The 126,252-nt window shown below is 46.0% G+C and overlaps 4 protein-coding genes, 5 long non-coding RNA genes and 2 pseudogenes across 23 annotated transcripts; 5 read left to right on the top strand and 6 right to left on the bottom strand.

The window, feature by feature from the left end:
• The first annotated feature begins 19,393 nt into the window (after positions 1–19,393).
• On the top strand, positions 19,394–22,234 carry LTC4S (leukotriene C4 synthase). The gene is made up of 5 exons (XM_081497641.1): positions 19,394–19,451; positions 21,405–21,504; positions 21,611–21,681; positions 21,782–21,863; positions 22,093–22,234. The coding sequence occupies exons 1-5, from the start codon at positions 19,394–19,396 to the stop codon at positions 22,232–22,234; spliced, it is 453 nt and encodes a 150-aa protein (XP_081353767.1).
• A 1,348-nt stretch (positions 22,235–23,582) lies between these two features.
• MGAT4B (alpha-1,3-mannosyl-glycoprotein 4-beta-N-acetylglucosaminyltransferase B) lies at positions 23,583–34,165 on the bottom strand. Of its 5 annotated transcripts, none has more exons than XM_081497626.1 (16): positions 33,780–34,165; positions 29,330–29,447; positions 28,725–28,910; positions 28,500–28,640; positions 28,285–28,418; positions 27,861–27,907; positions 27,461–27,574; positions 27,155–27,230; positions 26,920–27,034; positions 26,463–26,593; positions 26,180–26,287; positions 25,866–26,059; positions 24,505–24,583; positions 24,335–24,422; positions 24,146–24,258; positions 23,583–24,053 (listed from the first exon to the last, which is right to left on the bottom strand). In XM_081497626.1, the coding sequence occupies exons 3-16, from the start codon at positions 28,783–28,785 to the stop codon at positions 24,030–24,032; spliced, it is 1,425 nt and encodes a 474-aa protein (XP_081353752.1). In that variant the 5' UTR covers positions 28,786–28,910; positions 29,330–29,447; positions 33,780–34,165; the 3' UTR covers positions 23,583–24,029. The 5 variants fall into 5 exon arrangements, with proteins under 5 accessions (XP_081353752.1, XP_081353753.1, XP_081353748.1 ...); XM_081497627.1 differs by having other exon boundaries at positions 26,225–26,287; XM_081497622.1 differs by lacking the exon at positions 29,330–29,447.
• LOC145509242 (uncharacterized) lies at positions 33,686–84,971 on the top strand. 2 transcript variants are annotated; one of them, XR_014055938.1, is made up of 4 exons: positions 33,686–33,884; positions 59,394–59,633; positions 79,577–82,265; positions 84,033–84,971. It is a non-coding gene; the product is annotated as an uncharacterized LOC145509242 (long non-coding RNA). The 2 variants fall into 2 exon arrangements; XR_014055937.1 differs by having other exon boundaries at positions 33,815–33,884; positions 79,577–82,220.
• Positions 35,887–44,535, bottom strand: LOC145509245 (uncharacterized). Its single transcript, XR_014055941.1, has 2 exons — positions 43,942–44,535; positions 35,887–37,145 (listed from the first exon to the last, which is right to left on the bottom strand). It is a non-coding gene; the product is annotated as an uncharacterized LOC145509245 (long non-coding RNA).
• LOC145509317 (large ribosomal subunit protein eL31 pseudogene) lies at positions 47,823–48,306 on the top strand (annotated as a pseudogene).
• LOC145509241 (small integral membrane protein 15-like) lies at positions 55,416–55,640 on the bottom strand (annotated as a pseudogene).
• Positions 66,013–68,222, bottom strand: LOC145509246 (uncharacterized). The gene is made up of 2 exons (XR_014055942.1): positions 67,477–68,222; positions 66,013–66,755 (listed from the first exon to the last, which is right to left on the bottom strand). It is a non-coding gene; the product is annotated as an uncharacterized LOC145509246 (long non-coding RNA).
• Positions 84,972–86,790: 1,819 nt separating the features above from the next.
• LOC145509243 (uncharacterized) lies at positions 86,791–91,377 on the top strand. Its single transcript, XR_014055939.1, has 2 exons — positions 86,791–88,140; positions 89,731–91,377. It is a non-coding gene; the product is annotated as an uncharacterized LOC145509243 (long non-coding RNA).
• A 2,681-nt stretch (positions 91,378–94,058) lies between these two features.
• On the top strand, positions 94,059–105,464 carry SQSTM1 (sequestosome 1). 8 transcript variants are annotated; one of them, XM_081497628.1, is made up of 8 exons: positions 94,059–94,297; positions 96,062–96,157; positions 96,661–96,890; positions 96,981–97,119; positions 97,888–97,968; positions 102,906–103,120; positions 103,411–103,606; positions 104,595–105,464. In XM_081497628.1, exons 1-8 carry the CDS (start codon positions 94,093–94,095, stop codon positions 104,750–104,752), a joined length of 1,320 nt encoding a protein of 439 aa, XP_081353754.1. In that variant the 5' UTR covers positions 94,059–94,092; the 3' UTR covers positions 104,753–105,464. The 8 variants fall into 8 exon arrangements, with proteins under 8 accessions (XP_081353754.1, XP_081353756.1, XP_081353757.1 ...); XM_081497630.1 differs by having other exon boundaries at positions 103,411–103,628; positions 104,573–105,464; XM_081497631.1 differs by having other exon boundaries at positions 103,411–103,628; positions 104,557–105,464.
• Positions 97,619–100,647, bottom strand: LOC145509244 (uncharacterized). Its single transcript, XR_014055940.1, has 2 exons — positions 100,067–100,647; positions 97,619–99,754 (listed from the first exon to the last, which is right to left on the bottom strand). It is a non-coding gene; the product is annotated as an uncharacterized LOC145509244 (long non-coding RNA).
• Positions 105,422–126,046, bottom strand: MRNIP (MRN complex interacting protein). Of its 3 annotated transcripts, none has more exons than XM_081497637.1 (8): positions 125,968–126,046; positions 123,710–123,769; positions 113,173–113,261; positions 110,068–110,143; positions 108,566–108,864; positions 107,579–107,666; positions 107,220–107,321; positions 105,422–106,109 (listed from the first exon to the last, which is right to left on the bottom strand). In XM_081497637.1, exons 1-8 carry the CDS (start codon positions 126,031–126,033, stop codon positions 105,636–105,638), a joined length of 1,254 nt encoding a protein of 417 aa, XP_081353763.1. In that variant the 5' UTR covers positions 126,034–126,046; the 3' UTR covers positions 105,422–105,635. The 3 variants fall into 3 exon arrangements, with proteins under 3 accessions (XP_081353763.1, XP_081353764.1, XP_081353765.1); XM_081497638.1 differs by having other exon boundaries at positions 108,713–108,864; XM_081497639.1 differs by lacking the exons at positions 110,068–110,143; positions 113,173–113,261 and having other exon boundaries at positions 108,713–108,864.
• Positions 126,047–126,252: the final 206 nt, after the last annotated feature.

Here is a 126,252-nt window from a genome sequence, read left to right as displayed (position 1 = left end):
ATCTTTCCAGACCAGGGATCAAAGCCATGTCTCCTGCTTGGCTGGCAGATTCTTAACCACTGAGCCACCTGGGAAGCCCCAAATCAGCCCTAAGTATACATATATTCCCTCCCTCTTGAGCCTCCCTACCATCCTCTCATCCCACCCCCCCACCCCCACCCCCAGAGTCATCGCCGAGTGCCAAGTTGACTTCCCTGTGCTGAACAGCTGCTTCCCACTATTTGGGAAGGTTTTTAACATAGTAACTTTGATTGCTGGTTTTATCAAGCTTCTGTTGGGTGCAAACAGAAAAACTGGCTAATAAAACCCTGAAAATTCCCTGCCCCCAGTCTGGTTTTTAGGTTACTATGTAACTCCCAGAATCAAAGGAGATGTTGAACAAGCTAGGCCTCAGGAGTGCCAAGGGTCAGGCAGTTCTGGTCTCTGCCATCTTCCCATGTATGTTGAGAGTCACAGTCCAGGCTTATGCGGAGGCAGGCTCACTCACCTGATGTGAGCATGTGCTGTGGCCTGGCCAGGCACTGTGTTAGGAGCAGGGAATGTAGCAGCAGTACAGGAGAACAGGGCCCTGCTGTGGGGCCTTCTAGGAGCATGTGAAAGCGGTGTCATCAACGGGTGACTGGTTTCAAAATGATAAATGTCAGGAAGGGACTAAAGCAGTGATAAGATAGTGCTGGGGCTACCAGGAGGGTGGTGGTTGAGGGAAGCCTGAGAGACTTGAGATGTGGTGGGCAGGGTAGACCCCTCTAACAAGACAACTAACTGAGTACCAGGAGGGATTCCGTGAGAGATCTGGGGAAGTGCATTTCATAGCCACATGGAATGGGAGAGGAAGTTCCCCAAAGGTGCTGTGCTAAGTCGCTTCGGTCATGTCCAACTCTGCAACCCCATGGACTGTAGCCCTCTAGGCTCCTCTGTCCATGGTGACTCTCCAGGCAAGAATACTGGAGTCCTCCAGGGGATCTTCCCCACCCAGGGATCGAACCTATGTCTCTTATGTCTCCTGCATTGGCAAGCCACTCCCCAAAGGAAGAGGGTGCTGTTAACAGGAAAGAAGGAGTGCTGAGAGAGCAAAACCAACAGATGGCTAAGAAATGTTCAATTAAAAACTCCCTCTACAGGTGCCCCCAGCACTGCAGCATCTGTAGGCCTGTGCTACTCTGGGGTCTTTGCCAGTCCAGCCTAAGGAAATGCTGAAGTTACAATAGGGCACTGTGCTTATCCCTGGTGTTAGACTTCTGCCATCATTCGCATCTTTATCAGTCAACCTTAAGGCCAGTCAGCTGATGAGGGCATGGAAGTGGCAATGTAGCTGTAAAGCTGTTAAAAGATGCAAAATGATGGTTGCCTGTGAACTTGCTCCAAGACTAATCAACTAAAAGCTCCAGGCACTCCAGGACTGACACAAGGAATGGTGGGTGATGTTTTAGAAACAGATCTTCTGCACGTGGGATCAATTTGCCTTACTGGACATTCCCCTTTTGGTCTTCAAGCTGATGATGCATCTGCCACTTTTCAGATAATTTGCCCTCTAAATGGTTGCATTACTGCAGGGCTGCAGACCCTAGTTGGTACATGCAGACCATTTCATGAAACTTGGAAAAAAATAGCTTCAGACCCTCACTCAAAGTAGAATCCAGCATGGCAAGGACAGAACACACGGCTCCACCTTGATATCAGTGTCCTGGAACTCAAGCAACCTGTGTGAGAAAAAGGAGATACCATCTACTGCAAAAACAGATATGGCAACAAATACAGCAGCTGCCCCGTGATGAGGTTGTGAGTGGGGTTCTAGAGCCCCTCTTCTGTAGTGGGGCTGGGGAGGGAGGGCTCCTTGCTGCAGGTGACACTGTGGGTCCTGGCCAACAGGTGCACCTCACACGTGGGGGCTGTTAGGTCAGCACCCGAAGTCCAAGCAGAAGGTTCCATTTGTCTTTGTATCTGGAAAGCAGAACTTTTCAAGGTTATGGAAAGAAAAGCTGGGATTACATATTCTTAAATTGCGAAGGCGCTAGCTCCACTTGATGCAGCTGAGGTGAGTGCTTACTGCTCTACCTTTGAATTTATCACTGCTGACCACCACCACCTCTCATCTTGAGTTTTAAGACTCTAGGCTGGTTGTGTACTTTCTTAGGTACTCACTTCTTTTGTATAACACAGGGTGAACCCCGACCACATACAGTCAGCTTCAGAGTCAAGAGCTGCAGATGTTACTGTCCTTCCTACTCTGTCATGTTACCATGGGAGTTAGAGACCCAGGGGGTCCTTGCTCCCAAGTAGTAAGAAAGTCCAAATCTGCGCTATTTGTCATATCTCCCCCTGTGCCATTTCTTCTTTTTGATCCTTGCTTGTGCAGTAAAAGATGGCTTTTCTTAAACTCTGCTGCTGCCTCTCATTCCTTCTGTTGAACCTGTCCAGCCTCCCCTCTGTTGGCTCCTCTCTCCAGCCATCCACCATTTTAGCCCTGCCATGGTGTTATAGGACTATGAGAACAAGACTGAGCCCAGTCCTGCTACTCCAGATGGTGTGAGCCCAGCCACCTCTTTAGGACTGAGGAGCTCCCTTCACCAAATGCCGGGAACGCTGGCTGCTGCCAGCTCTCGGCTGTGTCTGTCTGGGAACTACCTTCAGTGGAAGGGAGCTGCGTTCCTTGCCTGTGGCTGTGCCCCCTCATCAGGGGCAGCCCACATCTGGAACCTGGCCCAAATGGGGGTACAAAGGCCACTGGAGTGGGTTGCCATGTCCTCCTCCAGGAGATCTTCCTGACCCAGGGATTGAACCCACGTCTCATGTTTCCTGCACTGTCAGGAAGGTTCTTTACCACTAGTGCCACCTGGGAAACCCAAGATATAAAATACCAGTTACATGAGGTATTTTAAATAGTCAAATTCACAGAATCGGAGCTGAATGGTGGTGCCAGGGGCTGGAGGAGGGGAAATGCTAATCAATGGGCGAAATGTTTCAACGAAGCAAGAGAAGAAACTAGAGATCTCTATAACAACAATCCAGAACACTGAATCATACGCTTAAAATTTTAAGAGGGCATGTTAAGTCTGCTTAATCAAAATAAAAATTTTAAAAGAACTATGGTGTCAGGGGATTATTCCTAGGGGCCATCACCAATGCACTGAAGACTGACAAGCTAAGGATGACTAAGCACCAACTTAAGAAATCAAAGGGCATGTTTGGCAGGCTCTGAGAAGGGTGGACAGACTGAGGCGATCAGGCCAGGACTTGGGGGTTAAAAGTGCAGGTTGAACTTTCAGCCCACCAAATCTGCTACACAAAGGTTACTGTCATTGTTAGGAAGGAGAGGGACCCTGACACTTGGGAGGGGAACATCTGATTGATGCCCTAGAAACTCTTGGAAGTCCAGGTCCCCTTGCAACCTCTAGGCCCACAAACAGCCTGCTCCTCCCTCTTAAGGGTTGGTACTTTGTCTTGCTTAAAAATCATGTGCAAGCCTCATTCCACTTCCCCTCCTGGCCACTGGACCAATGATGAGGGTTATGTAATAACAACCTGGCTAGGGAAGCTGAGCCTGCCAAGAGAGGAAAGGGACAAGATGCCAGAGGCACTCAGGGACCTTGCCAAGATGGATGGGCAGGAGCTGGTGTGTGTAGGACCAAAAAGAGTGGGGTGTGGGCAAGGTGGTGCTAACAGCAAATCAGTCTAGGGAGGGCTTTATCCATGTAGGACTGCCCTGCTGTACCACAAGACTTATTACCCTGGGTGCTGCACTCCCAGGAAACATGCTAATAGGCCCCTGGCGTGGCTCTAGGAAGCCTTGAGAAGGCCATGGCCCATGCTCAGGGGAGAAATGCAGTAGCTGCAGCAGCAAGCAGTAGAGTCGAGGTCCACGTCCTCCGTGAAGGGTATGCTCAAGTGGACAGGCTGTATTTGTGATGGGCCTCAAAATCTACCAGCTAGTTACGTTCTGCAAGAGGATCCAGAGGACATCCCATTTACCAAGAAGAGAGGAACCTGGTGGCCCTTCCCGAGAAGCTGGACGGCCGTCCCTCCGAGGCCTAGACAGAGTAGAAGATGTAACAGAGCCAGGCTCCCTGATAGTGATGGCGTCAGGGGAGTCCCAAAGCAGTAGGGCCAGGTGGCAGCATGGACCTTTAGAAGCCAGATATGAACAGCTAGCTAACGAGCAGCCAGGTTGGAGGACCCAACCCACAGAAAGCTAGGGAGCTGTTAATGAATCATAGTGTACCCAGGCAATGGCACCCCACTCCAGTACTCTTGCCTGGAAACTCCCATAGACGGAGGAGCCTGGTAGGCTGCAGTCCATGGGGTCGCGAAGAGTCGGACACAACTGAGCGACTTCACTTTCACTTTTCCCTTTCATGCACTGGAGAAGGAAATGGCAACCCACTCCAGCGTTCTTGCCTGGAGAATCCCAGGGATGGTGGAGCCTGGTGTACTGCTGTCTATGGGATCGCACAGAGTCGGACACGACTGAAGCGACTTAGCAGCAGCAGCGGCAGCAGTGTACCCAGGACAATTAGCTAAGCAGCTGACAAGGGGTTGGCTTCCTTTATACAAGCAGAAGGACTCAACAATGGGCCATTGATTGGATGGCTGAGGGAAGCTGCCCCAAAAGTCACAGACATTGCCCAGTTTCCAGACAGGCAGCCGTTACTGTGAATGATACAGTGATTCTCCCTGTCCTTCCCAATGGGAGTTACAGCCATTTACTCGGAGAACAATACCCCAAGGAAGAAGAATATCTAAATTTTAGGTCACTTGGATATGAGGCCTGAGCTGACAGTGACACCTGGGGATGCCGAGTGTCTTCATGACTCCCTCGTTAGGTTAGGGGAGTAAGAGCGAGACAGGGAACAGAGTCCTAGCCCAGATCTAACTCACAATGGAACCACTGGGCCACAGACCCACCTCTCTGCTTCCCCAGCCCTGATGTGCAATCAGAACGGACACACCTGATCACTACAGAACCCTCCCATTGGCCAAGGGAAAGCCTTGGAAATTGCTTCTCCCAGCAAAGAGAGTATAAGAAGTAATATTGCTTTCTGGAGGGAAAAGTTGACATTAGTACCACCCTAAAAGCCTTAGGGCTTCCCTGATAGCTCATTTGGTAAAGAATCCACCTGCAATGCAGGAGACCCCAGTTCAATTCCTGGGTCAGGAAGATCCATTGGAGAAGGGGTAGGCTACCCACTCCAGTATTCTTGGGCTTCCCTTGTGGCTCAGCTGGTAAAGAATCCACCCACAATGCAGGAGTCCTGGGTTCGATCCCTGGGTTGGGAAGATCCCCTGGAGAAGGGAAAGGCTACCCACTCCAGTATTCTGACTGAAAAATTCCATGGAGTGTATGCAGGGGTGCAGGTCTCCCTCACATATGCTCATTTAATCCAGTGGTCCCTACAAACAGCAGATAGTCCCTGGCAGAAGACTTGGACTGCTGCAAACTCAGCCAAGTTGAGTTCAAACTTCAGCAGCAACGAACATCAGCCAGCTTCTGCTGTCTGCCAGCCAGGTGCTGAGAAAAGGGGCTTATGAATAAACAAGCTATTATGACCAGTGTTGGGGGCTCTGCATGGTCCCAGCAGCGTGGCCCTTACTCACCAAGGCTTCTTTAGCTCTGTCACAGCTGAATGTCCGCCCTGCCAGTGACAGAGACCAGTGCCAAGCCTGTGAGTCGACTCATCCCTCGAGGAGACCAGCCAGCCAGCCACTTGGTGGCACATTGATCCCTTCCACGCTGGAAAGGGGCAGACATTCACCTCTTCTTTCCTTCTTCCCCCACCTTGCCCCCCTTGCTTTTCATTTTTACAAAAAGAGCTGTGAAACAATACAAAGACCTAAAAACATTTTGCGAAGCTGTGGCAAACCCGAAAAACCACATATTGTATGGTTCCCTTTATATGAAATGTCCAGAAAACAGATCAGTGGTGACCTGGGGCTGGGATCTTTACAGGGAGATGAAAATGTTCTAAAATCAGATTATGATGCTTGCACAAATGGGTAAATCTACTAAAAGTCACTGAATTGTACATTGTAAATGGATGAATATTCTGGTATATAAATTATATACCTCAATAAAGTTTTTTTTTTTAAATAGTGCAAAGAGGACTCCCCTGGTGACCTAGTGGTTAAGAATCCGCCTGCCAATGCAAAGGCCATGGCTTCAATCCCTGGTCCAGGAAGATCCCACATGTCTCAGAGCAACTAAGCCCAGGCGCCACAACTCCTGAGCCAGTGCTCTAGAGCCTGCATGCCACAGCTACTTAAGGCCGCACTGCTCGAGCTGGTGCTGGAGGCCCCTGCAGTGAGAAGCCTGAGCGCTGCAACAGAGAGGAGCCCTTGCTCGCCACAGCTGGCGAGAAGCACGTGAACAGTAACAAAGACCCATGGCAGCCAAAATAAATAAATGAACTTTAAAAAAAAAAAAAAAAGGATCTGCCTTACAATGCAGGGGATGCAGGTTCAATCCCTTGTTGGGGAACTAAGATCCCACGTGCCACCAGGCAGCTGAGCCTGCACACAGCAACTAGAGAGTCTGCTGCGGCGTGATGCCATATGATGCAGTTAAGATCCTGTGTGCCTCAACTAAGACCTGATGAAGCTAAATAAATAAGTAAATATGTGTTTTAAATAGTGCAAAGAATGCTTACATGCCCTTCCTTCACCCAGTTTCCCTATATGTTAATATATTTTATAACAACAGTACAATTATTAAAGAAAGGAAATTAATATTGAAACAAAGACTGTTAACTAACGGACAGGTTGATTCAAATTTCAATAAATGGGTATGCTCTGTTCTAGGATCCTATGCAGAATCACACTGCAGTGAGTTGTCAAGTCTCTTTAGTCTGTCCCGTCTGTGACACTTTCTATGTCTTTGTTGTTTATATCCTTGGCACCAGCTATGGACTCCTAGAATGGACACAAAGTCCAGGTATGGCTTTGCCAGTCCTGCAGGTGAGTGGCGGCCAGCACTGCTGTCCAAGGGATCCAAGTGTTTGACCTGCCACTACAGAATGCATTTTATGTCACTTTGGACCAAGGGATCCTCTCAACAGCAGTTCTGCCATGGAGACATGGTAGCAGGATCCCTTCCTTGGGAATCACCTTGGTAAGGGAGCTGTCCAGCCCCAGTTTACATCTCCTACCCAGGGCCGCCCGTGTACAACGCCTGGTCCATGTGGGGAATGCAAAGGCCCAAACTGCTTGCCTCAATTTGGGACCACTTTGAAGGCCTTTCCAGTCCCAGGGCCCTCTCTGGGGTGATCTGAGCCTTGGCCACAACCACATCACAGCTCAAGACTCCCTGTGACCCGCCCAGCTCTCCTGTATTTTACAACAGATGTTTCCAGGCCCAATTCCCAGGAAACCCCTAGCCCCCAAATCCTCTGTTTCTGAGGAACTCACTCCATACACATGGAATGGTATGGAGTGAGGGTAGGTTTAAGCATTTCAAAGTCTTCTGTGGCCCAAAACAGCTCAAGTGGAAGCCCACTCTCTTCCAATCTCTAGAAGATCCCACTGGAATAACAGCTATTTCCCATCACTGTAGCCTCTCAACACATGCATGGGGCTTCTGGGAAAGTAACATTTTCATTGTTATGGAATTTTTCCTTCTAAGTGATTTTAAGTTCTCTTAAAACTGCCAGGTGGGGAATTTTGGTGAATGTCATCAAAAAGTCTTATTAGCGCTGATGTTGAAATCAGTATCGATATATCATAAAGATAGCTGGCTTTTACACTTCAATCAAGTGAATGTATTGGCTATTCATAAAAATTAAATTTTATAAAATCATTATATTTAAAATACTTATTCACTGAAGCTTCAGCGGTAAATGCAAAATATTGGAGTGACCCTAACTGCCCATGCAGCAGGATCATTGGATAAACACTAACACCCACATGGGGATCACCAACCGCAACACAAAAGAATGAGGACAAGCTCTGTGAACCCATTCAGCATGCTTCCAGGATGTTTCGCTGTATTTCATCAGGAAAGAAGCAAAGTGCAGAAGAGTATATCTAGTATGTTACCTTTTGTGTAAGAAAAAAGAGGAAATAAGAAAATTTGCATGTGTCTACTCATATATGCAAAAAAAGAAAGAAAGAAAACCACAGTGCAGACAAACCAGAAATTGAAGGGGAGTGTGGGTGGGGATGGGATGGAAGGACTGAAGGAATGGGATGGAAGCAGAGACCCTTCTCTGAGCAGACTTTTGGAAATTTGTGAATGTTTTATATTCTCAAAAAACAAAAAGAGAGAGAATACATAGAGTCAATAAGGATGAGAAACATGAACGAAATAGTATTTCAAACATATATTATTTGGACCACACGCCCTCAGGCTGAAGACAAAGAGAAAACTAGACAAATATGCAACTGCAGCTTGTAGGTTTCTGGAGGAAAAAGTTAGCAGTTCTGGAACTCTTGCTTGTGCAAGTATGTAAATAACATTTTGGGTAATGGGAGCCGATTTTTTACTGTTGGTGAAATTTGGAGTTATGGAAAGGAGGAAGGATAGAATGAACCCTATGGTTTTAGATTTAAAACTGTCAGTGCAAACTCATGGTTTTTAACATAGAGATATAGGTAAATATATGCATCTCTATGTGTGTATGTGTTCACATATATATACACACACATAAACACACATTATATATATTTATATATACATACACACACAACCTGTGTGTATGTATATACATACACACACAACCTGTGTGTATGTATATACATACATCTCTTTCCCAGTTTTTTCCCCCAAGAAGGCATAGACACAATGATACCATAGTAGCAGTGAGCACACCTGGGTCCAGACTTTGGTTTCTAAATACCATTGTCCACTAAAAAGAATAGGTCTTCTTGTCCTTGGAGGAAAGGCTGATTCCAGTGCTAGAATAAGGAAAGTACTTAGACGCATTCTGAGAATCTTACTGTGATAGAAAACAAGGACATGCCCAAAGGAAGATGTGTGCAAGTCAAAAGGATACAAAAGCCAGTTTGAAGGCATATGTGCTGTGCTGTGCCACGCTAAGTTATTCAGTCCTGTCCGACTCTTTGCGACCCTATGGACTGTAGCCCTCCAGGCTCCTCTGTCCATGGGATTGTCCAGGCAAGAATACTGGAGTGGGCTGCATTTCCTTCTCCAGGGGATCTTCCTGACCTAGGGATCAAATCCAGGTGTCTTAAGTCTCCTGCTTTGGCAGGCAGGTTCTTTACCACTAGTGCCACCTGGGAAGCCCCTTTGAAGGCATACCCACTGGCCAAATCTGGGACAATATGTACATCAAAATAAATAATGGCAATAAAATATTATAACCCATTAAATAAAATAAAAATTTATTTAATTTAATAATTTGAGCTCACAGTGATTCAGATAAGTAAATAAATAGAGAAGAAGGGGAAGTTCTTTCTTAGTAATAAAGGTAAAAAGAATGATGGAATTAGAAAACCACTATTTCACCACCATCTTCAGGCAAGAATCACTAATACTTGTTAAAATAGGGGGGTGAAAGTTGGAGAAAAAACAGGAGCTTTTACATATTCTCAAAATGTGGGTCTACAAAAATACTTACCTCAATGGGGGGAAAATGTTAAAGTCAAAGATAAAGTTAGACAACAAGTAGGGGAGGTAACAGAGCAAGGACTCCAGAGCTCCAGAAAGTGAAAAATTACAAAAAGAGGGTAAGAAAATTGGCCAATGTCAAAACGATTAGGCCATTCATGTCTGCTAACTGGCACTCTTGAAGTTAGATTTTCTCTCTCTCCCGAAGACTGGTAGAAGAGGCCCCTGACTTCCTGATTATGAAGTTTCAAGGGGATGACACTCCTTGAGAAAGACACTCCTGGGATGTAAGAGATACAAACACATCTTAAAGGGAAAGAGGAAGTTCTTACAATTGTAGATTTTTTAAAATAAATACTCTAAGAACAGGGAAATCAGGAGCCTAACTTTAGGTGTTGGCTGGAACAAATGGTAAATTCTTGTGTCAGCCTAGAGCTTTTCCTGGCACTCAAGGGGGCTGGGTCAACCCAGGAATGCGCACAGCCTCAAGCTGAGTTTGGGCAAAGTCCCTTAGGATGAGGGTTTTCTCCAAGGTGTGTGGGCTGACCGTCCTTGCAGTTCTCAGAGAAACCAGCAGACACCATGCTAACAGCACAGTTAAACATCACCAGACTGACATCACTGAAGGTGCTGAGGACACCACTTCTCTTACATTCCTGCCCAAAGTGCATCTCCAGTTATAATCCTCAGATAAACCCAGATATGCAGACTTCTGCAAAATAAGTGACCTGTGATCATGCAAGACCAAGAAAGATACATGAGCTCATAAACTGTTCCATACTAAAAGAGACTGAAGACTTTTGACAGCTAAACACAACATGTAATCCTGGAGTCCATAAAAACTGTATTGGGGGACTTCCCTTGTAGTCCAGTGGCTAAGATTCCATGCTCCCAATGTTGGGGGCCTGGGTTCAATCCTTGGTCAGAGAACTAGATCCCACATGCTCCAATAAATTCAAAGATATCCCAGGTACCTCAACTGAGACTGACACAGCCAAATAAATAAAGAAATAGCAAAACAAAAACAAAACACTGTTGGGACAATTGACAATATCTGGTTAAGGTGTTATTGATTAGATAATGATACTGACCTTTTAAAATTGAGATATAATTGACATAACATTATATTAGTTCCAAGTGTAACAACATAAGGATTTAATATTTGTGTATATTGACAACTGTTGCTGTTGTTGTTCAGTCACTAAATTGTGTCCAACTTTTTGTGACCTCCTGGATTGTAGCCTGCCAGGCTCCTCTGTACATGGGGGTTACCAGGTAAGAATATTAAAGTGGGTTGCCATTTCCTCTCCAGGGGATCTTCCTGGACCAGGTATCAAACCTGCATCTCCCGCAATGACAGGTGGATTGTTTACCCCTGAGCCACCAGGGAAGCCAATTGCCCTAATGTTAATTTCCTGATTTTGCTCATTGTACGCTAGCTGTACAGGAGAATGTTCATACACACAGAAGTATTGATGAATAAAGGGCTATTTTGTTTGCAAATTATCCTCAAATGGCTCAGAAAGATAATATGTGTGTGTGTGTGTGTATGTCTCTGTGTGTGTCTGTGGGTATGGAGAGAAACCAGAGACAGATAAATGTAGTAAAACAATAGAAACCTGGGTTAAGGCTATATTGAAATTCTTTATATTCTTCTTTGCAAGCTTTATGTATAAAATTATGTTAAAAAAAGTTTTGGGGCAAAAATGCAACCCCAATCTGACATAAAAAGCAACTTAATTCCAAGTGGACTAAAGGCGTCAGTGTGAAAATTATCAAGCTTTGACAATAGTAAGTGGGAGAATGGGCCTCCCTGGTGGATCAGTGGTAAAGAATCCTCCTGCCAATGCAGGAGACATGGTTTCAATCCCTGGGTTGGGAAGATACCCTGGAGAAAGAAATGGCAACCCACTCCAGTATTCTTGTCTGGAAAATCCCACAGATGGAGGAACCTGACAGGCTACAGTCCATGGGGTTGCAAAGAGTCAGACACGACCAAGCGACTTCACTTTACTTCATGGGAAAGATGGAAATGATAAGAGTCAGAAAGAGTTCCATGCATGATACAGGGTCTCGGGGCTGGTGCACCGGGATGACCCAGAGGGATGGGATGGGGACGGAGGTGGGAGGGGGGTTCTGGAAGGGGGAAACATGTACACCCAAGGTGGATTCATGTCAATGTATGGCAAAACAAATACAATATTGTAAAGTTAAAAAATAGATAAATAAACTAATTTTTAAAAAAGAGTCAGAAATTACAGAGGCTAGAAATTCAGAAATTTTAAAATAAATGCTTAATTGAAAAAAAAAGAAATGAAAGAGGTTACACAGCAGCATAGAACTGTCAGAAACCAAGTGTCACTGATGCCCATGATGGTCAGCAACATCAGGATGCTGGGTCTGGAGGAGCAGCTCACAGAACAGTGTTCCTAGTGACAGGAGAGATGGCCTGCTTGACAGCTGCAGCCCAGAAAGATGGACAAGTAGAAAGCCAGGTTAGCTGCCCCAGGAAAATTCATTATCCCTTATCCCATTTCCAGACCTTAATTAGTTCTCAGGCCCAGAACCTACTGACTGAAGTCAAGGCCAGTCCCCTCATAAAAACTGCAATGCATGGCCAGTGTTTCCTCCAGACTTCCCGCAAGGGATCTATGCAGTTTACCCAGGTAAATATTCTTGCTGTCAAGATGGGAAAGTCTTTTTTTTTTTTTTAATATAATTGACTTAAAATATTATATTAGTTTTGGGTGTCTATAACTAATAGTGATTCAATAGTGATCTAATATCTGTAAACATTACAAACGATCACATGCGAGTTCTTTATATATTTTGGTTACAGGTCCTTCATCAAACATATGTTTGCAAATATTTTCCCTGAGTCTATGGATTGCCTTTTAATTCTAGTAGTACGTTTGAGCAAAAATTTTAAATTTTGATGAAGTTTAATTCATTCTTTTCCCCTTATGGATCACTGGTGTTTGTCCTAAGAAACTTTTGCCTAACCCAAGTCACAAAGTCTTTCTCCTGTGTTTTCTTCAAGAAACTTTTATTGCTTTAGGCTTTACAATTAAGTATATGATCCATTTTGATCTACTTCTCAAATATGTGTGAGATATAAATGCAAGTTTTTTTATGCACCTCTGTATGTCCTTGTGCCCCAGCAGCATTTGTAGAAAAGGCTAGTCATCTGACACATCTGATAAAGGACTATTACCCAAAGTATACCAAGAACTTTAAATGCAACAGTAAGAAAACAACTCAATTTTTTTAAAAAATGGTCAAAAGACCTTAACACACACCTCACCAGAGGACATACAGATGGCAAATAAGCATATGAAGAGATGTTCCACATCATATGTCATTAGGGCAATGCAAATTAAAATGACAAGATTCCACTGCACATCCTCTGCAGTGGCCAAAATCCAGAATGCTGACACCACTAAATACTGGCAAAGATGTGGAACAACAGGAACTCTCATCCATTGCTGATGGGTATGCAAAATGGTACAGCCACTTTGGAGAACAGCTGGCTAGTTTCTTATTAAACTAAATAGACTCTTGCCATATAATCCAGCAATCATAGTCTTTGGTATTTACCAAAATGAGTTGAGAACTTACATCTATGCAAAGATCTGCACATAGAATAGATGTTTACAGCAGTGTTATTCATAATTGCTGAAACTTGAAAACAACCAAGATGTCCTTCAATGGTGAATGGATAAATAAACTGTGGTACACCCGGACAATGGAATATAATCCAGCACTGAAAATAAATGAGCTATTAAGTCATGAAAAGACATGGAGGAGCTTTAAATGCATACTACTAAGTGAGAGAAGCCCATCTGAAAAGGCTACATACAGTATGATTCCAATCACATGGAATGGAAAAGATAAAACTGTAGAGATGGTGAAAAGTTCCATGATTTCCAGGGGGAGAATAGAGGGAAGGCAGGTAGGCTACAGTCCATGGGGTCGCTAAGAGTCGGACATGACTAAGTGACTTCACTTTCACTTTTCCCTTTCATGCACTGGAGAAGGAAATGACAACCCACTCCAGTACTCTTGCCTGGAGAATCCCAGGGACGGCGGAACCTGGTGGGTTGCCGTCTATGGGGTCACACAGAGTCAGACACGACTGAAGCGACTTAGCAGCAGCAGCAGCAGCAGCCAGGCCAACTGGGTAGTCACTCACTCTCTCATTCATAGTTAGTTATGTTTCTTTGAGCATCTACAACACGTGGGCAGGGCTTGGGGACCAGGTAGAGGACAGTCGTCTCCTCCCAGGTACTCCTGGAAGGGTAGGGAGATGGAAATCCAACCAGGAAAACAGAGAGGGACAGGGTTGCCAGGAAAAGGTGCTCAGAGACCCTGGGGGTGTGCAAGGGACCCCAGATGCCCAAAGAGAATCACGCTGAGAAGGGCCAAGTCCAGAGCCATGAACTGTGAGCCATGAATCTAAGTGTAGAGCACGAGCTGGGAACAAGTGGGTTAAATCAAGAGCAAGACGTGACATCAGCCTGAATGTTATTTCTTTGTGCGTGAAGCTTAGGGTTGTGGTAAGAATTGTGGACACACATCACTTCTGTGGCATTCTTGCCCAAATGAATAACCTCAGTCTAATCATGTAAAGACATCAGAAAACCCAAACTGAGGGTCATCTACAAAAGAACTCACATTCTACAACAGTGCTGAGATGATAAAAGATGGAAACACACTGAGGACCCATCCGGTTGGCTCAGACTGGGGGACACATGATCCTGGTCCAGAAAGAGAATGTTATGGCATGACATGCTGAAATCAGGATAAGGTCTGTAGATTAATTAAATCTTGGGTCAATGTTAGTCTATGTTATGTATGTGCTAACATTTGAAGAAGCTAGGGGAAGGGTTTACAAGCATCCTTTGTACTATTTTTTTTTATGCTTTGGCCAAGCTGCACACCATGTAGGGTGTTAGTTCCCTCACCAGGGATGGAGCCTGCACACCCTGTGATGGAAGTGTGGCGTCTAAACTACTGGACCACCTGGGAAGTTCGTCTGTTTGTACTGCTTTTTAAAAGCAATTTTACTGAGGTATAATTTACATACCATAACATTCACCTATCTTAAGTGTGAAATTCAATGATTTTTGGTAAATTTACTGGCTGTTCAAACTTCACCACAATTCAGTTTTAGAACATTTTCATCATCTGTGTGGATCACAATAAACTGTGGAAAATTCTTAAAGATATGAGAATACCAAACCACCTTACCTGTCTCCTGTATATGGGTCAAGAAGCAGCTGTTAGAACCTTACATGGAACAACTGACTGGTTCAAAATTGGGAAAGGGGTATGACAAAGCTGTATATTGTTATCCTGCTTATTTAACTTCTATCCAGATTACACCATGCGAAATGCCAGAATCGATGAATCACAAGCTGGAATCAAGATTGCTAGAAGAAATATCAACAACTTCATATATGCAGGTAATACCACTCTAATGGCAGAAAGCAAAGAGGAACTCAAGAGCCTCTTGATGAGGGTGAAAGAGGAAAGAGAAAAAGCTGGCTTAAAGCTCAACGTAAAAATAAAAAACAAACCAAAAACTAAGATCAAAAACTAAGATCATCAGTTCCATAACTTCATGGCAAATAGAAAGGGAAAAAGTAGAAGAAGCAACAGATTTTTCTTCTCTTGGGCTCAAAAATCACTGCAGATGGTGACTGCAGCCGTGAAGTTAAAAGATGCTCACTCCTTGGAAGAAGAGCTATGACAAACCTAGACAGCGCATTCAAAAGCAGAGACATCACTTTGCTGACAAAGTTCCGTCTAGTCAAAGCTATGGTTTTGCCAGTAGTCATGTATGAATGTAAGTGTTGTACCATAAAGAAGGCTGAGCACTGAAGAACTGATGCTTTTGAATTGTGGTGCTGGAGAAGACTCTTGAGAGTCCCTTGGACAGCAAGGAAATCAAACCAGTCTATCCTAAAGGACTGATGCTGAAGCTCCAATACTTTGGGCACCTGATGCAAAGAGCAGAGCTGACTCACTGGAAAAGACCCTGATGCAGGGAAAGACTGAGGACAATTGAAGAGGGCGGCAGAGGATGAGATGATTAGATAGCATCACTGACTCAATGGACTATCCAGGAGATAGTGAAGGACTGGGAAGCCTGACATGCTGCAGTCCATGGGGTCGCAAAGAGTCAGAGAGGACTTAGAGACTGAACAACACCACCATCCCAGTAATGCTCCCAGCCCTAGGCCGCCAGTGATCTGTTTTCTGTTTCCATGGATTTGCCTTTTCTGGACATTTTATATAAAGAGAATTGAATGATATGTGTTTTGAGTCTGCCACAATTTTGCGTAATGTTTTAGTGGTCTTTGTACTGTTAATATTTTAATGGGACAATAGGTGAAACTTGAATAAGATTTATAAATGTTATAGTATTGTATCAATGTTAATTTCTGAGTTTACATAATTGAATTATAATTATATAAGATTTCAACATTAGAGGAAGCCGGGTGATAGGAAATGTGTGCTATTTTTGCAACTTTTTTGGTAAGCAAAATAATTTCAAAATAAATCTTTTTTTTTTAAACTTAAGCTCGGGGTCTGAGTCGTGCACTGCTTATGCTTGTCTATGGTACTGAGACTGTGGTTTCTTTTCAACAGAATGGTTTGGCTGGCCTTTCTATTTCCAGAGGTCCTTGGTGAGCTCAGTTTCCAGGGTGTTCTTCAGGGAAAAGTAGGAGCTAGTACAGGGGCCTAGGCCTGAGTCACTGAGGCATGGCCTACAGCGGTCTCAGCTCAGTTCAGGCGCTCAGTTGTGTCTGATTCTGTGACCCCACGGACTGCAGTACACCAGGCTTCCCTGCCCATCACCAACTCCCAGAGCTTGCTCAAACTCATGTCCATTGAGTCGGTGATGCCATCCAACCATCTCATCTTCTGTCGTCCTCTTCTCCTCATGCCTTCAATCTTTCCCAGCATCAGGGTCTTTTCTAATGAGTCAGTTCTTTGCATGAAGTGGCCAGAGTATTGGAGCTTCAGCCTCAGCATCAGTCCTTCCAATGAATATTCAGGACTGATTTCCTTTAGGGTGGACTGTTTGGATCTCCTTGTAGTCCAAGGGACTCTCAAGAGTCTTCTCCAACACCACATTTCAAAAGCATCAATTCTTTGCCGCTCAGCTTTCTTTATGGTCCAACTCTCAAATCCATACATGACCACTAGAAAAACCATAGCTTTGACTATACAGAACTTTGTCAGCAAAGTAACGTGTCTGCTTTTTAATATGCTCTCTAGGTTGGTCACAGCTTTTCTTTCAAGGAACAAGCGTCTCTTCATTTCATGGCTGCAGTCACCACCTGCAGTGATTTTGGAGCCCAAGAAAATAAAATCTGTCACTGTTTCCATTGTTTCTGCCATCTATTTGCCATGAAGTGATGGGACCGGATGCCATGATCTTAGGGTTTCTGCAGGGATTTAGGGAGGGACTTTTTCACTTCCCTTCGATGTTGCCGCTTCCAGGGCTGGCTGCTAAGGAGGGTGAGTGGGTGGCCTCTGCATGGAAGGCCTTAGGCTCAACCTCTGTCAGCCTGCGCAGGCCCAACCCTTAGAGACTGGGGAAGCTCAGAGAGAGGGAGGTGCAGATCAAGAGATCTGGAAAGCATTTCAGGGTCTGAGCCCCCAGATGTTGCCTGGACATCTGCCCAGGGACTTCCTCAGAAGCTGCTGATATTAGGCCTCAGCTTCCTGCTGTCAGCTCAGAACAGAGTCTGTCTCGGCCTCAGAGGAAATGAGAGCTTGTCCGAGAAGACAGCCTGAACATGGGCAGAGAGAAACATGGACATGCAGAGGCCCATGAATGAGCTTCAAAATAATCGTAAACACCTTGACCGATGGGATCGCAGCATGGAGACACATAGCTTCATGCAAACACTGGCACACAGCCCACCCATGGCACATGTGTCCCACCCTTCAGGGAGCCTGGCTAGGGCTGGAGGAAAGACCAGAGCAGGGGTCCTAGTAGGGGCTGAACTGGTGGAGAGAGCTGGAGGGTGCATCTGGCATCTGCTCCCTGGTACTCCTGTCTCTGTCTCAGTCATTTCCACATCACAGAGCACCTACTACTGCTATGGGAAGACTTGTCCAAAGCAGAGAGCACAGACTCGGAGACCCACCCCTGCTCCTGAGGTGCTCCCAGCAACCCCAGTTGGGGTGCAGCTGGTTCTGGGGGGACAATGATGGACAAAGGACATTCACTGGGTGTTGAGCAGGTGATGAGAGGCTAAAGGGAATTCTTGGGGGAGCCTAACAGGCAACAAAGCCCTCAGGCTGCAACCCAGGCTTGGGCAGCAGGGAAAGAGGCCAGGTGGGCAGCAAGGGCAGAGCTGCCCGGGTCACATCACCTTGATGCATGGAGGCTCTCCAGAGGGACCAGGCAAAGGGGTGCCAGGGCATCATGGCAGCCCACTGCCTGGTGCAGCAGTGGCTGCCCCGAGAACCCAGCCGCTCTGTCCCTCCCACAGCCTGGCTTGTGCTCCCTTGCTTCTGTCGGTGCTCGTGTACCAGTCTGGACTCTCACCGCTGACCAAAACCCACTTCAAACCAACTTGAGCAAAAAGGAGAAGTGACCATTTTACAAAATGGAAAAGCTGAACAGTCCGGGGGTTGTTTCAGGCAAGGTGGCCCCAGGGCTTCAGGATACAAGCCACCTCTGTTCTCACAGCCTAGACCTGTGTTGGCTCAGTCTTCCTCAGGATGGCGAGAGGCTGGAAGTTGCCCTCAGTAATCTCCCTCCCATTCCGAGTTCCCTTCCCCAGAGTTCTAAGGAAGCTGCCAGGACTCCGTCTCACCATCTTGGGTCAGCCTTGGCTCCCACAGTCAGTTTTGGCTCACATGTCCGTCCCGCAGGCCTGGGGGTGGGAGGCAGCTCTGCCCAGGGCACAGAAGCTAAGTGTGGGGAGGGCTGAGGCTTCATGAAGAGGGATGCTGGGCAGGCAGAAATGGCAGGTGACTGTGTGTGCCAGGGTCAGAGGCCCCAGAGATGACAGGTTCAGCCATCCTGTGGGGGATGACCAGGCCAGCCCAGTGGCCTTTGGGATGGCCCACGTGCCTGGAGTTCAGGCAGCTATAGAACTGGTGGACACCAGGTTTTCTGGAAGGGAGCAAGGACTTGGCTGTGCCCAGTGTGGGTTGGGTGCTTGGAGTACCCTGTAGTCAGAGTTCCATGTTATAAAACAACCCCAGCTGGGGAGTGGAAGATGGAGGAGTGTGTTGATGGGGGGCCAGGGCCAGGAGTCCATGAGGGGCCAGTGACCTGTGGCCAAGTAAGAGATGACTGGGGCAGGGTGGGCCTTGGAAGGCGGCACTAGGGTGGATCTGAGAATGAATGTGACTTGGGAAGTGGTGGCAATGGGTGGTTCAAGTAGGAGCTTCTATATTCCTGAGATCAGATGCTGGACAAGAGAAGGTCTGGATGGCCAGGTGGGATCTGCTGCGGTTGTGGGGCCTTTGGGGACACTCAGGTGACCTGGCAGCTGAAGCAAGCCTAAGGTGGACAATTTGAGTTCTGCCAGCGCAAGGCTAGGCAAAGAAGGGACAAAAGGACTGGGAAGAGGAGGCTGGGCTGTCCCCAGGCAACTGCTCTTTCCCGCCCAGGCTCCGTGTGGCCCTGGTTTCCGCCTGCTCATCCCTCAGGCTGTGGCCACGCCCCCTCCCCACTGAGAAGGGGCGGGGAGAGCGAGCCACTCTTCCTCTCCGGGGCCAGCCTCCGAGCAGCAGACGAGGGTGATAAAACCCCACAGATAACCCTCTCACCGGCCAGCCTGGCCTCACAGAGCCGCCATCACCATGAAGGACGAGGTAGCTCTTCTGGCCACTGTCACCCTCCTGGGAGTCCTGCTGCAAGGTGGGCTGGCTCCTGCTCGGGAGGTGGGTGGGCCTCGGACCCCTGCCTTCTGTCTTCCTCCCTACAGGCTCTGGGCAGGGTCGGGGGAGTGCTGAAAAGTCCAGGCCTAGGCGAGGGACAGCCCAGATCCCTGGTACTCGAGCTCTGCTGGCCCCAGAGGAAGGGATGCTCCAGGGTTGAAGGCCTGGCACTTTCCCCAAGTGGGAAGGGGAGAAGCCCCGGAAGGTGTCTGCAGGGCAAACTGTGACACTCTGGGCAGGGACCAAGGCTGAGAGGTGCCTGACCTAGGGGATGGGCAGTGAAATGGAAAAAGGCTCCTGAGGGATGACTGAGGTAGGCATGCAGGCTGCCTGGCTTGGGGTTGGGGATGGTCCCTTGACAAGCGTAAAGAATCCTGGAGTAGGGCAGGGCTTTCAGTGAGAAAGTGGGGCATCCAGCCATGTTGGATCTGAGCAGGAGGGCAGGGTGCCAGCATGAATGGATGTTCTGATGGTGGGTATAGAAGCGGGACAGCCATGGGCCTGTGGCAGCCCTACTCCAGATGATCCCTGCCCTCTGCAACTGTCTCTCCTCTGGGTGTCCCAGTGGGAGGACCCCACCCCCTGGCCCTGCCTTCAAAGGCACTCTCTTTATCCTGGAACCATGTGAAGCTGAACAAGGTTGAAACCCCAAAGGTGCCTGCTGAGTGCTCTTTTCAGATTGGCCCTAGAAGACACATTCCTGGGATAGATATGCCCTAGGACAAGACACAGCCTGAGGCAGGGCCCTGGAGGGGCTGAGCAGACAGACTGAGTTGATCTCCAGCCACAGCAGCGAGCTCACCCTTCAGGTCCTCCTCATGTAGACGCAGGGCTGCCCTCCAGGCCCTACGCGGTGCTGGCAAGGCCACCCTCGGTATTCACAGGGCACTCAGGTTGGGCCCAAAGAAAGCCGGGCACCAAGGGCATCAGAGCCACAGAACTTGCAGGAAGATAGCTGGAGACACCCAGTACTGCAGCTGTGTGTGTGGCAGGCATCTGGCCTGAGACCAAGTAGAAGAGTTCCTGTGCTCTCAGACTCTCAAGAGTCAACCCCACTCTCTCTGTACCCATCGGTGTCAGAAGGCAGAGGGGCAGAGGCCGGTGGTTTGGAGTTGGACTAGAAGAGTCCCAGCTGTTAACCACCTGGGGGCAGAGGAGAGGGTATCTAGACCGCAACTGAGGCAGGGTCCAGAGAGCCTGAACAGAGAAGCTGAGGCTGGACCGGACGCCACAGTTTGCAGGCACAGCAATCCAGGAGGTCCCTCCTGGTGAGCTCTGTGCTGGGGGAGCAGGGACAATGGCCACAAGGTGTGTGCTCCCTTGAATCTGGAAGGATGCAGCCAACGGTGGCTCAGTTGGTAAAGAATCTGCCTGCAGTACAGGAGACCTGGGTTCAATCCTTGGGTCACGAAGATCCCCTGGAGAAGGAAATGGCAACCCACTCGAGTTCTCTTGCCTGGAAAATCCCTTGGACAAAGGAGCTTGGTGGGCTACAGTCCATGGGGTCGAAAAGAGTCAGACAGGACTGAGCGCTGAACACTTTCACTTTCACTGCCTTCAAGTGGGACTCCCAGGCCAAGGATGTGGGCCACAGTCCATGCCTAGAGGGTGGGAATTGGGTATCTGCTTGTGTTTTGCAAGTCAAACTAATTCAGGAGCAAAGTCCTTTCAAGGGCAGGTGACCTGTGACGTGTCATTCCTTCCTCCTACACTCACTGGGCTGGACAGGACCTCTCAGAGCCCCAGGCCCACACCCTGCCCTCCTTATTGAGTGTCACGGACACCGGAGATGAGTGGGGTCCGGCGGTCCTCTATGTTGGGCTTTAAAGGGGAGTCTCCACAAGCAAGGCGTGGAGCAGGGATAAGAGAAGATGCGCAGACAGGCCGGGAGTCAGGGCGCCGAGTCTGACTCCTGCAATGCCTCTGTCCCCAGCCTACTTCTCTCTGAAGGTGATCTGGGCGCGCAGGGCCTTCCGCGTGTCGCCGCCGCTCACCACCGGCCCGCCGGAGTTCGAGCGCATCTACCGAGCCCAGTGAGCCGCGGTGGGAGGGCGCGGGGTGGGCAGCGAGGCAGCCCCCGGGCGGGCAGGCTCTGAGGGAGCAGGCCGGCGCCTTCATGCTGCCCCGCCCGCCCCGTAGAGTGAACTGCAGCGAGTATTTCCCGCTGTTCCTCGCCACGCTCTGGGTGGCTGGCATCTTCTTTCATGAAGGTTTGGACGTGGGCTAGGGGCGCGCGCACTGGAGCCTGGGGGGGTCCCCGCAGCAGCGGGCTCACCTCAGCCTGCCCCGCCGTCCCCTCCCCTGCCACAGGTGCGGCGGCACTGTGTGGTCTGGTCTACCTGTTCGCGCGCCTCCGCTACTTCCAGGGCTACGCGCGCTCTGCGCAGCAAAGGTGAGAAGCGGGGAGGGGCGGCTCCCCGGAGGTCCGCCGGGGCGGGGAAAGGTGGTAGATGGGCAGGGCGGTGACGGCCGAGGACGCTAGCAGAGCGCGGGCGGGACCGGGCAGCGGGTTGGAGGCGAGTCCCTTTTAGGGTCCAGTGGGCGGGTTCCCGGTGGAGCCGGGCCGTGGGGTCGGGCTGGGTTCGGCGCCCTGCCCCGCCGCCGCTGAGCCCCACTCGCAGGCTGGCCCCGCTGTACGCGAGCGCGCGCGCGCTCTGGCTTCTCGTGGCCCTGGCGGCCCTTGGCCTGCTCGCCCACTTCCTCCCGGCCGTGCTGCGCGTCACGCTCCTTGGACAGCTCCAGAAACTGCTGCTGAGGGCCTGAGACGGAGGACGCCGGGACGCCGGAGCTGGAGTTGAGCCGGAGCCTCCTGGAGGACGGAGGCTCAACCCCATCCCAGTTTCTCATTAAAGCGTCCATGACAGGACCCTGAATGCACTCTTTCAGTCGAAATGGGTCGTGCAATGCGGGTTGTAGAGCCTGCACGGGCCTAACTTCAGTGGGCCCGTGGGAGTGGGCGTGGGAGGCAGGGCTGCGGAAGGCAAGGGGCCGCCCCTCCCCACCTCCCTACCCCACGTCCCGCAGGAGCTCGATCGGGTCCCGGGTCCTGTCCTGTTCCCAGACCCTGGAGTCACACGTCCGGCCTGCCCACAGGCGCCCTTTCTTGCCGATGCTCACCCAGGGCTTCTCCCTGCGGTCAGCGCTTTCCTCGCCTGTCCCTCTATGAATCCTGCCTCTCCACTGACCCTCAGCCGCCCTATTCCGTGTACCCTTCACAGCCCACACAAGGGACTTTTTTGGATCGGTAACCGGCATCTAGATGCCTAGGAGGCACAGTGGTAAAGAATTCACTTGCTGATGCAGGAGACACAGGAAACATGGGTTCCATCTCTGGGTAGGGAGAATCCCCTGGAGGAAGAAATGGCAATCCACTCCACTCTTCTTGCCTTGAAAATCCCGTGGACAGACGAGCGTGGTGGGATGGGGTCACCAGAGTAGGACGCGACTGAGCACAGGTGTTCAGGGCAGCCTGTTGCAGCCGGCAGAGCTGGGGAAGACGATGAATGTAATCAATTTGGTTGATTGGTGTGCTCCAATATTCTTGCCTGGAGAATCCCATGGACAGAGGAGCCTGGCGGGCTATAGCCCATGCGTTTGCAAAAACTCGGACACGACTGAAGCGGCTTAGCATGCACGCACAGGCGCTCTCCAGTAAATGTCTGGGTGTCTTGGGGCCCAGATATGGAAGGAATGCCTACTGGGAATACTCCCTAAAAAGTGGCTTTTAGCTGAGAATGGAGAGAGGAAGCGGGTAACAGCAAAGGTTCTGAGCCGGCTGAGACCCTAAAATGAGTCAGGGACCAGGGACTGGAGCAGCGCCTTGGAAAAGGTGGTCAAAGCAGGGCAAGACCCACGAATGCATGGGGTGAGGAGATGGGGGTGTGCCTTTGGCAGGAGGTGGCTACAAGCACTTCGAGAGCTATGATGGGTCCTAGGGGGAGTGCTCTGAGGAAGGTCATCTTGGAAGTGGAGGGGGGACCCAGATTCCACACTAACTCCATCAGTTACCTTAGTTACCAAGCCACTGCTCCCAGGAAATGGAGGCTAGGTGGTGCTGAGCCACACCGCAAGGCAGGGGCACCGGATGATATAGCTGGATTAGAGGCGAACACGTCATTAACCCTTTATTACAAGGAACGCTCTTATAGAAGTATATGTGGACTTAACGTGAAAAAATCAAATGTATCCAAGAATAAAAAACACAGCACATAAAGTAGTATATGCATTCCAGTGTTCGCGCCAGAGACAGTGGATGCCCAGGAAAAAGCTCTTCTAAAATGGCCTGGCCCAAGAGGGCCAGGATGGAGCGTCTCTGGGCGGCGCGGGCCGGCCTCAGGCACAGTGTAGGCGCCGCCTGCCTCTTCCCCGCGGCCGGCGGGCGGGACAGCACCAGTTCCTGGGGCCTCCGGGCCAGCGGCCACCCCAGGCCGGCGGAGTGCGGTCCCAGGCAGAACCCCGCAGACTGGGGCGGCTGTGCCTGGCCCTCCGGGGGCAGCGGCAACATCTCAAGTCTACTGGACTTCAGGACCAGCTGAAATGCACCTTCATAAATCTCAGCTTAGTCAGCCTTTTTCAGGAAAATCTGGAAGAACCAGGCTCAGTGTCAGCGGGGGTTTCAGAGAGGGCTGGGATTTAGCTGCTGGGTACAGCTCCCCATTCCCGGCCCCACGTCACCTCGCTCAGAATGACCCACACAGGTGAGTCTGTCTGGATGGAGAGGCGCAGAGCTTCCAGGGGGCCGAAAGCAGGATCCACTTCACCTTGTGCCACGCCCTTGTAGAAGGAGCCTGGGGGAGGGCAGCAGTGAGAGGCAGCCCAAGAGCCCTGCTCACTGAGCCTCGCCCCCCCCGCCCCCCCACTCACCTATCTGGAGGTACCCGTCAGGGCTCCGCGGGTACTGCAGAGTGACCAAACGGCCCTCCTGCAGGGCCTCCTTGTCTGACTGGGGGTTCTGGGGGCAAAATCAAGGGGCTGAAGCTAGCGGCTGTGGGAGGGGCAGGCCCCAGTGCATACCTACCCCCCACCACACTCACATCAAAGGGCAACACCTCCACAGATGTGTTGAACAGCTTGTCCTCTGGGTGCTCGATGTTGCCACTACGGAAGAAGAACCTGTGGCCAGACAGGCCTGTAAGCTGCTGCAGGGGTGGGGCACTGCCTAGGCACAGCACCCAGCAGAGAAAAGGCCAGGCCTGGGCCAGGAGTGCAGTCGGTGGTGCGGGGGGAACAGGAAGGAAGGCCAGGGGTCTCCAAATGGAGGAAACAGGCTGCAAGTGTTAGACATTTTTTTCCTTCTCTATACAAAAGTAAAAGGAGGTAAAATTCTGTGTTGCCATGATGACACCTGGTTCCAACTGAACTTAACTTTTCTCAAACCTAGAGCTAACCAATGTTTTTCTTATGGAAATGGTTTTCTTAAGCTATGTTAATGAACTATGTATTTACCTGAGACTCTTTCTTTCTTCAAGTCGGTTCTGCTTAAGACTCAGAATGGATAAGGGCTCAACAAATCAGTATGCTTTACTCATACAACTGTTCTCCTAATCTATGTTAATGAAACTATATATTTGCTTGGAAACCTGCCTTTCTTCAAGATTCATGTCAATCGTTTTATGGCCTGGGATGACTCACCTGATGCCAACGTTATCTCAAAATGCATGTTGTGGGTGAGGGGTCTGTGCCACTCTGACTTTTGAGACATCTCCTTTCTCTAATTAGCAGCCTGCTGATAGGTATACGACATGCTGCTAAAGGCTAGCAGAGGGGCACTCTTTCTGCCCCCTTCTGATGTCTATGTCAGAAGCTTTCTCTACCTCTTTTATACTTTAATAAAACTTTGCTACACAAAAGCTCTGAGAGATCAAGTCTCATCACTGGCCCTGGATTGAATTCCTCTCCTCTGGAGACCAAGAATCCCAGGGTCTTTCACAGCTCAGCAACAACCTTCCAGTGGGCCCTGTGGTGCTGGGCCAAGCTGGGCACCACCCAAAGCAGTTGTTGGGACTGTACAAGGCAACTTACTCACAAGGCTGATGGTGATGGGCAATGTCACCAAGCTCCTGTGGGCAATGCTGGACTTGTCTTTATGAAGTAGCTACTGTTCCTCTTGTTTTTGTCCTCACCACACGCAGCTTATGGATTTTATTTTGCCAACCAGGGACTGAACCCGGGTCTACAGCAGTGAAAGCCTGAGTCTTTCCACTGGACCACCAGCGAGTTCTGTAGCTACTGTTCTGACCTACACTTTTCAGATAAGAAAACCTAATAACATTAAATAATCTGCTGGGGGGGTCACAGAGGGGACTCGGTAGGGTCAGAAATTTGTGGTGAGGGTTGAACTGCGGTAGCCACCCTCCCCCTCCCCCAAAGTGGATCTGTGGGCACTGGCACTGACCGCTCCAGTCGCAGCGGCTGGAAGAAGCGGAAGCGGATGAAGTCCCCCGCAGAGGGCGTGAACGCCCAGAAGAAATCCTCGTGCAAGTAGGCCTTCTCCAGGGTGAAGTGCTGGTACGTCTTGAGGCTCGTGCTCACTTCTGCTGGTGGGTTCACGTGCTCCATCCGCAGTGCGTGCTTCCCAAAGTCCTTATCCTACAGTAATGGAGGGACAGAGGTGCTAGGGTGGGCCCTGGACTTGCCCTGCCACCTCCTTGCCCAACCTCAGCCCAGGCTCTGCTGTACTCAACCAGGCTCCAGTGTGGCACTGCCCACCTTCAGTTTCTGGATCTTGCCCGCCAGTGAGGAGTGAGTACCCACATGCTGGAAGAGGGATGGCTTGAAGCGGATCCGCAGGTTGGCCTTCTGCCGGTCACAGTGCTTCTGTGGAGGGAGGGTGATACACCTGGGCTTAACTTAACTCCACCTCTGAAGACAGAAACTCCTCCAGCCAGCAACACACAGTCTCCTCCTGTCAGGTGCACGATCACCAACATAGTCCCTGAAGGAGGCTGCTTGCTCCACCGCCCCTGCCCGCCTCTGTGCAGGTCCTGCTCACCGCATCCTTCTCAGGGTTGCAGACCTTCACCCACAGAATGTGGTCCAAGAGCCAGTCAATGGGCTTGTCCCGGTAGAACATAAGGATGAACTCCACAATGATGCTCAGGTCCAGTGACTTGAACATCTTCCCTGAGGGTAGAAGTAGGGGAAAAGAGTGCTGAGAAGGCAGCTCTGCCCTGGGGGACTCTGGGGAGGGTCCCACAGCAAAACCTCTGGCTGGCTGCAGGCAGGTGTGGGTAAGAGGGTGGATGGGCTGGGGAGCCCAAACATCTTGATGCAGAGGGGCAGGCAGGAATAGGCCAGGTAGGGCTACAGCGGGCACTCTAAGAACAGGCTCAGAGCCTGACCAGGGCTTGGGAACAAGGCAGGGGGCTGAGAGCTGATGACAGAGGCAGAAGTGGGCTGGACAGAGATATTCTGGTCAGGCCAGTTGGGCAGGGAGGGGGCTGGCACACCAATGAAACCCAGCTGGGAGAACTCCAGGATCATCCAGTCTTCCGAGGGCTGCTGGAGTGCAAAGTTCTTCATGGTGCTCAGGTAGTTGGGCTTGGCTATGATGTCATCTTCCAGCTACACAGTGGTGGGTAGGTAGAAGGGGGCCAGGACTCAGGGTGGGCACAGGGAGGGCAGGGCTCACCACCCAGGCCCGTGCAGGGGGAAAGGGGCACAGAGCAAGGAATCAGTGCTCACCTGCACGTAGTAGATGCCTTTGGACTGTGCATACATCATGAGGAAGCAGTAATCAAGGTTCTGTTTGGTCCTCCACCTGTGGACCGGGGCAGGGGCCTCAAGAGCTCAGACCCCTTCACCTGCAGTGTGGCCACCACATATGCCACTGAGTGGGTAACAGGCCCCCCGCCCCCATGCAGGGGTCCTCCAATGGAACAATGGAGGCACTGCAGAAAAGGACTCGGGACTCAAGACACCCACAGGCTAGGTTCCTTAGCACAGGGGGGCAGGTTGCTGGGGGCACAGGGAGAGGGATAGGACTAGTACCTGACTCTCTCCTTGGGGTCCCCAAAGGACTCTCGGAGGCGGGAGAAGTCAGGGTAGAAGTGGGGAGAAGGGGAGATGACTTCCAGGAGCCCAGAATGGATCTCCATAGGGAACCTGGGGACAGGAAGGCCCAGTGAGTGTGCAGACTCCAGGGACCAGAGCAGGGGCAGAGCTGAGCTAGCTAGACCCCGTCCTCTACTTAAAGCCCACCAGGCAGACATCCCCCAATACCAGAAGCATCCTACTGACACACAGAGGCTTCAGAGGGGTCGGGTCATCTCTACACAGCCACCCCCACAGCCAAGGAGGGAAGCACCCTTTCCCACAGATGGAAGGCACCTGCCTGCCCAACACCTCAGAGTCCTCCCTTCACCAGCCTTGCTGGGCTGTCAGTACTCACAAGGCCTTGATATTCTCTGTCACCAGCGAGGTATACTGTGGGTCAGTCTGTGGGAAGACCAAGTGCCCTCCCTGAGTCAGGCTGTCACCCCAAATGGCCTGGAAGAAAAGGCTGGGGGAAGGACACAGTTCTTTCTCCCACCATCCTAAAAGCTAAGTAAGGCTGGGCCTAGGGACCATGGGTGCCTCAGAAAAAGCCTTTCTAGAGACCTGAGGCCAAGGGGTGGGGCGGACTATGTAAGTTCACATCCCAGGGAGGGGAAACTAAAATGTCTGTTTCAATTTTTCACCTTGGTAAGTTTGTGAATGAAACTAACAACTGAACTTCTGAGTTTCCCCTCTGCAATGCTGCTGTTTCATCTCTCCCGTTCCTTTCTGTCGTGCGCCCCGCACCGAGCGCCCCAGGCCCGGCCCCGCCCACTCGCCTCGGCAATCAGCACCACGATGACCGAGTCCTCCTTCTCCTGTGGGCTCAGCTCCGAGATGAGGGAGTGCAGCGTGTCAGTCAGGTAGGAGTGCACCTCGCGCCGGACGCTGGGGATGCCCATCACCACCGACACTGCGGGGACGTGGAGGGTCGGCGCTGGGCACACGTGGGGATCGCCCCACCACCCGCCTCTGGCCTCTCCCGGCCCCCTACCTCCGGTGCGGCCCTGGCCCACGCGCACGGCCGGCTGCAGGCTGCTCTCCTTGGCCAGCAGGTGTGGCAGGTGGTGGAAGACAGTGGGCAGGTGCAGCACGTGCTTGTGCGAGCCGTTCCACGGCTTCAGGCGTGGATCCTCTGGGTGGGTCGGGAAGGGGCAGGTCAGACAACGAGCTTAGCCTTCAGCTTCGAGTCCCCACCACGGCCGCTCCCGAGCCTCACCAGTTAGGCGGCCCCAGGTGCGATTGCTGTCTCCATCTCGCAGTGCTTGTCTCTCTGACATGGCCCTCTTGATCTCATCCAGCACCAGGTTGAGCTCCTTGGAGCGCTTGAGGCTCTCCTGCTCGGCTGCATGCAAGCGGTCACGCAGGGCCAGGAACTCCCGCTGGTAGACGTCCACCACGTCACCTGTGAGTGGTGTGCGTGCTGTCACCAGGGGGCAGCCTAGAGCTGACCTACTGCCCCTTGAGTCTGTCAGCACAGGCATCTGTTCACATCTGTTCTCATGCCTGCTACATGTGAGTCACATGGGCTTACATAAGAGTCACTCCGAAGTCACAGTGACACTCACATTTGCAGAATAAAAGCCTCCACAGGGGGAATTAGCCCTCTCCAGTGCTCTCCCTTTATTTTCTCCACTGAGATGTCTGAAGTGGGAAGGCTGCAGGATCACTTCCAGGCCCAGGTGGGACAAACTAAGCTGGAGGTGGAAAAGCCTAGGACTGAATTCTCTCCTCCCAGTAGCTCTCACAGCCCCTTCTTGATTCTCCTTGCAGCATCTCCTCCTTCTAGGAGGTAGGACATCCAAGGTCCCATCCAAGACCCACCTTCCTCAAGCAGTTCTTATGTTGAGGCCAGCCTTCCACTGTTCCTTCTTTCAGCCTCTGCACTTTGCTTCCCACCCCACTTCACGGAGATCACAGGCAGCTCCATCCCAAAGGCTCCCTGGGGACAGAAAACCTCCCTGAACATCCTCTCCTATCCTCCAAGTAGGACTGAGCCCTGGACACCCATTCATCACTGTCCTCATGGCGGTCATTCTACACTAGATACCAGCTCTGGATTCATAATCGCACATAGTGGGGGGCGGGGGGATTGCTGCAGTTACAGCCCCCAGTGCTCAGAGGAGCAGATGAAGTTGAAAAACGAGTCACAGGTCCCTCAGCAAGGCAACAGCAGAGAGGGAACACAAGCTCTGAATGCCCTGAGGCCTGCTTCTCTGAAGAGCTGTCCCAGGCCTATACCATGCCACCCACAGGGACCTGTATCAGAACCTCCAGCTGGGTTTCATCTGCAGGCACTGAGGTGTACATGGGCCTGAAGCAGCACACAGGCGGGGCTGCCTGACAGCGGACAGGGAGCCCCAGAGTGCCAAGTACCTGGCTCCACTGGTCTGGCAGGGCCAAGCAATCAAGAATGAGACAAAAACAACAGTGCTATCTGCTGCTGCTGCTGAAGCAGCCAGGTCCTGCTAGGCTGTTCACTCTCAAGGCCTTTTCGGATCTGGCTTTTGCCTTCTTTATTTGCTGTCACACGCACTGCCTTTTCCTTGTCTGACATCTATGCTTTCACACATGCTTGTTTCATCTGCCTGGGATTCCCTTTTCTCCTCTGGGCCTAATGAAAGTCTATGGAACCTTCAAGGCCTCGGGGCAAAAATCCCCAAGTCTTGGAATCCTTCCAGATTTCTCCCCTCTCATCCTCAGGCAGCTCTTACATTCCTTGCTCCCTCAGGGGGATCACAACCCCCAGAATGCCCTGGGATGGTGTCACTTCGCCACAACAAGATACTCCAAAGGTCATGACCAAGGCAAAATTCGGTCATCCCAGGACACCCCCTTTCTGTAGCTAGGGCAGAGGTCTAAGCACTAAGTTCCAGAAAAAGAGAATGGAGTAGCCCCTAAGAAGGACAGAGAGGCTTGGCGTAGGGGAAGAGCAGGGGAGCCAAGCAGATCCTTGATAAGGCACTCCAAAGTCAGAAGCTTGCCCCAGTCTCCCTCCCCACATGCTGCCCATGGGGCCAAAGGCCAGGCCACTTCAAGCCTCTGTGCTCAGGAACAGCCCCACTGGGGAGGGAGTTAGGAGTTAGGTTACCAGATCTTTGAGGCTCTGCACTGGATTCTGAGGCCAGGTTACCCCAGAAACCTGACCCTTTAAACAGGGAGCTTGCCACCGCCAACACTCCCCTGCCCAGCTGCCAACAGGAAGGGTAACTGGGGAGTGCTGAGGCCCAGTAGGATGCAGTTCAGAGCTGCCCACACGGGTAGGTGGTCTCCCTCCTGCATAGTCTCTACCTACCTACCTACTGTCCCTGATGCCCACCCCAATGCTACTGGCTATACCCAAGGAAGCCCCCTGCAGTGGGGCCCTCTGTGAGGTGGAGGGAGCGTAAGGAGGCCTCACTCTCTCTGACTGCTGCCTCTGCTCCCCGCACACATGGCCTTCTCTGATTTTTAAGTAGGCTAAGCTCTGTCCAACCTTAGCCTGTCCTAAGTGGACCAAGAGGTGGGCCCTGCTAACCTGAACTGCCCTGACCACTGAGGCCTGGGCACAGCCTGCTCCCTACCCTGGTCCTCTTGCCAGAAGCTTTCCTCTTTCCAAGTCCTGGGGGCAGCTGTGGTCACACTATTGGAGGCTTTCCTGTCCCTCCCTCTACCAGAAGGCAAAATAATCAAGATATCTGAGGCCCACAGACCACAAGCTTCCCTTTGGTTCCCTCTTCGTTAAAGAAACAGATTTCAAGGTTAAAGCTAGGGCACAGAGCTTGTGCCCTGTACTGTGGGATGGAAAAATAGGCTCAGAGAGGCGCAGGCAGGTGCCAGGCCCAGTGAAGGTCTGCTGTCAACCTGCAGGGGGGCAGAAGCACAGAGAAGGGGGCAGGTGTCCACCTCCTCTCCAGGATTTGCATCCACCCTCCCAGTGGTCAAGATGGGCATCTATCATTGCTAAGGTCTAAGAGAGGGGACAGCCTAGACACGGGGGAGGGCTGTGTGGCTGAGGCTAACCCCCTGGACAGTCTGCTGTCTTCCTTGGGGACCTTTAGCAGGGCCACAACTGGAGCATTAGTGGAGCTGATGCACAAATTTTGTCAAGGCTGGATGTGAAAGTGTGCCTGAAACCTGTGTCCAGGGCCCGTCTTGCCAAGGCCTATGTGTCTTTCCTGGCCCTTGGCTTCCAGGATGCCACCTGCTCCTACTTTCCTTTCTCTCTGGCTCCCTGCCCACCTCTTCCCTTCCCTACAGATCTGGGTTCCTCTGCTTTTCCTCTAAGCATCCATGCCGGGGCCAGCCCTCTCCTGAGTTCCCTATTCACTGCAAACTGGAAGCCAAGGTCCAGCCTGGTCTCAGATTTAGTCTGGCTTCCCTACAGGCTTAATACAGTCATCTGAATGTAAAAATGAGAAAGGTTCATACAGGAGCCCAGACTCAGGCTTCTCTTCAGGCCTTCAAAGACCAGATCTTACTGGGCCCCCCAAAAGAGTAACAGCCTTCAGTAGAGAAGGCCCAGGTGATCCTCTTGTCACATGTCACAGGCTTCTGGGCTTTCAGGCCCCAGGGACAAGGACCCTGCATCTGAACCCCACTTCTTTGACCAGGCTCCTGGAGGCTTCCCTTAGGGAGCTGGTACTGCTGCTGCTAAGAAGCTTCAGTCGTTTCTGACTCTTTGCAACCCCATGGACTGTAGTCTGCCAGGCTCCTCTGTCCATGGGATTCTCCAGGCAAGAATACTGGAGTGGGTTGCCATGCCCTTCTCCAAGAGATCTTCCCGACCCAGGGATCGAACACGCATCTCTTAAGTCTCCTGCATTGGCAGGCAGGTTCTTTACCACTAGGGCCACCTGGGAAGCCCCTAGGGAGAGTAGGCCTAAATGGAGCCATGGGCATCCCCATCACTCCCATGCTCCTGGACACTGTGGCTAGTCAGACTCACAAGGGCTCATTACTTCACTCACAACTGCACAAATGTGCCCCAGCCCATCAGGTACGGCCCCACCTTGGCCTCCAAGTCAGTCTGCTTACCTGGCCACTCTCCCGAGGGTCCAAAATGTCCTCCCCTAGGTGACACACCTCAGCTACCCAGAACTCTGCCCTAGCCATGCCCTTCCCTGGGTCATACACTCCACATACAGAGACCTACAGAGAACTCCGCTCCAGCAGTGGCCTCTAAAGTACCAAGTCCTAGGGTTCTCCTTCCAGGCCTTCTGGTGCCCTAAGGACAGCCCAAGCCTCCACCCAAACAGGGCTGGGCTGAGCTGGGCGGACGGAAGCCAGGTGGGGACACGGGGACTTTGAGGGTCAGAAAGGCTCCTGCTCCTCCTGCAGCCTCTGTGGGGGACAGGGAAGCAGGTGGTGGGAGGGAGGCTGGGGTCAGCAGCCTCAGCCCCATCCTGCCTAGGCCTCCTGCAGGGAAAGCCAGAGGCAGGAAGGGAGCAGCTTTTCCTGCTGCCTCTTGTGCTGAAGGCTGGGTCGACAAAGGCCTGCGAGAGCCTCCTCAGCCATCTGCCCTCAGCAAAGGCTCCGCTCAGCCCCATCCATCCCAACCAACATGGAGCAACTCCAGCCAATGCTGGGGTCTGTCCCTCAGCCCGAACTGTGCTAGCAGACTCGGAGGGCCATGGCGCTGGACTGGCTAGCTGGATCAAACTTCACGTGAGGCCACATAAAGTAAGTTAACCGGTAGCCAGGGCTGGGTGGGCTGCTCATGAGGCCCTCAAGGCACCCCCGGGCCGGCAGCCTGAGGAAGGCTTCCGCAGCGCCCGCATCCCAGTGGAGGAGTCCTGGGGCCAGATGTTCCGGAGGAGGGCTGCTGAGGCCCCAGGGAGCCGCACGCTGAGCGGGCGGGGTTGGAGCGGCGGTGGGAAGTGACAGTACCGCCTGGATATCTGTCTCAGGAACGGGGCATCCATGTGCCTGGAGCCGGCAAAGCCGCCTCTGACCTTGCGTCTCTCTGTCCCTCTCTGAGAACTCTGAGGTCCCCCGCTCGCCAGAGGGAGCGACCCGCCCCAGCGCGGGCAAAACTCCCGGAGGCCCGTCCTGAGCGCTCGCCCGGCCCCCGCCTCGAGGCCCAGCCCCGGCCTGAGGAGAATCTCGTTACTCCGGCAGCAAACAAGTGGGGGCGAGGAGGGAGGGGCGTCCTCCCGCGCCGGCCGGGCGGGGAAGGGGCGCTGGCGTCGGCTTCCGGCCGCCTTTCGCGGCGGACGCCCGACCCCAGCTCCGGAGGCCGGCGCCCTGGGGCGGGAGGCGCAGCGGGGCCGGCGCCGGCGGGGGAGGGGCTCACCTTTCTGGCCGCTGAGCGCCGCGTACCAGGAGAGCGAGAAGAAGGCGCACAGGCAGAAGAGCAGCAGCGTCAGGAAGGCGCCATTGCGGAGCCTCATCTCCTCAGGTACGCGGTGGGCGCCGGCGGGGCAGAGGCCGCATGGCCCGGGGGGCCGGGGCCGGAGCGCCGGGACCGGGAGGCTGCAGGGGCCCCGGCCCCGGAGCGGGGAGGGGCTGCGAGCCCGGGGCCGGGCGGAGGTGCGGGCCGGCCTGCCGGGCTGGGGACAGGGCCGGGCGCCGCGCTGCCGGCTCCTCCAGGCTGTGGGAAGCGGACGGCCTAGGCTCGGCGCTCGGGCCGGGCCGGGCCGGGCTGAGTTAGGCTGGGCGGCGAGAGCCGCGGCCCGGCCTGGATCCCGGGCCGCCGCGGAGTTGGCTGCGAAGGGCGGGGCGGCCGGGACTTAAAGGGGCCGCATCACCCGCTGCCGACACCGGTACGCGAGGGGCGGGGTGGGGGACGAACGCCCGGGATCGCGCCGGTCCGCCTCGCGGCGCCGGTCCCGCGTGTGAACTTAAATGGCCTGGACTTCGTGCAGTGGGGGCCCTGGGCTCTGGCCTCAGGTAGGTCGAAGCAGGGGCCTTCCAGAGTGTGCGGTCCGCAGTGGTGGCGGCTTGCGTCAGCCCCCTAACCCCTTCTCAATAACGTTTTCCTTATGAACTTCCCCAACCCATATTTGGACCTCAGTCGGGTTAACTGAGGACCCTCAGGCCCCTGTCCCAGGTCTGAGGGGTTTAGGCAGAAGTGAGACAGGCTGGGATCTGGAACCCTTAGCCGCGGTGCTTGCACCTGGACAAAGGTCTTATCCAGCAACAAAATACGAAGAAACTATAAGGGACTAAAAGTTACTGTGTGCGTGGGCAGTTGGGGCAAATTATGAACAAGGTACAAAAAGATCAAAAACCCCAACTGCCACTTCTGAAGAGCCACGAGCAGAAACAGGGTACTGTGCATGCCCCTTGCACTTGGCCTGAAAGATAGGCAAACCGTCTAAGCCACCCCTCCTGACTAACCCCTAGACACACCCTACCCTCATCCCATTTAAGGAACCAGGTTGCCCCCCCACCCTCAGGAGCCAGCAAGGGACCCGGTTACTCTTCCCCAATGCTGCGGCAGCAGGGACCCCAGTAAAGCCTTGCCTGAATTTCTTGTCTCCCCTCTAGTCAATTTTCTGTTGATTAAGAAAGACCAAGAACCCAGATCAGTAGCAGATTTTTGGCACCCAACTTGGGACAGTTGTCCGCTTCCGGGGAGAAGATTTGGGCGCCTGGGGGACCACCATTGGTGACAAGTGATCACCTGAACCTCACTTTGTCCCACCTGGGGGCCTCATTCAGGCAAAGCTTAACCCTTCCTCTTTGTCTCTTTCTCCTTCTTGTTATCTCTCTACTTCTTTCTCTGTCCTTTTCTACTCCTCTGTTGTATCCTTCTGAGAGAGTGGACCTCGTGCAGCTTATCACTGCTCTCAGCATGTGGCTGGCAACAGCTCACCTTGACAGGTGACAGGCAGAGGTGGGAGAGGCTGGCCTCACACCATGCAAACCTCAGTCCAGTGGGCTCTCCCTGACGGGAGATTTGGGATAGTGAGTGAGGTTTAAATATCATACCATATAGGGGCTGGAAGCCCTATCGTCCTAGTATTCTCACCTTTATTTTCCTGCTTTTTTTTTTTTTTTTCAGTCTTTCTGTTCTTCCTCCCTGTACCTCTCCCTTGATCCTTATATCTGCGCTCACATCCCTGTTATCCTGAAAACTTGTTTGTGTCAAGCTCTGTTATTGGTACATGTTAAATAAGGATCTTCATTTTATGCAGTTTTGTCTGTCCAACTGTTCCTGCAAGTCTCTGGTAAAATTGTGGGCATGGTGGAACACTTAAGCCTTGAAATTCAAACACAGCCCACATTGCCTGAGACTCCAGCCTTGGGTTACTTAGATATTAAAAAGAAAAAAAAGGAGGGAGGTGAACTTGCATTTCCCCCTCCTCTGCCTTTGCAATGTAACTGTTTTGCCTGGGCTCTCAGGAACTTTCTGATCCATCTGTAGTCCCCCAGACTGAGGAAAAGAAAAAGAGACATTTTATTTTGGGGGAATTACACATCTTTTTTATTTACGATGATGGTGAAGATGATGATCATGATGTAAGCTTCAAGCGTACAGCATTATAAAACAACATCTGTATATACTACAGAGTGATCACCACTGTAAGTTTAGTTAGTGTCCATCACCATATAGCTCCCCCCTCACCCAGTCCCTTGCCCTCTGGTAACCACTGATCAGTTCTCTGCTGAGTTTGTTGCTGATTTGTCTCAACAAATCTATGAATTTGTTGCTGTTATATTATTTGTTTGTTGTTTTTGTTTTTATTCCACATGATTAAACTCATAGAGTATGTGTCTTTCTCCTTATTATTTCACTTAACATAAGACCCTCAAGTTCCATCCATGTTGTTACAAATTGTAAGATATCATTCTTTTTTATCTTCTGAGAAAGAGATAAACATCTCTTTATCCATTTGTCCACGGATGCACACTTAAGTTACTTCCATATCTTGACTGTTGTAAATAATGCTGTAATGAACATAGCGGTGCATTTATCTTTTTGAATAAGTATTTTTATGTTAAAACAGACCTTTTAAAATTCAAGCAGGAAAACTAAAAGATCTCTGATTCTGTTGTCTATCTTTATGTAAAAATTAACTTGCAAATGAACTGTATTTAATTGGCTTAAAGGAAACTGAGTGCTTATATACATACTCAGAAATATAAAACTCACCAGAATACATTCCAGATTCATATGATCTGGGAGATAATCAATATTAAATTAATATTTGGTATTAGAGCTTGGTTTAAGCTTGTGGGCTTAATTAATACAGACCTGTCTTTAGAATCATGAATATTGAATATATTTTCATTGTACCTAGGGTTACTGGAAGTCAATAAGTGCATATTGTTTCTGTTGTAAAATCTGTCAACGGGGAAAAAAACCTGATATGATTACATTTTTAAGTAAATGTTACTGAGGTAAGAGCTTTTTGGTAAACTCTATAGGAATAATTCTTTACCAGCTGAGCTACATGTTTTGGAAATATACATCTAAAATAGTCTCTCCACATTTTGACAACTTGAAACAAAATTAAGTTAATTAATAGGAATTCATTGAGGATCCGGGCCGTTTCAAATAAGATGAAATATTGGAACATTAATTGCTAAGCAGATCCAAATTTACTCCTTTGCTACTTTTGTCTTCTTATGAGGGGGAAACTAAAGATGTTTGAGTATATCAGACACATACCTTTTTTTTTGTTTAAAAAAATTAATTTATTTTAATTGGAGGCTAATTACTTTGCAATATTGTAGTGGTTTTGCCATACATTGACATGAATCAGCCATGGGTGTACATGTGTCCCCATCCTGAACCCCCCTCCCACCTCCCTCCCCATCCCATCCCTCAGGGTCGTCCTAGTGCACCAGCCCTGAGTGCCCTCAGACACATATCTTTTACCACAGACCACATTAAGGAAAGAAATTGTGCTTTAGGAAGATGCATGTTTCTAGAGGTTATGGGATATTCCAATCAGGGAACGCTAATGTAAAAGATAGGTCATGGTTGCTTAAGGAAAGTAGGATGAGTGCTTTGAGTAAAAGAAAGTATGAGGAATGGAAATATATTTTGTCCTAGAGCTTGTTATTTCTTCTTTTTTTAATTAATTTTATTGGAATATAGTTGATTTCCAATGTTGTGTTAGTTCTAGGTGTGCAGCAAAGTGAATCAGTTATACACATACATATGTCCACTCTCAGATTTTTTTTCCCATATAGGCCATTAGAGTATTGAGTTTAGAGTTCCTTGTGCTGTCCTTATTGATTATCTATTTTATAAATAGTAATGCCTATTAAGTATTTTGGTAGAGGCAAGCAGTCAGAGATTTCATAAAAACAGTGCTCTATAGCAGGGAAACCCAACCTCCAGGATCTAATGCCTATGATCTGAGGTGGTTGTTGTTTAGTCGCTAAGTCGTGTCCGACTCTTTGCGACCCCATGGACTGTAGCCTGCAAGGTTTCTCTGTTCATGGGCTTTTCCAAGCAAGAATACTGGACTTGGTTGCCATTTCCTTCTCCAGGCTTGTTATTTCTGAGTGGGGAAAGAATAAGGGACAAACCCCATGATCCAAGCAGCTGTGCCACCTTCATGCTCGATCCCTACTGGGGCAGAGCTGCCAGAGGCTAGAGAAAGCCCTAAGAGCCTATATTTCCTGCTCCCCTGGCTGCCAGCTCTCCTGCGTACCTGGCACTGCCAGGGTTCCTGCAGTCCAAGCAGCTGTGCCACCTCTGTATCTGGTCCTCACTGGGACACACCCAAGTCCTCCAGGGAAGCCTCTGGAGCAAACTCCTGTGGACAACCCACATGCAGAGGTGAAGATAAAATCACAGTTGAACTCCAGGGGCAGTGTGGCTAAGGAAGAGGATGGAAAATTTTCCTACCAGCTGTACAAGCTGCAGATTAAATCCACATGGTCAGCTAGGCAGACTATGTATCCATGGAATATATAAAAGGACAATGAGAGTTCCCATAAAAGTAAACGCAGTAGCTCTGGCAATCGTGGACACTGGAGAAAAGAATACACAGGAGTAGCGCCAGGTTAGAGTCTGAGCTGTCCCCACAGCAGGTCCAGAGACCAGCCCAGTATTGGAGAGTATCCTAGGGAGGTGGAGGTGGACTGTGATTCACAACAAGGGAAAGGACGCTGACAGCTGAGATCTGAGAAAAACATTTATTATTACTCATATTTTGATTTGTTCTGTGATTGGTTCTGGACTTTTTTTTTTTCTTCCTTTTTCCCCCACTCTGTTACTGTGGTTGTTGATTTTATTACTATTAACTCTTTAAGCTTTTGAGAATTTTTTTTTAAAATCACACTTTTTATTTCCTTTATATACTCCTACCTCTACATTCACCTTTTGCAGGTCTGTGGGGTTTTTTGTTTTCTTTTTTCTTGTTTTTAAAATTTTTTTAAATTTAATTTTTTATTTTGTATGTTTTTCTTATTGTTCATTTCCTGCTGTAGTTATTCTTTAATATACATAAATCTTTTTTACATGCTTCTGTTAAATTTTGCTTTTCTATTTCTTTTTTCTTTTCTTCCTTTTCTTTCTTTTTTCCACCAAGTTGTTAGTTTGATATTTTTTTTTGCTTTATTGCCCAGTTGGCACTCTGCTTTGGTTTTGTTTCCTGGTTGGTTGTTTAGTTAGTTTTGTTTTTATTTGGTTGATAACACTTTTGTTATCGACTTGCTGGGTCACTTTCTTGTACTTTCTTTTCTTTGGAGTGTTTTGGTTTTGTTTGTGTGTGTGTGTTCTATTGTTTTTGTTATTATTTGTCTGATTTTGTTTGTACCATTCATATGGGATTTGTCTTTTGTTTCTTGTTTTGTTTTTAGTTTTTGTGTGTTTGTTTTAATTCCCTTTAATGCCATAACAAGTGACTTGTGGAATCTCGGTTCCCTGACCAGTGTTGGGCCTAAGCCTTTGGAGAGGAAGTGCTGAATCCAGGACCCTAGACTGTGAGAGAACTCCTAACCCCAGGAAGTATTAATTAGTGAGAACTCAAACAAAGGGCTTCACCTGTATACAAGACCCAGCATCACCCAACTGCTGGCAGGATCCAGTGCAAGATGCCTAACCCAAACAACAAGCAAGACAAAAGCACAAATCCACAGACAGGATTCCCACAGACACCCCAAAACATACCACCTAGCACAACCCTGCCCAGCAGAGGGAAAAGAAACTCACCTCCTCCAACAAGAATGCAGACAGAAGTCCCTCCCAACACAAAGTCTACACAAACCACTGGACCAGGCTTACCCACTGAGGGCAGACGCCAAAAGAAAGAAGGAATACAACCCTAAAGCCTGGGAAAAGGAGACCTCAAGCACAGTAAATTAGGGAAAAAATGAAATGACAGAAGTATTGCAGAAATGAAGGAACAAGGTGGAAACTCACAAGACCAAATAAACAAAGAGGAAATAGGCAAACTACTTGAAAAAGAATTCAGAGTAATAATAGTAAAAATGATCCAAAACCTTGAAAATAGAATTGAGAAAATGCAAAAATCAATTAACACATTTAAGAAGGACTAGAAGAAATGAATGAACAAACAGATGAACAACACAATTACTGAAATTAAAAGTATTCTAAAAGGAATCAGTAGTGTAATAACTGAGGCAGAAGGACAGATAATTGAGCTGGAAGATAGAATTGTGGAAATAACTGCTGAAGAGCAGAATAAAGGAAAAATAATGAAAAGAATTGAGGATAGTCTTAGAGACCTCTGGGACAATATTAAATACATCAACATTCGACTTACAGGGGTCCCAGAAGAAGAAGAGAAAAAGAAAGTGTCTGAGAAAATTTTTGAAGAGAATATAGTCAAAAACTTCCCTTATGTGGGAAAGGAAATAGTCAATTAAGTCCAAGAAGTGCAGGGAATCCCAAACAGGATAAACTGAAGGTAAAACATGCCAAGATACATACTAATCAAACTAACAAAGATTAAACACAAAGAATATTAAAAGCAGCAAGGGAAAAGCAACAAGTAACATACAAATGAAACCCCATACAATCAGAAGAAACTCTGCAGGCCAGGAGGGAATGGCAGGATACATTTAAAGTACCAAAAGGGAAAAATCTACAACCAGATTACTCTACCTGGCAAGGACTGCATTAAGAATTGATGGAAAAATCAAAAGCTTTACAGATAAGCAAAAGTTAAGAGAATTTAGCACCACCAAACCAGTTTTACAACAAATGTTAAAGGGACTTCTATAGGTAGGAGGTGGAGAAGACAATGGCACCCCACTCCAGTACTCTTGCCTGGAGAATCCCATGGATGGAGGAGCCTGGTAGGCTACAGTCCATGGGGTTGCTAAGAGTTGGATACGACTGAGCGACTTCACTTTCACTTTTCCCTTTCATGCACTGGAGAAGGAAATGGCAACCCACTCCAGTATTCTTGCCTGGAGAATCCCAGGGATGGTGGAGCCTGGTGGGCTGCCGTCTATGGGGTCACACAGAGTCGGGCACGACTGAAGCGACTTAGCAGCAGCAGCAGCATAGGTAGGAGGCACAAGAGAAGGAAAAGAGCTACAAAGACAGACCCCACACAATTAAGAAAATGCCAATAGGAACGTAAGTGAAAAGTGCAAGTGTTAGTCTCAGTCATGTCTGATTCTTTGCAACCCCATGGACTGTAGTCCACCAGGCTCCTCTGTCCACGGAATTCTCCAGGCAAGAATACTGGAGTGGGTTGGCATTCCTTTCTCCTGGGGATCTTCCCAACCTAGGGATCAAATCTTGGTCTCCTGCATTGTTGTCAGATGTATATCGATAATTACTTTAAATGTTAGTGGATTAAATGTACTAGCCAAAAAACACAGACTGGCTGAATGGACACAAAAACAAGACCCACATACATTGCTGTCTATAAGAAACCCACTTTAGACCTAGAGACACATACAGACTGAAAGTGAGAGGATGAAAAAAAGATATTCCATGCAAATAGAAATCAAAAGAAAGCGGGGAGGGAGTAGCAGTAATCATATCAGATAAAATAGACTTTATAATAAAGACCATTACAAGAGACGGAAGGACACTACATAACGATCAAGGGATCAATCCAGGAAGAAGACATAACAATTGTAAATATTTATGCGCCCAGCATAGGAGCATCTCAATACATAAATAAACACTAACAGACATAAAAGGGGAAACTGACAATAGCACAATAATAGGAGGGAACTTTTAACACCCCACTTAACACCAATGGACAGCCCATCAAAACAGAGAATTAACAAAGGAACACAATCCTTAAATGACACATTAGAGCAGATGAACGTAGTTGATATCTTCAGGACATGCCATCCAAATACTGAAGAATACACTTTCTTAAATGCACATGGAACATTCTCCAGGATAGACCGCATCTTGGGTCACAAGTCAAGCCTCAGAAAATTTAAGAAAATTGAAATTGTATCAGACATCTTTTCTGACCACAGTGCTATAAGACTAGATATCAATTACAGAGAAAAAAAATGTAAAAAACCAAACACATGGAGATTAAATAATATGTTTCTAAATAATGAGCAATTTACTAAAGAAATTAAAAGGGAAATAAAAAAAAATTCTTAGAAACAAATGATGAAACACGATGACTCAAAACCTATGGGATGCAGCAAGAGCAGTTCTAAGAGGGAAGTTCATAGCAATATAATCCTATCTCAAGAAAAACATCAAATAGACAACCTAACTTTACATGTAAAACAACTGGAAAAAGAAGAACAAAACCTCCCCAAAGTTAGTAAAAGGAAAGAAATCATAAAGATCAGAGAAGAAATAAATGAAAAAGAAATGAATGAAACAGTAGTAAGGATTAATAAAACTAAAAGCTGGTTCTTTGAGAAGATGAACAAAATTGACAAACCATTAGCCAGACTTATCAAGAAAAAAGAGAAGAATCAAATCAATAAAATTAGAAGTGAAAAAGGAGAGGTTATGACAGACATAAGAGACTACTACGAGCAACTCTATGCCAACAAAATGGACAACTTGGAAGAAATGTACAGATTCTTAGAAAAGTTCAACCTTCAAAGACTGAATCAGGAAGAAATAGAAATTATGAACAAGTCAGTTACAAGCACAGAAATCAAAACTGTGATAAAGAATCTCCTGCAAAACAAAAGCCCAGGGCCAGATAGTTTCCCAGGTGAATTCTATCAAATATTTAGAGAAGAGCTAATGCCTATCCTTCTTAAACTCTTTCAAAACATTACAGACGAAGGAACACTTCCAAACTCACATTCAGTGAGGCCACCATCACCCTGATCCTAAAACCAAATAAAGACAGCACAAAAAAAGAAAATACAGGCCAGTATCACTGATGAACATAGATGCAAAAATCCTTAACAAAATTCTAGCAAACAGAATTCAACAACACATTAAAAAGATCATACACCATGGTCAAGTCCGGTTTATCTCAGGGATGCAAGGATTCCTCGGTATACGGAAATTAATTAATGTGATACACCATATTAACAAATTGAAAGATAAAAGTCATATGATAATCTCAATAGATGCAGAAAAAGATTTTGACAAAATTCAGTACCCATTTATGCTAAAAACTTCAAAAATGGGCAAAAAGGAACCAACCTCAACATAATAAAGGCCATATATGATAAAACTACAGCAAACATTATTCTCAATGGTGTAAAATTGAAAGCATTTTTCCTAAGATCAGGAACAAGACAAGGGTGCCCACTCTTGCCACTGTTACTCAACAGAGTTCTGCAAGTCCTAACTACAGCAATCAGAGAATAAAAAGAAGTAAAAGGAATCCAGAACGGAAAAGAAGTAAAACTCTCACTGTTTGCTGATAAGACACTATACATAGAAAACCCTAAAGATATCATAAAATTACTAGAGCTAATCAGTGAATTTAGTATAGTCACAGGATACAAAATCAATACACAGATCACTTGCGTTCCTATACACTAACAATGAAAAATCAGAAAAATAAATTAAAGAACCAATCCCATTTATCATTGCAACAAAAATAAAATATCTAGAAATAAACTTACATAAGGAGACAAAAGAGCTGTATGTAGAAAACTATAAAACACTGATAAAAGAAATCAAGAAGACATAAACAGATGGAGAGATATTCCATGTTCCTGAGTTGGAAGAATCAGTATTGTGATTATACTACCAAATGCAATCTACAGATTCATTGCGATCCCTATCAAATTACCAATGGCATTTTTCAAAGAACTAGAACGAAAAATTTCACAATTCATATGGAAACACAAGAGACCCTGAATAGCTAAAGTAATCTTGAGAAAGAAGAATGGAGCTGGAGAAAAGAGACACAGATGTAAAGAACAGACTTGGACTATGTGGGAGAAGGCAAGGGTGGGATGATTTGAGAGAATAGCTTTGAAACTTGTATATTATCATATGTAAAATAGATGACCAGTGCAAGTTCGATGCATGAAGCAGGGCACTCAAAGCCGGTGCTCTGGGACAACCCACAGGGATTGGGTGGGGTGGGGGGGTTCAGGATGAGGGGACACATGTACACCCATGGCTGATTCATGTCAGTGTATGACCAAAACCACCACAATATTGTAAATTAATTTGCTTCCAATTAAAAAAAAAAAGAATGGAGCTGGAGAATCAACCTTCCTGACTTCAGACTATACTACAAAGCTATAGTCATCATGACAGTATGGTACTGGCACAAAAACAGAAATATAGACCAATGGAACAAGATAGAAAGCCTAGAGATAAGCCCATGCACCTATGGGCACCTTATCTTTAACAAAGGAGGTAAGAATATACAATGGGGCAGAGATAGTCTCTTTAATAAGTGGTGCTGGGAGAACTGGACAGCTACATTAAAACAATGAAATTAGAACACTTCCTAACACCATTAACAGAAATAAACTAAGAGTGGATTAAAGACCTAAATGTAAGGCCAGGAACTATAAAACTCTCAGAGGAAAACGTAGGCAGAACACTATGACATACATCATAGCAAGCTTCTCTATGACCCACCTCCTAGAGTGATGGAAATAAACAAGTGAGACCTAATTAAACTTAGAGGCTTTGCACAGCAAAAGAAACTATAAGATGAAAAGACAACCCTCAGAATAGAAAATAATAGAAAATGAAACAACTGACAAAGGATTAATTTCTAAAATATACAAGCAGCTCATGCAACTCAATACCAGAAAAGCAAACAACCCAATCAGAAAGTGGGCAAAAGATCTAAACAGACATTTCTCCAAAGAAGACATACAGATAAAATAAACACATGAAAATATGCTCAGCATCACTCATTATTAGATAAATGCAAATCAAAACTACAATGAAATACCCCTCACACCGATCAGAATGTCCATTATCAAAAAATCTACAAACAATAAATGCTGGAGAGGGTGTGGAGAAAAGGGAACTCTCTTGCACTGTTGGTAGGAATGTATATTGGTACAACCACTATGGAAGACACTATGGAGATTCCTTAAAAAACGGGGAATAACACTGCCATTTGATCCAACAGTCCTACTACTGGGCATATACCCTAAGAAAACCATAATTGAAAAAAACATGGATCCCAATGTTCATTGCAGCACTGTTTACAATAGCTAGTGCATGGAAGCAACCTAGATGTCCATCAACAGATGAATGAATAAAGAAGCTGTGGTACATATATACAATATTATATGTACCAGCCATATTACCTAGCCATAAAAAAGAACACATTTGAGTCAGTACAAATAAGATGGATGACCCTAGAGCCCATTATACAGCATGGAGTAACTCAGAAAGAGAAAAAGATAATATTTTAATGCATATATATGGAATCTAGAAATATGGTACTGATGAACCTATTTGCAGGCCAGCATTGGAGATGCAGACATAGAGAACAGATTTATGGACATGGGGAGAGGGGAGGGAGAGGGTGGGACAAATGTAGACAGCATAGAAATACATTACACTACCGTTGTAAAGTAGATCCGTTCAGTTCAGTCACTCAGTCAGTCAGTCCTGTCTGACTCTTTGCAACACCATGAACTGCAGCACGCCAAGCTTCCCTGTCCATCACCAACTCCCAGAGCTTACTCCAACTCATGTCCATCGAGTCAGTGATGCCAAGCAACCATCTCATCCTCTGTTGTCCCATTCTCCAGCCTTCAATCTTTCCCGGCATCAGGGTCTTTTCCAGTGAGTCGGTTCTTCACATCAGGTGGCCAAAGTATTGGAGTTTCAGCTTCAGCATCAGTCCTTCCAATGAATATTCAGGACTGATTTCCTTTAGGATTGACTGGTTTGATCTCCTTGCAGTGGATAGCCAATGGGAATTCATTGTATGATTCAGGGAACTCAAACTGGGGATCTGTGACAACCTAGAGGGAGTGGGAGGTGGGAGGGAGATTCAGGAATGAGGAAACATATGTATACCTATGGCTGATTCATGTTGATGTATGGCAGAAACCAACACAATATTGTAAAGTAATTATCCTTCAATTAAAATAAATTTTAAAAAAGAACAAGTGACAACATAGCTACAGAAAGTTGCAAAAAGTTTGCAGGAAAAGGAACATTCTGAAAAGTCTTGGATTTGGTCAGGATTTTCTAAGGTTGGATTAAATTTAATCAGGTAAATGGATTTTATTAATAGTAGGCTGATGCAGAACTGGATTTGCTTTCTCTGTCTCACAAGAGAACAGAGTTTTCCTGGAATGCTGCTTTTGATAAAAGGTGTGAGTTTCTGTGCCTTTGAAGTGAAGTGAAAGTCACTCAGTCGTGTCCGACCCTTTGCGACCCCATGGACTGTCCCTTGAATTCTCCAGGGCAGAATACTGGAGTGGTAGCCTTTCCCTTCTGCAGGGGATCTTCCCAACCCAGGGATCAAACCCAGGTCCCCTGCATTGCAGGCGGATTCTTTACCAGCTGAGCCACCAGGCAAGCCCAAGAAGAGTGGAGTAGGTGCCTTTACGTGATCTCTATTTACTTTTGAAATATTTTTTTTACCTTACCTCATTGTTTCACAACGACTTATAATCCTATATAACCAAGTGCTTTAAAATTTTTGCAGGAAGTTCCTGGCAGCCCCGTGGTGAGGGCTCCCTGCTTGTGCTGCAGGGGACATGGGTTTGATCCCTTATCAGAGAAGTAAGATCTCACAAACTGCACAGCGCAGCCATAAAAACTTTTTGAAATTTTTGACAGACTTCCCAAATGTGAAATTCTAATTAAAGTTCTTTTGATCTTCAGCTAACTTTGGGGTGCTTCAAAGGGACCTAAGAGCATCCCAAAGAGAGATCCTAAACTAATTGGGTTCATTTAGTATGTTAAATTACATGGGAAACACTGTCCAGACTCACTGTTGCCTATGTTAGATGGAATCATCAGACTCTTCTCAATTTTATGATAGCCACCAAACAAATAGGGGAGAGGGTTCAGGGTTCTTCTGCTGTCTAATGTCTTACCTTACTCTTTGTCCAAAAATCCCCTGTAGGAATACTCCCACCTCTAGGAATTCAGTTCTTGACCCCCATGGCATTTTCCTTTGCTCCCAACTCCAGTTCCTCCTGTTTGCTAGGACCCCCTTCACTTCAGCCCTTGACAGCCCATACACTGCTTTGGACAGCCTTTTAGGTGGATGCTGCCCAGAAGCCCACATTATAAAGTTTATAGATGCTCAGTCTCGAGGAATACACCCCAGCATAAGGAAAGTTACTGTAGGGCATAAGCTTTAAAGACAACAGATCCCCTCAAGGAGAGTCCTGGCAATGCCCTGGTACAAACGTCCCCCTGCCCATGATCCCTTGTGAAAGAGGCCAAGTCAACCAGCGATGTCTAGTTAGATGTCCAGTTAATCAGAGACTCTCCAGTTGGGAGAGTAGAGGATACTCAAAATCCCATTGGGTAAGAAGAGAATTTGGAGGACACTCTGACCCACTTCTGGCAAAAGCCTCCTAGTAAATGTCTCTGAGATGCTGGAATTCACTTCTAGGAATGCTCTTTACCAGTTGCAGTTTACTCAACCTGGGAGGATCCTCTTCTAAGCTAGGAGCCCATTTGAGAATATAATTCCTTGGAGGGAGCAGAAACCAAGGAACTACATGATCCAATGTGTATCAGAAGGGATGAGAAAGTATATCTAAAAGGCCAGTTAATTATAAAAAGTTTAAAGGAGTGAACTGAGAATAAAAAGAAAATTCAGCCCTCTTTCAGGGACAGCTTATGAACCTTTTAAAAAATTTACTGACATTGATCCCCCTACTCCTGAGTGTCAACCCCTGCTTCTATAACATTTTATCAGCCAGTCCAACCCTGATATTATGCCCATAAACCCCTAGAGGTAGCCTTTGTGGTATTTAATAATCGAGATCAAGTTGAGGAGGAAGAAAGAACCAATGTGAAAATAGGCAGACCAGGGTTCATGCTTAACTGATGGCTGTTGCTGTCAGTCATGCATTGCAACCTCAGGGGTACCCAAGGGAGCCAAGGAAGTTAAACATTCATTTGGAGGTAAACCAGCAAGGGGTTTCCTTTCCAACCCTGGCTTGGCAGGATGGCAACAGCAAAGAAGGGCAGCAAGAAGAGGGCTGGTCTGCCATCAATAAGGTAGTGACCAGAGAATATACTGTTAACATTCACAAGCATATCCATGGAGTGAGTTTCTAAAAGTGTGCCCCATAGGCACTCAAAGAAATCCAGAAAGTTGCCATGAAGGAGATGGGAATCCCAGATGGATGCATTGACACCAGGTTCAACAAAGTTGCTTGGGCCAAAGGAATAAGAAATGTCCCATATCGTATCTGTGTGTGGTTGTCCTGAAAATATAATGAAGATTCACCAAAGAAGCTCTATATGTTGGTTACCTATGTACCTGTCACCACTTTCAAAATCTACAGTTAATGTGGATGAGAACTAACTGCTCATTGTCCAGTAAAGTTATTGAACCACAAAACAAAAACAAAACCCAGCAAGGGCTTCAAATGCAAGTCAGCTGGCCACTGGGCCTGTACTTACCAGAAAGGAGTCCCCTGGTCCATGGCCAGTCTTCAGACAAACTTCCAAGGTCATTGGAAGTGGGGGACCTTTCCTGGTTCAAAGGGGAAGGAGGATGCCCATTCCTGAGATGGCCGTGCTAGGTGACTGAGGAAGCCTGGTACCTTCCTCCCACATAAGAGATCTATCACCACTGAGGAGCCCTGGGTGGTTTTTGATGCAGCAGGTGAGAAAATCCATTTTTTTTACTTGATACAGAAGCTACTCACTCTGTCCTAATCTCTCATGCTGGGCCTGTCTTCTAAAAGCTATACATTGACTGATGTCAGTGGAAAGCCTTACACCTGTTACTTCACTGGGCTTTTTCACTTGCCAATTAGAACAGTGACTTCACATGTCTTTTTAGTTGTGCCTGAGTGTCCTACCCCTTGGAGAAGGAAATGGCAATCCACTCCCATATTCTTCCATGGAGAATTCTATGGACAGAGGAGCCTGGTGGGCTATAGTCCATGAGGTCACAAAGAGTCGGATACGACTGAGCGACTACACAACAGCAGTCCTACCCCACTACTGGGGAGAGACCTTCTGGGTTCCTTCAGAACCATGTTACGATTAGGAGGTACTTGACTCTAAGACAAATCAGCTAGAGGAACAAGGGCTTTTTCCCAGCCGTATTCTACACACAGTAAACCCTGCAGTTTGAGACAAAGGAATCACTGGGAAGGCTATAAATGCCCAACCTGTAAAAACTAGCTTTAAGGCAGAAGTCGCTTATTCTGACAAGAGACAGTATCCCATAAAGTTAGAAGCAAAAAGTACTTGCAGCCTTCATAGATAAATTCTTAAAACATGGCCTCTTAGTGCCCTGTCAGTCGCCCAGCAATACCCCTATTCTGCCAGTTGGTAAGTCATATGGGGTAGGAGCAGCAGCTCCACACTCACCTAAAGCCAGGCATCCTGGAATGAGAAGTCAAGTGGGCCTTAGGAAGCATCAGTACGAACAAAGCTAGTGGAGGTGATGGAATTCCAGTTGAGCTATTTCAAATCCTGAAAGATGACGCTGTGAAAGTGCTACACTCAATATGCCAGCAAATTTGGAAAACTCAGCAGTGGCCACAGGACCGGAAAAGGTCAGTTTTCATTCCAATCCTAAAGAAAGGCAATGCCAAAGAATGCTCAAACTACCACACAATTTCACTCATCTCACACGCTAGTAAAGTAATGCTCAAAATTCTCCAAGCCAGGCTTCAGCAATACGTGAACTGTGAACTTCCAGATGTTCAAGCTGGATTTAGAAAAGGCAGAGGAACCAGAGATCAAATTGCCAACATCCTCTGGATCATCGAAAAAGCAAGAAAGTTCCAGAAAAACATCTATTTCTGCTTTATTGACTATGCCAAAGCTTTTGACTGTGTGGATCACAAGAAACTGTGGAAAATTCTGAAAGAGATGGGAATACCAGACCACCTGACCTGCCTCTTGAGAAACCTGTATGCAGGTCAGGAAGCAACATTTAGAACTGGACATGGAACAACAGACTGCTTCCAAATAGGAAAAGGAGTACGTCAAGGCTGTATATTGTCACCCTGCTTATTTAACTTATATGCAGAGTACATCATGAGAAACGCTGGGCTGGAGGAAACACAAGCTGGAATCAAGATTGCCGGGAGAAATATCAATAACCTCAGATATGCAGATGACACCACACTTATGGCAGAAAATAAAGAAGACCTAAAGAGCCTCTTGATGAAAGTGAAAGAGGAGAGTGAAAAAGTTGGCTTAAAGCTCAACATTCAGAAAACTAAGATCATGGCTTCCAGTCCTATCACTTCATGGCAAATAGATGGGGAAACAGTGTAAATAGTGGCTGACTTTATTTTTTGGGGCTCCAAAATCACTGCAGATGGTGATTGCAGCCATGAAATTAAAAGACGCTTACTCCTTGGAAGGAAAGTTATGACCAACCTAGACAGCATATTAAAAAGCAGAGACATTACTTGTCAACAAAGATCCGCCTAGTCAAGGCTGTGGTTTTTCCAGTAGTCATGTATGGATGTGAGAGTTGGACTGTGAAGAACACTGAGCACCAGAGAATTGATGCTTTTGAACTGTGGTGTTGGAGAAGACTCTTGAGAGTCCCCTGGACTGCAAGGAGATCCAACCAGTCCATCCTAAAGGAGATCAGTCCTGGGTGTTCATTGGAAGGACTGATGCTGAAGCTGAAACTCCAATACTTTGGCCACCTGATGTGGAGAAGTAACTCATTTAAAAAGACCCTGATGCTGGGAAGGATTGAGGGCAGGAGGAGAAGGGGACGACAGAGGATGAGATGGTTGGATGGCATCACCGACTCCATGGACATGGGTATGGGTGGTCTCCTGGAGTTGGTGATGGACAAGGAGGCCTATCGTGCTGCAGTTCATGGGGTCGCAAAGAGTCGGACATGACTGAGCAACTGAACTGAAGTGAACTGAAGTCAAATGGGGAATATCAAATGGAACAAGACCTTAGAGCAATAAATGATGCAGTGGTCCCTGTACATTGCCTCTTGACCAATCCTTCTATTAGTCAGGATTCTTAGAGATGCCTAATGGTTTACTGTGGTTGACCTTTAGAATGCCTTCTTTTTTCACCCCAGTTGATTGCTCATCACAGTCTGTTTGCCTTTGGGTGGACTAACCCTTACTCAGGCCAAATGCAAGAATATACCTGGACAGTATTGCCTCAGGGGTTTCAGGACAGCCCACACTTGTTCTTCCAGGCCCTAGGAAAGGAAGGGAAGGAAATACACCTAAAAGAAGAATGATTCTACAGTGTGTCGATGATATATTAATATGTAACCCCACAATGGAGACCTCAGATCAGAATACCCTTGAAGTCCTTGATTTCCTTGAGGCCTGGGGCTACAGGGTCTCCCACATAAAGGCACAAATCCCAAAGCAACAGTTTAAATATCTGGGATATGTGATAAACCCTGGAAGTAGACAGTTATTTCCAGATAGAAAACAAGCTATATTAGGCCTAAACATTCCCAAAGATAAACATATTTGTACCTTCTTAAGCATGGTAGAATTTTGTGGAATTTAAATTCCAGGATTTGGTCCAATGGCTAAGCCTCTATATGAAGCCACTAAATGCCCAGATACAGAACCATTACTTTGGACTGTGGAACAAGAAAAGGCTTTTAGTAATATGAAACAGGCCCTCACCAGAGCTCTTATTCTGGGCCTCCCTTTATTTGTTTGCTTAACTTTTTATTTTATATTGGAGTATAAGTAATTAATAATGATGTGTTAGTTTCAGGTGTAGAGCAAAGTAATTCAATTATACACATATCTATTTCTTTTCAAATTCTTTCCCATTTAGGTTGTTGTATAATATTGAGCAGAGTTGTATGTGCTATACAGTAGGTCCTTGTTGGTGAACCATTTAAAAAGTAGCAGTGTGTACATGTCATTCCTAAACTCCCTAACTATCCCTTCTCCCCCTCTTCCCCACCCTAGTTTCTTCTCTAAGTCCATAAGTCTGTTTTGTAAATAAGTTCATTTGTATAATTTTTTTTTTAGATTCCACATATAAGCAATATCATATGATACTTCACTTTTCTAACTTACTTCACTCAGTATGATAGACTTTAGGTCAATCCATGTTGCTGTAAATAGCATTACTTCATTCTTTTAAAATATTTGTTTATTTATTTTTATTTTTGGCTGTGCTGGGTTTTTGTTGCTGGATATATGCCCAGGAATGGGATTGCAGGATGATATGGTAGCTCTATGTTTAGTTTTTTGAGGAACCTCCATACTTTGCTCCATAGTGGCTGTACCAGTTTACATTCCCACCAGTGGTGTAGGAGAATTCCCTTCCCTCCACACCCTCTCCAGCATTTATTTGTGGATTGTTTGACAATAACCATATTGACTTGTGTGAGGTGATATCTCAATGTAGTTTTGATTTGCATTTCTATAATAATTAGTGATGTTGAACATCTTTTCATATGCTTCCTGGCCATATGTATGTCTTCTCTGGAGAAATGTCTATTAGATCTTCTGCCTATTTTTTGATTGAGTTGTTTGTTTTGATGATATTGAGCTGCATGAGCTGTTTGTAAATTTTTGAGACTAATCCTTTGTCAGCCACATCACTTGCAAACGTTTTTCTCTCATTCTGTGGGTTCTCTTTTCATTTTGTTTATGGTTTCCTTTGGTGTGAAAAAGCTTTTGAGTTTAATTATGTCCCATGTGTTTGTTGTTATTTTTTTATTTCTATTACTCTGGGAGACAGATCAAAAAAGATATTGCTACAATTTATGTCAGAGAGTGTTCTGCCTATGTTTTTCCCGAAGAGTTTTATAGTGTCTGGTTTCATGTTTAGGTCTTTAATCTCATTTTGAACTTAGAATATTGTAATTTAATTTTTTTACATGTAGCTGTCCAGTTTCCCAGTACCATTTATTGAAGAGATTGTCTTTCTATCATTCTATAGTCTTGTCCCCAGTGTCACAAATTGATTGACCATAGGTGCATGGGTTTATCTCTGGGCTTTCTATCTTGTTCCATTGATCTATATTTCGGTTTTTGTTCCAGTATCATACTGTTTTGATGACTATAGCTTTGTAGTATAGTCTGAAGTCAGGGAGCCCGATTCCTCCAGCTCTGTTTTTCTTTCTCAAGGTTGCTTTGGTTCTTTGGGGTCTTTTGTGTCTCCATACCAATTTTAAGATTTTTTTTTTTTGTTATTCTAGTTCTGTGAAAAATGCCGTTGGTAATTTGATAGGAATTGCATTGAATCTATGGATTGCCTTGGGAGTACGGTCATTTTGACAATGTTGATTGTTCCAGTCCAAGAACATGGTATATCTTTCCATCTATTTGTGTCATCTTCAGTTTCTTTCATTAGTGTCTTATAGTTTTTGAAGTACAGGTCTTCTGTCTCCTTCAGTAGGTTTATTCCTAGGAATTATATTCTTTATGATATGTTGGTAAATGGGATTGTTTCTTTAATTTCTCTTTCTAATCTTTCATTGCTAGTACATAGAAAAACAATAGATTTCTGTGTATTCATTTTGTAACCTATGACTTTGCCAAATTCATTGATGAGTCCTAGTAATTTTCTGATAGTATCTTTAGGATTTTCTATGTGTAAGTATCATGTCATCTGCAAACAGTGACAGTTTAACTTCCTTTCCAATTTGGATTCATTTTATTTCTTTTTCTTTTCTGATTGCCATAGCTAGGGCTTCCAAAACTATGTTGAATAAAAGTGGTGAGAGTGGAAATCTTTGTCTTGTTTCTGATCTTAAAGGAAATGCTTTCAGCTTTTCACTGTTGAGGATGATGTTAGCTGTAGGTTTGTCATATGTGGCCTTTATTATATTGAGATATGTTCTCTCTATACCCTCTTTCTGGAGAGTTTTTCTTATAAATAGGTGTTGAATTTTGTCAAAACTTTTTCTTCCTCAATTGAGATTATTATGGTTTTTAATTCTGCAGTTTGTTGATGTGGTGTATCACACTGATTGATTTGCAGATACTGATAAATCCATGCATCCCTAGGATAAATCCCACATGATCATGGTGTATGATCCTTTTTAATGAATTTTTGGATTCAGATTGCTAGTATTTTGTTGAGGATTTTTGTGTCTATGTTAATCAGTGATATTGGCCTGTAATTTTCTTTTTTTGGTGGTACCGTGGTCTAGGTTTGTTTTTTTTAAGTATCAAATTATTTCAATATTTAGTTTCATTTTAAAATTAAAATTATTGGACAGTTTTTTACAATTTAAAATTCATTATTAGAGGTGAGGAAAACATTAATAAGCCATTAGTTATTGACAACAAATAAAATTATCAACCATGTATTTAAAAAAGCCATGTTAAAGAGTAAAAAGTTCCAATTATACTATTTAACCGAAGGAAATCTCCTTTACCTCTTTATTTCTAATTATAACATTTTCATTTTGACATAATTTACACCTTTTTCACCCAATTAATACAGTGTAAACAAAATTTTTCCAAATGTTAAGACTTTACCATTTATGACATATGACATAACTGTAACTCTTTAAAAGTTCCTTAAAAGAAATTTTAAATTTTAATTTTCACCATGAACCTGTCTGATCAAAAAGTAAAGGACATCACTACCACATGAATTAAAACAAAGAATGGAATAAAAAACAAAAGTGGTATCTATATAATCAGCAAATTATCTGATAAGACATTTTAACTACTTCACATTTCTGCTTAGCACAAGTGAGAATAAACTGGTTCCAAGGTGCTACAAGGTTTGGCATTTTTCCTCTTAAGCTTTAAATCATAGTGTTACTCTACTCAAGTAATCTCTAAGAAAATGGCAGTGTTCATAAGTACAAAAATTATTATATCCAGTAGGTGGTATTCTATCTAGTCAAGATAACAAGAGAATTCTTTATCAAATTAGATTTTTAAAAATTCAGAATATCTGGTAATTACCAGTATCTCAAAAGCAAAAATGAGAAAAATACAGAAAATAGAAGTACTCATTGAATAATATTATTTCGCTTCAAGGAAACCAAAAATGATTCTATTCTAAGAGATACGTAATAATGATGAGATGTAATACACCATACATCTTTTAAGCCAAAGCATGCTTTTCTGCTCAGAACAATTCTGATTTTTACATTCTTAATCTCCTTTGTCCAGAACAGGACCCCATTTGAAGTCATTATTTGAATAGAGTTCATAATCTAAAGCCACTTTTCTCCACAGGATGTTTTCATTTAGTATTTATACAAAAGCTGCAAAAAGGCAAATGAAAGTCAGTTATAAGAATTTGTAGCATAATAAATGCCAATTACAGTAACTGTCAACAGACTTCTAGACCGAAGCCAAAAAGTTGCTACAGTACAGGTGAGAACTAACATGATTCTTCCATATACTCAGACTTCCTTTAGTAATACTGTCATAAGATCCAAAAAGAAACCTTAACGGGTCCTTTCAAAGATGCATAATTTTCCAAACAATTTTCCTCTGGACACACAGCCTGTACATTCCTTCAATCCTTTTTTAGTCGTTTAGCTTTTGCAATATTTTCTTGACGTTTTTGTTTCTTCTTTTGCTCTTTTTCCCTGGCCTCAATCATCTTGGCCAATTTCTAAGACCACACAGCACTTGCTAGAAACAATGGAGTCAGAGCCAAAATAACTGTTTTAAGGAAGCCATATGGGTCCTTTGCAGCCCATTCCACAACATACTCAGCCAAAGCCTTTAAATCAAACATCTTTGTGGAGGCCTTATGCTTGAGTAGTGATCTCTAATTTTGTCCTGGGATTAGCATCCAGTCACAATTTCAGATGACCTAGCTTTTTCTTTAACTCTACCAATGCACTTCTGAGAGAAGGCTTAAATTCTATATACTCCCATGCACCTCAATTTTGGACCCCAAGTGCAAGCGCCTTCCACACCAAGGAATAAATATTATTATTCTTCCTTCCGAAAAGAATTGACCAGACTTGATCTTCGGACCAGACCCGCATGGCACCTGAAGCTGATGGCACCTCACAGCCAGCCACCCTCACTTTCCCTTCCTTGTGTTTTCCCCTCGCTCACTCTAACTTCCTCACCCTCACCACTGGGGCAGCCGGCGGTCCCCGGGAATCAGGGGTCATCCCCACCACACCCTGGGCTGCCGGGCGCAGCTGCGCTGTGGCCATCTCCGACGAGCACCGGGGCAAAACAACCTCACCGGCCTCCACCCGCCTCCCCTACATCTCACGGGGCATGGTGGGTTCCGACTCCCATTCCCGACTCACTGCTTGGGCTAGTTTTGGTATAAGGGTAATGGTGGCCTCACAGGGTAAGTTCAGGAGTTTTCCTTCCTCCGCAATTTTTTGGAACAGTTGTAGACGGATAGGTGTCAGCTCTCCCCTAAATGTTTGATAGACTGCCTGTGAAGCCACAGGGTCCTGGTTTGTTGAGAGTTTTTAATCATAGTTTCAATTTCAATGCTTGTGATTGGTCTGTTCATATTTTCTATTTCTTCCTGGTTCAGTCTTGGGAGACTGTACCTTTCTAAGAATTGTGTCAGTTTCTTCCTGGTTGCCCATTTTATTAACATACAGTTACTTGTCCTAGTCTCTTATAACCCTTTGTATTCCTGTAGAGTCAGTTGTAACTTCTCTTTTTTCATTTCCAATTTTATTGTTTGAAGCCCTCTCCTTTTTTCTTGATGAATCTGGCTAAAGGTTTATCAATTTTGTTTATTTTTTCAAAGAACTAGCTGTTAGTTTCATTGATCTTTTCTGTTGTTTACTTCATCTCTATTTCATTTTCATTTATTTCTGCTCCAACCTATGATTTCTTCCTTCTACTAACTTTACGTTTTGTTTATTATTTCTCTAGTTGCTTTAAGTTTAGGTTGTTTATTTTAGATTTTTCTTGTTTTCTGAAGATTGCATTGCTATAACCTTCCCTCTTACAACTGCTTTTGCTGTATCCCATAGGTTTTGTTTGTTTGGTTTTCTGTTGTTTTTTTTTTTTTTTTTTAGTTTGTTTTTGGCGATGCCATGTGACATGTGGAAATTCATCCCATATATTTTGGATCATTGTGCTTTCGTTTTTGTTTGCTTTTCATTTTTGTCTCTAGGTATTTTTTTATTTCCTCTATGATTTCTTCAGGGACCTATTAGTTGTTTAGTAGCATATTGTTTAGCCTCCACTAAACTCCACTGTTTGTGCTTTTTACAGTTTTTTTCTTGTAGTTTTTTTCTTGTAGTCTACTTCTAATCTCATAGTGTTATGGTCAGAAAAGAGGATTGATATGATTTCAATTTTCTTAAATTTATTGAGGTTCACTTTGTGGCCCAACATGTCAATCCTAGAGAATGTTCAATGTGCACACAAGAAGAATTGTATTCTGCTGCTTTTGGATAGAATGCTTTATAAATATCAAGTCCATCTGATCTAATTTAAGGTCTATGTTTCCTTATTGATTTTTCTGTCTGGATGATGTGTCCATTGATGAAAGTGGTGTGCTAAAGTCCCCCACTATTATTGTGTTACTGTCAATTTCTCCCTTAATGGTGGTTAGTATTTGCCTTATATATTGAGGTACTCTTGTGTTGGCTTCATATGTACTTAAAATTGTTCTATCTTCTTGGATTGATCCCTTGATCATTATGTAGCATCCTTGTCTCCTGTAACAGTCTTTATTTAAAAGTCTATTTTATCTGAAATGAATATTGCTACTCCACCTTTGTTTTGATTTCCATTTGCATGGAATACCTTCTTCCATCTCATCACTTGTAGTCTGTATGTGTCCCTAGGTCTGAAATTGGTCTCTTGTAGACAGCATATATATGGGTGTTGTTTTTGTATCTGTTCAGCCAGTCTGTGTCTTTTGTCTTGTGCATTTAATCCATTTACATTTAAGGTAATTATTGATATGTATGTTCCTATTGCCATTTTCTTAATGATTTTGTGTTTTTTGTAGGTCTTTTTTAGCCCTTTCCTCTTTTGTTCTTTTGTGGTTTGATGACGATCTTTAATGTATGTTTGGGTTTTTCTTTTTTGTGTATGTATCTATTGTAGTTTTGGGGTTAGCTGTTCCCATGATGGTTTGATATAGCAGTCTGTATATGTACAAGGTTATTTTAAGTTGTTGGTCTCTTTCCCACCTAGAGAAGTTTCTTTAGCATTTATTGCAAAGCTGGTCTGGTGGTGCTGAATTCTGTTAGCTTTTGTGTGGCTGTAAAAATTGAATTTCCCTGTCAAATCTGAATGAGGGCCTTGCTGGGTAGAGTATTCTTAGTTTTACGTTCTTCACTTTCATCATTTTAAATATATCATGCCAGTCCTTTGTGGCCTACAAAATTTCTGCTGAAAAACCAAATTATAACCTTATGGGAGTTCCCTTGTATGTTATTTGTTAATTTTTCCCTTGTTGCTTTTAATATTTCTTCTTTTCTTTAATTTTTTTTTCTGATTGCTACATGTCTCAGCATGTTCCTCCTTGGGTTTATCCTGCCTGTGACTTTCTGCACTTCCTGGACTTGGCTGCCTGTTTCCTTTCCCATGTTAGGGAAGTTTTCAGCTATTATTTCTTCAAACAATTTCTCAGGTCTCTTCTCTCTCTCTTCTCTTTCTGGGATTCCTATAATCCAAATGTTGGTGTGTTTAATGTTGCCCGAGAGGTCTCTTAGACCGTCCTCATTTCTTTTCATTCTTTTTTCTTTATTCTGTTTTGTGGTTGTGATTTCTACCACGCTGTCTTCCAGGTTACTTATCTGTTCTTCTGCCTCAGTTATTTTGCTATTAATTCCTTCTAGTGTATTTTTCATTTCAGTTATTGTATTGCTCATCTTTGTTTGTTCTTTAGTTCTTCTAGGTCTTTGTTAAACATTTCTTACATGTTCTCAATTCCTGTCTGTCTTTTTTCTGAGATCTTGAGTCTTTTTCACTATCATTATTCTGAATTCTTTTTCTGGAAGATTGCTTAACTCCACTTCACTTAGTTGTTTTTCTGGGGTTTTATCTTTTTCCTTCATCTGGGACATATTCCTCTGCCGTTTCATTTTGTCTAACTTTCTGTGATTGTGGTTTCTGTGCTGCAGACTGCAAAACTGCAGTTCTTCCTTCTGCTGTCTGATCTCTGATGGATGAGGCTATGAAAGAGGTTTGTGCAAGCATCCTGATCGGGTGGACTGATGGCAGGGCTGTGTCTTATCACACTGGTTGGCAGCACTGTGCTCCATAAAACTTTAATCTCTTTGTCTGCTGATGGTGCAGCTGTGCTCCCTTCCTGTCGGTTGTTTGGCCTGAGGCAGCGCAGTACTGGAGCCCTCACGCTGTTTTGTGGGGCACATGGTGGCCTCCTGGAGGGCTCATGCCAATGAGTGCTGCCCAGAACTGCTGCTGCCAGTGAGTCTGTCCCCACAGTGAGCCACAGCTCCCCCTTGCCTCTGCAGGAGACTCTCCAATACTAGCAGCTAGGACTGGCCCATTTTCTTATGTGGTCACTACTTTTTTCCCTTAGATCCTGATGTGCCTGAGACTTTATGTGTGCCCTCCAAGAGTGAAGTTTCTGTTTTCTCCAGTCCTGTGGAAGTCCTGCAATCAAATCCCAGTGAATTTCAAAGCCAGATTCTCTGGGGACTCCTCCTCCCATTGACAGACCCCCCCTGGCTGGGAAGCCTGATGTGGTGCTCAAAACTTTCACTCCAGTGGGAGAACTTCTGTGGTACAATTGTTTTCCAGATTGTGGGTTGCCCTCTTGGTGGGTATGAGATTTGATTTTATTGTGATTATGCTTCTCCTGCAGTTTCATTGTGGCTTTTTATTTTTGGAGGTAGGGTATCTTTTTTGGTATGTTCCAGTGTTTTTTTGTTCAGTGGTTGTTCAGCAGTTAGTTGTGATCCTTGTGTTCTTGTGAGAAGGGGTGAGCACACCTCCACATTTAAAAAAGACATTCATCTTGTACATGGCTGAAAAGCAAGGGAAAGCTTTTGGGGTCCTTATACAGAAGCTGGGAGCAGTTCCTTAGCCTATAGGCTATTTTTCCACACAACTAGATTCCATGGCCTGAGGTTGGCCTGGCTACCTCTGGGCAGTAGCTGCCACTGTTTTATTGTGGGAGAAGCTAACAAGCTTACCTTTGGACAGACACTGGAAGTCCAGGCCCCTTGTCAATACAAGGAGTCCTGATGATTAAAAGCCACCATTGGCTAACTGAAGGCTGTCTTATTAAATACCAGCCTTGACTCCCCAGAGGTAACCCTCAAAACTGGCCACACCTTCAACCCAGCTACACAGATACCTGCTGAAAGCCCCCAAACTAACATATTCCTCCCTCAAAACCCTTGACCAGGTTTATGGCTGTAGGCCTGCTCTAACAGAGTAGGCCATAGAAAAGTCTGAGGAAGAATGGTTTGTTGATGGCATCAGTTTTATTAAAGATGGAGCCAGGAGAGCAGAGTATGCGATTGTGAATGCTCCTAGTGTTATAGAAGCAAACCTTTGCTATCCAACTACTTTGGCCCAGAGGGCTGAACTGATAGCCCTAACCGAAACTTAACTTTAGGGGAAGGAAAAATTATAAATATATACACAGCTTTTGTTGTTTTACATGTTTACGCAGCTATCTGGGGGGGAAAATGCATTTTTTTAAATGCAAAAAATTCCCCTGTAAAATATGGGGCTGAGATTTTATGTCTCATAGAAGCGGTTCAAAACCCAAAGCAAATACAGTTAACTAACAATCCTTGTGTTCGGTATGGGAAGGGGAATTGAAAACTCTGGTTGTTCTCTTGGAAAACTTTCTGGGGGGGTGTGGGGTAGGAGGGAGACTTAAGAGAGAAGGGATGTATGTATACTTATAGCTGATACACACTGTTGTACAGTAGAAACTTAACACAGCATTGTAAAGCAATTATCCCCCAATTTAAAAAAAAAAAAAACTTTATGGAGGGAAGTTTTTATTTTCTCATAAGCCTTCTCTTTTCAGTCACACTGTTTTATGCTGTACTTTGTCTAATGCTTTGTTGTCTTCCCTACTGTTGTAAATCTGTGACTAAGACTTTTTGGTTCAAGAAGGAGACCTGGACCAATAGTTCCAGACCTTCCATTCTAAAAATAGAAACATGTCAACCTTTAACCCTGAGATTAACAAAAAGATAAACCCAAGCAGAATAGCATTGTAGTTTTGGCAAGGATGATATTGCCTCCCCTGTCTAGTCAACAGTTAAGGAAGCCCTCCCAATGTTAACTGATTTCTTCCCTTTCTAGGCCCTTTGTTTTCCTTTTTGCCCTTGTTTATTTAAGCTTTTGATTAAGTTTGTATCTTCTAGGCTCCAACAATTTCAAGTAAGGCTCATGATGGTTCAAGGAATTCAAACCATAGCAGTGGAAAGTGGCCCAGGTCCCTACAGGTCCTTGGAACAGTCAGTGAGGGACTTATACACGTCTCAGGTAGGCTAGGGTCTGTGGCTCCTGCTCATCAGGAAGAAGTTTCAGAGGATGCCTTCATCCTCTTACCTTAGGAATAAGGGTGTAGAGTCTCTTGGGAGTCAGTGGGAAAGGCTAGGACCTGGGACCCATTGCTGCAGTGCTTGCACCTGGACAAACATCTTCAGCAACAAAATACAGAGAAATTATAAGGGACTAAAAATAACTGCATACATACACAGTTGGGGCAAATTATGGACAATAAGATACGATAAGATAAAAAACCCAACTGAAGCTTCTGAAAAGCCAGGAGCAAAACAGGGAGCAAAACCAAGGTTTCAGAAGCAAAAGCAGGATACTGTGAATGCCCCCTACAGTCAACCCAGTGAACAGGGTGGGCAGACCACCTAAGCCACCCCTCCTGCCCAAGCTCTGGACGTACCCCTACGCTCACCCCATGAAAGGAACCAGCTTGCCCCCTGTTGTGGAGCAAGCAAGGGAATCTGTTACTTGTTTTTGCTAACACCCTGCTATAGCAATAAAGCTTTGCCTGAATTTCTTGTCTGGCTTCATGTCAATTTCTGTTGATTAAGGAAGACCAAGAACCCTGATTAGTAACAATGGGAGTGATCTCAGGTGGCTCTGGGGTGGCTGTGGCCAGCAGTGGCTTGAAATAGGATATCAGTTCCCCAGCATATGGATTGACCCTGGGCCATGTCGATGAAAGAGCAAAATCCTATCCAAGACCACCAGGGACTAGTTGCTAGAGGTAGGGCCCTGGCTCTTTCTCTGCTTTGGAGAAGGAATTCAACAAAGAGATGGAAAGTGGTGAAACAAGTAAAGCGTTTATTAGGAGGAAAAAAGTACACGTGGATAGACACATGGGCTCAGGGAAGGAGTCATGCATTTTTGGGGTAGTTTAAATTACTTATATGGGGGCAGTCCTTCTGGGTCTCCTCTGGCCAGTCATTTTGCTTTGTCTGAATCCATATTTGATCTGACTCAAGTCCCCCCCGCCCCCCCGTGTGTGCATTCATCTTTCAATCATGATGGATTCGAGCACAAGGGTCTCTGGGAAGTTGACAGAACATATTATGATCTGGTGCCCCCTCCCTTCTCTGATCCCTGAGGAACATGGGAGTTCCTGCACATATGTAGTTTGGGAGGTCTCCTTGACCTCAAGAATGAGAAATATGTGGTCTCTTTTTTAATCCAGGCAGGACTCAACTCCTCCTTGCTCCTGCCATTATCTTTATTTTGAAGTATCTGTCCACAGGAGACAGATTCCAGCTGCTCAGCCTAGGGTCCATCTGTCTCCTGCTTCAGGATGGGGAGCGATGTGGCTGGACCTGGCTTTGCTTCCAGCTGGGATAAGGTGCAGTATCAGCTGCCTGCACCAATGTTCCCTCCCCTTGGGGATTATTTTCTCTAGTCTACTGGATAAACACTTGCCGAGGACCAGGAGCCACTCCTGCTCCGTGAAAGGCAAGTGGGCTGTTTTTGAGAGTAAAAGTGCCAATGTATGTGGGTGTAAAGGGTGTTGAGCTTGGTGACTAGTCCAGAGTGGGGCTGGCCTCCCAGGTGCCGTGAGCAGGTGGGCAGGAGACAGGAGGAACTGCAAAGTAATGGGGGATGGGCCCAGCACCTCCTCTCCCTGACCACAGGGTGCTTGCACATTCATACTTATTCTAATTGCAGGCTTTCCCATCCCTTTGTGGAATCAGGTGGGGTTACAGGCAAGAAAGGGATTTGTCCTCAGGCTCTGGGCAAGCACTGGAGGAGGGCCCTTGCCATTTCTCTGCTTGGGCACCATTTCTAGGAGTCCTGGTCCCCAGCACCCAGCATTGCCTGTCAGGACTCTTGGGGGTGGAAGAGCTGGTGGGAGAGGCCTCTTGTGGGGGGTGAGTCCAGACTGGTAGATGTTGGGGATTTATCTTCCTCATCCATCCCAGGCAGCAGTATAGAAGGCTTGGAGTGTTCTGGTTTCTGGGCATTCCCCTCTGCAGGTGTGTTTTTGCCAGGAGCAGGTGACGCAGGGCCAGTAACTGAGACAGGGCTTGATCCTGGGGCCTGATTAAATGACTGACCTCAGTTTTCCTGCAGACTAGATTCCAATGCTGACCCAGTGGTACTGCTCTCTACTTGCTAATGAACTTTGTTAACTGAGACTGGCTTGTCTGAGCTTTCTGGAGTAAACCATCTTGTTTAGTGTTCTCATGTTTTCACAGGCATTTTTTATTTATGGCAGGGATAACAGTTTTTCACTTGGACTATGGTAAGAAGGGTTTAAAATTTTTTCTAAATGTGTAAGTTTAAAATTGAGTTGGTTTAAGGAAAATTATTAAATAGTAAAAGTTAAGGAGATGGTCTGTCAGTGCTGTAAATTTGGAAAGTTTATCTGGGTTCCCTTCCCCTCTGGCTTTGGTAAGGAGTAGCAGGAATAGGGGGGCTGGGAAGGAGACAGAATTCTGTCCTAACATCTGGTAGATATAGGGCCTCTGTCAGAAATGGGAATGTCCAGGGCAGGGTTGGGGAGAAGTATGGTGATTGACCTTGGGAATGTGAGGTCTGAAGTGATAAAGAGGGGGGAAGGGACAACAGTAAGCAGGCTTTGGGAGGCCACACACCGAAACTGATGGCTGAGGTTGGTCAGCTATAGGTGGAGGTGGAGGGTAGTCTTTCCAGACCTCCTCTCACCCCTCGACTGGGCTGCCTTTCTGTACCTTCTCCTGAGTGCCCCTTCAGAGTTCCAGAAGAGAGTTCTCTGTGTCACACATCCACTTAGGGACACATACCCACCTCTGGGCTGAGAAAGGGTCAGCGCCATGCCTGACTGTCTTGCTAAGATTGTATCCTGAGGGGGAGAACGGGTATCCCAAATGAAAGCTGATACTACCATTAGAAGGGGCTAAAGGTGACACAGTCTTGGAAAGAAAGAAGCCTAAGGGGGTGACATCACAGTGAAGGAAAGTGTACTGTCCCTTGATTCATTATGTCTTGCATGCATGCATTCATTCATTCTATCCACTACTGGGGTGGGGTGGTAAACGTAGGCCCTGGTGTCCCTCATTGTAGCCTCTGGATTCCTAATTTTTCCCCTGGAAACTGGTGGTTGCCTGGCTCTGGGCCAGTTTGCCACTGCTCTCTGTGCCCCTGCAGTTATGAATTCTACAGGGCCTGCTTGCAACTCAGACTCCCTCTGGGCACTTTCAAACAGGTGAATTCTGCTTGTCACCCTGCTAATGGTTCAGCTGCTTGTGCCTGCAGACAGCAACTCTGGCCCCCTACCTAGGAAGGAGGATGGAGCCCAATAGATCAGAAGAGTTCTGCTTTCTCTCTGGACCCCAGGCTGTGGGCCCTTCCTCCACTGTTCTTGCTTCCTACAGCGTGAAAATGCCATTTTGTGTTGGGAATACATGCCAGCTCTTAGCTCATCTTGCCTTCCTAGAGAGTTGCTGGGATAGCCTTTGAGGTGGCCAGTCCTTCCATCCTTCTTCAGTGGAGCATCTTAACCTGTGGTCTAGAGAACTAGAGTTGGGGAGGTCCAAGAGCTGAGATGACGGGGAAAAAAATCCTTCATTTTCACTAATATCTAACTGAAACTTGGAATTTCCTTCAATTATGAATGGAGGCAGCCAAGTCCAGCAGAATTAGCAGTGTTTGTGACTGTTACAGGGAAATCACAGGGATCTTCATACTCACTAAAGGTGTTACGGACACTTCGCAATAGCAGTTTCATGCTACTATCTCATGTTTCTGGTAGTTATTAATCCAGAGGCATTATTTATAATGCCTGTCTTATAACTTAATGAGTTTAATAAAGAATCCAGGTATTCCTATATCACAAATTTGTATGTTTTTATATTTTGATATTTGTGTTTCCACATTAGTAGTCTTTTTATAATACAGTATACTTTGTTATGCATTTTAAAACATGGCTTTCAGCAGGAGTCCTCCAGATGCCTTAAGGTGTCTTTGACACAGTGAGAGTTTAGCAGTCCTGAAGGCTCACCTCACTCCTCCGCCAGCCCTTTCCCTAGACACTTTGTTACTAGCCAGGGTGTCTGGGCCCCTTAATCAACAACAATTGACTAGAGGCCAGACAAGAAATTCAGGTAAGGCTTTATTGGGAATCCTGCTGCAGCAGGAGGGAGCAAAAACAAGTAACAGTTTGTTTCCCTTGTTCCCTGAGGTGGGGGAGCCCGCTGGTTCCTCATGAGGGATGAGAGTGGAGGCGTCTTGGGTCCTCTGCCCACCCTCTTGGTGGTGCCATGTGCAGGGTGCATGTACAATATTGTGTTTTTGCTCCTGGCTCCTCAGGATTGGCAGTGGGGTTCTTGTTTTTAATTTGTTCCAACTGTGCATACACATGCAATTATTTTTAGTCCCTTATAGTTTCTTTGTATTTTGTTGTTCCAGGGGAGGTTTGTCCAGGTGCAAACATTGAAGCAAAAGGTCTCAGGTTTCAAGTACCAGCCTGTGTCATTCCCCCTGAGGGATTCTTTACCCTTTATTTATAAGGGTTAAGGTGATCTCGAGGTGACAACTGTGTGGTGGCTTGAAGTGAGATAGTTCTCTATCTGAGACTCAATCCTGGGCCACCTGGGCGAAAACCAGGATTCCTAACTACTAGAACACCAGGGACTAATGGGTAGAAGTAGAGCACTGGTTCTTGTCTCCTTTGAAAAAAGAATTTTACAAAGAGACTGAGATTGTAAAACAGGCACTGAGTTTATTAGAACTTCATTTGCAGTACTCTTGCCTGGTAAATCCCATGGACGGAGGAGCCTGGTAGGCTGCAGTCCATGGGGTCGCGAAGAGTCGGACACGACTGAGCGACTTCGCTTTCAGTTTTCACTTTCATGCATTGGAGAGGGAAAGGGCAACCCACTCCAGTGTTCTTGCCTGGAGAATCCCAGGAACGGCAGAGCCTGGTGGGCTGCTGTCTATGGGGTTGCAGAGTCAGACAAGACTGAAGCGACTTAGGAGCAGCAGCAGCATATGCATGAGAGCGCATACAAGAAGCAGTTTATTTAGGACAGAACAAAGCAGAGCTATGTACTCAGAGAAGAGGGTGGATGTCCTTGCTAAAGAGGAGTGCGCTGAAGGGGTGGTTTAATCATTTATATAGGGTCAGTTTTCTTTGTACCCTTTGGCCAACCACCTGGCTCGCTGCCCATAACTGGTCTCACTCAAGGCACTCCCTAGTGTGCACGAATATCTTTTAACCAAGATGGATCCCAGCACAAGGGCTTCTGGAAGCTTGATGAGACATATTACAGGGTAGTGCCCCCTTCCCTTTTTGACTCCTGAGGAACTTTTCTCTTCTCTGAACTTTTCTGCATGTGCAGTTGGGGAAGTCTTGGCTTCAAGAATGAATGATGTGGTCATCTTTATTTTTTTACTCCAGCAGAGCTTAGTTTCTCTCTGCTCTTGCTGTTAACTTTTTCTTGATCTGTCAGCAAGAGACAAGCTCTTATTTGCTCAGCCTGACAAGCACCAGCTGCTTGGCCTGGGGCCCATCTACTTCTTACTTTAAGGGGCCAAAGATCTCTTCTAAAACTTCTTCCTGCTGTACAGGGGCCACAGACCCTAGCCTAGCCTAGAGGTGCATAAGTCCCTCATTGACTATTCTCCAAGGACCTATTGGGATCTGGGCTGCCCTCTGCTGGAATGGGTTGAATTCCTTGAGCCATCATGAGCTTTACTTGAAATTGTTGAAGCCTAGAAGGCAAAAAACGGGCTTCCCAGGTGGCGCTAGTGAAAGAACCAGCCCGCTAATGCAAGTTAGATGTAAGAGATGCCAGTTCAATCCCTGGGTCGGGAAAATCCCCTGGAGAAGGAAATGGCAACCCACTCCAGTATTCTTGCCTGGAGAATCCCACAGACAGAGGAGCCTGGTGGGCTACAGTCCATAGGGTCACATGGAGTTGGACACGACTGAAGTTACTTAGCACAGCACAGAAGACAAAAACTTAACCAAAAAGTTATACCAACGGGGGCCAAAAAGGAAAAGAACCACCAATAGCCATTAAAGGGCCTTGAAAGGGAAGGAACCAGGTTAAATTTAGGAGGACTTCCTTAACTGTCGACTAGACAGTGGAGGCGATATTGGTCCTGACAAAATTGTGAAGCAATTCTGCTTGAGTGTATACTTCTTTAATATTAACTTCTACCTGCCCTGTTGCATTGATCCTGGTGCAGCAGAAAGTACTCGTTATCATACAAGCTCCATCCACCTTGTTCTGCCAGAAGGTATCAAGAGTTAGACAAAAAAGAGAGAGAGAAAGAAAAAGAGAGTTAGCCAAAGAAACAAGAGAGGTTTTAAGTCTTGTTATAATCATATAATCAAGCTGTCTGGTAAGATTTCTCAGTGTTGTTTTATGATGGGGAAAGCCTCCCCATGGAGCTACCAGTCCTGTGGTCAGCCCTGCCCTTGCTAAGATCATTCCTAGTGCTCTCTGGGTTTGGTGGTGAGCCAGAGTGTCCTGTCATAGATTTAAAAAAAATCTCTTACCCCTATAGTCCCTATAGTGCACTCTCCTTTGAAATGGACATATCAATGCATTTATAGGTCATAGCTTGGTTGAAAAAGGACAGGGTCTGGCCATAATTCTGTAAAATATGATGGCTTGAGTGTCTGCAGAGGAAAACAAATCCTCCAAGGATGCAAACTTGAATTTCTGTCTCACAAATGTTAAGAGTGGACAATCTTGAAGGACATAACTGTTGTTAGTACTTGAACAGTTAGGGGACAGTGGACCATTATTTTGATAATTAAGCATATAAAGCTCATCATATTTTAAACAAGATGTTCATGTACGATCCTGCTGATACCATCAGAGGGTGGCACTTGATAGGCCAGAATTGCACAGGTGGGTTGAACTGGATTGACCAGGTGGATGGGACATTTTGTTCACACCACTTATATTCTCCTTCTGTGTTGTTTAGGGGTGTGGGGCCATAGTTTGAAACAGGGCACCAGTGCGTAAGGTTGTAGATTCAGTTCATCCCTATAGAAGAGGCTGGGCTTCCCTGTGGCTCAGTGGTAAAGAATCTACCTGCCAGAAGAGAAGATAAGTGAAGTAGAAGTTAGAATGGTGGAAATAAATGAAGCAGAGGAAAAAAGAATTAAAAGAAACGAGGACAACCTCAGAGACCTCTGCGACAATGTTAAACTCCCCAACATTTGAATCATAGGTGTCCCAGAAGAAGAAGATGAAAAGAAAGGCCATGAGAAAATACTTAAGGAGATAATAGTTGAAAACTTCCCTAAAATGGGGAAGGAAATAGCCACCCAAGTCCAAGAAACCCAGAGAGTTCCAAACAGGATAAACCCAAGGTGAACCCCCCCCCCAACACACATATTAATCAAAGTAACAAAAATTAAACACAAAAAGCAAGTGTTAAAAGCAGCAAGGGAAAAGCAACAAATAACACACAAGGGGATCCCCATTAGGATAACAGCTGATCTTTCAATAGAAACTCTTCAGGCCAGAAGGGAATGTCAGGACATAAAATGATGAAAGTGAAAAATCTACAACCGAGATTACTCTACCCAGCAAGGATTTCATTTAGATATGAAGGAAAAATCAAAAGCTTTACAGATAAGCAAAAGCTGAGAAAATTCAGCACCACCGAACCAGCTCTTAAACAAATGCTAAAGGATCTTCTTTAGACAGGAAACACAGAAAAGGTTTATAAAAATGAACCCCAAACAACAAAGTAAATAGTAACGGGATCATACTTATCAATAATTACCTTAAATGTAAGTGGGTTAAATGTGCCAACCAAAAGACAAGATTGGCCAAATGGATACAAAAATAAGACCCATATATATGCTGTCTACAAGAGAACCACCTCAAACCTAGGGATGCATAGAAACTGAAAGTGAGAGGCTGGAAAAATATATTTCATGCAAATGGAGACCAAAGGAAACCAGGAGTAGCAATATGCAATACTCATATCAGATAAAATAGACTTTGAAATAAACACCATGATAAGAGACAAAGGAGACTACATAATGATCAAAGGATCAATCCTAGAAGAAGATATAACAATTATAAATATATATGCACCCAACATAGGAGCACCACAATATGTAAGGCAAATGCTAACAAGTATGAAAGGGGAAATTAACAGTAACACAATAATAGTGGGGGACTTTAATACTCTACTGACATCTATGGATAGATCAACCAAACAGAAAATTAGCAAGGAAACACAAGCTTTAAATGATACAATAGACCAGTTAGACCTAATTGAAATCTACATGGCATTTCGCCCTCAAACAATAGATTTCACCTTTTTCTCAAGTGCACACACAACATTATCTAGGATAGATCACATCCTGGGCCATAAATCTAGCCTTGGTAAATTAAAAAGAAAAACTGAAATCATTTCAAGCATCTTTTCTGATGACAATGCAGTAAGATTAGATGCCAACTACAGGGGAAAAAAACTATTAAAAATACAAACATATGAAGGCTAAACAACACGCTTCTCAATAACCAACAGATCATGGAAGAAATAAAAAAGGAAATCAAAAAATGCATGGAAACAAATGAAAATGAAAACATGACAACCCAAAACCTATGGAATTCAGTAAAAGCAGTGCTAAGAGGGAGGTTCATAGCAATACAAGCCTACCTCAAGAAACAAGACAAACATCAAATAAACAACCTACTTTACACCTAAAGCAACTAGAAAAATAAGAACAGAAGAACCACAAAGTTAGTAGAAAGTAAGAAAGAAGTAAAACTCAGAGCAGAAAAATGAAAAAGAAATGAAGGAGACTATAGCAAAAATCAACAAAACTAAAAGCTGGTTCTTTGAGAAGATAAAATAGACAAACCATTAGATTCATCAAGAAAGAAAGGGAGAAGAATCAAATCAGTAAAATTAGAAATGAAAATGGAGAAATCACAACAGAGAACACAGAAATACAAAGGATCATAAGAGACTATGAGCAATTATTTGCCAACAAAATGGACAACTTGGAAGAAATGGACAAATTCTTAGAAAAGTATTACCTTCCAAGATGGAAATCCAGGAATAAATAGAAAATCTTAACAGACCCATCACAAGCATGGAAATCGAAACTGTAATCAAAAATCTTTCAAAAAAGAAAAGCCCAGGACCAGGTGGCTTCACAGGTGAATTCTACCAAAAATTTAGAAAAGAGCTAACACCTGTCCTAGTCAAACTCTTTCAGAAAATTGCAGAGGAAGGTAAACTCCCAAACTGATTCTAAGAGGCAATAATCACTCTAATCCCAAAACCAGACAAAGATGCCACAAAAAAAGAAAACTACAGGCCAGTATCACTGATGAACATACATGCAAAAATCCTTAACAAAATTCTAGCAAACAGAATCCAACAACATATTAAAAAGATCATACATCATGAGCAACTGGGCTTTATCTCAGGGATGCAAGGATTGTTCAATATTTGCAAATCACCATATTAACAAATTGAAAGATGAAAATTGAAATTGAAAGATAAAAACCATATGATTATCTCGATACAGAGAAAGCCTTTGACAACATTTAGCACCCATTTATGATAAAAACTCTCCAGAAAACAGGCATAAAGGAAACATACCTCAACATAATAAAAGCCATATATGACAAACCCACAGCAAACATCCTCAGTGGTGAAAAATTGAAAAGCATTTCCTCTAAAGTCAGGAACAAGACAAGGGTGCCCACTCTCACCACTGCTATTCAAAATAGTTTTGGAAGTCCTAGCCACAGCAGAGAAGAAAAAGAAATAAAAGGAATCCAGATAGGAAAATAAGTAAAGCTGTCACTGTTTGCAGATGACACGATCCTCTATATAGAAAACCCTAAAGATACCACCAGAAAATTACTAGAGCTAATCAGTGAATATAGTAAAGTTGAAGGATATCAAATTAATATACAGAAAACCCTTGAATTCCTATACACTAACAATGAAAAATCAGAAAGAGAAATTAAGGAAACAATCCCATTCACCATTGCAACACAAAGAATAAATACTTAGGAATAAACTTACCTAAAGAAACAAAAGAAAAAAAAAAAGAAACAAAAGACCTATATATAGAAAACTATAAAACACTGGTGAAAGAAATCAAAGATGACAAAAATAGATGGAGAAATATACCATGTTCATGGATTGGAAGAATCAATATAGTGAAAATGAGTATACTACCCAAAGCAATCTGTAGCTTCAACATAATCCCTATCAAGCTACCAAGAGTATTTTTCACAGAACTAGAACAAATAATTTCACAGTTTGTATGGAAACACAAAAAACCTCAAATAGCCAAAGCAATCTTGAGAAAGAAGACTGGAACTGGAGGAATCAACCTGCCTGACTTCAGACTATACTACAAAGCTACAGTCAACAAGACAGTATGGTACTGACACAAAGACAGAAATATAGATCAATGGAACAAAATAGCCCAGAGATAAATCCACACACCTATGGACACCTTATCTTTGACAAAGGAGGCAAAAATATACAATTGAGAAAAGACAATCTCTTTAACAAGTGGTGCTGGGAAAACTGGTCAACCACTTGTAAAAGAATGAAACTAGAACACTTTCTAACACCATACACAAAAATAAACTCAAAACGGATTAAAGATATAAATGTAAGACCAGAAACTATAAAACACTTAGAGGAAAACACAGGCAGAACACTGACATAAATCATAGCAAGATTCTCTATGACCCACCTTCCAGAGTAATGGAAATAAAAACAAAAATAAACAAATGGGGTCTAATTAAACTTAAAAACTTTTGCACAACGAAGGAGACTATAAGCAAGGTGAAAAGGCAGCCTTCAGAATAGGAGAAAATAATAGCAAATGAAACAACTGACATAGAATTAATCTCTAAAATACACAAGCAGCTCAATGCAGCTCAATACCAGAAAAATGAACAACTCAATCAAGAAGTGGGCCAAAGAACTAAACAGACATTTCTCCAAAGAAGACATACAGATGGATAACAAACACATGAAAAGATGCTTAACATCACTCATTATCAGAGAAATGCAAATCAAAACCACAATGAGGTACCATCTCATGCCGGTCAGAATAGCTGCCATCAAAGTCTACAAACAATAAATGCTGGAGAGGGTGTGGAGAAAAGGGAATCCTCTTATACTGTTGGTGGGAATGTAAACTAGTACAGCCACTATGGAGAACAGTGTGGAGATTCCTTAAAAAAACTGGAAATAGTTCGATGCATGATACAGGGCACTCGGGGCTGGTGCACCGGGACGACCCGAAGGGATGGGATGGGGAGGGAGGTGGGAGGGGGGTTCTGGAAGGGGAAAACATGTACACCTATGGTGGATTCATGTCAACGTATGGCAAAACAAATACAATATTGCAAAGTTAAAAAATAGATAAATAAACTAAATTTTAAAAAAAAGTAAAACTGAAAAAAAATAATAAAATACTAAGAAACTAAATCTTTTCATATGAAGGTCGAACTTAGTAGTGCATTAGTTGCCTTCATTAATTAAATCAGAATGGCAAAAGTCAAGTTTATAGAGAAAATACTACTATAAATTGGTAAATTCCACATTAAAAGTTATTACATTCCTGGGCCATCTGGAGTACAGTGTTATTATACTCAGTTCCGTATCTTTTCATAAATTTAGTCAGTGGGCTTATTAAAAGAGTGGAAGAAGAACAATACATGTAGTCCCTCATGGAGTGGCTTGCCAACACTACATTTTGGCTTAGATAGAAAAGTGACAGCCAATGGCCCTCATTTCTAGGAATAATGAATTTATATATATGAAAAAACAGTAAAGTAAGTGTGGGTTTTCTAAATCGAACAGGCTGCAATTAAGAGATAGTGATTCCTTTTTCCAGCAGACATTTAAGCAGAGATTGGAGGACTTTTAGTATGATATTGTAGAGGGAAATTCAAGTTGTATATAGAGTGCTGGAAGAGATGATTTGTAATGATTTTCCTAAGCCAGGATTCTAAGAACTATAGGAAAATGGGAAAAATCAAAAGAAAAGTAAAAGGTGGAGGATTATCATAAAATGCATAGGTTTAAACAATCACAAGGAAGGGACTAAAATGAAGTAAAAATAAGCAAAAAAAAAAAAAAAAAAAGGAAATAGAACTGCCATATGACCCAGCAATCCCACTGCTGGGCATACACACTGAGGAAACCAGAATTGAAAGAGACACATGTACCCTAATGTTCACTGCAGTACTGTTTACAATAGCTAGGACATGGAAGCAACCTAGATGTCCATTGGCAGATGAATGGATAAGAAAGCTATGGTACATGTACACATTGGAATATTCCTCAGCTATAAAAAAAGAACACATTTGAGTCAATTCTAATGAGGTAGATGAAACTGGAGCCTATTATACAGAGTGAAGTAAATCAGAAAGAGAAACACCAATACAGTATATCAATGCATATATATGGAGTTTAAAAAGACAGTAATGATGACCCTATATGCAAGACAGCAAAAGAGACACAGATGTAAAGAACAGACTTTTGGACTATGTGGGGGAAGGCGAGGGTGGGATGATTTGAGAGGATAGCACTGAAACACGTATATTACCATATGTAAAATAGATGGCCAGTGCAGGTTGATGCATGAAACAGGGCACTCAAAGCACTCAAACAGGGCTCTGGGACAACCCAGAGGGATAGGGTGGGGAGGGAGGTGGGAGGGGGGGCTTCAGGATGGGGGGACACATGTGCACCCATGGCTGATTCATGTCGATGTATGGCAAAACCCACCACAATATTGTAAAGTAATTAGCCTCCAATTAAAATAATTTAAAGAAAAAAGAAGCTACCCGCCAAAGCAGGAGACACAGTTCGATTCATGGTCCAAGAAGGTCCCACATGCTGCGGAGCAATTAAACCCACGCACCACAGTTACTGAGCGTGTACTTTAGAGCCCCAAAACTGCAACTATTGAGCCCTTGGGCTGCAACTGCCGAAGCCTGTGTTTTGCAACAAGGGAAGCCACAGCAGTCAGAAGCCTGCACACCGTAACTAGAGAATAACCCCTGCTCTATGCAACCAAAGAAAAGTCCGCACAGCAACGAACATCCTGCCAAAAATTAAAAAAAAAAAAAAAGAGGCAGGATATCTGGTACATGTATATCTTGGAGGGTTCTTGAGGCCTGTGAAACAAATGCCATTTGTGTAATTTAACAGTGTGTCCATATGGGCAATTCAGGTTAAAGAACTGGAATAGCCTCCTGGAAGGTGTACATGTGACCAGCGGAGGTTTGGAGGGGTGGTAATTGTCCCTGATTTAGATTGTTAATTACCATTGGAATTGGCAGTTTCAGGAGAATGCAAGAGGAGGGCCAGTAGCCAGCTGGGGGTGTTGATGGCACATCCAACAACTTTTAAACGTTCTCCTTTGGATATGATTCTGGAAATGTTGATAAGTGAGTTCTCTTGCCATTGTCTTCTAGTTACAGGGACTAGTAAAGCAGACAGTCAACAGGGGAAGCATTTCTGTGGTGGAGTGTTTCCCTTAAACCCAGCACAGACAAAAGAGCCACCTCTCTGGCGGTGGTGGCTAAGCCCCCTGGTAGAATGGAAGCAAGAGTTACAATAGCAAGTAGGAGTCCCATTCACCACACCATTTTACTTATCTCAATGGTGCCTGTCTTCTGAATAGGTATCTCAGGTTTTCCACTGGCTCACAGGTGTATTGTTCTTCTGTTGTGACCTGTGAAATTTTTGGAGGTAAAAGCTTTAGTCTGGACAAATTACCCAACTAGACATCCCTTACAATTTGACAGCAGTGGGGGTGGGTAAAATTACATTATAGGGGCCTTTCTACTTTGGTAATAAGTTGGTCTTCAGGGGACCCCTCTTTCCAGATTTTAAGAAGAACTTGGTCCCCAGGGTTTCCTTGTGAAGGAACTACCTCTTCCACTGTATTTCTAGTGGGAGGTGGCAGTGCCTTGTTGTCATAGTCCTGGATTGCCGTCTGAACTTGTCCTAGATTCATAATATTTCAGGGTCTTCACTTCCTCATCTAGCAGAATGTCAGTAGTAAGAAAAGCCTTCCAATGGGTCATTTCAAATTACTCCCTACGGGCCCTAAGGAGTGCAATGTGTCTCTTGGCAGGTTTTTTTTGCTAAAGTTTTCTTTAAAGTATGGTTCATTTTCTCTACCTTCCCTGAAGATTGTTCAGCTGCTCAGTTGTGTCTGACTCTTTGCGACACTAAGGACTGCAGCACACCAGGCTTTCCTGTCCTTCACCATCTCCCAGAGCTTGGGGGTGCCAATAAGTGTAACTTGTAGTTTATCCCTAGGGCTGTTGTGAGCCCCTGTGTGATTTTGGGTATAAAAGAGGGATAACAATCACTCAGGGGGACTTTGGAAGTCCACACTGAGGAACTATGTCTTTTATTTTTGCCATGCCACGCAACTTGAGGGATCTTAGTTCCCTGAACAGGGATCAAACCCATACCCCATGCAGTGGAAGTAGAGAGTTCTAACCATTAGATAACCAGGGAATTCCCAGGAATTATTTCTTTTAAAAGGGATTTATAGAGTTCAGTAGCCTTTTCAGATTGGGCAGGGGAGGCATTAACCCATCCTGTGAAAGTATCAATGAACATAAGAAAATACTTATATCCTGACCGTGGGGGGATTTGGGTGATACCTAACTGCCAGTCTTCCCCCAGGTATGTTGAACTGGCCTGAATAATGAAGGGGAATTGAATGGGCCTGCGGCACACAAATCGTAGGCAAGGGTTACTTGTTTTACTGTTTTGTTTTGAGTCCCTTCCATGAAAAACTCTTTTCAGTCAAGTCCTATAGTGCATCCGTCCCATAGTGGGTGGCATCACCCACTAAACTTGCTAAACTCTTAGCAAGTTTCTATTGTTGGGCTTCAGAGATTAGAACATTGTCCTCCTTTTTATGCCTCAGTTCAGTTCAGTCGCTCAGTCGTGTCCGACTCTTTGTGATCCCATGAACCGCAGCACGCTAGGCCTCCCTGTCCATCACCAACTCCCGGAGCCTACTCAAACTCATGTCCATGTAGTTGGTGATGCCATCCAACCATCTCATCCTCTGTCGTCCCCTTCTCCTCCTGCCTTCAATCCTTCCCAGCATCAGGGTCTTTTCATGCTTACTTTCTCATAACTCCATTTCTCAGCCTTTTCTTGTTCCTGTGAAGAATACTAGGGAAGGCTAGGGAATTCGGGGGCACAAACACTAGGGCCATAACTTGCTCAGGCTCTTACAATCCACTTGCCTATTTTGCAGCTCTGTCAGCTTTGCTGTCCCCATGGCTCACAAACACCCCGCCCCTCAGACGGCTCCTGCGGTGGGTTACTGCTGCCTGGGCTGGCAACTGCGCTGTTTCTGAAAGAGGCGGAATTAAATCTCCATGTTTTATAAAAGAATTTCTAGCAGTTAACATTTCTCTTGCTTTCCTAAGTACTGGGCCACTGTACAGTTAACACAGCAACTCCCAATTTTTGATAGAGCCTGGTCACAGGTCATGGGACATCTGATCTTCACGTAGAGATAGATGGCAGTGATAAGCTTCAGAAACGAGCTTAGAGTATCTTATTAATAACTCAGTTAAACTTTACAACAAAGAACTATCTGGGAAGTAGTCTTAGTAAGTATAGACCTCAAAACAGAATCAGAATTTGATGTACACTGAAACAATCTTTTTCTCTCTAAAATTACCCTCATTTTTACTAAATATAGCCAAATTATAATTTATTTGATTGCAAATTAACTCTGATTTCAAGAAATTGACTTGGTTACTTATGTACGGTTATATAGGTTATTTTATTGGGTTGGCCAAAAAGTTTGGTTTTTCTGTACCCTCTTATGGAAAGTGGTGACAAGGGCTTATCACAGATTTTGCTGTACAGATTTGGGTGAATCCCTCCCTTTTTGAAGTCTCCTCAAAATACCTTGAGATTCTTAACCTGTTAGGAAGTGGCCTTCCTTATTTACCTGATAAAGCTGCTGGGAACCTCTTAGTTTCCAATTTCTAGAGGGATTAGGTAGAGGGAAAGGTAAATGTTTCAGTTCTACTTAAGGGTGTAACTTACCAAATTGCTGTAAATTATAATTAGCTTGACGGGAAGGGTTTCCTTATATCTGGAAAACAGAATAAAAGCCAGTAATACTTCAGACAAAACTGAAAAATTATAACCATATCCTTCAGTTCACTTATTTAGCAGTTTTATAAGGTCATCAAGTTTACCCAATTTAGTGGTATGATACGAAAGTTGTGAGAAACCTGTACTTGTCAAAATGCTGTTTCTGTGAATCTTCTTGAAGATGAATCATTTTTGCAAAGCATCAGCTTAACTGTCTATGAATGACAATCTGATCACAATGTAATTGACAAACAAACTTGGTTATAGTAACTAGCAATTATGACTGATAATATTTTTATCAGGACATACCAGATTTTTAAGAATTTCATATAATTTCTAGTGTATCTATATCAATAACATTTACCCATATTATGCAACCTAAGAATATTTAGTACTCATTTGACAATGCTTCCCATGTAGTTTAATATACCAAATGAACCCAGTTAGTTTAGGATCTCTCTTTGGGATGCTTCAGCTGGAGGTCAAAATAATTTAAATTAGCATTTGATATTTTGAAAGGTGTAAAAAAATACTAAAAAGTTTTAACACACTTGGTCATATAGGCTCACAGGTCCCTGTGAAACAATACTTATTCATTTAACCAAAGTGACAATAAAAGATTTCAAAGGGCAAAGAAGTAACAGCTTATTTAAAAGCAAATAAATCTACACAATCAGTTAGTAAAAGCAGCATTCCAAGAAAACTTTGTTCTCTTAAGAGAAAGAAACAAAATCCAGTCCTATACCAGTCTACTCTTAAAATCCATTTACTTAGTTAAAATTGAATCCAATCTTAAGAAAATCCTGACCACGTGCAAATCTCTTCCCAATGTTCCTTTTCTAGAAACTTCTCCAACTTTCTGTATCCTATATTATTCTGTCCCTCATTTTCTTTTTCATTTAGAAACAACCAGCTCTAGGACAAAACCACTTTTCTATCTTTTAACAAAATGCACTTCCATCCTCATACCTTCATTTACTGAAAACATGTTTCCTATTTTCCTTGCATACTGAAATGTTTTCCTCATAATTCTTAATCTTAGAGCATTAATCTCTAGCAAAAACTAAGAAGCAAGTAATTGTAAACTGTCATATCAGCATTTTCTGATCGGAATATCCCATAACCTCTAGAAACATGCATCTTCCCAAAGTACAGTTTCTTTCCTCAACATGGTATAAGATATGGGTCTAATAAACACAACATCTGTACTTTCCCTCTTGTAAGAGAAAAATAGGTAAATTTAGACCTGTTTAGCAATTAATGTTCCAATATTTTATCTTATTTGAAATGCCCTGAATATTCAATGAGTTCCTATCATTTAACTTAATTCAGTGTCAAGTTACCAAGATTTAGAGAAACTATTTTAGATGGACATTTCCAAAACTTATTATTCCTATGTGTGTTTGTGCTTAGTCATGTCTGACTCACTGTGACCCCCTGGACTGTAGCCTGCCAGGCTCCTCTGTCCATTCTCCAGGCAAGAATACTGGAGTGGGTTGCCATTTCCTTCTCCAGGGGACCTTCCTGACCCAGGGATCAAACTTGTGTCTCTTGCACCTCCTGCATTGGCAGGTGGGTTCTTTACCACTGCGCCACCTGAGAAGCCCCAATTATTTCTATAGAGTTTACCAAAAAGCTGTTATCTCAGTTACATTTACTTAAAAGTTTAATTATATCAGGTTATTTTCCTTATTGACAAATTTTATAACAGAAACAATATGCACTTACTGACTTTCAGTAACCCTAGGAACAATAAAAGTATTATACTTAATGTTGATGACTCTAAAGACAGGTTTGTATCAATTAAACCTACAAGCTTAAGCTAACTTTATTCTAGATATTAATTCAATATTGACTGTTTCCCAGGTCACATGAACCTGAAATGTATTCTGGTGAATTTCTTTTGTATTGCTTAGAATTTGTATAAATGCTTAATTTACTTTAAACTAATTAAATACTCATTTACATGTTAATTTTTTAACGTTAAATTTACAAGTTAATTTTTTACACGTTAACTTGTAAAAGTTACAAGTTAATTTCTAACTTAAAAATTTAGAAGTTAGTGTTTACATAATGAGAGACAGCACTGAAGACCACATAGTTTTCTGGCTTGAGTGTTAAAGGCTTCTTTCTTTTCCTTCTCAGTCTGGAGGCTACAGATTTTGGATCAGATAGTTCCTGAAAGCCCAGGCAGAAGAGTTACATTTTAAAGATGGGGGAGAGAAATGCAAGCTCCTTTCCCCTGCTCCCTGTTCTTTAAAGTCCTGATGGAGAAGCTCTATACAGTCAGCAAAAACAAGACCAGGAGCAGACTGTGGCTCAGATCATGAACTGCTTATTGCCAAATTCAGACTTAAATTGAAGAAAGTAGGGAAAACCACTAGTCCATTCAGGTATGACCTAGATCAAATCCCTTATGAGTATACAGTGGAAGTGACAAATAGATTTAAGGGACTAGACCTGATGGACAGAGTGCCTGATGAACTATGGACAGAGGTTCGTGACATTGTACAGGAGACAGGGATCAAGACAATCCTCATGGAAAAGAAATGCAAAAAAGCAAAATGGCTGTCTGAGGAGGCCTTACAGATAGCTGGGAAGAGAAGAGAAGCGAAAAGCAAAGGAGAAAAGGAAAGATATTCCCATCTGAATGCAGAGTTCCACAGAATAGCAAGGAGAGATAAGAAAGCCTTCCTCAACGATCAGTGCAAAGAAATAGAGGAAAACAACAGATTGGGAAAGACTAGAGATCTCTTCAAGAAAATTAGAGATACCAAAGGAACATTTCATGCAAAGATAGGCTCGATAAAGGACAGAAATGGTATGGACCTAATAGAAGCAGAAGATATTAAGAAGAGGTGGCAAGAATACACAGAAGAACTGTACAAAAGAGATCTTCACGACCCAGATAATCACGATGGTGTGATCACTCACCTAGAGCCAGACATCCTGGAATGTGAAGTCAAGTGGGCCTTAGAAAGCATCACTACGAACAAAGCTAGTGGAGGTGATGGAATTCCAGTTGAGCTATTTCAAATCCTCAAAGGTGATGCTGTGAAAGTGCTGCACTCAATATGCCAGCAAATTTGGAAAACTCAGCAGTGGCCACAGGACTGGAAAAGGTCAGTTTTCATTCCAATCCCAAAGAAAGGCAATGCCAAAGAATGCTCAAACTACCACACAATTGCACTCATATCACATGCTAGTAAAGTAATGCTCAAAATTCTCCAAGCCAGGCTTAAGCAATACGTGAACCGTGAACTTCCAGATGTTCAAGCTGGTTTTAGAAAAGGCAGAGGAACCAGAGATCAAATTGCCAATATCCGCTGGACCATCGAAAAAGCAAGAGAGTTCCAGAAAAACATCTATTTCTGCTTTATTGACTATGCCAAAGCCTTTGACTGTGTGGATCACAAGAAACTGTGGAAAATTCTGAAAGAGATGGGAATACCAGACCATCTGACCTGTCTCTTGAGAAACCTGTATGCAGGTCAGGAAGCAACAGTTAGAACTGGACATGGAACAACAGACTGGTTCCAAATAGGAAAAGGAGTCCGTCAAGGCTGTATATTGTCACCCTGCTTATTTAACTTATATGCAGAGTACATCATGAGAAATGCTGGGCTGGAAGAAACACAAGCTGGAATCAAGATTGCCGGGAGAAATATCAATAACCTCAGATATGCAGATGACACTACCCTTATGGCAGAAAGTGAAGAAGAACTAAAGAGTCTTTTGATGAAGGTGAAAGAGGCGAGTGAAAAAGTTGGCTTAAAGCTTAGTTCAGAAAACTAAGATCATGGCATCTGGTCCCATCACTTCATGGGAAATAGATGGGGAAACAGTGGAAACAGTGTCAGACTTGATTTTTTTGGGCTCCAGAATCACTGCTGATGGTGAGTGCAGCCATGAAATTAAAAGACGCTTGCTCCTTGGAAGTAAGGTTATGGCCAACCTAGATAGCATATTAAAAAGCAGAGACATTACTTTGCCAACAAAAGTCCGTCTAGTCAAGGCTATGGTTTTTCCAGTGGTCATGTATGGATGTGAGAGTTGGACAGTGAAGCAAGCTGAGCGCCGAAGAATTGATGCTTTTGAACTGTGGTGTTGGAGAAGACTCTTGAGAGTCCCTTGGACTGCAAGGAGATCCAATCAATCCATCCTAAAAGAGATCAATCCTGGGTGTTCATTGGAAGGTCTGATGTTGAAGCTGAAACTCCAATAATTTGGCCACCTGATGCGAAGGGTTGACTCATTGGAAAAGACCCTAATGCTGGGTAGGATTGGGGGCGGGAGGAGAAGGGGACGACAGAGGATGAGATGGTTGGATGGCATCACCGACTCGATGGATATGGGTTTGGGTAGACTCCAGGAGTTGGTGATGGACAGAGAGGCCTGGCGTGCTGCAATCCACGGGGTCCCAAAGAGTCGAACACAACTGAGCGACTGAACTGAACTGAACTGAAGTAACCTAAGGCTGGAGTCCTAGGCAATGTGGTCTGTGTTTGTATTTTAAGGCTTAAGTGGTCGACCCATATGCACAATGAGTGGAGATTTGCAGGAGTGGTTGGACAGGCAAAACTACATAAAACAAAGATCCTGATACATTCACTGACTAAGAGTCAACATGTATCAATGACAGAAACTTAAAAGACACAAACAAGAAACAAAGACACGGTATTATTGCAAGGTGGCCTCTGGAGGACTTTGTCCAGTCCAACTCCTTTCTCAGCCAGCCCTTCTGCCAGCTGGAACACAAAACAGAAAAGTATGGGAGTTCATGAAAAAGGTGAGCCAACAAGGAGTCTCCAAGATGAAAAGGATGGGAGTGTAGGTAAGAGAACCAAGGGGGAGGTAAAGGGAGGCAGGACTGAAAAAACTGAAAGAGAGAGTCCGGGAGAAAAGGGGCAAAGGGGAAGGGGAAAGCAATGAGAGTAAAAGGATAAAGGGGCAGAAGAAAGTGTTGCTTGAATGAGGGTACTGAGGCCCTCAGGGGCCAGGAAGGCAGACTTATCAAGTGTGGTGATGCTGAAACTAGAGGTTCGGGAGGCTGCTTGTCACACAAAAGGATGCTGCATTCGGTGGTCCCGGAGGTGCCCAGATCCTTTCCCAGGAAGGGGACAGTGTCCCTTTGCAGAGTATGTTACTGATAAAGGTTCCTGGGGTCCTTAGTTAATAGAAATCTGTAAGAGGCCAGACAAGAAATTTTGGCAAGGCTTTACTGGGACTCCTGTTGCAGCAGGAGGGTGCAAAAACAAGTACGAGGTTCCCTTGCCGGGTCCCTGATGGAGAGGGGTGAGCTGGTTCCTTCTATGGGGTTGGAGTAGGGGTGGGTGAGGGTTCAGCCTGAAGGTGGCTTAGGTGGTCTGCCCACCATCTTGACGGTACCATGTGCAGGGTGCTTGTGCAGTACCCTGCTTTTGCTCCTGCCTCCTCAGGGTTTTTTGGTCTTTTTGTATCTTGTTGTTCCTGATTTGCCCAATTATCTATGCATGCTGGGTTGTTTTTAGTCTCTTATAGTTTCCTTTGTATTTTGTTGCTCTGTCCAGGGGCAAGCACTGAAGCAAACAGTCCCTGGTTTCAGGTCCCAGCCTGTCTCAACCTCATTTCCTTATTCATTCATAGCAAATGTTCTAAGCGTCCACCCCGTACCAGATTGTGCTCGAGTTTCTGGCGACACAGCCACACTCTGCACTGACTTCAGCCTAGTCCTGCCCTGCCACAGTCCTGTCTGTGGCCGCTGTGCTCAGTGCTGGGGAGGGAGGGTCTGTGGGGCTCAGAGAGCTTATACTGTGGGGTATGACCACAGAAGGATAGAGGGCCTCCCCGGGAAAGAGAGATTAGCTGTATGACCCAGGGGAGAGGAGGAGTTCTCAGGAAAGGATTGATCAGCATAAGCCATCAATGCCAGTCTGGTGGAGCTCAGTGAGAGGGGTGTGGGACAGACGGGGGCAGGGCAAAGCACCAGGATATAGCACAGTTTGTCAGGGATGTGTTTGTACCCTTGAAACTGTAGGATCTGTCCAAAGCGGGAAAAGGAATGGGGGCTGTCGTGGCAGTGACAGTCTTATCTGCAGTTTGAAATGATCACTTTTGCAGGCACGGAGAAGGAACTGAAGAGACTAATAAGAGAGGAAGCAGGAAGACCAGCCAAGGGCTGTTGTAGGGAAAGGGGTCCAGAGGGTGCCACTGTGACATACAAGTTATTTTGAACTGAAGACTTTTGAGAATAAGCTTTTTCCCCCCGCCCTGGAATTCCCTTACCTGTCTAAAAGCAGAGCCTCCCAAAAGAATTCCAGTGTCCTAAATCCCCTCCCTAGGAGCAATGCGAGAAAGATTTGTAATAGGGAAGAACATATCTGACTTCATATTAGATCTGTTTCTTTTACCTTTAGAATATTTTAGAATATCTTTTTATTAATAACTCAAATAGAATACCTTTGTATTCTATTTGAGTTTAAAATATTGCAGATAGCCTGAATACAGCCTGTATACAGGCTAGCCCATTATCAAGGCTCTGACCTTTAAGGATATAACACTTTTCCATTCATATAAAAAGTAGCAAACAGAGAGTAACATTTGTCTTTTTGGAGCTCTACAGGAACACTGTGATCTGACTTGTGTGGACCAAGAAGTTTGCAACAACCAACCATGCCCCTCCCTCACCTTGCCTTTAAAAATGCTTTGCTGAACCCTTTGGGGAGTTCCAGATTTGAGGGGCACGAGCCACCCTTTATCCTTATGTGACACTGCAATAAACCTTTCTTGGCTTCAAACTCCACTGTTTTGGCTTGTGTGGCCTCACTGCATCAGGCACACAAACTTGCTCTTCAGTAACAGACTGACTCTTTTCACCTGATAACCCAAAGAGACATTGTCACAAAACTTCCAAATAGTCTCCTAAGGACCTGAGGTAGGAGACAGATGGGCCCCTGGGCTAGACAGCTGGTATTTGTCAAGTGGAGTAAAACTGAAGCTTTGTTCTCACCCAGACACTCCAAGGACAAAGCTAGTGGCAAAAGCTGAGCTCGGCTAAAGTAAAGAGGTAAGATACCAACTCCTGAGGTCAAGGAAGACTTCCCTGTCTGCACACGCACAGGAAGGCTTCTTGAGGGTCGAAAAGGGAGGGGGCCTTACTCCACAGTAGGTGTGGACATGCATGCACCCACTGGCCTCTGTGGTGGGATCCATCTTAGAACAAAGTTGTGCACATATCTTGGGGAAGGTCCTAGGGCAGTCAGGTGTGAAGAAAAAATGATAAAGGTCAAAAGTAAACAAAGACCTGGAAGGACTGTCCTGTGTTTAAGTGATTTAAATCACCTTTTTACTGCGCTCCTCATTTAGGACACCTAACACCCTTCACTGAATATATATCTTGGCCTAGCTTCTGACACTGTGGTCCTCCCCATTAGAGAGGACGCCCATATCCTGTCTCTCTGGGTGCGAATTTCTGCCCTGCTTCTCTTAAATTGTCTCTCTCTGTGCTCTCCCATACATTGTGCTGTGTCTCTAATAATAAACTTTGTATCTGTTTTTACAGTTTTTGCCTCCTTGAAACATTCTTGCTTTCAGATGAGAGGGAAGAGCCAGGGAACTTTGCTTCTAGCCTCTATCCCCTGGTGGTCTAGTGACTAAGATTCCTACTTTTTATCCAGGCTTTGTTGTTGTTCAGTCGCTCAGTCGTGTCCGACTCTTTGTGACCCCATGGACTGCAGCATGCCAGGCCTCCCTGTCCTTCACCATCTCCCAGAGTTTGCTCAGACTCATGTCCATTGAGTCGGTGATGCCATCCAACCATCTCATCCTCCGTTGTCCCCTTTTCCTCCTGCCCTCAATCTTTCCCAGCATCAGGGTCTTTTCCAATGAGTCACCTCTTTACATCAGGTGGCCAAAGTATTGGAACTTCAGCTTCAGCCATCAGTCCTTCCAGTGAATATCCAGGCTACTTAAATTTAATTCCTGGACAGGAAATTTAAGATCTCTCTTTAGGACTGTTCACTGCTCTCCCTCTGAGATCAGACCCATTTATCTTTCTTAAAAGTCATGTGTTTTCCATGTAAGTACCTTTCTCTCCCTCTCTCCTTTGCTCCCCCATTAAATTGGTATATAAGCCGCAAATTTTGTCTAGTACATGAATAAAAACATTTTCTTGCTAATCTGTCTCTTGTTGGTTTAATTCAGGCCCCAAGTACTGAATCTAAGATGGTAGAGGAAAAGGTTTTCTGCCCTGACATAGGCAGCTAGGAGAGGGACTGTCTGGAAATGAAAAGTAAAATGGGTTCAGGACATTATTTAGAAGATTTTTAATCATTGGGGTCAAGAATGTAAACTAGAGAGACAGCCTGTCTGGGTTCATACTCTTGGCTCTACTACCATGGCTCAAACTGTTTTACCTCGAGCAAGGTACTTTGTCCTTTCTGTGCACTATGTTGCTGCAATAACTGCAAGACTCTATGATTTAATAATGGTCTATTTTTCAAAGCCAGAGGGTCTGACCTGCTTGTGGTAGTCCCTGCTGAGGCTTCAAGAATAACCACCTGAACACTGCAGGCTTTCCGGAAAAGGGAAGGGGTTTTAGAAGCTCCGGCCTGTAAGGTACATGGCTCTTCTGTCTCAGTCCTTGGCCAGAGCTAATCACATGGTCTGACCTCAAGGGAGCAGGTGAGTTAATATATATAAAATATTCAGCTGTCATTTTATGAAAGGCTGATGACCAATTGCAGATTATGCTGCAAGGGATGATGTCATGCAAGTGTGTATGCCAGAAGAAGGGTTTAAAGGTATTGGTCTGTTTGGACATTAATCTTTTTGAACGCTTGCCGACTATTAAGAAATGGCCAGAAGAGAAGAGGAGTTTGACATGTTAGAACATTAAAGAAAAGGTGGATTTAAGAATTAAACCATTACACGACTCTTCCAAAAAGCAGAAAACTATTCAAAAGTGACCCCAAATGATTCCAGTGTCAAAGAAGATTGTACTGAAGGCCATCAGACTTGAAGGAAATGTTTCAAATTTTATATTTAAGGTGGGTGGTGGGAGGGAAAGGGCAAGTGAAGACTGAAAAAGTTTAGTATCAGTAAATCATGTTTTCATGAGATTTATAGTCATGGAGAGAATAAGGTTCTATTTCCTTGCATGAGTTTTATATTGAATGCATTGGTCCATAAAGGATTTGTATCACAGTGGATGGGACAACATTCTGCTCTGAACTAAAAGTAATTCTTTTAGAGACATAATCTGCTTACCAAAACCAGTCTTTGATTCATTTTACCTTCAATAAAGCGTGAAAGTGAAGAACTGGCAAAAAAAAAAAAATTCAGAATGCTTCCCGGCATAAGCGGAGCACTATGAGAGTGTTCGGAGAAGGCAATGGCACCCCACTCCAGCACTCTTGCCTGGAAAATCCCATGGACGGCGGAGCCTGGTAGGCTGCAGTCCGTGGGGTTGCTGAGAGTCGGACATGACTGAGCGACTTCACTTTTTTTCACTTTTCACTTTCACACATTGGAGAAGGAAATGGCAACCCACTCCAGTGTTCTTGCCTGGAGAATCCCAGCAACAGGGGAGCCTGGTGGGCTGCCGTCTATGGGGTCACACAGAGTCGGCCAGGACTGAAGTGACTTAGCAGCAGCAGCATGAGAGCGTTGTTACTTTTATTTTCCGGGAGCACAGTCAACAGGATGTGGCCATGCCATCCCGGCTACAGCTGACCCTCCACATTTCTGGTCTGCATTGTGGTGACCATCACTGCCATTGGGAACCCTGTGACAGGCATGGGGTGGGAGGTGGTGGTTCTGTACTTTTGGATACAACTGACGAAGACCAAAGTCAGGACTTACCTGGTGGGACCGTGGATAAAAATCTGCCTGCTAATGCAGGGGACACAAGTTCGATCCCCAGGAAGATTTCAAATGCCAAGGAGTAACTGAGCCCATACACAACTACTGAGCCCATGCTCTAGAGCCTGTGAGCCACAGTTCCTGAACCCATGTGCTGCAACTACTGTGACAACTAGTTCGCCTGCCTAGAGCCTGTACTCTGAAACAAGAGAAGCCACCGCAATAAGAAGCCTGAGCACTGCAACTAGAGAAAGCTCCGCAAAGCAAGGAAGTCCCAGCACAGACAAAAATAAATTTGAAAAGAAGGAAAAAGACCAGCGTCAACTGGTTTAAGCCATTTCATGAGCCAGCACTAGGCCTGCAAGGACCCAGAAGCTTTCAGGCAGGCTCCTGCTTTCAGGTGACTCCAGTGGGCATTTCCATGCCCATCCCTGACCCAGGGGGCTACAGATGCTGTCTGGCTAAGCTTGGGTCATATGCATATTCCACCCTATTCACAATGATAGGGGAGAAATGAGTCCTCAAAGGAAAATTTCCATCCAGAAAAGGGACAGAAATTGAACAGGTGAAGGTGAGAATAGGCTGAGACCTGGGACCCTTTACAGCAGTGCCTGCACTGAAACATCTCCTCCAGCAACAGACTATAAAGAAACTATAAGGGACTGGAAGTAACTGAATGCATGCACAATTGGGGGCAAATTATGAGCAATAGGATACAAAAAAGCCAAAACCCAGCTGTTGCTTCTGAGGTGCCTGGAGCAAAAGCTGGGTATCACATGATCCCTGCACTTGGGAGCAGCAGAGCAGGCAGGCAGCTAAGCCACCCTTCCAGGATGGATCCACCAACCCTCTCCTACCCTCATCCCATGGTAAGTGTCGGGTGAGTGTACTCTCCTTTGGCTCTTGTCTCCTTCTGTCAGAGATTTGGAATGGTGGACCATGTGTAGCTGAAAAAGCATTTTATTAAACTGGTAGTATTTGTAAGGACAAACTAGTTACAGCTCAAGCTGGAAGCAGGCAGCAGACGCCCAAGGAGCAAGGGCAGGCCAACCCAATGTCCTTTAGTCACTAAGTCGTGCCCAACTCTTTGTGACCCCAGGGACTGGAGTCCACCAGGCTCCTCTGTCCATGGGATTTCAGGCAAGAATACTGGAGTGGGTTGCCATTTCCTTCTCTAGTGCATCTTCCTGACCCAGGGATTAAACCTGTGGCTCCTGCTTGGCAGGTAGATTCTTCAACACTGAACCAAAAAGAAAACCTGAAGTCACCCATAAGCTGCTCCTATTGAGCTTGGCTTGCCTTTTCATACTTTGTCTCCTTCCCCTGGAACCTGATTCCTTACACCCTATGCAAATAGTCGATGGTACCAGCATTTGCCTGATTGCTTATGCCCAAGACCAGAGATTCTCACTCAGGTCCTGGACTGCCCCTTTCATGGGCCTTTTTTTTTTTTTTCCTTCTCCCGTTGCCTGGTTCCACCATTTTGGAGTCTTATTTTTTTTTACCTGCTATTCTAGCTACCTGACTTAAGAAACCAGTTCCGACGGCCTTCTTGGCTGGCCTTTTACCAATTACTATTGATTAAAAAGACCATGAGCCCAGGTGTTAACAAAGGGACTGGAGAATGCAAAATCCGGGGGTGGAGAGGGGCTTTAGCCCCCTTTTCTCTCCAGAAGCCTCTTCTAAGGAAACCTCAGCTTCTCCAGAACTGCGTGGGGGGGGGGGGAGGTGGTGGTGGTGGTCGTGGAGAGGGTGGTGCCCTTCTCTGAAGTTGTGACCCATGCGCTGTGATTTCTCCCCACCTGACACACTTTTAGCCAGGGCACAGTGGCTGCCATCCTGCCAACTTTGGCATGACCTCCAGGGAGTTCAGGCTTTGTGCCTCTCCTGTCCTCTCCTCTAGCCTTAGCTCGGGGCCTGCCACACAATAGCTCCTGGGCGCCAGGCAGAGCGGGATACTGAGGACCCAGCATCAGGGCCCGCCAAGGCCACCGCACGCCCTTCTCTTGTCCAGTCACTTGCGTGAAGCCCAGGCACACCCTTTCCCCCCGCGACAGAGCGGCTGGAACACTGAGACCCCGCACCGCGGCTGCCCTCCTCGGTTCGCGGCACCTTTTCAAGGGCTGGTCTGGCGGCTGCTGCGCGATGCGGCCCTTCCCGGAAGGGGGCGTCCGAGATACCGTTTTACAGAAGGTCGAAGGAGAAGCTGCGCCATCCCAGCTCGAGTCAGGGTTACACGATAAAAGACGTCCAACACTCGACCCCCCAAATGCTACCTGAGCTCCCCCAAAGTGCAGGCGCTGGGACCCAGGCTGAGGAAAAGGGGTGCCCTGCGCCAGGAGCAGAGGGCGCCTAAGGCCTTGGGGGAGCTAGCTGCTACCAAGAGGCAGCAGCTGATGGGGAGCCCGGCAGGAGGGCGGGACTTCAGAGCACAAGAGAACGCCACGTAACTTTTCTAGGAGGTTTCGAAGGGAGCCGGGGAGAGGAGGGACACTGACCGGACCCTGACAAGCAGCGGCCGTCTGTTCCACGTGATCCTCCTAAACTCCCAACCCAGTCAGAAAAGCGCATCTCCCCGCTCCCACGGCTCGGCCAGAGAGGCGCTCCTGGGAGACTGCTGCCCCAAGTCCAGCGGGGACCCCCTGCACCACCTGCTCCTCCCCACCTCTGCCTTGAGCGGCTGTCCCCCAGCCCGGAAGGCCCAGGCAGCTCCGGGGGTCTCCGCCTGGGACACCAGATCCCGTCAAGGGTCGCCCCACCATTTCCTCAAGTTCCCCTCCCCGCCACGTCATGGCTCCTGCCTTGATTTTTCCAGCCTTCCGCAGTCAAGCCGGTCCTTTCCTCCGGAGGGGCGCCCGGGGGCAGGTCTCCAGTGGGGGCTGGAAAGGCCCGCGAGGGGCGGGGCCTTAGGATCCCAATCGCCACCCTCCTCCGAGCGCCCCGCCCGACCCCCGGCCTGGGGCAGGGGCCACTTCACTTCGTCCAGTGTTTTAGGGCACCTGCGACCCTGCGGCCGACTATACCACTTCTGATCAGCGGATCTGCTGCATCGGGCGAAGTGTTCGCTCCCTATCTGCGGAAAAACCGAAGCCCCTGTCGGCTTTTCAGTCGGACAGTGACCCCGCCCGGCACCGGCAGTCCAAGGACACGGACTGGAGAAGGGCTTGGCTGGCGGAGGCCGCTTGGGGTCAGCTCCAGCCTCCCCACAGGGGCCCGCTGTCCCCCGTGAGTGACCCTGCACCCCTTCCGGGCCGCCCGTTCCTTCCCGGCAGGCGCGCTGGGCCTGGGTCTCAGCGGGAAAGGCCCCTGGTTCCGCCCCCGGGCCTCTCCGGGTTCCGCGTAGGTGAGCGCCGTCTCTACGGCACCCTGCGCAACGTCCCACTCCGCGCGCGCCGCCCCCACGACCCCCACAGGGCCTGACGGCCCCCAGCTCCCGTCTAGTGCGAGCAGCCGGGCAAGAAGTGAACCAAAGCCAGGCAGGAGGGCCCCGGGGCTCCCAAGGCCCACAGCTTGACATCACCTAACTCTCCAATCACGTCTCCTCCGTAGCTTCATTTCTTTTCCCCAGGGCCGCTGACTTTTTGAGCTCCTTTTCTTTCAGAAGCTTCCCTCCCGCCCCCATGATTCCCTGCAGGCTGAGCTGCGCGCTTTTGCCAAAGGGCTAAAAGGGGGTGATACCCAATGCCTGGGGATTTTCCCGAGGGTGTGGTCAGGGAAGGCCCCACTGAGGTGACATTTAGGGTGGGAGGTTACAGTGGGAGGCAGTGGGGAAAGCGGTCTAGGAAAGGGGAGGAGCCAGGAAAAAGTCACGAGGTGGAAGGATTTGGTTGGGAGAGGAAAAAAGAATAGCAGACAGGTCCTAGGGCCCTGTGGCCTGGAGGCACCCTACTCATCACACCGTTTTCTCACGGAGAAACGAACTCAAACCTTGGGCCTAATGTTGGGGTGGGGAAAAGCTTGATTTCCTGTAATCTTCCATATAAATGGTGGCCCAGAGCAGCTCAGTCGGAGTCTTGCATTGGGTTTGTTTCTGGCTCCCCCACCACACACGTCTAAGTTTGGCTCCACTTGGTAAAGAAAATAAACTTAAAACCGTTGTCAAGGGATGGGATTGAGGCAATGTTTGCACCTGGACACACTTCTCAAGCAACAAAATACAAAGAAACTATCGTTGTTTAGTTGCTAAGTCATGTCTGACTCTGCCACCGCACGGACTCCACCAGGCTCCTCTGTCCATGGGACTTCCCAGGTAAGAATACTAGAGTAGTTTGCCATTTCCTTCTCCAGGAGATCTTTCCAACCCAGGGATCAAACCTAGGTCTTCTGCTTGGCAGGCAGATTCTTTATCACTGAACCACCAGGGAGGCCCACAAATTCTTAAGGGACTAAAATAGCTATGTGCATACAGTAATTGGGGCAAATTATCGACAAAAAAGGTACAAAAAGGCTAAAAAACACAACTGCCACTTCTGAAGAGCCAGCAGAAACACGGTATTGCACATGCCCCCTCTCCTGCATTCAACACCACCTAAGGGGTGGGCAAACCACCCAAGCCACCCCTCCAGTCAGGCACCCTGGATACACTGCATACCCTCACCCCCATATAAGGAACAAACTCACTGTCCCCCACTCCATCAGGGAGAGAGCTAGCAAGGAACCTGTTCCTTGTGTTCCCTCCCCTCTGCTGCAGCAGGGGCCCCAGTAAAGCCTCCTCCTTAGATCATGGGGACAGATTCTGGTTGCCAGCTCTCTACCACCCTGGCATCTACTTGCTCTTTTGGCCCCCGGTCCTGGAGAGACCCATGCAACAGCTCCCCACCTTGACTGCCTGCCTGATGTCATTGAGGTGGGTGGCAGCAAGGGGGCTGGGGATCCCCTTGTTATGACTGCCGGTCATGGGATGCTGACTCACTGCGGGCCAGACCACCTGACCACAAACGCAGGCGGAGAGGGCCCTGCCAGGGAGTTCCCCGGCTGCCGCCTTGTTTACCTCTAGCAAGCCTTGGGGGAGGGCCGGGGGAGGGCAGGGCTCAGGAGTGAGGCATGCTGGGAAGGCCAGAACCCAGGTCCCCGGGGGTTGGGCGAGGTGGGGGTTCTGCCTGCTTCCCAGGGCCCCATTTCCTCCCACTCACTTTCTCCCTGAGCTTTCCATTCGTCCCTGCAAACCCACCACTGTTTCAAACAGCCAAAAGGCAAGAAAGCAGATGTTTTCCTAGGGGCAGTCTCTCAGCTGCCTCTGTTTAAACACAGAGGCTGTGCCTGGAGTCCTTCCTGATATCTGAGGTTCCCTAGAACCACAGGGCTTTCGTAGTGAACCCCTCACACTCTCAGCTGGGGACGATGAAGCTCTGGCAGGGCGTCAGGAAACCAACTCTTGCCTTGCCCAGGGCTGAGTGACTCGCAAGCTGCTGAGTCACACAGGGGGACCTGTGGGCCACTACAGCCTCCACCCAGCACTTCTCCCTCTTTGTCCCTTGACTCTGTCTGTAGAGCAGTAGGCAGAGATTGTCTTTTCCCAGGCTCAAAGTAGGGATGCTGGGAGAAGCCTGAGAACAGACTGTCCTCTCTATAGGGTTCTGGACAGCGGTTCAAAGCCTTGCCTACTCTGGAGCTCTCTGGGAAGGACAAGCCACCCCTGTGAACAGGCCTCAGTTGTGCTTCCACAAGCATGGCACCCTTGCACCTGACTAGCCAAATCCAACTGACCTCCCTGTGGTCTTCAGATTTCCCATTCCTTTAAGTTTTACCTGCTTCCACAAACCCCACCATGAAAAAGCATGAATTTGACTCAGCAGGTTTGACTTTCTACTCACAGAACCATACCTGGGAGAGTTCATAGAGTGACATACCTTCTCGACTACCTTGTTCTAAGATGCTCATCCCAATCCCTTCATCCAGGCTGTTTGAACAGGTCACTTTTGTCACATAAAGCTGGAGATGCCCAGCAGAGGAAGGAGGTAGGCTGTTGATCTGACTATTCGGGTGCCCATGAGGCCAAAAGACCTGACAGCCCCTCAGGCCCTTGGGTACCACCTGCTGACAAATGGGGGTCCAGGCACCAATGGCGAGTCTTCTAGGGAGCATTGAACACTTGGTGGCCACTGAGGCTCCAGGAAGCCTTAGCAAGCCCTCCATGTCAGGTGGAGATGGGAATATTTTGTGCTGTCCTGGCACCTCTCAACCCTACCCTCTGTCAAACTGGGAGCTCCTCTGCCGCTTGCACTTCCGTTTGGGGAGGGGGGGGTCTGTCCCTCCACTCGGTAAGGGGCTGTCATGGAGGATGCTGGGGATGGTGGAGTGAGCTGCCATCTGAGAAGTTGATGGCTTCAAAGGAGGGGCTTCTGCCAAGAATGGCAAGGTCAGGACAGCACCTCAGGAGCCAATTTGTTCTAGATGGCGGTGCCCACTGAGCGCGTAGGAGCTTCCTGGCTTCGGGTTTCTGTCGGCCCACCTTCCTCCTGCACTGGGCATCTCCAGGCCGCCTGGGTTCTGCTTTGCTGAGTCACAGCCAGGACCAGACCTCGGAGGGGTGCCCAGGTGAAGAGGCGGGCGTAAGATCTCTGATGTCGGAGTAGGGAGCCGGCCTCTTGGTGTCCCTGGTGCATTAGGGGCGGTGAGGGGAGGCGGCAATGAGGGGGCCCGGCGGCGACGAACGGGTAGTGTGTCTGGGGCCCCCGGAGGGGGGCTCGCGAGCTCGGGCCGGGCGCTCAGGCCCCACCCCCAGAAGGCGGCAAGGGGGCGCGGCCTCCCTCGTCCCTACAAAAGCCGCGCGCCTCCGCCCGCTGTTGCCCCGCTGAACTTCAACTCCTCGAGTGGCGGTGATGGCGTCGCTCACCGTGAAGGCCTACCTTCTGGGCAAGGAGGACGCGGCCCGCGAGATCCGCCGCTTCAGCTTCTGCTTCAGCCCTGAGCCCGAGGCCGAAGCCGAGGCCACGCCTGGTCCCCGGCCCTGTGAGCGGCTGCTGAGCCGGGTGGCTGCCCTGTTTCCTGCGCTCCGGCCCGGCGGCTTTCAGGCGCACTACCGCGGTGAGCGGGCCCCGCGCCCTTGGGCAGCGGTGCGGGGACGTGACGCAGTCCTGCCCCGCCGGGCGGGCCGCCTGCCCCTTCGCCTCGGCCTCGGCGGCGCCCGCGGGAGTTCTTTCGGCCCTGGGCACCCTGGTGACGGGGAGCGGAGGCCGCGGCCAGCCCCTGAGGGGGGTGTCCTGGCGAGCCCCAGGCCTGGCGGCGTGAGAGGCCTCCTCCCCGCGGTGATAGTGCAGATTTTGGCGAGGGCGCGCGGGGCGTCCTCACCTGCTCCCGGAGCGCCTCAGCTTACACCGACTCCTGGCCGCAGTGGAGCCCGGGTTTGCCAGCGCCAGGTGGGGGGTTGTGAGAACCCGGAAGAGCCTGGGCGGGCAGACGCGGAAGGGCCGGCGGAGAGAGCGGCGACGCCGTTAAACGCCCGGGAGGCGAAGCGCTCGGTGGTGCGGCCTGGCCCGCGACTTTCCCTTGGGCGGCTGGCAGAGGTCGGGCGGTCTCACGAACACCCAGGGCTAGGCGGAATCCAGACGTTATCCCACTGGCAGTGATTCGAGGCACAAATGAAAACGTTCTTGAGAAGTAATGGTGTAGGGACAGAGCCCAGGTGGCAGCTCAGTTTCTGGCTGCGCTGGTGAGAAGCTGGCTGCTGGGTGTGGGGTTAGGGGAGGTTGTTGTGACTGGGAGGGAGGCGGGCCCGTGTAGGTGGGGCGGTGCTAAGACCTTCCTCTGGACTGCTGCCAGGCTCCCAACTTTTTTTCCCCACCTGTTTAAAAATTAGCCATTTTATTGAGTTACCACATCATAGAATTCATCCATTTAAAGTGTACAGTTTTTACCGTATTCGCAGATTTGTGCAGCCATTATCACAGTCATCTTGGAATTTTTTCATCACCTTCTGAAGAAACTCTGTACCCTTTAGCTATCCTTCCATCCCAGGCTTCCAGCTGTCAGATACCACTAATCTACTTTATGGATTCCCTTGTTCTGGGCACTTCATGTAGAAACATGTAGTCTGTTTTAATTGGCTTCTTTTATTTGGCATAATGTTTTTAAGGTTCACATATGTTCAGTATGTGTCAGTATTTCGTTCCTTTTTGTGGCTGAATAACATTCAATTTTATGGATACAGCACATTTTGTTTAGCTTCAGTAGTGGATGGACATTTGAATTGTTTCTGGCTTTTGATACAGCCGCTGTTTTTATGGTAGATGTTGCATCTGGTGACCCACAGACCTGATCTAGCCTGCAGATGTATGATGTGATTTGTCCTGCATGGTGGTGTTTTAAACCATTTGTGCCAACATCTAAAAATTGGAGACTACATACAAATACATAACTTTGTTGGGGGCAGAAGCAGGCAGGCTTTAGTCTTCTAAGCCACAAGAGGTCCAAGGGGAGCAGGTCATAGATGGGGATCTCCACAGTTGATGTGGGGACTGGGTCTGGTTGGATGTGCACGGAGATAGCAGCTTTCTGATGAGGCAGCTGGCCCAGAGGCAGAGCAGTAGTGGTCGGGTGCTACCACTGCTGTCCCTGTACACACACTGCTTTTGGCATGTATCCAGGACCCAGGTTGGAGTCCTTATCCTCCAGGCAGTGGCAGAGTGAGTGGGTGGTTTGCCCTCAGCCCTGCTTTTCTCTGGGTCAGCCCGGTGGGCTTCAGTTTATAGCCTTGCAAGGGCCCTTTAGCACCACCCTCAGCCCTTTTCAGCAGCTTGTGTCCAACTGAGACACTCTGGGTGCTCACGTGCTGTCTTTTAAACAATCTAGATGAGGACGGGGACTTGGTTGCCTTTTCCAGTGACGAAGAACTGACAATGGCGATGTCATATGTGAAGGATGACATCTTCCGTATTTACATTAAAGGTAAGGAGCTCTGGGGTGCTGCCTAAAGCCTAGTGCTCCCTGCTGAATGAAACTGGCTTGAGGTTATGGAGAAGTTCCTCCAAAGAAGGGGTGAGAAGACTGGGGGCTCTTTAAGACAGGACCATAATCATTACTCTGTTTGACCTGAGAAAGGAGTCTGTGTCCACCACAGGGGGTGAGGTTGGAGGGTCTCTGGGTTCACTCTTTTTGAGGGGGGGTTCACTTTTGATTGCGATCATGGGCCAGGGGCAGCTCTGGGGTTTCTTTTAGTGCGGGCCAAGACCATAGTCATACGGACACAATTTTCTGTTGCTTTGTTCCTGTCTGGGCCACACGTTCCCAGGTCATGGGTGCAGGGATTGGAACCTCTTAGCAGGTTCTGAAGCTGCTTTGTTACTGTCAATTGCGTGGATTCAGTGTCTCAAGGTGGCACTGTGGGCCTTCTGACCGATGGCCCCAGTGCTGATGAGCAGGTGTCTCTGCGGCTCACTCCCCGCCTGCAGAGAAGAGAGAGTGCCGGCGGGACCACCGCCCCCCATGTGCTCAGGAGGCGCCCCGAAATGTGGTGCACCCCAACGTGATCTGTGACGGGTGTAATGGGCCCGTGGTGGGGACCCGCTACAAGTGCAGCGTCTGCCCTGACTACGACCTGTGCTCGGTCTGCGAGGGGAAGGGCATGCACCAGGAGCACAGCAAGCTGGCCTTCCCCAGCCCCCTTGGGCACTTCTCTGAGGTGAGTGGGCCTCCCTGTGGGTGGGTGCAGGGTAGCAGGAGGGAGCCCCCTGACTGGCGCCACCTTGCCCCTCTGCCTGCCCCTTCCTAGGGCTTCTCTCACAGCCGCTGGCTCCGGAAGCTGAAACATGGGCACTTTGCGTGGCCTGGCTGGGAGATGGGCCCACCAGGGAACTGGATCCCACGACCTCAGGCAGGGGACGCCCACCCTGGCCCTGCCATGGAATCAGGTGAGGATTGTGACTGCTGGCCTCTGAAGGGTGAGATGTGAGGGCCAGCAGAGCGGGAGGGCTTTCCCTGTGTCCTGAAATCCTGCATGCCTGTGGCTAGCCTAGGCACTTCATGGCCATTTGTGCATTTAATCCTCATAAAATCCTGCAAAGTGCAAGCATTATCTCCATTGTACATTTGGGAAAACTGAGGTGCCTCAGTGCTCAAAGCCACTAACACACCTGCCCTAGTGGCCCTCACATACAGATGGGAGGCCCCTCCAGCACCTGCGGCTCCAGTCTGCTGTCTTCTTGTTCATGCTAGTTGTTAGGAAAGTCAGAGCCAGATTTGCTCAAGTCTTATAAAACAGTTCCCAAGTTAAAAATTTACACATAGCTTGCATTCTGAACTTTTAGAGTCTAGTTTTATTCTGATTTTATTATTATTACTATGTCCTTTGATTCACCTTGTCTTTAGGGACAAAGATGAGAGTATTTGTTTGATTTGAGTAAATAATACTTTTTTGAGGTGGGGGTAAATAATACTTTATTCTGTGTGTACAGAGTTTTTAGGCACCAGGAACATAGATGAAGGGGGAGTGGTGTGAAACACAAAGGGGCTCAGGAGGTGGCCTAGAGAGGGAGAGAGAGAGAGGGAAGCAATAGGGTATAGGCTGCTGGGACAAGGCCCTGGGAGTAGGGCTTCTGGGACAGACAGGACTGTGACAGGTATCAGTCATTGAGAGAGATGCTTTGAATTAAAAGTATCTTTGTTTTTTGAAACCAAAGTCTCTGGTCCATCAGAAGATCCCAGTGTGAATTTCCTCAAGAATGTAGGGGAGAGTGTAGCAGCTGCCCTCAGCCCTCTGGGTAAGTGTCCATCCTTTGATATCAGCAGAGCATTTGGTAACTAGTGTGTAGGCTTTCAGTTGGGATACTGCAGGAGTGGCAGCTGATGTGTCTTTCAGACCAGTAAGGATTCGTTGCCTCGTATCATCAATCTTGACGAAGTGCTGCACCACAGGCCACTTGAGGTTGAATTCCCTGACAAAGTCTTCAGCTTTCCACACAGAGTAAAGTGGAATCAGCCAAGAATCAGCCAGCATTTGGTTGGGTAATCCTACTACAGAGGGTGACCAGGCTCAGTTTTAAGGCTGCCCTTCATCTTCTTCCTGCTTGTTCCTTGGGAGAAGACCAGTCTGTATTTCTCCTTACTTGAGCCTTGGGGTTTCTTTAAGGACTTCAGTGAGTAGTTAGTTGAGATGCCATATTGCTTTTCTTCCCTTTTTTGCAACCCCCAACCTTTCCTGGTGCTTTCTAAGTACTGGGCTTGTGCCAGTGCCAGAGAGAAAGGAATCAGGGAGGAAGGTTCTTCTGTCTGCTGCTGGATTCCCAGTGTGCAGGCCCAGGGTAGTTGTCTGGGTGGGTGAGCTGTGCACCATCAGAGTGTGTGACCTGGCCCAAGGCTAAAATCTCCAAAACTTTAGAAAGCACCTGCTGTGTTGTAGCCATGAGAATCAGCTGATGAAGGTGACTTATGATGGATCTGTGATATCATCTTTGTGACTGCAATGGCAGCAAGTGTCTTCCCGGTCTGTCCAAAAGTTGTGTCCAATGTCTGAAAGAATGCTGTAGGAGGGTGCCCAACCTCACCCAGCACCCGGCCTGTGGCTCACAGAGCTTGACTGCCGTTGATTCCAACCTGAGACCATTTCTGCTCACATTGAAGCAGCTTTGAAGTAGCAGTGACATCTTGGCATTGCTGCTACATGAAAGAGCTCAGATCTCACATGGCTTCTGTATTGGAGTTAAAGACTCTTGAGCGAGTGAGGAAAAATAATTGCTATATTTAATGCTTTCTAAGGAGGGTAACAGTGGAGTAGTGATGAAATAATTGGGAGATAAGTTATTCCTAAACTGTGCCACTCACTTAAGACACAGTGAAGACATAGTAGGATTTTAAGTAATCCCAACTAATGGGTTGTTACTTAAGAGGTCACAGAAAATTTTTCTTTGGAAGATGGTAAATGGACAGTGGTTCTCAAGTCCGCTGAACATCAGAATCACCAATAAAAGGTTGGTTTTTATTTTGTTTTTTTTGTGTGGGAGGGTATATATTTTGGTGTATGGAAACTATTAAAACTAATTATCCTAAAGAAAAAAGTTTTCTTTTGAAAGAATGAACAGGATAACTTGGGAAGTCACAAAACCATGTCTACATTCAGGCAGGAGATTTTAAAACAGTGCAGAGTTCCAGGTCCCTTGATTCGTTCAGTGGGTTTTGGGTAGGGCATGGGGGTGGGGGCGGTTCTGTGTGTTCTGAAGGCTTCCCAGGAGACTGTCACACTTGCTCTCCATCCTGAGACCCATCTGAGCTTGTGAAGCGTTTCACAACTTGGCCTGGATTCTCCACTCAGGACACAAGGGAATAATTTTAGAAGTGCTCAGAGGTCTTTGGCAGTAAGAATTAAGACCTTCTCAGGTCTTTCAACGGAGAAGGCACTGGTGACCCACTCCAGTGCTCCTGCCTGGAAAACCCCATGGACGGAGGAGCCTGGTGGGCTGCAGTCCATGGGGTCTTGAAGAGTCGGACACGACTGAGCGACTTCACTTTCACTTTTCACTTTGATGCATTGGAGAAGGCAATGGCACCCCACTCCAGTACCCTTGCCTGGAGAATCCCAGGGACGGAGGAGCCCGGTGGGCTGCCGTCTATGGGGTCGCACAGAGTCGGACACGACTGAAGCGACTTAGCAGCAGCAGCAGGTCTTTCAAAGTGGATGGAGTGCTTTCTGCTAACTAGGGAGGAGTCTGCTGCTGCTGCTGCTAAGTCGCTTCAGTCGTATCCGACTCTGTGCGACCCCATAGACGGCAGCCCACCGGGCTCCTCCGTCCCTGGGATTCTCCAGGCAAGAGTACTGGAGTGGGGTGCCATTGCCTTCTCCGAGGGAGGAGTCTGGAACCCTACAAAACAAGTTTCAGTGGAATGTGTTTTTGAGTGGCTATTGATGAGAGCCATTTGAGGAATGGATTAAACTCTGTCTTTGGGTATTTTCCTCTCTTTTGAGGAACTAACAGGATGATTCAGTCTACTAACTGCCCAGAAAGGAACATTAGTTCCTAGAGCAGGGGCCCAGAGGGGACGTAACCACTAATACCTCTCAGAGTGCAATCTGTACAGTGAGTCAGCGACTAAGACCTTTTTTTGATAAGTGCTGTGAAAGCCAGCTGAGCAAGAGCATGAGCCCAGGGCTGTACCTGGCTGGAGGTCACAGCCACTGACACCTAGGATGTAAAAGAGCAGGGCGGTGGAGTCTTCCACAAACATCCCCTACACAGAGGCTTTGGGGATAGCAGGGCAGAGACTGTGGTACAGTCTTGTAAGCTCTGAAGTCTCAGATTATCATCAAGTTGGAAAAACTCTAGTTCAGTAATCTCAATAATCCATTACAGAAGAGTCACATCATTCACCCGTTTTAGAAAGTAGATGGGTATTCATTGTACTGTTCTTCTATCTTTTCTGATTATTTGAATGTTTCATAATGAAAACTGCAGGGGAAATGGAAGAAGAAAAACAATGTAAATATTGCAGATGGGGGTACCAGTTGCTAAGCCTGCTTTTATCTTCTCTGCTTGCTCCTCATACTCTACTAAAATAATAGTGAAGGGGTTAAACAAAATAAGTAAAGCAACAATAATAAAGAAAAAGGGAAAAAAATAATGGAGGACAAGATAAAACAATCTCATCAAACTTTGGAAGATGGAAAATGGATGGAGGAAAGTAACCAAGATGGGATAATTTGAGGATTAATCCTGGAGGCCCAATATAGGATGAAAGAATTCCAGAAAGAGAACAGAGTAAACTGAAGGCAGGAAATGAACAAATACAAGACGGTCTCTTGGCACTAGGACATTAACCTCTGGATTAAAAAGGATCCCAGATGCCTTGGACAAGGACTGAAAAAGACCCCACACCAGAGCTTAAAATTGTCCTGTCAGAACCCTTGGGACGAAGACTCCTGAAACTCTCAAGGCTGCTATAAAAGCTTGGGAACTTAAGGAGCACTTAAGAGCTAGAAGACTGACGTCAAAAGTCTCATCTAAAACAGATTTTCAGCCTCAAATTCTGTACCCAACTAAAATGATCAAGTGTGGGAGCAAAACAAAGTTGTCAGGAATGAAACTGACAAGGTCTAAATCATCTTACCTGGGCTTGGACCATCTCTCTGGCCAAAAAAAAGAAGCCCAGAATGAAGAAAGAGGTACTTGAAAATGGTACCCAACAGATGAGAGAGTGCCAGTGGTAGTTGCCAGGATGGAAGGAAAGGCATAGGCACTGTGCCTCTGGTCCAGAGAGCTGCCTGCCCAGGCTGGAGCTGGAAGCGTCATGCCTGCCTGGGATGGTCTCCAAGGGAAAAACCAGAATGGATGGGGTATCTGATACACTTAATCTGTGTAGAAAATGCTGTAGAGAAGCTGTGAGAGAATATGGGGAAAGTTACCAAGTGAAAAAGCAAGCATCGTTACTGCTACAAATACAGAAAAACTCTTGAGGAAATAAGCCCACTCCTTAGCCAGAAAAGAACACTATATATAGTGGCACTAACATAAACACTGAATGTTGTTTTTACCAAAATGTGAGTTTTTGAAAGGATAGGGGAAGAGAAGATAAAGTGTTGATCATTTAGAGTAAGAAATAAACAGTAAACATAAGTAGTCAGGAAAGACAGAAAAAAGAAAAAGCACATTGTTGGTTAAAAGTTGTCCCTGGAGGGTGGGCCAGGCTGTGTGGTGGGGGCAGGGGATCTATATTGCTTTTTTAATTTTATGGAAGTATAGTTGATTTATAATGTTAATTATGCTGTAAAGCAAAGTGATTCAGTAATCCATATATGTTTTCCATTATGGTTTATCATAGAATATTGAGTATGGTTCCCTGTGTTATACAGTAGGGCCTTAATGTTGATCCATTCTATAGTCTTTAAAAAAATATTTTTTATTTATATGTGACTGCACTGGGTCTTCGTTGCTGCGTGCAGGCTTTCTCTAGTTGGGGCAAGTGGGGGCTACTGTCTGGTTCTGGTGCACAGGCTTCTCATTGCAGCAGCTCCTCTTGTGGAGCACAGGCCCTAGAGTGTGCAGACTCCAGGAGTTGTGACACTTGGGCTCAGTAGCTGCAGCTCACAGGCTCCAGGGCACAGGCTCAGTAGTCATGGCACATGGGCTTAGTTGCTCTGTGGCATGTGGGATCTTCCCAAGCCAGGGATCAAAACCATGGCCCCAGCATTGGCAGGATTCTTAACTACTGGACCACCAAGGAAGGCCCCATTCTTCTGAAATTGCTTCACTCTAAGACATGGCGCATGGCCTTTGAGAAGGTAAACTGAGTTAATAACATAAACCCAGTGACTGTGCCCTCCCTTCCCTTCAGTGAGCATGTGCCTGAGTGCTAGACTGGAGGCGGACACGCTGTCTCAGGGTCTCACGCACAGCCTGCATGGGCCGTCCGCCTGCCTCAGCAGAGTCTGCGTGTTCAGTGTGCATGGTTTTCCCATCACTAGGCCCCCTGCAACAAGTGCGGTGCCTCAAGTGAGGACAAGAACATCCTCGGCACTGTGGTGCAGGTGGCTCTGGCTGGCTGTGTGGTACAAGCTCTCACCCTGTTCTGAGGGCCTGGCCCTGCCTGCTGTGCAGCTGCTGTCCTGCACCGTGAGGGGAAAACAAAGTCTGTTTATGGACTTTGTGGCTTGGAAGCTGATCTGGGATGTTGCTATTAATCAAGTTTTTGTTTTCCCGCCGGCTTCTAGGCATTGAAGTCGATATTGATGTGGAACATGGAGGCAAGAGAAGCCGCCTGACCCCTGCCTCTGCAGGCAGTTCCAGCACAGAGGGGAAGTGTAGCTCTCAGCCAAGCAGCTGCTGCTCTGACCCCAACAAGACAGACGGGGACGTGGAGGGCACAGCACAGTCTCTGACGGAGCAAATGAATAAGATCGCCCTGGAGTCAGGGGGTCAGCCTGAGGCAAGCACCCCCCTAACACATCCAGAGCTTCTCCCAGCACCTGAATCACAGCCCCTCCCTGGCACTCACACAGCCAGCAGAACCCATTTCTTTTTTTTTTTTTTTTTTAAGAACCCATTTCTGTTGCAGAGTTGTTGGTGGCATTTAAGTTGTCCTGCGAGCCCTCCACTAGGATTTTGTAAAGCAAAAGGACTTGCTAGCCCTGCATGCCCTGTCTCTCGCAGAAGCTGAGGCTGTGGTCAGGTGGCATGTTGTTCTCATTCTTGTGCTCACTGGGGGTTTTGTTTTAGGAACAGATGGAGTCTGATAACTGTTCAGGAGGAGATGATGACTGGACTCATCTGTCTTCAAAAGAGGTGGACCCGTCTACAGGTGAACTCCAGTCTCTACAGATGCCTGAATCTGAAGGGCCAAGCTCTCTTGATCCTTCCCAGGAAGGACCTACAGGACTGAAGGAAGCTGCATTGTACCCACATCTACCACCAGGCAAGGGATTTCAAATAGTTTTGTGTTACTCCCTTTTCCATTCAGGGCATCCTATCACTTCTAGCAACACAGACAGGCATTACATTCTCCACTGCAGGGCTTGTCTAGTGATACAAGAGAAATCTAGGGGTTGGTTTTGTCCTCTGTGTCTATACTGAGCCTTAGTAAGCTCAGCTAGTTTTAGTAATTTCTAAAACTTAACACACAGACCCAGAATTATGAAGGCAGATGTGATATGGCAGCAGCACTGGCTTTGGGCACTGCCGTGCACTGCTGAAAGTGGACTCGGAGTCCATTTCCACCGTTTCCTCATGGAAAGTGCTCATCATAGAGCAGGGGTCACAGTCACGGTTCCGGTAGAAGCCAGGCAGGAAGCTGTCGTGTAAAGTAGGTGGTGTGGAAGGCAGTATGGCCGCGTGGAGGGCAGTAGGGCCGGGTGGAGAGTGCGGCAGCCTGGAGAACACACACTGAATAAGAGAGGCCACTCATACCCTGCTCCGGTTCATCACTGTCACATGGCAAAGATGTTTAAAACATTGCTCAAGTGGAAACCCATCTATGGGCCAGATTTAGCCCTTGGGCTGCCAGTATTTATCTTCTCTGCCTTGAAGCAGGGAGTGGCCTATGGGCCAATAATGACTTTTTCATTTTTATGATGGTTGGAAAAAAGTCAAGATGGGAAAATGAGATGAAATTCAAATTTGTGTTCATAAATGTAAGTTTTACTGGAACATAGCCATGCTCATCTGTTTATATATTGTTTGGCTGCTTTTATACTTCAACAGCTGAGTTGAATATTTGTGACAGATCGAGTAGCCTGCAAAGCAGCTTAAAATATTTACTCTTGATTTTTTTTACAGAAAAAGCTTGACAGTCCCTGCCTTGGAGGGTCCCTGTGAGGGTTAAGACCTTGTAAAAGGGCCAGGGTACAGGTCACATTTGGGGCCCAGTGACTCTTCCTCATAGCTGTCATTACTCTCTCTGGCAGAAGCTGATCCCCGGCTGATTGAGTCCCTCTCCCAGATGCTATCCATGGGGTTCTCTGATGAAGGCGGCTGGCTCACCAGGCTTCTACAGACCAAAAATTACGACATCGGGGCTGCCCTGGACACCATCCAGTATTCAAAACACCCACCGCCTTTGTGATGGTGTTTGCTCACCCATTCTGTGTCCCTTTTCTTGTCTCACAGTTGTGTTGAGTTAGTGTAGAACCCCAGTGCCTCTAAGTGCCAATTTCTTGTCATTCTTCTTTCAGAATCTGGGGGGTGGGGATGCACAAAGCCATCTAGGGCGGTAGAACAAGTGACACAAAGGCAGGGTTCCAAGTGTGTGAGTGCCGATTCTGAGAAACGTTTATCAGTTTCCCATGGATGTCTGGCTCCTTGCAGCCAAGGGAGCCCCCTGGGGCAGAGCAAGAGACTGCTTGCTGGGGAGGACATGGAGACCATACTCATCCTATCTGCACTCTCCCTGCAGGATTATACCAGCAATCCAGAATAGATCTTGCCAAATGGCTTTCTGTTTTTTCTTTCTTTTTTAATGACTATAGTACACTGATACGTAATTGATTTTCTGCTAGAAATTTGATATACTCTGAATTTAGCTAAAGTATCACCAGCATTCAGTAGGGGTGGCAGGTCCTGTCCTGTAGTGATTACAGCTCAGGACTGTGGCTAACAACTGAGAATAAAGAAGGGCTGACGGAGGAACTGATGTTGTTCAGAGTACTGCCTATTTCATAACCACTGTAGTTACCATTTCCAAAAGTGTCAGCTGCTTTTAAAGTTAAAATCGCTTTGTAGCCATTCTGTTATATTTGTAAACAATTTTAATTAAAGGTATAATCACTTTAATCAAAGATGGTACAAGAGGTAATCTGTTTGATGGTCATATTTATCGTCGCTTCTTGTAGTTCCTGTAAGTCATCCTTAGTCCTACTATTTAAAAGCAACTTGGGGAACCCTGTTTTCAGTGGCACAGAGGTCACTGTGAAGTGAATGGTTCATGTAAAATAACATACTGTTTCAATTCACAGATCGTCATCAAAATCCTCTTCAGTTTTAAAAAGGTCACATAGACTCATGAGTGAAGAACGTGCCTGCACCCCTTTGACCAAGGGCCCACCCTCTGCCCAAAGGCCTGCGCCCCGTGACTGCTCGGGGATCCTCCCACAGAGCCTCTTGGGCCCAGGCATGGGAGTGTGTGTGGTCTGAGGAGACTGGAACGCACCAGAGAGGCTGCCTCCTCTTGGAGTCTGGGCCCCAGGGGTCCCCTGCTCAGCCTGTGCTTCCTGGATTGGCCTGAGGCCTCTCTGCAGAGGGCTGAGGGGCTCTGTGTCCAAATGTGAGCTGTTTCCAAGTGGCGTAAGACACTGTTCCCACTTAGACATGGTCCTGACCTGCTGGGCAGGGCATGGTGGTTCCCCCCGAGGAACAAGCTCCATGGTGTCCTGGTCCTCACGACTGCTCCCTCCTTTGCCCTTCCCTGCCAGGCCAGCATGGTCCTGCAGTGGGAACACAAGGTGATGGCATGTTCTCCCTTCAGAGGAACAAGTGCCTAGCAGACTCAAGGGACAGGGAGAAGCGGGTCCTGGGCCTGCGCTAGTCTTGGACTGTACCTCTGGGCACTAACAATTTCTGCTCCGTGTTGTCTACTATTCTGTAGGCTGGCAGGGTAGGGATATGCCTTGATTTTGAGATTAAGCAAAGCACAGCAAATAAATGCCCCCTCTCTCACTCCAAATTCCATGATCAGGCTTTCCAAAAGAGGAAGGTGTTCTCATGTGATCAGTGGATCTATCTCATGGGACCTTAGAATCAGATGAGGGAGTGCCTGGGGTGTGAGCAGGAAGGACCCTAAAAACTGTCTGGAAACACCATGTGCTCATCGCCAGGCAGGGGGAAAGCTCTCTATAACCATGTCGAGGGTTTTAAAGCTGTAGATATGGGATGTGACAGGGGCGCTGGGGCCTGGCTTCTCTCTTCTACCTCAGGAAACAAGGATTCACTGAAAATTGAGTGTCACTGCCTACAAAGGAATTTGAAAGCAATGACAGGAGAGACGCTGCATCACCACCCCCAGGCAGGATGGAAGAGGGTCTGGGTAGTTGTTGGTGATCAGAAACTGCCAGCTCTGTGGCTGACTTGCTGTGACCTCTTTGGACCTTTGTCAGCCTTGATTCCTCACCTTCAAAACAAAACAGGCTTGTGGTGAGCATTAGACAATGCAGTTAAAATGTTTAGCCCAGGGACTGGTACGTCAGTAACTGTCACACTCATTATTCTATAATTTGGAGATTCAGGGCTATACCCTTACCTGGGGGTCACATAGCTAGTTAGTAGCAACACCAAGTTTGATCTCTGCCTCTTGGCTTTGAATGGGTGCTCTCCACTACTGTCTGAAGCTGGTCAGGTCAACCCTGGCCTATGTTGGTACAGCAGTGACATATGCCTGGCAGAGTTCCTCTGTCTGGATGCCTGTGGCTCTCATGACAGCATAAAGCAAAACCCTCATTCTGTGGCCTGGAAGGTATGGTGGGGTCTGCTAAGTTTGAAGCATCAATAACAAGAGCAGGTCCTAGGTGAAGAGAGTGCCTCAATTCACAAGAACCCACCTGGGTAAATGAAGGTGACAGTTCCTCAGAAATCCAGGGCAGGTCCCAAGTTGAACAGTCTGGCAAAGACCTGTCACTCCATGTAGAATGAAGGGAATGGTCCTGATGCAGAAAAGTCATTGGTCAACCTCGCTTGTCTCCAAGGCATCAAGTTGCCCTTTTGACCCAGTTAACATCAGTAACAGCAGGGAAACAGTGCAGGCCAGAGAAAGGAGTTGGCTTAAGACATAACAAGACACATGGGAAGTTGGGCTTTGGGGATGGGGAGGAGGGTATAAGTCTCTTAATAGTCCAAAAAGCAATTTAAAAAATCCAGCGTGTGCTCAATGGCCACTGGGACACTGTCCTCAATCACTGACCTTCAAGGACTTCAAGGTGACCGCACAGTTTCTGGAGTCCTGGACATCAGGGCTGCATGGAGGCTGGACCGTGCTCTGGTTCCATTTCCTGGTAGAGAGAAAGTGCTGTCAAGAATCTAGTCCTGGGACTACCCTGATGGTCCTGTGGTTAAGATTTTGCATTCCAATGCAAGGAGTTGTGGGGTTCAATCCCTGGTCAAGGAGATCACACATGCCTCCTGACCAAAAAACCAAAACATAAAAACAGAGCAATATTGTAACAAATTCAACAAAGATTTTTTAAATGGTCCATATCAAAAAAAATCTTAAAAATGTAAAAAAAAGATCCAGTCCTTCTTGTAATAATCTATCATGGAAAAGAATTTCAAAAAGAATATATATACACACATACATATGTATTATTACTACTATATATTTAACCAAATCACTTTGCAAACCTGAAACTAATGTGACATTATAAATCATCTATACTTCAGTAAAATTAAAAACCCACACAACCTAGTCCTACCACTGAGCAGTGGTCTGATCCTGACTTGGTGGTCACCTGCTCTGACACCCAGCACCTTGCCATCCCTTATAGCTTCCCAGATGGCTGCTCAGCTTCTGCCCTACTGCCAACAACAGGTTGCCCAACGACATCCAAGGCAGTCCATTTCTCTGCTCTATAGCTTGTAGTTGCTAGAAAGTTCTTATTTTGAACTGGAATCTACCTCCCCAAAGCATCTGCCCTGGAAGAGCCACCCTAAACCTAGATGAGGCAGTCTCTCAGAAAACTCACTGAAATGCAGGTTAAGATGAGAGAAGAGACCTGTGACAGGTCTTTCCTGCTCTCAGCTAAAAACTCCCAGGCCCATTGGCTTCTCTGGCCACACTTCACTTTGTCAACCTTGCCCTTAAGTTCTTCCCTGAGGTCAGTGCAGTCTAGATGTTCTGAGTTAAATGAGACTCTTAAGAGGTGCCTCTGCTGGCCTCTTGCTCAGCCCTCACCTCTGCACCTGGGCCCGGCCCAGCCAGGGGCCTGTGCTGACGGTGCCTGCTGGCTCACAACCCACAGGCTCCCTGCCAACCATGGAAGCTGCCTGTCTGTCCCCCAGGAGGGGGTGGGTGAGGCTAGATTCGTGACTGGCTTGGCACCTTTTCCTAGGCAGGCCTGTGCTGAACGGAGGGTCTGGCTTTCTTCTCTCGGATGAAGGCTGTCTGTTGAAACACACTCCTTTCAGCCCCAGTTCTTCAGAGTCCCTTTCCAGATACTTCAGCCAGCGGTTCTTTGAGGGCTGGAGTTTTTCCTACAGAATCGGGAAGTAAATTTATTCTCAAAAGTAGGCACCTTTACTGAAAATCCCCAGTGCAACTCTGAGGCCCAAGGGCCTCAGGACCCATGTCTACACCACCACCAGGAAAGGAATTTGATTGGCAGGTAATGGGAGAGAGATGTCCTGAACAGGACACACTCGCACACACCTTGGGAAAGCTTCAAGCCACAACTCACCAAGACCTTTGCGAATGTCCACACTCCCTGGTCCAGATGAAGGCATAAAGATGTTCATTGAAGTGTTACCAATAATAGCAAATATTTATAATAGCAGAAGTTTGGTAAATGCCCAATAAGAAGGGAATAAATATTGGCAAATCCACTATATTCTGTAGAAACTTTTTAAAAATGAAAATAGTTGAAAGCTATATAGCAACATAGAAGATACAAGTGAAAATTCCAGGATGATGCAAACAAGTATTTCTTACAGAAGTGATGATGAAAGATTAAGTCTGTGAGTAAAGAAATGGAAAGTATATAGACTCAAGCACGCAAGAGCTGATGTGTTAAAGTGGTGTGCTGAAGAGTACCTCCCCTATTTATAATAAAAATATGAAGAGAACCTGGAGTGCAGACGTTGGCAACATGATTCTGTGATCAAAGGTGGAGCTCTTCCAGGGAGCCTGTCAGACAGTTGTTTCCCCTGTCCCTCGCGGGACAGTGTTCCTCGCACCCATGGCATCTTGGATGTACCAATGGCGTCATCTACTCAGTTACTGGAGCTCTTACACACTGCCCACCCAACACTGAGCACCTACTTTGAGGCCTCAGGACAGAACAACAGAGTGTGAGCCTGTTGTGTGGCTCCATCTAGAGAAAGGGAACATGGAAACCCAGGCACTTTACAAGAGCATCCTTTCCCTGCCCAGGGTGCTTTGGAACAAGGGGAGGAGGACAAGGAGGTGAAGTTCAAGTTAAGTTCAGAAGAATTTGCCACGCAGCCAGAAGAAAAAGCCCTTTTCATAGAGTATTGCAAATATTTGTTTACATGGCTGTCTACACACTTATAAAAGGGAAAGGTTTATTCATTTTTGTATTCCCTGCAGCTTTAAGCCAAGTTTTCATCATTCAGTGACATCAACATTTGTTTATGGAACAAATGATGAATGAATGAATAAATGGAACCTCTTCGTGACAGAGCTGGCTCAGGTAGCTGGGCTGAGATGGTGCTGCTTACCTGTGGACTTGCATGGGCAGCCTGCCAAGGACCTACATTTTCTTCCTCATTGGCACTTAAGGATTCTCCCAGAGACCTTAGGGAAAGATTATACAACTGTTCTTTGTAAAATGACCAGGAAGATGAAGGACAGTGAAGACGGGAACAGTAGGATGCACAGACTTAACAATAGCTATCAAAGCCTGCTTAGGGGAACTTATTGATTGAACTTATTTCTGTTGTTTCGATGTGACTTGGACATCTTCCAGCAGTTCAGAAGGCAGAGGGACCATCTGTTCCTTGGAGCAACAGAAAAAGTGACACAGGGCAGAAGGGGCGCTCTTAACTCAGAGACCAGAGTTTGCATCATGGCTTTGCCAAAGACTGGCTGTCATAGACTGTGTGACTCTGGGCACATCACTGTATCCCAGTTTCCTTATTTACAAATGGGGATAATAATGCAAGGGGACTGTGAATATAAATGAGACAACACATGTGCACCTGCCCTGCTCAGGGCCTGAATACAGAGACTAATTCAGCTGAACTCTGATAGTCCCTCCCATCAGCAGTGGAGATGTCCCCCTTGCATAGGGTCATAGGAGTATCTTTACAGTTGTGTTATATCTCAACCGCTACGAGATAAGGCATTTTCCTCAGTTAGATGTGTCTTCATCCAGCCTCCCAGGGATAGCAGGGGTCTTTCATCACATAGAGAGCACAGTGAGGAGCCGGAGCCTCTGCAGCCTCGAGTGGAGCTGGATGGCCAGTTAAAACGCTCATTGTTCAAGGGCGGAAGGTTGGCGCCAAAGCCACAACCATGCATGTCTGGCAGGGTTGCTCCATCACGCGATCACACTGGCACTCTCTCTACTTACCTACAGTGAGAAACCCAAGTCCACCAAGTGTGGGCACCTCAATGTCAGTTTCTTCATTTTTAAACCAAAGCCAATGATCCTCACGGGGTGAGGAGGAAGATGAAATGAGATCATGCGTGTGAAATGCCTACTCTGCCACATGGTCGATACCCCAGTGTCCAGCTGAGCAGTGTCCTGCCAGCTACTGACCACAACCCTGCCCACCATACTATGACTTGGGAACTCAACTCCATCAGCTACAGAACCTCTCTCTGCAATATGAAGGCACGGTCTGTCTTCTCACTTCTAATGTGACCCTGAGAACTGGATGTCTACTATTTCTCAGTAGGTGATCTCTCTTTTCTCCAGCTACATTTTAGTTATTCCCTTTGTTTTCTATGTTCTGTAATTTCATTATGTTGTTGTGTCAAAGAGTGGATTTTATCTTTTAAAATTAACTTATTGAGGTATAATTTATAATTAACCTACCATAAAATGTACCAAATTAAGTGTTGGTACATTAGATGAGTTCGGTAAATTATATTTTTGAAACTATTACTCCAATCAAGATATAGAAAATTTATTGAGATATAATTATCAAGATTTAGAAAATTTTCATCACCCTAAAATTCCCTTATCTGCCTTTGTAGGTGAAAACCACTCATCCTTATAGTATTTGGTCTTTTGTGTCTGACATCTTTCATTAGCAATGTTTCTGAGGTTTGCCCATGTCATTTTTGTTGCTGAGTAGTATTCTACTGTATGAAAACACCACAGAATGTATATTCAAAATTACACTGTCTTGATTGCTGTAGTGTTACAGTAAATCTTGAAATCAGGCTGTAGAAGTCCTCCAGTTTTGTTCTTTATCAAAATTGATTTGGCAATTGCATTTCTATATAAATTTTAGAATCAGTTTGTCAATTTCTTAAAAAAAAAAACCAACAACTGCTGGAATTTTGACTGGGATTAAGTTGACTCTATAGATCAATTTAGGATGAACTGACATCATGACAATACTGAATGTTCTAATCCATGAACATATTTCATCATTTAGATCTTTTTTAAATTTCTCTCAGCAAAGTTGTATAATTTTTACTGAAAATATCTTGCACATTTTTGGGTTATATTTATCCCTAAGTATCCTATATTTTGATGGTATCATAAACGGTATTTGATTTTTAAAATCTGACTTCTCTGTCATTTCTGCTGTCTTTTGCTCATGGTGACATGCTTCCTTAAGTAAGTTAAGTGATCTTTAACTTTGGGTATATGCTACTTGGAATTTTATATATTCTTTGATGCCTGGGTTGAAGATGTATTGCTTCAAAAAGGAGCTACATTTATCTCTGCTTCCTGGGACAATTTAAAAATAAGTTTGAAGGGCCTCCCTGGTGGCTCAGTGGTAAAGAATCTGCCTGCCAATCCAGGAGACATGGGTTTGATCCCTGGTCTGGGAAGATCCCCCATGTCATGGAGCAACTAAGCCTGTCTGCCACAACTACTGAGTCTGTGTTCTAGAGCTTGGGAACTACTAAAGCCCACGCACCCTAGATTCCATGCTCTGCAACAGGAGAATCAGCCACGATGAGAAGCCCACACACTATCACTACAGAGAGTGGCCCCTGGCTCACTGCAACTAGAGAAAAGCCTGGGCAGCAATGGAGACCCAGCACAGTCAATAAAATAAAATAAAATAAATCCTCAGCTTGAGACTTTTCACACAGCATGTGTAAAAGGCTGAAAAGTCATGTGACAGCTTCCTTGTGCTTATAAAATCCTGGAGCAGTATTTCCCCGCTTTAGCCAGTGCCACAGGCAACAGAGGCTGTGTCAGCCTACCCCAGGGAGGAGGGGTGCATTTCTAGTTCATCTGTATACCAGGGTGTAGTCCTCTGGGGACTTTATGTGGTGGTCTCCGACTGACCTTCCCACACTGAACAGACTTTGTCTTTGTCTTCTGCCTCCCTCCTAGCTACATGGAAGCTGCAGGGCAACAGGTTTCAAACGCCCCAGCAGCCCAGCTTACTCTCTGGATTTTGGCTTTTGCTTCATTTTTGATGTCTGATGGCTACTTACCTTGTCATCTCGTCAGTGCATTTAAAATATTGTGGCTGGCATTTTAAAATTAACTTCAGTGGGAAGATTGTTCAGGATCTAATTGCTATGTTGTTAGACATGGAAATGTAAGGGATTTCTCCATCATATACTCCCACCATCCACTCAAGATGAAAACAGGGCAAGATAACCAGGCCCCTCTCCAACTATCATACCTGAGTGACATCTCTGAAATCTGTCCCTGCAGCAGGTTTAATTTTTGGACATGGCGTCTACAGTCAGCACCAGAGCCCTCACCGTAAGCCTGAGAAACAAACACAGATATGAAGTTTAACAAGTATTGACGGAATGCTGAGAAACAGATCCATTAGAGATACAACTCAGGGAGGGTAAAAATGTACTATGCAAGGCCTAGAGCACCACGCAGGAACTCAAACAATGCCTGCCTTTCCTCCAGTGAGTTATAAACTTAACAGTCTCAGGGGCTAATGGCAGTCAGTCTGGCTGCCACCATCACCCTGAATTTTACATATCAAAGCCAAACTCAACCCAAACCCCACACAAAGTGGTTAATAAACATAAGGAATTCAGAAGAGAAGCAACGCAAATTGCCAATAAACATGAATGATACTTAACCCTCACTCATAATCAAAACAATATAAAACAGATGAGATACTTATTTTCACTTAGTAGTCACTCATTTGTTCAATAAATATTTATTAAGCACCTATTATGTGCCAGGTTTCCAAGGCAAACCATTCAATATCACGGTAATCCAAGTCTATGCCCCGACCAGTAACGCTGAAGAAGCTGAAGTTGAACGGTTCTATGAAGACCTACAAGAGCTTCTAGAACTAACACCCAAAAAAGAGGTCCTTTTCATTATAGGGGACTGGAATGCAAAAGTAGGAAGTCAAGAAACACCTGGAGAAACAGGCAAGTTTGGCCTTGGAGTACAAAATGAAGCAGGGCAAAGGCTAATAGAGTTTTGCCATGAGAACGCACTGGTAATAGCAAACACCCTACTCCAACAACACAAGAGAAGACTCTACACGTGGACATCACCAGATGGTCAACACCGAAATCAGATTGATTATATTCTTTGCAGCCAAAGATGGAGAAGCTCTATACAGTCAGCAAAAACAAGACCGGGAGCAGACTGTGGCTCAGATCATGAACTGCTTATTGCCAAATTCAGACTTAAATTGAAGAAAGTAGGGAAAACCACTAGACCATTCAGGTATGACCTAGATCAAATCCCTTATGAGTATACAGTAGAAGTGACAAATAGATTTAAGGGACTAGACCTGATGGACAGAGTGCCTGATGAACTATGGACAGAGGTTCGTGACATTGTACAGGAGACAGGGATCAAGAAAATCCCCATGGAAAAGAAATGCAAAAAAGCAAAACGGCTGTCTGAGGAGGCCTTACAGATAGCTGGGAAGAGAAGAGAAGCGAAAAGCAAAGGAGAAAAGGAAAGATATTCCCATCTGAATGCAGAGTTCCAAAGAATAGCAAGGAGAGATAAGAAAGCCTTCCTCAACGATCAGTGCAAAGAAATAGAGGAAAACAACAGATTGGGAAAGACTAGAGATCTCTTCAAGAAAATTAGAGATACCAAAGGAACATTTCATGCAAAGATAGGCTCGATAAAGGACAGAAATGGTATGGACCTAACAGAAGCAGAAGATATTAAGAAGAGGTGGCAAGAATACACAGAAGAACTGTACAAAAAAGATCTTCACGACCCAGATAATCACGATGGTGTGATCACTCACCTAGAGCCAGACATTCTGGAATGTGAAGTCAAGTGGGCCTTAGAAAGCATCACTATGAACAAAGCTAGTGGAGGTGATGGAATTTCAGTTGAGCTATTTCAAATCCTCAAAGGTGATGCTGTGAAAGTGCTGCACTCATTATGCCAGCAAATTTGGAAAACTCAGCAGTGGCCACAGGTGATGCTGTGAAAGTGCTGCACTCATTATGCCAGCAAATTTGGAAAACTCAGCAGTGGCCACAGGACTGGAAAAGGTCAGTTTTTGTTCCAATCCCAAAGAAAGGCAATGCCAAAGAATGCTCAAACTACCGCACAATTGCACTCACATCACATGCTAGTAAAGTAATGCTCAAAATTCTCCAAGCCAGGCTTTAGCAATACGTGAACCGTGAACTTCCAGATGTTCAAGCTGGATTTAGAAAAGGCAGAGGAACCAGAGATCAAATTGCCAATATCCGCTGGACCATCGAAAAAGCAAGAGAGTTCCAAAAAAACATCTACCTCTGCTTTATTGACTACGCCAAAGCCTTTGACTGTGTGGATCACAATAAACTGTGGAAAATTCTGAAAGAGATGGGAATACCAGACCATCTGACCTGTCTCTTGAGAAACCTGTATGCAGGTCAGGAAGCAACAGTTAGAACTGGACATGGAACAACAGACTGGTTCCAAATAGGAAAAGGAGTATGTCACGGCAGTATATTGTCACCCTGCTTATTTAACTTATATGCAGAGTACATCATGAGAAATGCTTGGCTGGAAGAAACACAACCTGGAATCAAGATTGCTGGGAGAAATATCAATAACCTCAGATATGCAGATGACACCACCCTTATGGCAGAAAGTGAAGAACTAAAGAGCCTCTTGAAGGTGAAAGAGGAGAGTGAAAAAGTTGGCTTAAAGCTCAACGTTCAGAAAACTAAGATCATGGCATCTGGTCCCATCACTTCATGGGAAACAGATGGGGAAACAGTGGAAACAGTGTCAGACTTTATTTTTTTGGGCTCCAGAATCACTGCTGATGGTGAGTGCAGCCATGAAATTAAAAGACGCTTACTCCTTGGAAGGAAGGTTATGGCCAACCTAGATAGCATATTGAAAAGCAGAGACATTACTTTGCCAACAAAAGTCCATCTAGTCAAGGCTATGGTTTTTCCAGTGGTCATGTATGGATGTGAGAGTTGGACGGTGAAGCAAGCTGAGCGCCGAAGAATTGATGCTTTTGAACTGTGGTGTTGGAGAAGACTCTTGAGAGTCCCTTGGACTGCAAGGAGATCCAATCAATCCATCCTAAAAGAGATCAATCCTGGGTGTTCATTGGAAGGTCTGATGTTGAAGCTGAAACTCCAATACTTTGGCCACCTCTTGCGAAGGGTTGACTCATTGGAAAAGACTCTGATGCTGGGAAGGACTGGGGGCAAGAGGAGAAGGGGACGACAGAGGATGAGATGGTTGGATGGCATCACTGACTTGATGGACATGGGTTTGGGTGGACTCCGGGAGTTGGTGATGGACAGGGAGGCCTGGCGTGCTGCAATTCATGGGGTCGCAAAGAGTCGGACACGACTGAGCGACTGAACTGAACTGAACTGAATTATGTGCCAGGACCTGAGCTAGGTAAGGACAATACAAGAGTGGATAAACATCACAGTCATCACGGAGCTCTGTAGTGACAAGAGACAGATAATAAGTACATAAGACACCTATATGGCCATCAGATGGTGAGAAGTGGTCCATAGGAAGGCAAGGTGATGAGGTGGGGGTGGGTCAGAGAGGAGACACAGTAGGTAACTTTATATGTTCAAGAGGTCAAGGAGTGGATCACTGAGAGGGTAACATGTGAGCACAGAACAGGAAGATAAGCGGGAACAAATCATGTAGATAGCAGAAGCAATGAAACGGAAAGGAGTGCAAACACCTTGAGCCTGGCATTTTGAAGAAAGAGTGAAGAGGCCAAGTGGTTGGAGTTGAATGGTCTAGGGCAAAGAGGGTAGGAGATAAGGTTTGAGAGTGCAGGCCCTGTTACAGGAAAAGTTAGCCTTATGGGCATGAGATCTGCTCTGCTCTTTCTTGAAATTCTTAATAATCTCATCTTTGAACCTGTGTTGTGTAAGTGAAGTCTGATGAGATAATGAAACATGTTTTTAAGTTGTGGACAGCAAATGTGTCCACTGTACCTTGCCACTCTGTTTGCATAGAGCATGCCCGATGCCCCAGAAGCACAAAGTTCCAGTGAACTCACAAGGTGTGAAAGTTCAATGAGACTCCAGGTTTAGGCGGTGTGCGCTGTCTGTGCCTAAGTACATGAGAGGCACCTGTAGCCTGAGGGGCTAGGGCTTCCAGGGGAACCAGAACCTGCTTCAGTTGCAGAAAGAAGGCAAGGGTATTCTACCGAAACCATGAACAACCAAGTAAACCTATCATATCTTTTCTTACTCCTATTACCTCCCTGGAATAGCCTGTCCTGAAAATGACACAGAAAAAAGGGAGAGAAGCACAATCCACAGTTCCTTTTTTCTCAGCACTTCCTTACTAGTCAGTAGTGGAAGGTTGAGAGTGTAGGTAGAATGTGTGTGTGTCAAGCAGTGAAGTAAAAACAGTTGATTTAATTTTGTGCAACATCTCCACTCTTAAGAATAAAATATGTAGGCATATATGAGCTACAAAATAAAAACTGCAATTCTGATCATTCTACATGTGTACTAAATGCTCTTATATTATTCTGTATATGTTCCACATATGTACTAAATGTTCTTAGCATTTAAAACGAGTGTTGACAGTCTAAATGGTGTTGCACTATTTAAATGTTAGCTTTTAACAATGTTAAAATATTGGTTAAAACTAACATTTAGTTAGTTTTTCTTTACACAGGAATAAATTATATAGTAAATTAAAAAAATAGTAAATATGGACTTTCCTAGTGGTCTAGTGGCTAAAGCCTGAGTTCTATCCCTGGTGGGGGAACTGGATTCCACATGCTTCCACGAAAAGATCCTGCATGCGGCAACTAAGACCTGGAGCAGTCAAATAAATTAGTAAATAGAAATAAATATTTAAACCATTAGTAAATAAAAAAAATTAGGAAGTCAGGAGATCATGAAAGAAGAGCTTAATATTTTAGAAGCTTTAATAGCAGTTTTTTTCTGCTTTTGAAAAGGGACCCCATATTTCCATTGTACATTGTCTCCTGTCCCATCCAGGCCCTATCTGAAGGCACATACACGTTACTCCAACCTGGAAGGTCTGACATGATCCTGCACATGTAGGACCCTTCGGCTGTGGTGCTGAGACTGTATGGCTGAAACAGGTGACCGGTCAGGAGGGGGCTGCAAACACTGTGGCAACTCAGTCCACTGTGATAACAAGTGGGCACAAGGTGGGTATATTGTGACTAAATTTGCTGATGGATTATATGAAGAGTATAAAAGAAAAAGAAGAGTCAGGGATGAGTTCAATGTTTTTAGTTCAAACAACTAGAAAGAGAGACTTGGCAGTTAAGAGATGGGGATGACTGTGGGAAAAGTAGGTAGGTGAAAGTAAGGGGAGGGCTTCCATTTTGGAATACAGGTTTGGGATGCTTGTTAGATATCCAGCAGAGAGGTAAGTGGCTAGAAGCATATACAAGTTCACTGGCAGGCCTGGGGTCTGACACAGATACTTGAGAACTGTCAGATTGTCTTATCTCAGACCACTAAGGGAATGACTGTAGCTAGAGAAGAGGGGAAAAACAAAACAAAAAACTGAGTTCCAGAGCACTCTAAAGTTTAGAAGATGAGGAGATGGGAAAAAACTAGCAAAGAGGATTGAAACACAAGCCAGGAAGATAGGAGGAAAACCAGGAGCAGGGTGACTGGAAGTCCAAGTGAAGACTTCAAGGAGGAGGAAGTGACAAACTCTGACAAATGCCACCAATAAGTCACGTCACTTGAGGACTGAGAACCAACCATTATTTTTAGCAACACAGAGACCATTGCTGACTTTGACATGAGCAATTTTAGCATACTGGTAGGGAGTGAAATCCCATTTGGGGCAAGTTCAAGTGAGATTGGGAGGAGACAAAATGGAGAGAGTAAAGGCAAAATTTAAAAAGACTGATAACTGACTTATGATTGCCAAGAGGGAGTAGGGTGGGGAAGGGAAGGACTGGGAGTTTTGGGTTAGCAGGTGTACACTATTATATATAGAATGGATAAACAACAGTGCTCTACTGTATAGCACAGGGAACTATATTCAATATCCTGTGATAAACCACAATGGAAAAATATGAAAAAGGATGTGTGTGTGTGTGTACATATATACACACACACACACACAATTTCTGCTGTACAGCAAAGTGATATAACTGAATCACTTTGCTGTACAGCAGAAATTAACACAATATTGTAATTCAACTATACTCTAATGAAATAAATTGAAAAATTAAATAAATTCCCAAAAGACTGACAACTTATGTATGGCATAACTGGGAGGGTGCATGCTCTCTTGCATGGCAGAAACTGCTCTCTGAATACTAAAATGCATTCTCTCCTCATCTGAGAGCAGACTAGACTACACTTTCCAGTCTTTCTGGCAGTCAGCTGTGGCCATGAGACTAGGTTCTTCCCACTGGAATGTGAACCACTTCCAGATTCTTCCTGGGTAGCTTCTTCCTGATCTTGCACCTTCAGGGGCTTGAGGCAGCAGGAGACAAGCCTCAGGGAATAGCAGAATCTCAAGATGACAGGTGCCAGGGTGCCCGAATGATCGTACCAAGTACAGCTGCCCTGCCGATCTCAAACTCTCCCAGGACTGTTAAAAATAGCAAGAGAAAACAACTTCTACTGTGTTAAGCCACAATCGTGGTGTCTGTTTGTTAATGTGGCCTAGTCAGTCCTTCAGAGAAGGCAATGGCACCCCACTCCAGTACTCTTGCCTGGAAAATCCCATGGACGGAGGAGCCTGGTAGGCTGCAGTCCATGGGGTCGCGAAGAGTCAGACACGACTGAGCGACTTCACTTTCACTTTTTACTTTCATGCATTGGAGAAGGAAATGGCAACCCACTCCAGTATTCTTGCCTGGAGAATCCCAGGGACGGGGGAGCCTGGTGGGCTGCCGTCTATGGGGTCGCACAGAGTCGGACACGACTGAAGCCACTTAGCAGTAGCAGTCAGTCCTAAGCCATACACCACTGCATAAGCATGGGAGGTGCGGAGAGGAAGGCAAACCTTCCTCAAGAATTCAGAAATACAGGCTGACAGCTAAAACATGTACAGTCATCAGCCAGCCTCCTGCCTTCTGAGACCCAATCTCAAGGTAGGCCTCAGCTGCCATACTTACCGACAGATGACCTAATTGTCCCCACTCCTACCCATCCCAACTGACAAGACCAGAGGTGGACATCTGAGTCAACCACATCAATCAGATTATTTCTCCCAGGAGTTTATAACTGGGACGCAGCCCTTTCAGTTGGTTTGAAATGAGATTCTGTGGTCTGTGAGTGGAGTATGTTACTGTGAACTGGAAAGAGAGAGAAAGGAAAGGGATAGGGAGAGGAGGAGGAAGGTACAGTGAGAAACTCGGTGAAGGGAGGAGGAGGGAGGGAAAAGAAGATGCTTGTGTTGCTGACAGCTCTTCAGTTCTTGGGGTTGGTTCTTCAAAGGGTCAAAGGCAAAGTTCTTCCCCTGGATCCCCTCAAGATATCCCATTACCTTGCCGGTGCATTTTAAATTTTGCTGAAGTGTTTTTTCCTATAATCTGCAACTAACAGAACCTTGGTTGAAAGAATTCCTCTGATTTAACTTGTAGGAATTTGTCCTAAGGAAATAACTGGTCAAGTAGATAAAGAAGTATTTATAAGAAGCTTCACTACAGAGTTCCTTGGTGGCTTAGACAGTAAAAGATCTGCCTGCAATGCAGCAGACCTGGGTTTGATCCCTGGATCGGGAAGATCCCCTGGAGAAGGGAATGGCAATCCACTCCAGTATTCTTGCCTGGATAATTCCATGGACAGAGGAGCCTGGTGGGCTACAGTCCATGGGGTCACAAAGAGTTGGACATGGCTGAATGACTACACTTTCTTTCTTTCTTTTACTAAAGAGTTTTTCATAACAATGAAAACTAAAATCAACCTAAGTGCCCATCAATGTGGGGCTGGTCATTTATTCATTCAACAGACATTCCTCGAGTGAGCACTATCTCACAGGCATTGTGCTAGGTACCAAAAGTATACAGTAAAATATAGAAAAAAGGGTATATATGTGTCCATCAACAGATGAATGGATACAGAAGATGTGAAGTGTGTGTGTGTGTACGTCTGTATATATATATCTAATGGAATATTACTCAGTCATAGAAAATAATGAAATATTGCCATTTGCAACAACATGGATAGACCCAGAATGTATCATATTGAATGAAGCAAGTCAAAGACAAATATTATATAATATGACTTATATGTGGAATCTAAAAATTATACAAATGAACTTATTTACAAAACAGAAACAGACTCACAGACATAGAAAACAAACTTATGGTTACCAAAAGGGAAAGAGGGGGAGAGGAATAAATTAGGAATGTGGGATTAACAGATATACACCACTACAGACTGGAAAAGGTCAGTTTTCATTCCAATCCCAAAGAAAGGCAATGCCGAAGAATGCTCAAACTACCACACAATTGCACTCATCTCACATGCTAGTAAAGTAATGCTCAATATTCTCCAAGCCAGGCTTCAGCAATACATGAACCATGAACTTCCAGATGTTCAAGCTGGTTTTAGAAAAGGCAGAGGAACCAGATCAAATCACCAACATCCGATGGATCATCAGAAAAGCAAGAGAGTACCAGAAAAACATCTATTTTTGCTTTACTGACTATGCCAAAGCCTTTGACTGTGTGGATCACAATAAACTGTGGAAAATTCTGAAAGAGATGGGAATACCAGACCACCTGACCTGCCTCTTGAGAAACCTGTATGCAGGTCAGGAAGCAACAGTTAGAACTGGACATGCAACAACAGACTGGTTCCAAATAGGAAAAGGAGTATGTCACGGCAGTATATTGTCACCCTGATTATTTAACTTATATGCAGAGTACATCATGAGAGACGCTGGGCTGGAGGAAGCACAAGCTGGAATCAAGATTGCCGGGAGAATATCAATAACTTCAGATATACAGATGACACCACCCTTATGGCAGAAAGTGAAGAACTAAAGAGCCTCTTGATGAAAGTGAAAGAGGAGAGGGAAAAAGTTGGCCTAAAGCTCAACATTCAGAAAACTAAGATCATGGCATCTGATCCCATCACTTCATGGCAGATAGATGGGGCAACAGTGGAAACAGTGGCTGATTTTATTTTTCTGGGATCCAAAATCACTGCAGATGGTGACTGCACCCATGAAATTAAAAGACGCTTACTCCTTGGAAGGAAAGTTATGACCAACCTAGATAGCATATTAAAAAGCAGAGACATTACTTTGCCAACAAAGGTCTGTCTAGTCAAGGCTATGGTTTTTCCAGTGGTCATGTATGGATCTGAGAGTTGGACTATAAAGAAAGCTGAGCGCCGAAGAATTGATGCTTTTGAACTGTGGTGTTGGAGGAGACTCTTGAGAGTCCCTTGGACTGCAAGGAGATCCAACCAGTCCATCCTAAAGGAGATCAGTCCTGGGTGTTCATTAGAAGGACTGATGTTGAAGCTGAAACTCCAATACTTTGGCCACCTGATGCGAAGAGCTGACTCATTGGAAAAGACCCTGATGCTGGGAAAGATTGAGGGCAGGAGGAGAAGGGGATGACAGAGGATGAGATGGCTGGATGGTATCACCAACTCGATGGAAATAGGTTTGGGTGGACTCAGGGAGTTGGTGATGGACAGGGAGGCCTGGTGTGCTGCGGTTCATGGTGTCGCAAAGAGTTGGACACGACTGAACGACTGAACTGAACTGAACATATAAAATAAACAAGGATTTATTATATAGCATAGGGAACTACATTCAATTTCTTGTAATAATTTGTAATGGAAAAGAATAGGAAAAAATATGTATAACTGAATCATTTTGCTATATACCTGAAACTAATATAATATTGCAAATCAGCGATACCTCAATTTTTTAAAAAGTGTATATAAATAAAAGAGGCAAAGCATTTACTCTCAAGGAACTTACAGTCTGAGATGGACAATACTCACATAAACACACTTGAATATATTTCTGACAGGGAAATGAGATTTACTAGGGGATGCCTCAACAACAAGCACACAGAGGGAAGCAGGTCTGGATTGTTTCAAGGTCAGAAGGAAAAGCCCCTACAGCTGAAGGAGGAGAATGATGCGATGAGGCTGCAGAGGTAGAATCAAGGGTTGGAGCAGGTGAACAAAGGGCTCAGTGAGGAGACTGTGGTATTAGAAACCAGGTAGGTCAGTAAGTATGGACTTGGAAAAAAACTGTAATCTGGGTGAAACAATTGGGCTAATAAAAGCATTTCGCTCTTGCTCCCTTCAGTCCATGTGCTCTTTCACCTCCTGACTACCTTCACACCCTGACCGCCCCTTCTCACACCCTTGGATCTCTAACAGCTGTCTGTCTATCCCCAGTTAGGTCTGATTACTCTTACAGACCCTGCACTCTCCTCTCATTGTGCTCAGTTTAATTTTAAATTACATGTGTGTGCTTTAGTTTCTCTTCCCCTTTCACAAGGGCAGATCTGTACAGGCAATAAGGACACCTTCCCTTTCATTGTTTCCCACGCCTACACACAGAAGGTACTCAGTAAATACTGACTGACTGACTAAACAAAGGAAGGTCACTTTCCAGGCACTGCTCCATCCACTTCACTTCCTAAAGGAAGATGATTTTAGGGAGCAGGAGCTCTGTATCTAATGAACCTGAGTCAATAATGGAACACTGGGTTCCATGAAAAACACACTTCTGCATGGCTGGGTCCCACCTGCTTTCTGGTACTGGTATTAGACACCCTGCTTCTTGGGACTCACCTGCAAAAATGATTGCTTCTTTCCACAAGCTTTGCATGTCCACTTGAGACTCTTTTTCACCTATAATGAAATTTCAGAAATATAGCTACGATAATTATTTGAAACAGTTGGAACTGGATCAGAAATAGTAACTTAAAGAGATAAGAGGAAAAGAATAGAGTCTAGAAACAAACCAACACATGTATGAAAATTTAGTATATTTAGTATAAGTGGTTCTGGGAAACTGGGTATCCACACATTAATAAACAAGATCAAATTAGATCTCTACTATCTGTGATTCTCAAAAAATTCCATAACATTTCAAGTCTTGATAAATCTGACTAGATGGGGTCTCTCTTAACATAATAAAATAGCCTACTTCCAGCTCTAAAGCTGCAGAATCACCATGAGAATTCCCATGCAAGTCAAGAACAAGTCAAGGATCTGCACTATTATTTACTGTCTTTTTGGATGTGCTAGCCAATAGAATCGGAAAAGAGAAAGTAATTAAGAGGTATGGAAAGGAGGGAAAAAAACTAACCTTATTTATGAATATTATTATTTATTTCTTTAAAACCCAAGATAATCAAATGAAAAACTACTAAAACCAGTAAGACAATATATTAACATAGGCACTAGGTAGAAAATTAATGTATCTCCAAAAATTAATATAGTTTATAAGCAAATATCTAGTTAGAAGAGATAATGAAAGAAAAGTCCACTTATAATGGCAACAGAGAAAATGTTACTAAGAGGTACCAAAGCTGCTTTAACAGGTGGAATGAGGACTTCCCTGGTGGTTCAGCAGTTAAGAATCCGCCTGCCAATGCAGGGGAGAGCGGTTTGATCCCTGGTCTGGGAAAATTCCACAAGCCTCAGAGCAACTAGGCCTATGCACAACTAGACCTGTGCTCTGCAACTACTGAAGCCTGCCCAGCTACAGCCCGTACTCTGTAACAAGAGAAGCCATGGCAATGAAGACCCAGTACAGCCAAAAACAAATTAATTAATAATAATAATAAAAACTTTTTTAAAAAAAGAGATGGAATGAGATAGCATGCTTAACATCATGAAGATGTCTAGGTTGATTCCTAAAAATAAATACAATTTAAACAAAAATCATCTGGTCTTTTGGAGAAGTACCTAAAAGGATTCTAGGGAGAACAAACAACATCTATTACAAATTTAAGTGGGTATATCCTAAGATTCTACTTCTCAGCATCTACTTTCAAACAGCATAAAAATATTGTGTACTTTCTATAGCTACATATGCAAGTAAGAAATGCATTAAGAAATAATAAAAGCTCTGGAAGGACAAGCAGTAACTGACTAGCTCTGAGGGGCTAGAGAGAGCGAGAGAGAGCAAGAGAGAGAGAGAATATGGTATAAAAGGATGTTTGGAATTGGACAGGCCTAGCAGAGGAGCTCGGAGAAGGCAATGGCACCCCACTCCAGTACTCTTGCCTGGAAAATCCCATGGACGGAGGAGCCTGGTAGGCTACAGTCCATGGGGTCGCTGAGAGTCGGACACGACTGAGCGACTTCACTTTCACTTTTCCCTTTCATGCACTGGAGAAGGAAATGGCAACCCACTCCAGTATTCTTGCCTGGAGGATCCCAGGGACGGCGGAGCCTGGTGGGCTGCCGTCTATGGGGTCGCACAGAGTCGGACACGACTGAAGTGACTTAGCAGCAGCAGCAGAGGAGCTTGGCCGGCTACAGTCCACGGGGTCGCAGAGTCGGAAGCGACTGAGCACGCATGCACTGGGTCTTCTTCCTCTAGTTCCAGCTCGCGGGAGCTACTCTCTAGTTGTGGTGCCACAGTTTTTCACGGGGGTAGCTTCTCTTGTTGCAGAGCATCGGCTCTAGGGCTACTGGGCTCACAGCTGTACCTTATGGGGCCCAGAAGTTTCCGCACATAGGCTTAGGTGCTTGGAAGCATGTGGAATCTTCCCCAACCTAGGATCAAAGCCCTATCCCCTGAATTGGCAGGCGGATTCTCACGCACTGTTCCACCAGGGAAGTCCTGGTTTCTACAAATCTTACAACCAAAAAGCAAAATGCCCCCAAAGGCCACAACAACGGGTATGGAGACGTGCCATCAATAAAACCTAGTTCTCACAACTGATATCATCACTTGTCCAGGCCTCAAGCACACTCCGCAACCCCACGAGACTGCGCCCACGTCTGCGGACAGGGCGTGGGGAAGAGGTCGAGCCTCTCAAGGCTCCACATCGTCCCGCCCGCCATCCCCGCGCTCGGGGGAGGGGAGGCCCCACCTGGTGAGCCTGGAAAAGGCTGCAACAGCAGCATCGAAGGACCCGAGCCTGCTGACGAAGCCCCATTGCGCCCCACCTCACCCCAGCGTTTCCGCCCGGCTTCCGGGTCCGCCCCGGCCCCGCCCCTTCACGCGCGCCGTCCCCCGGCCCCGCCCCTTCACGCGCGCCGTCCGTGCAGCCTCGGCCCCGCCTCTACGCGCGTGCGCCTTGCGCTGCGGCCGCTGGCGCTCTGGCCCGCCTGCGCACGTGTGCCGCTGGGATGTCCAGCATTTGTCAGCGGTCGGC

The sequence above is a fragment of the Giraffa tippelskirchi genome, chromosome 6 (genome assembly GCF_054371585.1).
Source record: "Giraffa tippelskirchi isolate mGirTip1 chromosome 6, T2T-mGirTip1v1.2.pri, whole genome shotgun sequence".
Classification (NCBI taxonomy): domain Eukaryota; kingdom Metazoa; phylum Chordata; class Mammalia; order Artiodactyla; family Giraffidae; genus Giraffa; species Giraffa tippelskirchi.
The sequence above is the reverse complement of the archived record's forward strand: the minus strand, read 5'-3'. Positions and strand labels throughout refer to the sequence as shown.

What these genes read in the sequence shown, in the direction of transcription:
- LTC4S (XM_081497641.1), top strand. Translation starts at nt 19,394, where the DNA reads ATGAAGGACGAGGTAGCTCTTCTGGCCACTGTCACCCTCCTGGGAGTC. An exon ending in CCTGGGAGTCCTGCTGCAAG is followed by an intron (nt 19,452 to 21,404) that starts GTGGGCTGGCTC and finishes CTCTGTCCCCAG; the next exon opens with CCTACTTCTCTCTGAAGGTG. An exon ending in TGGCATCTTCTTTCATGAAG is followed by an intron (nt 21,682 to 21,781) that starts GTTTGGACGTGG and finishes CCCCTGCCACAG; the next exon opens with GTGCGGCGGCACTGTGTGGT.
- MGAT4B (XM_081497622.1), bottom strand. Translation starts at nt 33,876, where the DNA reads ATGAGGCTCCGCAATGGCGCCTTCCTGACGCTGCTGCTCTTCTGCCTG. An exon ending in ACAGAGAATATCAAGGCCTT is followed by an intron (nt 27,575 to 27,860) that starts GTGAGTACTGAC and finishes TCCTGTCCCCAG; the next exon opens with GTTCCCTATGGAGATCCATT. An exon ending in TGTGGGTCATTCTGAGCGAG is followed by an intron (nt 24,054 to 24,145) that starts GTGACGTGGGGC and finishes TGGTTCTTCCAG; the next exon opens with ATTTTCCTGAAAAAGGCTGA.
- SQSTM1 (XM_081497628.1), top strand. Translation starts at nt 94,093, where the DNA reads ATGGCGTCGCTCACCGTGAAGGCCTACCTTCTGGGCAAGGAGGACGCG. An exon ending in CTTCCGTATTTACATTAAAG is followed by an intron (nt 96,158 to 96,660) that starts GTAAGGAGCTCT and finishes CCCCGCCTGCAG; the next exon opens with AGAAGAGAGAGTGCCGGCGG. An exon ending in TGGCCCTGCCATGGAATCAG is followed by an intron (nt 97,120 to 97,887) that starts GTGAGGATTGTG and finishes TTGAAACCAAAG; the next exon opens with TCTCTGGTCCATCAGAAGAT.
- MRNIP (XM_081497637.1), bottom strand. Translation starts at nt 126,033, where the DNA reads ATGGGGCTTCGTCAGCAGGCTCGGGTCCTTCGATGCTGCTGTTGCAGC. An exon ending in AGAAGCAATCATTTTTGCAG is followed by an intron (nt 113,262 to 123,709) that starts GTGAGTCCCAAG and finishes TTTGTTTCTCAG; the next exon opens with GCTTACGGTGAGGGCTCTGG. An exon ending in CTGCCCATGCAAGTCCACAG is followed by an intron (nt 108,865 to 110,067) that starts GTAAGCAGCACC and finishes CCGATTCTGTAG; the next exon opens with GAAAAACTCCAGCCCTCAAA.